Genomic DNA, 144,179 nt, shown 5'->3' on the forward strand with positions numbered 1-144,179 from the left:
AAAAAAATGCTGTTCCTGTTCAGTTCACATTTTTGTTTTAGATTATAGTGATACTCATACTCATACACATATACACATAGTCTACATTTTATTTTGAATGCTGAATCATATAGTCATCATGTAAGCATGCTAACTGGAGGAGCCTCATTAAAAATACAGAGAATGGTTACAATGCTTTTACAAATTTTACAAATTCTTGGTAAAATTTAAGTGTTGTGTTTGAAAGAATCATGTTGCAATTTTTGTTCTTTTCAAACACATTTTTATTTATTTTTACCAGCTGTCCCTTGTAGTGGACATCAGGTCTTGCTTGATACATAATGTAGTCTAAGCGGGACCAAGCAGTGACGGCCACCTGATCTCTCCCACTCACAGTGAACACGCTCTTCGCTTGGGGGTTCGACTCAGGGCCACGCCCTCACAGTCCTGCAGCCTGTGCTCTCCGCATCTCAAAATAAAGCACTAGAAAATGAATTAATGTTCATTTTTAACTTTTTAAAACTTTTGCAACGTTTGTGAAAGGCTATTGACAAAACTTTATGTCTTTGGACCTTTATAAATTCTTCAAATGAAACAGTCTGAGAAAGAAAAATCTCTTTCTTTTTATGGTTCACAAATCATGTCCACACTAAGACCATAATATGAGACCCAGGGTTGCAAGGTAATTTGTTTTAAGGGGAAACATGGAAAAAAAAAGTGCTCTAACTGCTGCTGACATGTAATGTGTATTCTGTGAGCTGATTAGGGAATGGGAAACAGGTGAGGTGGGTTTAGGAGTCAGCACTGGGTGATTAGAGAATGAGAGACAGGTGAGCAGGTGTGTGTGGGGAGTCAGAATGGCAAACACACACAGCTCTGAGTCAGGAATCCTGACAAGTTACCATGGTCACCATCTTGGTGTGTTAGAGTGCTACTATTTGCGAATTAATACAAAATACAGCTGAGGATGATGGGAAATACAGCTACAGGTCTTTTGTTCATAAACCAAATAACAAGACGAAGTAAAGTTTGTTTGTTTGGACTGACCCACCAAGTCCAAGAGTCACAAGACAGAAAAAACTACCACAGTAGTTCTTTTACTTAATGACATCTCTATGAAAACAAAGAAAAACACTATCATTTGCCAGAGCACCTGAAAAAAAAAAAAAAACACATAAAAGCAAATGTGCAATGTCAAATGGAGCCTATAAGCTTTCAAGCTGCCAAGGCCATATAGATCTTGGCCAACTGACAAATAAACTGCTCCGTATTCATTGTGCCTTAAAATCTTTCATAATCATACATCACACTGTAGGAAGTGAAATATTAGAACAGCATGAATGGAATACAGGTTCCCTTCAGATGGAAGGCAGAGCATTACAGAATAAATCAACTCTGGACCTTTGAATATGCAGCCATTAAGACATTAAGACACATGTGCAGTGAACGGGAACAGAGGTTTTTTACCAGCAAACACAGGTGTGTGGAGCACCAAAATGCTACAGTGCATGTGGACACAAGCAGAAAATCTGCAGGTGCCAATCATCCTTCATGCTCTGAAAATCAAACCGAGGACAGATGGGAAAAGCTTTTACCTGAATTTCACACAAGCTGATATGTCTGCTTCTATCAGGCGGATGAGAGAGGAAAAAAACTGACAAACACACACCCATGCAGGCATACGCACACACACACACACACACACACACACACACATCTCTGTGAGAAAGTTCTGGTCACTTCCATACTGAAAGAGAAATATGTTGGGCAGCTGTCTGACTGGAGCAACACTTGACTGACTGTTCTTATGAAAACCTTGTGAGTTGTTCACACGTGGAGTTAAATGTTACACTTGCTCCTCAAAGGAAACAAATGTTATCTTCATGTATAAATGAGGGTCTGCAGCTAATATCAGAAAACAGTGAAGCGAGATATTTTTTCTTTTTCTTGCCACTGTCGCCTTAAATGCTTGCTCTGCCTCCCTCTGTCAGGGTTTCATCTCCCAGCATGCACTGCAAGCATGCATGTATAAGAGTGACATCCTCGATGTCTGTGCTTCAGCAGTGGCTACGCTGTGTGGCTCAACTGGAACTCTGTAAACAAGAAATAAATTAGCCTTAAAAACACCCCCTGCTTTCACTTCAGTGGTTTTATTTATATGATGTTCGCAAAAATTATACCGTCATTTACATACAGTACATTGATAAGTGAAAGTGAAAGTCCAGGAAAAATACAGCAATAAAGACAGCAGACTGGAGAAAAGAGTATGTTTCTGTGCTGATCTGATTATGCTTATGGTGGACAGTGGCACGTCGGCTGGGATAGCTGCATATTGTTTCCAGCAGCTAAAAACATAATTCAGGAACTAAAAAATAATGCAATATAACTACTAGCAAAAAATAACTACTGGTCATACTTAGGTCTGTAGCAAGGACTAACTGCTGATTTAACTATTCAATCATATTTTATGTAAATTTTATTATGCATTATGGTCTAAATGGTTCAAAGACTTCTCTACACTGTCCAGCAGGTAGTTCTTGTGGAGAATGAATTACGTTTATGGCCTACAAATTGAAAGATTTGAAGAAATTTACTGTAAAATAAAAATAAAAATCAACCTTAAATCCTGACAAACCTTAAAACAACACTTGTAATTCACCTGTATACCTGCTCATTCATGCAATTATCTAATCAGCCAATCGTGTGGCAGCACTGGGAGGCATACAATCCTGCAGATACGTGTCAGGACCACCAGTTCCAGTTCACATCAAACATCAGAATGGGGCAAAAATGTGATCTCAGTGACTATGACTGGGACATGTTTGTTGGTGCCAGACAAGCTGGTTCGAGTGTTTCTGAAGCTGCTGATCTCCTGATATGTGCCAGTCTCTGGAGTTTAACTCAGAATGGTGCCAAAAACAACCAACACATCCACTGAGGTATGTCTTAGGTCAGTGTTTTATGCCGGTAGAAATAGTGGCTTGTAGACAGAAAAAAAGCTCAGACACGAAAGAACGAAAGTGCTCGAGTGAAACCTGAGAAGGAAGAAAGGTGCACTGTTGGATGACTGAACAATATCCTTTGCTCATTTTGCCTGCGGGCAGGAGGACCTGGCGTACGATTACCACTCCTAAAAAAACACAAAGCAGATGCAGAGATAGGGGTGTATTTTCTGTCTTCCTCACCTCCAGGTGTTACCTGCACTGTAGCGAGCAGCTGAACGTCTGATTCAGCCGTCACATTGCAGCACCAGCCACCGTTAGACGCTCTCTGCTCTGGGTCTCTGGGACCACACGGGCTTGTTTACCACATTCCTCTGGCAGCCAGGTCAGGTTTGATTGACACCTGTGGTCAGTGAGTCACAGGTACAGGCCCAGTCTAAACCCCCAAACCCCCTACCAGCAACCAGTCACCCTCACAAAGGCAGCCTCTGAGGGTGGTAAGCTAATCCGACAGCTAACTGTCTGACAGCCTTTGGGCCTCACACTCCCCCTCACTCCCTTCTATCCTCCTCTCACCTCTTGCTTTTTTCTCCTATCCTCTGCTTCTTTACTCTGTTCTCCCACCACCTCTTCTTTCCTCTCCTCTCCTCGTTTCTCCTTCCAACTTTTCTCTCTCATCCTTTTTTTTGCTTTCCTTTCTCCTCTCCTGACCTTACTCTCCTCACCTGTCATTCATCCTCTCATCTCTTCTTTTACCCTCCTTCCTTTGCTTCTCTTCTCTCTCCCCCTCCTTTCCTCCCATCCTCTCATTTTCGCAAGGACATTTAGTTGTTCTCAATCACAAAGTCAGCAGGAACTGTCAAAAAGTCAGCCAGAGAGTCATTGTTCTTAGTTCTAAAGTATTCAGATTGTAAAAAAGAAAGCAAGAAAGAAAAAAGAAAGAAACTCCATTATGAGTTAAATGTTGTGGTGCACAACAGCACAAACATGCAGGATTTTTAGTCACACACATACTGTACAAACAGAGGTAGGCGAGGAATGGCGAGTCAGCACCACTTAGTCAACACTCATCTGTCCACCACCCTCTTCATCCTGAGGGAAGGTGAAGGTGGAGAGTGTGTGTGTGTGGGGGGGTGCGGTTGGTTGGTCGATGCAGGTGACCTGTCTTCCCACACAGGCCATCACATACATCTAACACACTGTGAAGCCTCAGGGGGATCAAACACAAAGCTCCCGCTCATCAAGAAGGCCACTGTTCCCAAGAATCCAATCATGTTTTTGTGTAAACACCCTGAAAGCCTCTCCTTTAATTATATATATATATATATATATATATATATATATATATATATATATAAAAAGCCAGAGATTAGTGTGTTGACAGTTACCTCAATGGAGCTAATTGTGAGTCATTTCATAGAGCAGCAGAGTTGAAAATGACTGTGTTGGCTTGTGGCCCAAATGTGTCCATTAAAGACAGCTCTGAACTGGTCTCAGTAATGGAGGAATGACCTGGCACTGATGTTAGGAAACAAACTGGTCTCAAACAATGATCCACATTCAGTTACATTATGGCCAAGAAAAGCAAAACCACACCTTTGGGTGATTTAAACACCAACCCAGGATATTATTTTATCAATGAAACTGTAAAATTGTTTGTCCAGGTGGGAACAGTACGGCTTGATTAGATTAGAAATGTGTTAATCATTATGTTGTTTTTAAAAATGCTTGTGAATTTGAGCTACTGTACAAGCTGGGAGTAAGTAGTCATAATTACAGTAGTTTCGAGTGATAGAGTAAAAGAACAAACTTACTTTCAGTTAATGTTCGTGTCAATTTTCTCTCCACCACCACCCTCAGTTCCTTTGAATTACAGTGGCCTCTAGCTCACACACACACACACACACACACACACACACACACACACACACACACACACACACACACACACACACACACACACACACACACACACACACGAAATGAAGCACTTTTTTTTCACACAAGTAAAGTCCTCTAACAGAGCAGTGATAACATCAATACAAGAATAGAAAAATATTTGTTTGTGTTTTTGGCTTGATAACAAAACCTTTCTGACTGCTGATCTGTTCTGACCTTCCATTATTCAGTGATTGAGAAGAAGCAGAGATCATCACTCACCAACCAAGATGGCAAAGAGACAGAAATTGAGTTTTGTAAGCCTCAAATCTTCAGCTGGATTGTCATTTAGTTGCACTTCATTATTCTGCTTCACATTTAGTGCATGTTATTGATTATTTTGATGCTAAATTGCCTAACCACTCAGTAGCGAGTAACATATTCACCCTGCCACTGTCATTTTCAGTTCACACTGCACATTATATTTCTTGCCATTTGTGCATCCCATCATTTTCTGTCACGATATGTGATGGATCAAGCTATTTGTCTGGCTCTTGCACAGGAAGATGGTTTCTCCATTAATTATACCTTTAAAACTGTGATTGTTCAGTTAGGTTTCCCACCAATAAAATCTCCATCTGGGTGTGAGTTATTATGTTGATTTATATATATATATATGTGTGTGTGTGTGTGTGTGTGTGTGTGTGTGTGTGTGTGTGTCTGTGTATAGGCCCTCCTGGACCTCCATGGACTCTGCACCACCAGGGCCAGCCAGTCTGATCCAGGAGGCATGAATTCGACCAGAGTTTCAAACTAGTAAGGCTCCGGGCCTCCGGGATCTTTCAGCTCATTATTGTTGGTGGAGGAGAGGACTCTGGTGGACATAGGTCTTTGACCTCATATAATTGTCCTGTCTATTCATGCTAACTAGAAGCTAGCATCCACACAGCTGCCCCATCTACCTTAGCACTGAGCAAAACAGTATAAAGATATCCAGATCTGAAAAAGGATTCTTGGACAGGGAAAAAGAATGCTATGTTTCTCTTTTTACTACATATTTCTGAAAAATGAATAAATTGTCAACATACAAATTCATAAAAGTTTATAAAAACTCTCACTTCAATAGAATAAAAAGACAAAACAGAAGTCATAAATGTGCTTTTACTGAAGTAAGTACATGTTCAGGGCTCTGAGATGGACTCAGTCACACATCATTTGCTGGGCTGACAACACAAACCCAAGTCCATCATAACAAGTTTGATAAACGGCCTAAGTTTGTGTACAGAGAAACACAGGATCCACGTTCTGACACAGAACGCATCAGGGCAGACAGGATAAACACTGCATTTCCCTGTTTTTTTTCTGCAATCTCAGTAGCATCAGAGTGGAACCACGGTGCATTATCCAGTCTGATGAAAGTTGAGATATTATATGAGCGTGGGCAGTTTGTGACGGAATGTATTCCACTTCCTTGCACATACTGTATAGTCATTTATGCTGAAGGGAAGCATGTAAGACCTGAAATATGATCTTGGAAAAGCTGTCGAAATGGCAATATCAGAGCCAGTAATCACTTTCCACTCTGATGAACATGAAGATACAATTCTCAAAGCGCACTAAAAGCACTACACACACTAAAGGAAATCTAATTATAACACTATTGCACTAAGAATAGCAACAAGTCTTGTTAAGAGTTAAACAAGACACTGACTGTCGATGAGAAAATCTTCTCAAAAGAATGAGCTCGGGCTTATTGATGACCTGTTCAGTCAAACATAGGGGACAGCCACCACCCTGAGTCAGGGTACCGTCTATGCATGCATAATGCTGCTGAGGCATGCTGGGAGATGGGGACGGCTCCCACACTCTAAGCAACGACAGCCACCAGCCTGAGTCAGGGTGCCATCTATACATGCATAATGCTGCTGAGGCATGCTGGGAGATTTGAAGGGCACCCACACTCTCAATAAAGCCAGCCACCAGCCTGAGTCAGGGTGCCGTCTATACATGCATAATGCTGCTGGGGCATGCTGGGGCATGCTGGGAGATGGGGATGGCAATGAGGTGAAATGATAAACCTGCTTCACTGACTTGAGAGGACAAATCAGAAACCAGCTGCTTTTTGTGTTGTTAGAAAAGACAGATGAAATATGAGATAAAAGCTCAGTGCTAAACGACCCCTCAACCCTGATCACAGAGATACTGTTTGAGCAACGCATGTGATGGAGGAGATATCATCAGTTTTGTGTTTGCACAGTGATACCTAATACTGCTTTGGAGAGACATTTATCCTCAGGAATGCGGGAGCGATAAAACTGGATTTATGGCCAGTTAATGTCTGCTGGGGGCACTGTAAGGCACACATTGTCGGAACTTAATTTACCTCCATTGTTAAAACATGTAACACAAGTACGGTATTTCATGTATTGTTCCCCATTTGCACTCAAGTGAATTTAACATTTCAGCCATAATATCAAGTAACTTAAAGGGAGCAGTATAGAAAGTGATACCTCTTCCCCTATTCTGGACAATGCTGTTACAGTATGAAACTTCTTAGTGTGATGAAATAGCACCATTCAAACAAGCCGCTCTGAACTGCCCCTTGATTTCATCTCACAAATGGAAAAACAGATATCAAGCAGAGACATAGACCTGAAACTTGGGACTTGAGAGTTGGACAGTCACAGAAATCAAGACTTTTAACTGGTCTGTCATGAGATCATTACTCTGCCAGACTGGACCACCTGAAAACTCGACTTGACTTGAGTCCTGACGGGCAAATGATGAGAAGAGGGGCAAAAAAATTGCTTTTCATGACAAACTCAACCGAGAAGTTGGCATTATAGTAGGTAGTGCACATGCCTGCAGTCGAGTAAGGATAACATTTGCGTGATTTTGACCATTGTGTTATTTTAATGTTAACTTTTTATATAGGCCTACTTCAACAATTTGTTTGTTTTGTTTGATTTGAACCTAAAGAGTGAAAACCATCTCTGATGTTCATTATCGCTCGGTTCACAGACTGACTCAGGTTCCTATACTGTTTGAAGCAGTACTCTAGTTTTACTGTGAAATTAATGAAGCAGAAATCTGCTATCTTGTCACCAACCAACCATTCATTTCTCACCTTGACACACAAACTAGCACCTGGTACCAAGAGAATGAAACCTGGACTCACACAACCAGCTTTAGTTTCACTAAACTTACTAACTGTTCGATAAACACTCGAGACACCTGGTTCCTCAAACAAATTACTGTAAGACAAATTTTAAGCTAACAAGCTAATAAGCTAATGAGGAAACAAGCTAACCTACTTCTGGGACAGGATACAGTTTTTGAGCACACAAAGTCTAAAAACCAATCCCAGACTGAAACTACATTACAAAAAGGACTAAAATAAATGTATATACAAATAAATGATGTTTATAAATAGAAGTAAATAATGTAACATCAAATACAGCACAGACTATTAACTAAGATCAGATGGAGTCCTTTGCTCAATGAAGCAGTCACAGGAGCCGCTGTTATGTTAACAAACCCCAAACAACTTGTGTCAGTCAAGGTTTTCTGGAGCTTAAAACCAAATTTTCAGCTAAACCAAACAATCTTTGGAGGAAAAAAAAAATGTCATAAAAATAGAAAATACTCCTCTTTAATATTTCCACATGTTCCTCTGACTTGTATGAAAGGAGACGTCTGTTAGAGTCATTTTGTTAAGATTGGACAAGATTGTTCAGCTGCGCAAAAACTCAAGTGGACTGGTTTGAGCAGATATAATACTTGGCAGATATAGAGATGAATTCAGCGAGCATTAAAATTCCATGTAAAGCGTGTCTGGGGGTTTGTCACTATGCCGACAAACACAAACTAAAACAGCAGAAGAGAAAGAGATGGGAAGCTCACAAAGCAGGCTTTTTATTACCCAGAACCCCACTGTCTCCCAGGGAGTACATATTTAATTACAGACGTGACAAGGAAGACATGAGGGAGTTCAAATGCAACGAATCCGTCATCCCCCCGCCCCGAGTGGAAATTGCATTCTCACCACACAGCATGCTGTACAGATTAGCTCGGGGTCGGAAATTACAGAACATCTCCCAACCTCAGTGGAACTCTGTGTAGGAGCCTGCCAACTTTGAGGACCAGCTTCCTGCAGTCTAATGAAGCTCCCATTTCCCGTTTAAGCTCGCTAAACAGACGTCTCTGTCCGAAGGTTGTTTCTAGCTTATTGTGCAGGAGATTGATGTTTATTTTGCTTCGTACTGAGTGTGGTACAAGTGACGCTATAAATAGATTTTATCCTTATTCAACATTTTTTCTAATTTTTTCTAAATAGCTCAAGGCTTGAGTCTGAATGTACCTTTTTATTCATATTTGAAAAGTGTTTCCCAAATCAACTTATAGGCAGCAGTGCATTTGATAATGGTGTAACTCAAGATGTGTCCAATGTTAAACTTTGTTTAATGGGGTCCCTCAGGGATCCATCTGCACACCCCCCTCCACCACCACCACCACAACACCATTTATGATATGTGATCACTTAATCGAGGGACACAAATCAAGGAATCCCCTCTCCCTTGTGGGAGGTAGAGCACGCAGTCGCCCACATTCAGCACATTTTAAGAGCTTTTCTTTTTCACATTTTTCATGGATGAACGTAACACTTTCAAAGCTATTATTTTCTGCCTTGGCAAACATGAAATCTATCCCCTGGTAATAATAGAACTGCGGGAGGCATTTTAAAGAGGTGGCTCAATGTACAGTAAAGATTTACACACTTCTCACCAGACAGCTCCAGGCTTTTATCTGTGTGTGATACACAGCTCTCACATGTCCACAGAGGATAGCATACTTGACTCTACAGAGCTGCATGCTTCACATCTGAGTAAACAGATAAACACTGTACAATCTCTGCTGCATGATGTATCTGTACCATACACAGCAGCCGTGGTGCACAGATTCCTCATTGAACACTGCACTAATCAATAGTTTTACCTTATCAATGGATCAAATAACCATGTGTAATGTGAAAGGGGTCACTCGACACACCCACAGAGAATTTTCTCCTGGTTTTCTCACGGCTCTGCAGGTTCCTGTCAGGTATATGCAGAGGGTTTTTCAGCTCATTGTTTTGATTTTACAGCCCACCCCCACTTTACTTGTTTGGTTCATTGTCACCACTCTTATTAACTGTGATAAATTCCCAGCCCAAACAACTGACACACAAACCTGTCAACTAGATCAACAAACCTGTTAACTAGATATCTGTCTGTCTGTCTGTCTGTCTGTCTCTGTCTGTCTGTCTGTCTGTCTGCTCTGTCTGACCGACAGCATGTACAGCATCTGTGTTAACACAATGATTCTATAGTCATCAAGTCCAGTGTTAAAATCTAATTACAGAAATTGCTTTTGTGCCTTTTAGTGAAGATTATTTCATCAGTAAAACATTTTTAACCAAGCCAAGTCCTGGAGGAAACACTGCATTATCTGAAGTCAGGATGACGTGTATTGATCCTTCACTCCACGCAAAGCAGTGCAGTAGTCCTGAGGATAATTCAAATGTGAACTCATCTGGAAGGGCAATCAGGCCAGGCTCAAGTGAATTACTTATGCATCTTAAAGGATTCCAACTACTTAACCTGAGATTCCATCAGTCTGACAACAAACCCGCGGTGGCGTTCAGATCTCCTATTAGCCTGTATCATTAAACCAAAATCATAAACCCTCCTAAGCACAGTTTCCTGCAAATGGAATATTTTGATGGCTTTAGAAAGTGGTGCACCTGCTGATGAGGTACATAATACCTTCATTTCAGTTTTTGCCAAGTCATTACCTTTATTTGTGACAAGGGATCTAGTTTATGATTTGTGGTACATTCTTAACACCTCGGATAAAGTGTAGAGGGATCTCACAACTATAAAAGGAGAAACTTTAACGTTTTACAAAGTTTTACCTGTTAATAAATTTATGAATGCCTTTCCTAATTCAGACAAAATGATTAAGTAAGTAAACACCACAAGGTGTTGTGATGTACAAAAACAATGGACAGGGGGGTGTTTTGATCAAAGCTGGGAGGTGAGATTTGGGGCTAAGACACATCTGTGTACCTTTAATGTCTTTAGTTAAACTAAAAATTCTAAAAAGGCTATAACATGAAAGACAGGAACTCACGATGGAGGACAAACACATGGCAGTAGTATGATAGCTATATCAGTAGCTATTACAAGACTCTGTGTCTTTAATGTATAGAGATCATGCTACAAAACAGAAGGTCTAGAGTAAAACTTCAAAAGTTCCATGTAAGATCTAGAAAAATCTACAGATCAGTGGTGGTAAAGCTGGATTTGTGGTTAATACCATAGATTACTGGGAGTCCGGACATAAATACAGCACAGGTTTTGATTTATAATTCAATGTCAGATTTCCCCCAGTCATCATATTTAGCATGAGGTTAGCAATGGAGATGTCTTTGCTAGATGTGTCTCACATAAAAGGAGCCTTTTTTCGACTCGCTTCATTTCTCCTTCACCCTTTACAATCTCCACCAGTTTGAGGGACATGTTGGAGAAAACAAAAGAAGCATATGCTGACCAAGAACACATCTTGTGGTCCCAACATGGCACCTCTGAAGCCACTGCACTATATTTTCTCCTTAGCCACACAATAAAACCATAACATACAAGAGGCGACTTTCTAAAGTGCTGCAAAATTCATGTCAGAAATAGTGTAGCCTACATGCCACTGTCAAACTCTAATGCTGTGAGACAAGGAAATTTCCACCCAAAACTGCTACAGACTTAACAATTGCTAAATTTGTCTTCTCCACCTCAGGGTGTTTGAAGAAACTCCGCCAAACTCTCAAACCTCAGGACTGTGCTTTGAAAGGGCATCCAAAAAACCGGGTCCAGTGTGAGTGTGAAATGGGATAAGGGCTCTAATGAACAATACCACACTCCACTCGCTGCAATTTGTCACTGTCCTCCTCACTCCTGTGCAGCCTCAGTGTAGAGTTTCATATTAGTTTCAAAGGAATCAAAGAACACACTCTTTATTTGTGTTATCTTGAATCAGGATCAGCTGCATAGGCAAAGCAATTTGTGGTGTGTATACGGACACTGCTCTGCTGTATGATCCCCATCTGTATCTATCAAAGGTCATATTGTTATTGAAATTACTTCAATTACTTTAGATTGTTTGCTTTGTGTGACCTGCATCAGAGAATGTGGGAAACATTTCCTAAAAATTGCACATTTTCATGTAAGTATTGGTGTGTGGCTGCATGCTGCTCTCCAAGTTAAACCCAGCTGGTCAAAGCAGCAGTGATGATGTGAAAATAAACAAAACACATAACTTGCAAATGAACAAGGCTAATTATTCACATGACACATGCCATTTCATTGCTGACTCACTAATTAACAACAAAATGAGTGAATTAACTAAGAGTTATAGCCTCTGCATGTGCTTGTGGTGAAACATTTTGGCATCATTTTCGGGGCTGTGAGATGCAAAGGCAGAACTGGCCATTCCCCTCTGGACTCTCACAAAAATATTTAGATTTTTCCTGATTTTAATCAGCATGATTCTGCTATAAACAGGCCTGTGTCCTGAGGAATAAACAGCTTTGGGGAGGGGGTGCATTAAAAAAAGTGCTCGTCAGAGATGAGTTTGTTTTAATGATATCACAGTGACACCTGTGGGTGAGCTACAGTATTGTATGTAGAGTGGCAGACGTTTACTCCAATGTGTATCACAGCTTCTGACATCTATCATTATTATTTTCCTCATGTTTCCCCTCAAACCTCTAATCTTCATTCATTCAGTTTTTAATGATGATCATATAGGTATCAATTGCGTTGATTTGTGGTAATATGATGTCTCTCTATCTCGTCACCTGGTCTTTGCTGTATTTATTGCACAGTACGTCAAGACCATGGCACTGAACTGTCAGTGTGAAGCCACAGCAGAAACAACTTGTGTATAGCTTCAGTCACAACATAAGGAGGTACTGGCCTGGTTATGTTGTTGTATTCCCAACTAGTAGTTCTTGACTTTTTTGGCCACTTGGGGGCAGTGGAAACAAGCTGTGAATACAACATTCTCATAGCATAGGGATTCTTCACATAAGAGAGTTATAACAAGTAAAAGTGGTTACATTAGTGAGCTGAGAGAGAGAGAGAGAGAGAGAGAGAGAGAGAGAAGGAGCGGTGGCAGGTGTCGGATGGGATTGAAGTCAGAGCTTCTTCCACTAAAAACTGGGAAAGAAGCACAAATTCAATAGTCGAGGATGTCTGCATACTTCTGGCCACATAGAGTATTTATCTGCCCCAACTGTCAGCAAGTGTGAAGTGATTGAACTTAATGTTATCAAAGTAGACATTAATTCATACAGTACTGGCAGCTTTATTAGTGAGTTACCTGTGGTTTTTAAGTGTCAGGATGGGTAAACCGCTCCATCACGCCATCATCATCCCGCCCTTTTCCCGCTTCTGACTCGGTCCAGAGTGAAAATACTGAAATACCACTTGTATATTTCATCCCAAAGATTTACATACTATAATTCTACATTTCAACATGACTGCAATATTCAGTCCTCCACCCCAAAATGAGTGACTGTTTGGTTTGTTTGGCACATGCTGGTGCACACGATATCTCATACAACGCCCATCTAATGTACCCAACAGTGGAGTTTACTGATTGATATTTATTTCCTTGTGCTGAGATTTCCTCAGCGTGAGCGGACGAGGGAGATGGAAACTGGGAGAAGGCAAGCACGCTAGGAAACAGCAGGGCCTCACATTCGGCTCAGCATCAAGGGGTCGCTGGGAAAACTGCTGCAGAAAACCAGCACTACAATTTAAAACCCTGAAGCATGTTAAACAAATACAGACATGCAATAGATCCACTGTCAGCATTAATGCTTGGCCGTTCACACACTCGTTATTAGAAAAGAGGGCAGCGTTGTTTTGCTGGCTCTCACTTCCCCGAGGCATACAATAACCTTTTTGTAGCTCACTTTTTAAAAGCCTATTCAACTCAACTCCTGTTGCCTGAGACTGAAACCAACGATTTGCTTGTAAAAAAAAAAAAAAATTAAAAAAAATAAACCAATTTACCTTCCTCTTCAACATTGTTTCTGCACGACCCTCGAAGGATGAGAACTATGGCACTGGAAACTGTGCTTAAGTGCCACTGAATGAAAAGACGATGATTAGCATGTATTATCTGTCCTCATATTTAATTTAACTCAAGTTCAAGTTCAAACTTGATTGTCCTTTTTTTGCGTCAGTTCACTCGGGTCAGATCCCATTTCCGTGCACTTCACAGGAGACAGAACATAGTGCATGAATAGCTGCTTTGGATTACTGCAGCCCTTCATCTTCTCATTGACTCCTGCATTTGATCTTTATGACCGAGCTTTGACTTTACAATATGTTGATAGATTTTATGAGAGTGGGCACTGTACTCGCTCTGAGCTTTTTTAGAGTGGAGGAAACAGCCTTTGATGGTCTGAAGTAATCTTATTGAGAGGATTTCACTTTTCTATCTGACATCTGTCTGCCTGCTCTACACGTTTGGTAATCAACAGAGCCAAAGATAATCTCATTTTACTTATTTTATCATCCTCATAAACTTGTTTTGCATGCAAATTTCTACATGGCCTCAGGGAAATTATGCAGAGGCCTAAACAAAAAACGAAAATACTCAGCTGGTGCATGTTTGATCTACAAGACAGTGTCAGTGACCACTATTTTTAAATCCAACTATTTGATCAGCCTCAGTCGTAAGGTGAGTTTCAGCAAAGAAAGTTGCCTGAACCAAATTTCTGTGGAAGTGACATGACCAAAATTTATAAGCTGGGGGCTGTATTCAGCTGGTAGAGAAACAAAGAGAACCATTCATTGTAGAATTGACAGTTTTATCTCTTGCTTGTCCTGTACATATGTTGAAATATCTTTGAGTAAGACAAACTTGCTCCTTATGTGTATAATGTAGTAAAGTTGCTTTGGAATAAAGCGTCTGTCAAACTGTGTCTTAAAGTGCAGTTAGAAGAATCTTCGCTCATGAATCTCAGCTCTGTTCTCTCTCTTGCTTTCCTTTCATTTCGCTATTTAAGGTTATAATAAACATGAGTGAGCTGTTTTCGGTTAACAAGTTGACAAGCTTACCTTCTGCACTTAAGATTATTAGAAACTTTATTAGAACACTTTTGTTTCTGAGGAGGTCAAAGTTTGGTCATCTACAGATTTTAAGGCGGGTCAGGATGCTCAAAGAAAGGATGCTTGGTAAAAAAATAAATAAATAAATAAATAAATGGACTGCATTAGTCACCCATTTACACACTGATGGCAGCAGCTAAGTCTCCATTCCAGGTTTGTCCACCAGGGGCAGTTGGGGTTCAATTCCTTTCTCAAATACACTTCAACAGTGTTTCTCAGTTGTAGGTCATGCACAGTCTTCGGTCATCTATGTCATATCCTCCTGAGACCCAGAGGAAGAAACAATTTTGCCTTTGTGATTTTTTTATGATAATTTAAGCATTGTGGTTAAAAGAAATCATGCTGCAATTCTTTTTTTGCAAACATTATTTTCTTTTTTTCAATTGTCCCTTGTAGTGGACATCGGGTCTTGCTTGATATATAATGTAATGATGTAATGTTATGATACTGAAATCATAACTGAGGGACTAATAAAGGATTTTCTTTAAAAAAATGTGTTTTTTAGCAACAGAAACATGATATCTGCAAAAAAAATCTAGGACTTATCTCTCTTGTTGCCATAAAATGTGCAAGTTGGAATTCCAACTTGCACAGCAAATGCACTGTCTTTGAAAAGACAGTGCATTTGCTGTGTTGGCCACAACCCCACAACTGAGGCATCACAAGGACAGTATGATTGAGATAGATTCTATAAATGATATTTTGACCTAGGGGTCTCAGACTCGTGTCCCCCACAGAGGACAAAAATGAATTGCCAGGTCTCAGGAGGATATAATCTGCCCTCCAAACATAACTATGTTGGGGGTACAGGTGTGCAAAGTCCTGGGGTAATACAGAGACTAACTATTCATAACAGCCTGGTTTGTAATTAGTTTTCTACCTTTACAACATGACAGTACTCAAACTGAGACAAAAATGAAATTACTTAATAGCCAAGTATCAACGAGGTTTGCTCTAGAGGAAGGACCATTGGCTCATTCAAATCAAAAAGGCTTTATCCCCCTTTTGGCACGTGCACATAGAGTAGTACAGAGTTCCCAGAGGGGAGACAGCACCACATTTTAGGAACATGAAATTCAATTACTTTCTTTTGTGGTCAAGCGGCTTTGAACTGTAGAATATTTGTCTGCTTGTTGCAGTACAGGAAAGTTTAGGCTGCACCAAAAACACTGAGCTTTGTCTGTATGAGCCCTTGGATATTTACAGAAAATCCCAGAGTTCTCTGGTGATACTGTACCTTCTGATGGACCAAAGTGTTTGTAGCTTATAGTAGCACCAGATGAAGGGTCATGGGGAGGTCACCAAAATATTAGAAATCCTCTTCTGTGGACCATGAGTGTCATACATACAGTATCTACTTCTTTACCAAAGTGTTGGGTTGATGGAGGCACCAACAGACTTCACCATCTCTAAGTCATGAGACCAGCACAGGCAAAAATTTTATTAGGAAGGATGTAAAACAGTTCTCACAAAGAGCTGCATGAGAATGGTGACAGAGTAAAACCAGACAATGAAGACATGAATCCATCCTGACAAGTACGACACAAAAACAGGCAAAGTCCATTGTCAGCTTTAACTATCACAGCATTCCTCTTATGGTATATGATAGCGGAGCTCATACATAGACGGCTTTACAAGACTATAAACAAGTAGTTGTGTCAACTTCCATTTTGCTGCTGTATTTGCATGTATTTTCTGTGCTGGTGCATCAGCATCTCTTCCATGTCAAACTGAATGCTCGGATCAGTGACAGCACAAGAAACCATCAGTCAGCATAAAAAGGGAATTAGCTCAAACATAACAACAACTTGATATTTCGATCAAAAGCATCCTGGGAGCTTCTGGCTCAGCCGGTGTAATCAGGTTAGCTAAACGTCTCCTGTGAGGAAGTAATCTACTTTGATGCTCTGTCTGCTACCAAAACATTGAATCTGTGTCAGGCTACGCAGGCTGAGCAGCTACCACCGGTCCAGCCCACTCTGTAATTCAATTACATTAGTTGACTCATGTCCTACTTAACATCCAGGCAGCCAACAGACTGATTACGGAAGCCACAAATTGTCAAATAGCAAACCTGAATAAACATTTATGTCTCTCAGAAGCAGGAGAGTTGCAATTATCCTCTGTAATGTTATTTCACAGGACAGATGAAGCTGAGTGCAGGAGTTCAGCAGCAGGCTTTTACACATCATCTACACAGAAATTCAAACAGTTCTTCCCTCAGCAATTAGACTTTTAAGTGAACTTGTCTGACCTGAGCCCAGTCTTCTCAGAACCTATAGAGTTATTAAGTTGGAAATGATCAGTCCCTTCTGCTCGATGTGATCATGTATTTTCCCTGCTGTGCTCAAAGAACATTCCTATATCAATAGACTAGGTTAAGTAAGATTAGCACAATTATAGAAAAAAAGTATTTAGTTAATGTTGGAATGGCAACAAGTTTGAGTTTCTGAGTGACCAAATTTCCAGCTACATATTTGCCAGTAATTGCAAAATAGGTAATAAAATGATATTTTGTAAATATGAAAAAATGCTGCAGTCCAGATTGTCTATAATTTGTTTAATTGTAATCCTTAACTTGTCCAAATACTGTTTTGACCAACATATAATTTTGTACTTATGTCGTCCCAGCTCTAAATACCTTATGTGTTCAAATTTCACTGAACATGGAGCCAATGAAGTTGGAAAAATTAGCTTTCATACTCTTGGGTTTTTAGAACATTTAATGACTGGTTTTCACAGAGAGTACATCTGGGAAATGTCTCAGAGGACACTGAGATCTCTGCTTTACTTCTAGAATCAGAAACAGCTGCCATTACATGTTAACCTGCAAAGCTTAATAAGCTGAAGATGTGATGCTGTGTTGTTCATACAAGTCGGGGTCAAAGAAACGTCTTTCCTGTGCTGATGCTTCTGTTGCAAAATTATGGTCAGACACACTGATCCCATCTGTCATCACATGGCCATGATTATTAGAGATTAACTAATTATTTTACATAAGTAGAATTTTAAATATTTAACTTTTACCAGATACATGTTTCTCTAATTCTGGTACGTTATGATTTTTTTTTTTTCAACAGCTGTGTGCTTACATCCTTCTACATGTGTGTAGTATTAAAAAAAAAAAAAAAAAAAAAAGTAGCTCAAAGTCTTAAAAAGCCTAATGCAAACAAGTTTTTTTTATTTATTTGGTTTTTTTTTTTTTTTGGTCACATATCTCCCAAGTTACAGTTTGTGTGTCCAAACATTTTCTCTCCTGTTCTTCACAGAGGTTTAGTGAAATGTGGCACAGCCATGATTTGGCCACTAGATGGAGCTACTTACTCACGGTTATGAATTTGATGGGACGACTTCTGGGGGGAAAAAAACACACCAACATGAGACTTTATTAGCCACCTAATTATCATTGAAATATATGTATATATATCAACAGCACTTAGCTCCAAAACAACTGAATAAAAAAAATCTATATATATATAGAGAGAGAGAGTTTATATAGAGTAGCTTAGAAAGAGGAAAATAGGCCCAAATTATATTTTTGGGGGAAATGACAGGTTGAACTGCTGTCCCTGATCTGTTTTGGGGAGATTGTTGATTTTTAACTTTATAATATTTAAGTATTTTTTCTAATGTGGCACTAACATCATTATGTTGATCCCTACATATTTGTTCTGATACTTTGTCATGATATTTCAAATATTTTATGGTGTTACTGTGATACTCTAAAGTGTTTAAAACAGGAGTTTGGAGTAACCTTTTTATGCTTTTAGTTTTACCGCCTTTGACCAGTGTTTGTAACATTACTTTATTGTGGGCAGGCTTAGATATGTTGTAAAGTGCGTCAATCATATGATGACATTACTGTTTTTCTTTTTTCTGCAGGAACTCTGTGGGGTTGCTTTCATCTCCTGAGCTCTTGAAGACAATTTAACACATAATCTGTTATTGAGGTAATAAAGAGCGCTCAGGGCATCGTTGCCTGTCTTATTTGATTGACATCCTCTTCGACAAACAGGGACAAGGGGCTGCGCTGCACAATGGAGGGGCGAAAGGCGGTGGGAGGGCGGGCAGGAGCACCGCTATCCAATGGGATCGGTGATGGGAGGGAGTTTGCCGAACTCCAGCTTTGTCCTAACTTACTGGGACTCCTAAGCGCAATATGACTGAAGCGTCTGCATCGTTATTCCACGGGACGGTGCGTAGGCTCAGCCGCCTGCACACACTTAACACCGCTGACTTAACTTAGGATAAACTTTTTTTTCGCGCATCTCCAAGGAGCGAGGAACTTTTTTTTTTGTTTTCTTCCTTCTAAGGGATTTTCAGTTTCCGTCCTGAAAATGCTGTTTGAGGAGTTGAAATGAAACTTCCCTGATCTGCAGGAGTCATTCTCCTCATTCAGATGACATTGTTGTATTGCAACAGTGCGCTGCGCAGGATAAAATAACCCTTCTGGAGTAGCCTACTTTGGGACACTGAAGAAGTGTGGAAAGAACTGTTGCTGCGTTTCCCATTGAGTTTTCTCTGCACTTTTGTTGGAATACAATGCTTTAGTGTCTCGTCCAACCTCAGTAAAGTTGATGCATCATAGGCATGGACTCTGTCTGAGAAAGGTGGACTGGCTAACTGACCATGGCGCTCACAGGTAGGGGTTTAGGCCGGTTTCATTTGATTTTATTGATGTTATGGACTCTGTCGCAGTACTCAGCATCCAGCCAAGTCCGTCAAGAGTTCCAGGTCCTGGAGGAGCAGCCCATCGGCACCTACGTGGGCACGATAGAGACCAAGCCCAGCTTCACGTACCGCTTCAGCGAGAACCACAAACTTTTTGCAATTAACGGCAGCACGGGCGTCATTTACACCTCCTCGGTGATTGACAGGGAGGTTTTGCAAAGTGATGTCATCAACGTCGTGGTGCTGTCCAGCCAGCCCACCTACCCCACGGAGGTCAGGATAGTAGTTTTGGATATTAATGATAACTCCCCGGTGTTTCCAGACGCGTCGATTGTCGTGTCTTTCAAGGAGGACGCCAGCAGCGGCAGGCAAGTGATCCTGGACACTGCCACAGATTCAGACATTGGAAGTAACGGAGTTGATCACACCACGTACAGAATTGTGAAAGGCAACGAGCAGAGGAAATTCCGTTTGGATATTACAGTCAATCCTAGTGGAGAGGGGGCATTCTTGCACCTTGTTTCTACTGGAGGCTTGGACAGGGAAGTTACTCCCTTCTACCAGCTCCTGATTGAAGTGGAGGACAAAGGAGACCCGAAAAAGTTTGGCTACTTGCAAGTAAACGTCACTATTCAAGACATAAATGACAACCCCCCTGTGTTTGAGCAAGAGCAATATCAAACCAGTGTGTTTGAGGATGCAGCAGTAGGCTCTAGTATTCTGCAGATTACAGCATCAGATCAGGATGAGGGAGCCAATGCTGAAATCAGGTACTTTTTAGATGAGGGGACACCTTTTCAAATTGACCCCAAAGCAGGTACTATTATTATAAAAGAGGGTTTAGATTATGAAAGTAAGAAAGAGTATTCTCTGACTATTCATGCAGTGGATAATGGGGTGCCCTCTCTGTCCGGCAGAACAGAAGCCACAATTAAACTTTTAGATGTGAATGACAATGATCCAGTTGTGAAGTTTAGGTATTTTCCCACGACTTCTAAATTTGCATCTGTTGATGAAAATGCACAGATTGGCACAGTTGTGGCTTTACTCACTGTTTCAGATGCAGACTCCCCCACAGCTAATGGTAACATATCTGTTTCAATCTTAGGAGGCAACGAGCAGAGACACTTTGAAGTGCACACGTCTCCTGTGCCCAATTTAAGTCTGATCAAAGTCGCCAGCGTGTTAGACAGAGAGAGAATTTCCTCATACAACCTGACTGTGTCTGTGTCAGACAATGGCAAGCCTATGGCCCGGTCTTCTTTTGCCAGTCTGGTTATTTTTGTGAATGATATAAATGATCACCCACCCATATTTCAGGAAACACTGTACAGAGTAGATATCAGTGAAGACATACCAAAAGGCAGCTACATTAAAGGGGTTTCTGCAACAGATGGTGACTCTGGGCAGAATGCCAACCTGCGCTACTCCCTGGTGTCTGGAAACGCTTTGGGCTGGTTCTCCATCAGTGAAAACAGTGGTCTGGTTACCAGCGCCGCTTTGCTGGATAGGGAAATAGCATCTGAAATTGTGCTCAACATTAGTGCCAAAGACCAGGGGCTTCAGCCCAAGATTTCTTACACTAAACTGATAGTCAACATCACTGATGTGAATGACCAAGTGCCCACATTTACACAGAGTACATATCATGTTTCTCTGGTGGAGCACTCTCCTGCCGGCACTGAGCTGGTGGTGCTGTCTGCCTCAGATGACGACCTCGGGGCCAATGGAACTATCCGGTTCTCATTTGATGCAGAGACTCCAGCCGGTGTCCAGGAGCTGTTTCGCCTGGATGCCGTGTCAGGGCGATTAAGCACAGCCGTGGAGCTAGACAGGGAGGATCAGGCCTCCTACTTACTCCACATCCAGGCAGCAGACGCAGGCAGCCCCCCTTTGCACTCTGTAGGAAAAGTCAACATAACCCTAAAGGATATCAATGACAATAGGCCGGTTTTCTACCCTGTGCAGTATTTTGCCAATGTGAAAGAGAACGAGCCCTCTGGTTCTTATGTAACCACTGTTTCAGCCACAGATCCCGATTTAGGTCGAAATGGCACAGTCAAATATATAATTACAGCTGGAGATGTTTCTAAATTCCGCATTAATAGCAACACAGGCAAAATTACCACGCTTGTGCCCCTGGATAGGGAGGAGAAAACTGCTTACCAGCTGCAGGTGACAGCAGTAGATGGTGGAACCCTGCGCTCACACACCCAGGCCATTGTGACTGTAACTGTCATAGACACACAGGATAACCCACCAGTCTTCAGCCAGAAAGTCTACAGCTTTGTCATGTTTGAAAATGTTGACATTGGGACAATTATAGGGACAGTGTCAGCCACCACTGTAGATCTGAACACAAATATTTCATACCTAATCACCTCAGGGGACCAGAGGGGTCTTTTTGCTGTAAACAGCGCAGGTCAGATCACAGCATCGAGTCAGATAGACAGAGAGGAGCAGGGGTTTTATCAGCTGAAAGTTGTAGCCAGGGCTGGGGAGATCACAGGAGAGGCCTTTGTTAACATAACTGTGAAGGACTTAAATGATAATGCTCCTCATTTTATTCACGCTGTGGAGCATGTGAGTGCAGTGGAAAACTGGAGCACAGGTCACGTCATATTCCAGGCCAGAGCTTCAGATCCTGACGAAGGCACAAATGGCATGGTGGTCTACAGCCTCAAACAAAACCCCAAAGGCCTGTTTCATATTCATGAGAAGCACGGCCTCATCACACTGACTGGGCCGCTGGAGGTCACCACAAGCTCTTATGAGGTCGAGGTCACGGCATCAGACATGGGGGTCCCCCAGCACACCTCCAGCCTCATCCTCATCATCAGTGTTTATGATGTGAATGACAACTCACCAGTGTTTGACCAGCTTTCGTATGAGGTCATCATCCTGGAGTCCGAGCCTGTCAACAGCCGCTTTTTCAAAGTGGAGGCCACCGACAAAGACTCTGGACTTAATGGGGAGATTATGTACAACATTGTTGGTGGCAACACAGGTGATGTGTTTGGCATTTTTCCAGACGGGCAGTTGTACATAAAAATGGAGCTGGACAGAGAGATACAGGACAGATACAACTTGGTGGTTGTGGCTAGAGACAGAGCTGTGGAACCGCTAAGTGCCACTGTCAATGTCAGTGTAATTCTGGATGATGTAAACGATAACCGTCCTCTTTTTAACAGCACCAATTATGTGTTTCATTTTGAGGAAGAGCAGGCGAGGGGCTCGCTGGTTGGGCGGGTTTTTGCTGAGGATAAGGACTTTGGCCCAAACAGTGAGGTCAGATATACATTTGAGACTCCGCAGCCCAACTTTGAGCTGAACGCCATCACAGGGGAGTTGACCAGCACGCTGCAGTTGGACCGTGAGCTGCTCATGAGACAAAGAGGCGCCGCCGTGTTCAGCTTTGTGGTCGTCTCATCAGACCAGGGTCTCCCCAAGCCCCTCAGAGACCAGGCCAAAGTGCAAGTTTACATTCAAGACATCAACGACAACCCGCCTAAATTCACCAAAGACATTTACCAGGCCTCCATCTCAGAGTCAGCTCAAAACATGACACAGTTGCTGAGAGTCTCTGCCTCCGATGTGGATGAGAATAAGAATGGACTGGTGCATTATCACATCGCTGAGGGCAACGAGGAGGGACAGTTCACTATTGATAGCAGCTCTGGACAGGTTACATTAGTTGGGAAACTGGACTATGAATCAACATCCTCCTATTCTTTGAAAATCATAGCTGTTGATGCTGGAGCTGTGGCCTTGTCTTCCTCTTGCATGCTCAGTATTAGCATCCTGGATGAGAATGACAACTCCCCCTCCTTCCCTAAATCCTCACTGTCTGTGGACGTCTTGGAGAACATGAGGATAGGAGAGTTGGTGGCCTCTGTGACTGCCACTGACGCAGATTCAGGTCAAAACGCAGATATAACATACAGCATCACAGCCACAAACAACCACGGCACTTTCAGCATCAGCCCCAACACTGGCAGCATTTTTCTGGTTAAAAGGCTGGACTTTGAAACTCAGTCATTTTACAGACTCAACATCACTGCTAAGGACAATGGCAGACCACCCCGCTCTTCATCCATTCCTGTGGTTATTCATGTCAGAGATTTTAACGATAATCCTCCCATATTTACTCCTGGTGACATTTTCAAATCCATCCCTGAAAATCTTCCCCTCTCAGCCTCTGTCATGACTATTACAGCTCATGACACAGACGCAGACATCAATGGGCAGCTGGAGTACTCCATTGTTCAGCAGATTCCTCGGGGAAACCACTTCAGCATTGACCCGAACACTGGGCTCATATATACCAACAAGGAAATCGACAGGGAATTCTCTAATTTGTTTGAGCTGACAGTCAAAGCCACAGACCAGGCAGTTCCAGCCGAATTTCGCCGCTTTGCCCTGAAAAATGTCACAATTTGGGTCACAGACCAGAATGATAATGTTCCCACTTTTGTATCGCAGAATGCCCTTGTGGCTGAGCCTAACATAGTCATCGGCTCCATCCTAACAACAGTAGTGGCTTTTGACCCTGATGAGGGGGCAAACGGGGAAGTGGAGTATGAGCTTGTGGAAGGGGACTCAGACACTTTCATCATGGACAGGTACAGTGGGGATATCCGCCTGGCCTCCCAGCTGGTACCATCGCGACTCATGTACACCCTCACAGTATCTGCCACTGACCACGGCACCGACCGCAAGACCTCCAGGACTGAGCTGACCATCATCCTCCAAGGGCTGGATGGGCCTGTTTTCTCACAGCCTAAATACATCACCATCCTCAAAGAAGGCCAGCCACCAGGCACTAATGTCATCTCCCTGGATGCCTCAAGCCCACGGGGCTCTGCGACCAAAGTGGAGTATTTCATCGTGGCAGTGCGCAGTGGTGGAAAAGCCGTGGGGCGCCTTTTCACCATTGGCCGCAACACTGGAGTGATACAGACGGCTGCAGAGTTGGACCGAGAACAAGGCTCTGACCTCTACCTGGTGGATGTGTACGCCATTGAGACAGACGCCAGCCAGCCCCGAACACAGCGTGCTGAGGTTAGTGTATTGCTGACTTTTCTACTCTCTACAGGTACTGGAAAGCCACCTTATATTTTGCACTATTGGTCTATTTGATCTGTTTGGCAAGGAGAGTGCATGAACTCACCCACTGGCATTTGCTAGAGACATTTGGATGGAATAAATGTAATGAGATCAAGGTTTGAACTGGAAAAAACGTGGAGTGAGACTGTCCAAGTCACACAAAAAACAGAGCCACCTATTGCATTTGTCTGCTCATTAATTAAATTCCTTTTTTTACGCATGGCTCTGCATAATATTAAATCATAATTTTCTTGGACATGAGTAAGAAGGCCTTGTTCTTTGGCTTGATAACTTTATTGTTCCCATTTCCAAAAACATACTAGCCATAACAATTCATCATGAATGTGCCTCCTCTAATATCTGATCAGTCTTGGAAAGGGAAATAAGTGCTGCATGTCTTCTGAACAAGCTCCTCTTGTGCTCTCATGAACAGAAATATTCTTATCAGCGGATATGAAGTGCACAAATCAAAAAAAGACCACTTTTTAATTTCCCCACTGTAGACATAAATCATTCATGGCTGCTGTTTTCGGTTCAGAGCCCATGATGGTTTCCTCAGTGTCTCATGTAGAAAAAAAAAAAAGAGAGAGTAATTCATATGGTTCTCCAGTGCAGGTATGCATCATCAGTGCCAGTATCGCTTTGAGCCTTTGGGCCTGAGGCTGTTTTGGCACTGGGGTGGTCTTGAGGTACCTTTATACCACCGGGAACTGCTCCACAGGCAATAAGTGACCATTAAAATTGGGTGACCTCTTAAGACTCTGTGAAAAGACACTAAGGGCACAGAGAGTGAAACTTAAGCTGTCCACTGAGTTTGCATTATGCGATGCACCTTTTTTAGGCTTTTCCTTAAAAAAAAAAAAAAAAAAAAAAAAAAAAAAAAGACAGACTTAAATTCTCTGAAGTGTTGTGTGGGAACCCTAAACTGCCTAGCCACCAGTCAAATGAAAAACAAATGTGATTCCATATATGTTTTGGAAATTTTAACCAGGACTTAAAATGCCATGTTATTACAGGCTTGATGACACACATACGTTTTACTATACATTGGAGTTTTTAGAGGAAAAACAAAAAGGTGTGACCTTCTTCTTCCCCTCAGAAGAAGAGTGTTTTGTGTTACTGCATTTCAAAAATGCCTGATGTGGAATGATTTAAGAGTTTAGGATTAGAGGGAAGCCTTTGACAGCTGTTATTGATGCCTTTTCAACCACTGCAGATATTGAAGATGAAATCCAACACAGCAATCAGTTATTTGGAGACAAACTCACATATTATTGAAATCAAGGATTACTTGGCAAAATCGTGTTAGCTAAGTTAACTTAAAGGTTTGCTCGGGCCAAATGGGAATATCAAATGTTCTTTCACTTTGCCTGCAGCGAAGATGGCAATCTGCTTTCCTGCAGACTCTACTGTTGGGCTAATGAGAGAATATAGTGCTTCGGTGCTCCATTCCCAAACTTTAAACTCTAGATTGGTTTCATGCTTAGCTTGAACTTTCTCACCCCTTGAAGAGATGGCTTTACCATACCACCTGGCTGAGTAGTCAATCTCTCCACTTTGAGAAGCGTGAGATCTAATAACTTGGAGGAATTCAAATGACCTTCTACATTTGGAAATATGGCCTGGCTTTTTGATGAAATACAGTGGGCAGTCGTTTATAGCTATATTTTTAACAGCACAAATGAGCAGGTTATATTCGTTCTATTTGTATCGCCTCTGTCAGAGGAACCTCAAAGCACTCTGTGGTACAATAGTGTAAACCTTCAGACTTAGACTAATGTTTTTCCAGTGCAGTGTTTATACACCATATACCCGGTAGCAACTGGGGGATTATTTTCATCCCCGGGGTTGTGACCCTTTCACATTCTCCATTTCCCATTCTCCCCATTGATTGGATGCATGAGGGAAAGCTGACATTTTTTCCCCCTGCTATGCACCATGTTTGATGCTTTGGAAACACTCAAACAAAGAGAATTTGGCTGGACATGCTTTATCAATGATTGTGATCTTAAACAACTCAGGACCTTGCTGGGCCTGTTATGGAAAGAGCGGATTCTGGGTTATTTCCTGAAGTTTTGGCATCTTAGATTGTTTGATTGTCACGGATTGTTGATCAGATCTATCATTGCAGGACTGTATGCTCCTTTTGTCTCACATCTGGGTCATGAATGATGTGTGATGGGCATTTCTTTAAGCCTACAAGTGGCTGTGCAATAACTCACAGAAAGTTAAATGATCATATGTGTCTGTTCTACTGAAGTAGCTTCTAAGTGGCGGTTTGGAATGTTGTTGTAATGACTTCATTACCCAGAAATCTTTGTGTTCCTTCCTCATAGTAACTAGTTGGGAGAAAGATGCTGAAAAAAAAATCTGTTGGCAGCAGGTTCATCCATTGTTGGTCGATCCAGATTCCATTCATAGTTTTAAGGAGGATGTTTTTTATTTCCCTCAAAGTTTTGATTCATCACATCCTGTGATGTCCTCGTTTAGAAGTGGAGGGAAGCCCTTCCCCCCATAACTCATACCGAGTGAAGTCACACTGAATCACCTAAGGCAGACTTCTCTTCTGAAACTTTCAAGTGGTGCTTCCACGTTTGGCCACAACCCTAATCAGTGATGTCACAGCAGGTGTTTCCTATCAGCTGGTGAAGACAAAACACCTGCACATCACTGACTGAGGAAGTGCATCATACTTGAAGGTTTCCAGTATTAGAGAGAAGTGAGGAAGAGAGTTTCTGCTCTGTGTGATTAAGCATGGATTTACCCTTGAAATTATTTTTTCCCCCAGTGTTAAAGGAAGCCTCTGCAAGTGTTGCCATATGTTTTGTTTTGACAGTTTTGGGTTCAGTTGTTAATTTCCAACACGTACAGAGAACTTTAGTTGGCAATGTCAGCAGATAAATAAGAGAACAAGTGCAAAGGTCATTCTCAGGAGCAGGCTGCAGCTAAGGACTATTTTCCCTTATCAATTACTCTGTGATTTAACTTTTGATTAACTGATAAGTTGTGTTTATGTTTGTTGCTCGCGTTGTCACTGTATACTTTTGTCATTCACAACCAACACAAGTCAGTGCCGTAAAACCTATTTCCATACATAAGGTTTTTAATGGAGTATTCCTCTAAGAAAAAAGGTGCTATCTCTGAGTTATTAAGACATCAGAGATCTCTCTGTCACCTCAACTGTCTGTTTCTGGTCTGCTGTGCTCTCTCCCTTCATCAGACACAGTCCTCCTCATATTCAAACCTTGAAGCCCCTATAGATTGAACTGCTACAACTGTTTTCTTAAGCTTATGGTGAATGAAGTGCTTTTTTTTCCAGAGAGGCCCTCCAGTGCCACATCAGTCCTTGCTCCTTCCTCCTAAAGGCATTGTTCCCCCTTGAAAGTAAACACAGTCAAAGTGTTCAACAGGCCTTCCTTTGTTTTGCCTTTGCAGATAAAGTGTTGCACAGCCCCAGCCGCGATTTGGGAGACTTTTATTATTTTTTTGTCTGTGCCAGCGTCTCGGCTTGGCAGATTTAGGAGTGTGTATGGATGTCCCTGTCAGCCAGCTTTCCTCCCCTCTCCTCACCAGTAAGGATGTACGGTAGAGCTGTGTGGACTCATGAGATTGAAGAAAGAAAAGAGTGTTTTTGGGAGGGTTCTGGACATGTCAGACTGTGTTATTGGGAGTTGTGGGAATGAAGGAAGAGGAGTGGTGGGGGGAAGCATTTTAGGAGGGTTCTCGAAGTGCCAGACACAGGCACAGTAGCAAGGAAGAGGCAAGGGCAAGGCTCCGGATCATGTCCTAAGAAGGTGGGGGCAAGAGGGCTCAATCTGCCTGCCCAGAGCTTTTGTACATCACAGCCGGGGAATGCAGATGGCTGAGTCAGATATAGAAATTAGTGTTGATCTTTGTTGCTATGGATAGTTTGATCTCTGTTGTATTCATCCTCCTCTTTGTTAGGCTGTATATATCTCTGTGTCTTTGCATCTCCTTTGTGTCTGCCTGCCTGTTTTGTGTCTCTGAGAAGCTGTTTGTGTCTCTCTCTGTGTTGTGGATCAGTCTTATTCATAAATCTTGTCGGCAACGAACTTCAAAGTCTCTTTGCTTTCTACGTGTTTTAGTGATGCTGAACATCCTTCAACATGAACTGGGAGAGACATGTGATTAGGGCATCAGAGGTGATGCTGAGGTTGTAGAGGAGGTAAAGGGCAAAAAAAAAACACCCTGAAATATAAAACCTGTGAAGGCAGCCAGGTCACCCGGGCAGGGAAGAGAAGGTCATGTATGGCTGGACAATACGATACGGATGCTGGTTTTTGCTTGTGTATTTGTGTCTGTGTGGGAGAGTATTAATAAAAACTGAAATATTGATGAGCACAGTTTCCAGAGAAAGGTCGAACAGTGTTACAGATAGGCCCCTGAGCGCTGCTTTTAAAGTTCTTTGTCAAATCAAATTGAATTAAAAAAAGGCTTTGATTACATTTGAATTATACACAAGCTTAGTATTGAATTTCATGTTCCTCAGAAGGCCCATTTTACAAGAACTGGATGAGGAATGATGCAGAACAAACTGCATCCTTGTGTATTGTAATTCATGGTCTAATTGCGATATTTTGACTGTGTCTTTTCTGGTGCACATGTGCTTGAGAAAGGGTGGTATTGCTGTAGTCCTGGCCATAACCAAAGTTGTAATTCATGCAGTAATCTGGCTGGACATGCTTTTTTGAAATGGTCATCAAGGAAGTGACTCATCTGCCAGGCCCTCCTGGTAGGTGGTCGCTCCGGGTGAACCTGTGTGTGAACCGGTGCTGCAGAGTGCCTGTTGTCTCAGAGCGTCTGTCCGTTTTACGAGACAGTCGCCATAAAAGTTGGATAAACATTCGCTCATGCATAGATGCATGCAAGCAAATGCTGCCAGAAACGCACACACACGCTGACCACAAGTTCAAGCTCCTTCTTAAGTGCAGCAAAACTTTAAATTGTAGCCTCAGTCAAAATAATTCAGTTCAATTTTGATTATTATGATTATGTTACTGTCAAATAAGATCATTGGGACACTGTGATTTCTGTTCTGCAGATTCAAACTTAATGAAGTTAGTGGTTTATGTCCTTTTATGACATGAGACTGTTTGTTATTGTTTGTCTTGTTCCATTTATTTTGTGGCACAGTGTAAATTTGTTTGGAAAAATGTTACGCAGTGAAGGCGTCTCTCCAGCTCGTTTGACCACGTTAGATGAATATTAAAGTAATGGTGCTTTGTGTATTTCTGTGGAGCTGTGACAGCTTGAAGTCTCAAAGTTTTAACTGCGTGTACAACGAGCTGCCTCACATTTCACCGTGTTTGACTTTTTTCTCATCAGAAAGCAGCGACTGGCACAGCCCATAGTACATGTTTGTCAAACCTGTGGCTGAAAGGTCAGAGGCGGGATCATATTGTTCTGCTGTGCCATTTTCTATAAAGTTAAGCCAGCCGTCAGGTCATTAATGAAAGAGCAAAACTAACTTTTTTTTGGCCATGAGCCACAAAGGCTGTTAATTCCCACAATTCACCAGTCACTTTCAGTATTTTACCAACCGGACAGATTATTTTTGGAGAGACTGAGATCTTTATACATGACTGAGTCAGATTCATTATCCATGACATAATTTTCCAGGAATACAAAGTTACATTGTGGTTCTGCTTGTTTGTGTATCATGTTTGGTATTTGTTTTAACCTGCTTACAACCCAAAACCTTCAAGTTAAAGACTTTATTGTGAGTAATTGGAAAAATCGCTTTTAAAACCTTGTGCAGCGCAGACAAAAACACAGAATAAATGAAGTGATGATATCCAGAAACACACACAATTTGTCAGTACATTGTTAACGCAATACTTCCAATACCAGAGTTTTGGTATCACTGTTAAAATGATGGTGGACAGTGGATCCCAACATTTTTGTCTTGAAAGTGAAGTGAAGAAATGTCTGTTTTGAAGAGAGGCCCGAGTTCTCTGATGTTAAATATTGCCTATAAACAAGAAGTCAAAAGGATTTTGGGTTAGAGATCAAAAGAGTAAGTTGACAAGGTTATGAATCTAAAGTCCCAGTTTTTGGTACTGTTTGATGCTGCTGTGGTCACAGTTCAGTCCATACCAAAGAATTATTGAGGCTCAATCCCCAACCCTAGATCTGGTTAAGTTTTACTGCAACCGTAACACTGGTTTTGTTCGATTTAGTAAAAATAAAGTAAAAGTACAGTAAATTACCTTGAGATTTCAGTGGTATTGTTTTAACTTTGTAGCACTCATGGTATTGTCTTTTGTGGCGAACTGAATTGTCCTGGTGTGGTAACCCCACCCTGCAGCTACTCTAAACAGGTTAAAACAAAAATTATTTACACAGTCTATTTTTAAACTCGGTTTGCCGCTAAATTATGTTTATAAAGGGAATGTACATGAGCATTAAAAGAAAACTCTTTCAGCTCTGCGGTTGACTGTCCGCAGGCCTTTTTTTTTTTTTTTTTTGCCCCGTTTCTGCCTCATGCAAAGTCAATGTAGGCCCTTGGGTTAGAATAATAAATGAATGTTGCCATAGCTGTGCATGCTCCGCAGAGTTTTGCATCATCGGGTTTATTTTCACATCAGAGATACATTTCTCTTGTTCTGTGACTTTGATTGTCATGCCTCATTTGGGAGGGGTCATTCCTCTGTCTTAAGCACACATGTTCGAACCAAATGTGCGACTGAAATAGTATTAATCTCGGCTGAGAATGCCTTTCTCCTTTGGTCTGCAGATTCAGGCGTGATCAAAAGGGAGCCGTTTACCGTTTTGTACTGAGAGGGAGGGATTTCTTCAAGTGCAATCAGAAAGGTCCATCAGAAGCTGTGATCTAAAGTTTCCAAGCTTTATAGTCACTCAACCACAGCAAGGTTGATTGGAAGTAGTTTAAGTGGGAATGATCAGGTATAGCTATGACTGTACATTTTCCCCGACCAAGTGCTACAGAGGGATCTTGGCCTGAGATTGACTACATTTCAGAGATTTCTTCATCACTTTTCTCTGCTGTGCTCTCACTGTGAAGGGACCATAAAATATGACCAAGTCTGTCCAGCTCAGAAAAAAAATTATGTTCCACTACTTTCACTTGTAAAATGCAGGGAGTTAGAGAGAAAGAGGGAGAGTGGAGGGTTGATTTTGGCACATATTCTCTGCGGTAATAATGGATCCCAGCTACAGAATGATTTGTTCTTACACGTGACTTACTGAGCTCTCTAGCATCAACAAACACTCGAACACATCCACATGCAGAAATACACACTGCAAATTTCCATTGTTTTCAGAGCTCAGACTTCACTGTGGTGCCTTGTTGACCTGTCTCTCTGCTTTTTGTCTCAAAAAAAAAAGAGAAAAAGAAAAAAAGTGCTCACTCCTGCTCTTTTGCACATCTCACTTCCCGCTGGCCGTCCATCAACAGCACCTCCAAAGTGACATTTAGTGCGGTCGCCTCCTTCACAGATCCTCCCACCTCCAGGGACATCAAACGAGAAGGAGAGAGGGGATGTGTGTTTGTGCTTCATTTGCAACGTTCTCACGTGTACACGCACACTGAAACGCGCACACACCTCATCTCCCCAGCTTTGTGGTAAGACAAGCGACCCCGGGCAGGAAGGGGTATCTCCCACAGCTCGGACAGATAATTTAGGAGCTAGATGGGAGATGGAGGGAGGAAAAAGAGGGAGGAAAGGAGGGGGGGCAGTGAGGTTTGAGCTGGGAGAAAGGGAGGGAGAGCTGGAGTAGGGCTTTAGTGTCAGAGACAAGAGACAAGCAAAGATAGACTGGCACCAGAGAGCGAGAGCCTGTGTTATTGTTATCTCCCCTCTTATTTTATGAGTTTTCCATCAGGAGATCCGCTGTAGCTCCTGCTCTGTGTGCAGCACACACTCCAACTTTATTAAGAGGTTAACCATATTGTGATTTAGCATTTGTACAGAACTTATTTTTTATGTTTTCGAGTTGTGTTGTTGCGATTATTACTTTTCAATCTTGGAAAATTGTGTGTCTTTCCTTGCTTTCTCTGCAGAGCAGATCTTAAGTCAAAAAAAAAAAAAAGCCACAGTCGATTAGCAGCTGTTTTCAGTTTTGGAATTGAAATATTTCAGCTCTCAAAATGTCCCTGCATGACTTTTCCGGCACTGGATTTCTGTGCAAGTTGTTAAGTTTTTAAAATCATGCGAGAGAGTGTTAGTCGTATTTCTGGTCATGCTCTTCATTTGACAGCTTGTTGGCCTTGTCTCGGACCTTGAAAATCCTCTGACCTATCTCGTGTGATTTAATGGGTTTTTCCCCTTATTATAGCTGTTTTTAATGTTTGTGCCTTTTGTTTTCCAGTCATTCATACCCCTTCTCTTTTAAAGAGGTCTGTACAGTAATTGCGGACCATTATTTACCTCTAAAACCCCACTGACCCAGCGAAGGGCGAGTCATTTCAAAGTCAGGCTCCATAGTCAAACATTGTTCAAACCCACAGAACTTTATGTTAAATTCTAGCGGAAATCTCAAGATTTCCAAAAATATCAGATGTTTCAGGCTGGATTTTGGGGAAAAGTATATAAAATGATGCACTAAGCTGTAGAAAACATGGAGTCTTGGATTTTGATATTTTACTCAGTGTAGACATATAACTTCAGAAAGTGCTGGAACAAGTTGAAACAGAATATAAATATGATACTGTCATTATTTTTACTACTTAAATGCTGCTTTTTATTTTGGGAAATAAAAAGGAAAACCTGAGGTTGAATTGTTATAGGATCAGTTCACCAAAATTGCAAAAACATATTTTCTCACTTACCTCTGGAGGTTTCTGTTTGTGCAGACTGATTTTGGCTTATCTGTCTGCATTTTTGAGACCAGTCCCGTTACAGTGGAGGCCCATATCTCAAAAACATCATCAACTGCAGGTAAGTGAGAAAAAAAAACATTTTTTGGAGATTTAGGTGAACTGACCCTTTAAGCTCTTACTGAACTGACAGGTGCTTCTTATCAGGTGTTTCTGGGCAGCATTGTTGACTCTGAAGCACCTTGCAAACCTCCAGAACACGCGAGCTTCCTCCTTCGTTAAATTGCCCGTACACATCATCCTCCCATGGGTCGTTTTACAGAAAGGCTGTGGTTGTTTGAGCACGTAGCCGAGTGGAACGTCTCGGGAAAATAGCTTGTGGTCACCGAGACAATAACTGCAGAGCATGAGCCTCACTTTGGAGGATTATTATCTCATTCAGGGAGATTCTTGGATCAGAGTCGGCTCTGTGTTGGCGCTGCTACTTTCTATTTCCAAGGCACTAATCCTAAAGCATATTTTTCAGTGAAATATCATAAAGCACATTTTTTCCGTCTTGCACGGTATACTGTGTGGCTCTGCATGACAGCGAGCAAAGGCTCGCCCTCGATAGCAAACAAAACACTGTGTTTACACAAATTTCGAACAACCGATCTGCTGTCTGAAACAGAGAGCAGAAAGAACTCCTGGCTTGAAATAGCTAACCATTTTGGTGAATGCGGCCTTCCTCTCCCCTCTCCAGTTGGGCCTGTTTAATTGAAACCAGCTGGTGAGGGTTCTGGGCAGCACAGTACGGGCCTAGTCAACGTGACTGAGGCTCTTGCTCACAATCGGGGTACCTGAGCTGCCCTCCTTGGCTCTGTTGTCAGACACAAGTTATGTTTTTATTAAAGTTGGTGATATCTCAAGCTGCAAATGAAAGGAAAGTCTGACTGTTTGAGCTCTGAAGGGGCAGAAGAGAAAGCTGTGGCTCTGGTTTCGATTACATTCGTTGACAATGTGCTATTTTTACTCTTTTTTTATTTCTTCTCTTTTTTTGCCCACTCTGTGATTTTCCTATGCAAATGGATGGAGTGGTCTAATTTCACCAGACTCTATTGTGCGGGGATGTCGAGGTGTAATTTAACAGAGTGCTGTCCACAAAGTTGACTTTATGGTCTTTCCTTTCAAACACCGGGCTATTTTGACTTTGTATGCATTGTTTGTGAAGGCTTGTGCAAGTACATGTGTGTCTGCCTGCTCACATGCATACCTCCTTTATAACAGCACATGCCTTCAGCCTTAAACAACACTGTTCTTGCATACTTTTTGCACAATCTACCAAATCTTGGCGCCCTCTCCTCATTTTTCTGCAGTTATCCCGCTTGGCGTCTCTGGCACTGACACGTAGCTCACCAAGATGAGGAAAAAAAAAAACAGCTCACTGAAAAATGAATCATCCAAAACTTTGTCTAAACTTGGCTGGCCTGCTGTTGACAGACAGATCGTAATGAAGTCTCTCTCCCAGGACATTGTGTTCTTATGGTATTACATGGAGGGTGATCAGATATTACATTATGTCTCTATCTGCTCCAGGGGGCTGCTGCTATTGGGGCTTCACTTACACTGAGGTCTGCAGAGTGAGTGCAGAAGACTGTGGGCATATGAGAGAGAGAGAGAGAGAGAGAGAGAGAGAGAGGGGTATACACCAACAATGCAACACATGAAACTTTTACTTAGCTCCTCAAAATCTGCCTCAAATGCTGTTCACACTGCAAAAAATCTATAAATTATAAAGTCAGTATCCATGAATTGGTAGATTTTTTTTCACTAGTGTTAAGCAGCTAAGATTTTAAAGGGAAATTCCACCCACGGTAAAGTATCAGGAATAGTGATACTGTTACGGTGCTTCATGGGAAATGTAGGAACTAGTGTTTTTGGAGAATGACACTTACTGTGGACTCAGGATTTCTCAGCATCTCTTTTTCAAAACGCATTTCTTTAAAAAAAATCCCACAAACTGCACTAAACTATTTGCAGCACACAGTTACATTCAGTTCTCCTGTCGTGTCAGATCGTATCATATATAGTATTTTTTAATGTTTTTTAATGTGAATTGCTTTACTTGCATTGCAGACCTTGCACAGAGTACAGTATAAACTGAATTTAGATTCAATTTAGAGAGGAAGAAAGAAGAGAGCCCTTATGTGTGTGAGGGAGAAAGTAGACATATGTCTGTGCATAGTGTGTGTGTATACGTTTGCATTAAAATCGCTGCTGTCTTCAGTCATGACAGCTGCCTCGGTGCTAATCCCTCCACTTGAAGATTTACACATGACCCTGCAGAGGCTTCATGCCATTTGATGCAGCTATTTGATAATGAGTGAGTGATCCAGTGGAAAGCAACACTCTCAGGACTCTTCCCAGTGAATCGTGTGACCTTTGACCTAACTTGGAGAGCTCGAGCGGAAGCACTGCCTCTTGTCTTGGCAGCTAAACAACCAGCTATGTGTGTCAGTAAGTATGTGTGTGGACATTAGAAACTGTGATTGTGTTTCATCAGGCCGATAAATGTTTGTGTATATGTGTGTGAGCATGTTCACATGTGTGACAGAGTCCTACAGCGCGGTAGACTGGCAGCCTGAGCGTGAACTCTGCATGCTTCCTTTATTCCTCTGACGTCTGACAAGGCTGAGGCGCTGTTGGTAATGATGTGGTTATTACTTCCCATCATGCTTCGCTGCAGGCCGGGCAGTAAAACAGTGCGGAATATTCTCTCTGTCCCTCATCGGCTGACTTTGGATTCCTGCACTTTGCTGCTCTTTTATGAAGCGTTTTCTCTCCGTTGAGACACTTACTGACGCACTCATGGGACGTCATTGACAAAACTGTGCTCTAGTTAGAAGTGAGATTGGAATATAACCTTCTGTACTTCTGTCATGTCTCATGGGACTGTGATATTGTTTTTTAGTATTTGACATATCTTGCATTGTATTTCCAGTTATGTTATTTTTTTTCCCCACCAGCGAAACAAGGAAAGTTATAGTATTAAAAAGGTATTTTATTGATGATCTATGATTTAAGGCTAAACCTGCACACGATTTCTTTATACAAACAAATAATTATGCCATCAGTACATTCGCAAGACGTTATAATCACATAAAAATTCTACACATAGTAGCTTTGATTGTCAGAGATCAAGCCTTGTTTTACTGTAAGACTTTTTTCATTTTGAATTCTGGGTATCCTCTGCAGGGCTGAAACTCTCCACATGAAAATCAATCGTAACAGGGCACTGGCATCAGATTTCAAATCGCCTTTGAAATTCAAGATTTATTTGCAGGCTTTATTCACGACACCCGCTGTTGAGTTTGCACGAGCCCTTTACTCGGACTGTGAGGAAGCCGTAGTTGCCCCAGGCCTTGAGTAATGCCAGCTGTGGTCATATGGAACCAGTTTGATCCCCTGACTGTCAAAGTGCCCCGTCTGCCCCCAGCATATGACTCCATATGTAGGCAGTGTGGACATGGTGCTGTTTGGTATTAACACAACAACGACTCTAGTCTCTCACAAGGGTTGGGACTGTATAAATACCCCCTCTTCCCCCACACGGGGCTTAGATGACAAAGAGGGTAAATGTTTAAATATGAAGTGCATTTGTCATTAATGCTTCGTTTTCTTGAATTTACTGTAGTCACGGTCATATCGAATTATAAATGTTGCAGTTTTTCTGATTTGAGCAAATAAATTTTTAACTTTACTAAAAATGTCGCAGTTCATAGTAGCGAAACCCATCAGATTCTGCACCTCTTGCAGCGGATCACGATCCTGAGTGCATTATTCCTGATTTATGCTAAGAAGTCGAAATGAGCACCAACATGCCTTCCTCATCATTTGGAAACCTCTCATCTTCAAAAAAGCGTTTTTGTTTCCCTCATTAATCTTTTTCTTCTCACAAAATCAAATTCATATCATTATGACACAAATTAGCCCCCCTGCAATCATTACCCCATTGTTGGTGTTGTTTACATTGTTGTTTTTCTGCTGCTCTGCATACATCAATTCACTCTCGCTTTAATTAATTCTTGCACTGAAATTAACTCGGGAGAAGTCCCGGGATGATTCATTTAGTGTGTGTATGATTAGGACCAGCCGGGAAGATCAGAGGCTCTTTTTATTCTGTAGCACCAATGCTAATTCATCTACCCCCCAATTCACAACCTCCGCACCCCCGAACCCCTCCTGCCTCGGTTTTTTTCTTTCCAGTCATAAGACCCCCAACCTCCTCACGCAGTTTCTGTCGAATGAAAATGAGGTCTATCATTTCTTTAGGGGTGGGATGGATGGATCAATGGGTGGATGGATAGAGACCCCAGTGTGGAGGCTCTCTCTCCAGGTCTCCATTGAGCAGAGATTACATCGCCGGTTGGTGGCTGTAAAATGCAGTGCTCCACTGGCAGACACCAAGCAGGACTCACAGGAGTCTTTTCAAACCTCACCATTGTTAGCAAGGGATTATTCTTTGGGTTGTTATCCCATTACGCTGTAATGGTAGCAATTTTCTGCTTAGGAATTTGGCTTTTTCTTGGGGGGAAATAGATGCCAGAATGTTTTTGAATCAAGCATTTTTCATCGGTAATTTGTAAAAATTGTTAGATTTCATTTCCACGGCATGTGACTTTTTCGATGACTCCCTTGTTTGTCTTCTGGATCCGAAATGAAAAATATTAGTTTTCATATCCTGTGTTTAAATGTAAAAGCATATCTTGCTCTTATTTGGGCAAAAACGCCACACTGCACTTCAGTTATTACAAAAATGGTTGAAAATGATGCAGGAGGCAGGTATTAAAGGATTGTTTTCGTAACACTGCCGGCCTGATATCAGAATTCCTCCACACAATGCTTAAGTCAAATTCTTAGAATATTTTAGGTATTAATTTTTTCCTGACGTGAGCAATGGTCCTTTCTTTATTATGAAACAGGACATCAACAAGGCTTTTCAAAGTAATGCTCTTAACAGGTCATTAAGCTTTTTTTTTTTTTATAGTTTTTCTGTAAGTTTGCCCAAACACTAAAACCTTGTGTCTTTCACGTCTGATTAGTGACACTTTAATAAAGTCGTTTAAAGTTCAGCGGACTGAATTTTCCACCTTTTCTCGTGTTTCTATGGTCACGGGGAAACGACCCGCATTCAGGCCTGTACGCAATCTTTTAAATGCAAATCCTTTAAAAGTAACTGTGTAATTCTGTCTATGGGGACTCTCCCGACTTGGCTGCTAGAGAAAGTGTTTTTTTATATAAGGCAACCACGGCTGTTTTTCTTTCTGTCTTCTTGATCTGACAGCAATTGACTAAGCCAGTCCTTAAAGCGTGACAAAAGCTTGGCAAAATCTTTACATTTCTTTTCCTCCTCTCTCCCCCCTCCCTTCTCTTAACTTTTCTTGGATGGGCCAAGGTGGACAAAGCCTGTCTTCTCTTCCACTTGATTGGGTCAGAAGGCTGAAGTTAAATGTTTGGTTCAAAATTGTCTTAGCATTCCCGGCATCATGTTTTTTCTTTCTTCTTTTTTTATGGCGCTCAGGGAAGCTCGGAAAACTATGTCGAATCGGCCACAATCAAATCATTTACGGTGAGCTCACAGCGAAGGAATTAATGCATTTTATATGAGGATGCCGAGTCTGAGGCAAAGTCCCCTCAGCAACATGTGAGAAAACTCCCTCTCTCTCTCTCTCTCTCTCCATTACTCTCTCCTTGCTCGCTCGCTCTCTTTCTCCCTCTGTTTTACTTATTGAAATTATAGCTGTCACCCACTTCACAAGGAGGAGAGCCAGGGGAAGCAGGTCATTGACTTGATTTTCATGGGAAGGCTGATTTGGCCATTCAGGGTCTGATAGGTCCAGTATTGACAGCCCTTTGCACGAGGGGAGGGGAGCATGCCGCCTTCATTGTACCCACGGTTTGCTGAGGAAAAACAAGAGATCGCTTGGGAGACAAAGACCTCAATGGGAACAGTAGCCCCTGTGTCCCCTTGCCTCTGACTGCTGCTGCTGGGAGGCTTGTGTCTTCCATTCTGGCCTCAAGTGCTACTCCCACCCTCTCTCAAACACCCCGCCACCCCTGTCTCCCGCTCTTTTTTCATCCTGTCAAGTGGCTGCAGAGGTGTTGCCGTTTCATTCTCTGACCCCTGACACTCTCCCTCTGAGTCCCAACGCCTCTGAGTGCAGAGGTTGTTTGTCATCTTCATTTGCAGGAGAGTGCTCTTCACTTGTATTTGCTGTGGACGATACATGGAGCATCACTGGTGACTGATTCTTGGGTCAGATATCGGCCTTTAACTGTAACACAGAATACATCAGAAAGGGCCTTTTGCTTCTGGGCTACACATTTCCCATGGACATTCTGTGATATAAACTGAAGTGTAGAGTTGAAGGACTTGGGCATTTGGGCAAGCCTGATTCATTGAATAAGTTCAATATTGCTGCTGATCCTGTTCCAATGTATCTCATTTTTGCATCACTACTTACCACTTAAAATGAAGACTGTATTATTTCCCCCAACACTTTCATTAAAGTCTCTTCTTTAGCCTGGCAATTTATGAGTTTAAGCATCTCATGATGATCTAAATGCTGTTTGACAGGCTCCACTCCACTGGGTGAACAAACTATTGCCAATAGTAAAAAAAAAATCTTACATTGGTATCTGTTGTCTTAAAAAACATTTGTATAAAACACCAGTTAAATACTGGTCAAGTACTGCTCTGAAATACTTGCTCTTGTTTTTACAAGTTCGTGTCAACCCAAGAGCTCTGGCCACTCATCAGAGTGTGTAGTACACTGGTCCAGGTTTAAGGTTATCAGGCCAGTCTTATCGAAGCCTCTCTTTGAAGTAAGCCCTGGCTCTGTTTCCCTCCTGATAAATACTGTATGTGGGCTTAGTCTGGGCAGACATCCAGGTTGTGTGAGGGATGGAATAATTTCTGGTTGTGCGTGTTTTAGTGTGTTCCAAAACACTAACTAATATATTGCCAAAGCTTGCCAAAAATAATTTTGAACATGATTTGATGCTGAAGAATGAATTTTTGGGTGCAAACTCAGAGCAGTTTTTGACCTCAGAGCGTCATCGTTTTGCCCTGTTTCTGCATACCTAAAGACACAGTACCCAAGGTGAAAATGACCTGGACTGACAGTTGTCATTACCGTGACCTGATCCCAGGGTTTGTCATTGCAAGTTAGACTTATTTATCTTGTGCCCATTCACAGCTAAATTTGTAATCGTGCATACAGATTAAGAGGGCATCCTAAATTGAAGGAATTATATGATTAGAGATAATGCTGGACCTAAGGCGATCCCACTAGTTTGGCTGCTAGTTAACTTTAACTTAGATGGGGGGGTTGACTCTGTGGGTTTTATGAGCAGGAAAAAGAAATACAACTGCAAAGGCTGAACTCTAACCCCTCCTGACTTGGCTTCCAACCTTTTAGAGCGCTGTTTGACCTCTAACCTTTGAGCTCTTTGGCTAACCCAGGAAATTGCCGTGGCCCCCTTTGACAGCGAGTCAGCTCTGCCTTGAGTACCATCTTTCCGACATTTGGTGAAAGAGCCGTAATGAGATCACAATGGAGAGTCTAACACTCAGAAATCATGCAGTGTTGACAGTGGGAGATCACAGCCCATGAATTTTAGTTTTAAGACATCAAAATGATGATAAGCCAACTGGTAACCATTAGGCTATTTGAAACTCTGCCCTGTATCCTTCAAAGAATCAACATCTCCGTTCCCTTTTTTTCCCCTTTCTTTTTTTTTTTCTCTCGGTGACCACAGTGGATTGGCATGGCAGACTTTGTAGAGGGACTCTATCCTCCTCACACACCCACCCCCCTCAATCTAATACTGGCTTCTTTTGAAGTGTGGATTTTCTGGAGAAGTGCTTCGCAGCCCTTCCCCACCGCCCCACACCCAAATCTGTCTATTGATGTATCAGGGCCCTGGCTTTCATATGGGGATATGGTCCCTCGATTTTGGGTCCTGAGCTCTTTATTGTAATATACTGTATCAGGGAGTACTTCTCTCCTGGTATGTGGGGATTGAAAGGAATGGTCATGTGCTGAACTGATTAAGAAGTCGTGGTGACCCGAGGTTAAACCCTTGAAGAGTAGGGGGGTGGGGGTAAAAATACAAAAGCAGTCGGAGTGAACGTGGTGGATGGATAGAGGTGGTAAAATAGGTCACACGAAAGGGGCAAAAAATATCTTGTCCCACTTGAGAAGAAGTGAAACTTTGCAGAAACTGAGGTCAAGCATTCATCTCAGCCACTAATGCCAAGGCCTCCACCCTAACAGAAGTTGAGATAACCCCATTAAAACTAACCTTTCAGTTACCACCCTGACTTGTTTTGGTAAAGAGACTTTTTCCTTATCATATTCCATTAACTTGAGATTACCTCACTCCTGTCTCTGCTCTCTGTGAACCCTCTCTCCTTCTCATGATTCAAGGCACCACCAGACTGTTTTTGTAGCTGGCTTGTCTCTTTGGAGGACTGGAGTAAACTGAATGGTGACAGCTTTGCCTGCCAGGCGAGTTGTGTGGTGCAGTGTCTGTACTGAGTCTAGGCTCGAGTTTTTTTCCCCCTCGGTCTCTCCCCCTCGGTGTTTGATGAGAATCAGACAGATTTAGCCGAGGTTTGAGCAAGCACAGAGGTCGGCCGGCTCTCCGCGCACCGCTGCTGCCATGCTAATCGTGGCACAGCCTGGGACCGCTGAGATTACGTGTTACCAGGCCGAGATGTCACAAGCCCAGGGGGCTTTTGTTGCCTTCAAAGCGACGCCTGGTCAGTCTTTTCCACCATTAGTTATCAAAATGACTCAGAAGAAACAATGAATGAATAAAGGGCAGAAAAAGGGGGAAAGAGTCATGAACTGTGACACATCTGCTCAGCCAAATTTTTCCTTTTTTCTTTTTCCATCCCATTTTACAGACTATTGACAGGACTGTCCTAGAAACTCTTATTGCAGGATTTCCGCTTTTCCCTTTGACAATTAATTGCCGGCTGCTGTCCTCCCTGGCAATGAAGTTACATTAAAAAGCACTGACCCGTTTTGATGGTTAACTTAACCCAGCTGAGCAAAGCTTTCTCCAGCAATCAGATGTAACGGCATATTGCGTTTAATTTGGAAAAAGTGTGTTAAGGACTCTTTTCTTTGAGCCTAAGTTGTCGTATGGGGAGGCAGATCGGAAACTTTCTCCCTGCCAAATTGGTGCTCAAAGTCACAGTTTCTCTGCTCCAGCAGCGTGACAGTAGCCTTATCTAACTTTAACGATTTTTGCCACAGAAGTGAAGATGTCTCAATGCTGTCTTTGTAGGAAACTCTGTCACTCAGTGCTCAGTGAAAACCGTGCAAAATCGAGCTAAGTGGAATTAATGAGCGAATATTGCCCTCGAGACCTGAACTGCCTCTGTCTTTGTTTGTTAAAGTGAGTGTTTTCACTGCAGCCCTTTTGCCCTGGCATGGGGCTTGCAAAGATCTCTTGGGTCCAACAGGTAATTCCCAGGCATTTCCCCTTGTTTGGCTAAGGGAAAAAAGCAACGTCTACCCACTCTGCCCATCCGTGTATGTTAAAGTCATCAGCCAGTTGGAAAAAAAAAAGAAAAAACAAAAATTGAGGTTGCTGAGAGCAATGGCGTCCTTAATTCTCATTACTTCATTCAGAAATGATGTGCCGCGTCCTGGGAAATGTTTTAAAACTGAGACGTGAAGAAAAAGGAACAGAAGAGACTGTCATCTAAATGGTACATTCTTTTTTACATCTGTCACGATACAATGGGAATAAAGTTTACTGAAGCAGGAGACGTGTATACATTAATTGCCAGCATTTCCATTTGGCTTTGTGTACATCTAAAGAATAAACAGCTCTTTTGATTCTGCTCAGATCCATTTCAGCTAAAAGATGACCTCTCTTAAAGTGAAACTGAGTAATTAATTTTAGCTGTCTTCTCCAGAGACGTATCAGACTTTTGTTTGTACGAGGCTTTGATGGTTTGGCCTGTTGGAAAGTTCTGTCTGTGGCAATTATGCTCATAACTAAACATCCCTGTCTCACTGCAGAGTCCTTCACTTTCAGAGGGAGAAATGACTCTACCTTGATTCTACTCCATGTACTGATAGTTTATATTATTTCTACGAGTTTTAACTAAGTTTTTGAAAAATGCTGGTTTTGAAGTTAGCACACAAGAAATTAATGTACTTTTCTGTTCTTTTTTTTTTCTTATAAACAGTAAGTGATACAAGACAAACATCAGTCAAACCATGACTTTGGAAAACAATAGACAATTAAATTTTGCAAAGAGAAACGGTTTTCTTAAATGCTCTCGGAGCTATTTTAACTTTTTTTTTCTGAAGTAATTACAATCAAAAATAAAGCAGGGTTAGTTTGCACACTGGCCTCTTTGAGTGTACATCAGTCTTTTTTTTTTAATTTGTTATTTTCATCTTAAAGTAATTTCCTGATTATTTTCTCTATTAGTTAATTAATTATTTGGTTTGTTAAATGTAATAAAATACTAAAAAGTTCCAATCACAAGTTCACAAAGCCCAATGTTTTCACCATCATCAAAGACATTCAATTTTCTGTCATAAAAAAGACAGAAAAGCAACAATTTTTTTGTTTGAAAATTACTCTAAAGAAGAGAACTAGAGCGAACAATACTTTTATGACCCTTGATCACTAGTATTGATTTGTACTGATTCTGATACAAATGTTTTAAGTGTATGTGTGAATACTCATGGCTGGTGTGCTGCTTTGTAGGTCTTAGTGGGGATCCTCCTGGGCCCCAGTGGGACGATGATAAAAGCCTTGTGTGACGCTGAATCACTGGCCTTTAGAGGATTTCCACGGTCCTGAAAGGCAACTGTGATAATTCAGGGACGATCCTACTCTGGTGGTCTCCCCATTGGCATCCCGTAATAACTATATTAGCAATTAAGAGAGAAGGCCGAGCCACAATCGGATCCTAAAGCTAATTGTCCCTTCTTCCCTCATCTCGGCCGACTGCGGCTGGGCTTAATGGGCTATGAGAACACATCGTCCATGTACTCTTTAACCCTCATTCATTATGGTCTCACCATAATAGATAACAGACTTAAGATAATGTCACTTGACTATATAACACTATGCGCAGTGTTTATTTTCAGTCGCCGTCCCTTGACGGTTGCGCAAGATAATAAATGAGCAAATCGCAGAACAGCTGAGGGTGACTGAAATTCAGAGGTTGAGGTTACAGATATGGGAATTTCACCCCCGATTTCAACACCTTCAGGCACGACGAGTGATGTGGGGCCCAGGCAGGATCTCCTGAGGAATTCTGTTTAACGTACTCTCAGACAGGCACTAATGCAATTTAATTTTGACAAATTCACCAAGAGGATAAGCTAGCTTCAAATTTATGCATTTGGACGAAGGATATGGTATGAAGGATTGTTGAATTGCATTGTATTCCAAGACTACAAACATTTACAGTTAGACATAAATTGAGAAAAGGTTATCCAGTATTTCACAAGTTATAACCGTTAGAGAAAATTCACAAAAAATGTATATTTTATTTTCTACTCGGTTAATCATTTTGTGACCCCTCAGACATAGTTTTTGAGCCCTTAGAAGGATCCTGGCCTCCAAGCTGGGAAACAATGCGTTAAGTATGGCATTTTATAATGTTTTGTTTCCTAGCTATAAAAATATGATTATTTTATAGTTTGGCTTTTAAGGCTCAGAGGGTCAAGAGACCATCTTGCGATGGGTTGAACCAAATCTATCTTCTTTACACACCTGTAAAGTTTCTTGACTGCATTGTGCAGTTATGACGCTGACATTGTGACAAAATCTGTCGTATAAACACCTGCCGAAATATTCAAATCTACGTCTGTGGTAGTTCCCACTACAGTAGGTGTTTCCAGGACATTTTGCCTTGATGACCAAGACACATAAACTCACAAGGCGAAAACAATACCAGCCATGTTGCCGTGGCTGGGAAAAAAAGTTTGTTTTTCTGTTTTTCTAACCAGATGAAAGCATGTGGGAAATAATCAGCTCTATCTGTGAGGAACTGTCTAAATGAGCCTGTGCTGTTGTATTTTTCACAGACTGTAAATTTTGCTTGGACCAAACTCTGGTTGTTTCATTGCTCCTGGAAGAGAAAACACCCCGTGAATCATTTACCCACAAAAACATAGCAAAATCTGCCACAAAAGTTTGGATGATTTGGTCTGTAAGCACGTCACTATTTTTTGTTTCTTTTTCTTTCTTTTCCTGGCACTTGCCACCTCGACTCTCCTCCTCCTCCTCCTCTCCCAGCATCTCACAAACCCTGTGGTCAGCGAACGTTAAGAAGTTATGGATGAGCATACTGATTCCTCTGATGAGCAAGCCCCCCCCTTATTCTATTCTGTTCTAATAGGAAACAGGAGAGATTCATCCTCCAATCCGCCGTCCACCCCCGGAGGCCCATGATTGGGGATGTGTATGGTGGGGAGAAACCAGGGATGACAAATAAAGGCTGAACTCTTGAATGGCAAGGTTCTGCTTCCCGTGGCTCTGTTTGCAGCGTGGACCCCGGAGGCCATAGCCCCTCTGCCCGGGGGGTTGTCAGTTACTGATGGCACTGTTGTTGGTTCCAGTGTGAAGGGGGCCGAAGAAGCCCCACCACAATCCCGCTTGTTAAATAGCATGAATTAATGAAGTGGCGGAGCTGGGAACTTCCTACCCCTGAGCAACTTGGGGGAAAAAAAAAGAGGGCCACTTCCTTAGCATTTCTATGGGCCCCCAACTTCTTTTCATCCTGTCGGCCCCCGCTCCCCCAAAACCCCCACTTTTTTTCCCCCACCCTCCTACAAACTCAAAAACGTCTTTTTTTTTTGAAGTCCTTTAATCCTCAGGATTTATGCCGGGTCGGGAACAGCAACTGATAAGTGGCCTCAATAAGCAAAAAATAAGATGGCTTTTGCAGAGTTGTATATGTAAATGCAAATGTGAACAGTGGTCATGGCTAACGGCGCAGAAAGTTGAGATGAAAGAAAGTTGCAGATGTTAATGTTTGTGTTTCTTCTTCTTTTTTGCTCCCTCACTGAAACACATCCTGCAAACTAATTTTTTCTGGAAGCTCATTTTACTGCTCACATTCCAACTCTCTCTGTCTCTTCTCAAATCAACTCTGCCACTGAATATAGCTGAAATCTTAAATATCCTTTCATAAGACCATGAGGGAAAACAAAAAAAACAAAAAAACAAAACTGCCTCAGCAGCAGGACTGCATTCCCATGGTGCACCAGTCTCCATTTTTATTGCCACCCTACCTTCTTAATACACATTATTTATGAAACTCCCTCAGATTTAGTTGCTGGTTTATTAGTCTTATGTTACTTATGATGTCAGTCTTCCACACACCTGATTTACAGATAGGCAAAGACACAGTAACACTTTTATAGAACTGTAAACTGCTGTGGTGATGCTGATGGATGGCAGCAGCCGTACAGTACCTCTAGTGTTGCACATCACCACACAGGGGGTCGATTTAAAATCCTCTTCAGTACCAAACCCGGGACAGTATTTATAAACCTTAAGTGAAACAGCCCCGCAGACGAATGCCACCTGAGGGAAATTCATTCCTTATAGGTATGTATCTTGCTGTTTCATGAGAATGCTGCACTCTTAATGGACCATGAGGCTCATACTTGTTGATTTAATGCATTCTTAAAACGCAAAGTTCACACATAGCAAAGTGCACGATTGCTTTGAGAGACGATGCACATGGATCCAAACATGCTGACACCCTTTGTTCTTTCATTTGAGGCGAACAAGTCAATTTTATAGAGACAGATTGGCCTTTAGGCCGCGGGTGCACCTAGACCTGGCTCATCTCAAAGGCCTCTGTAGCAGTCCCTGCAGTGAATCACCCGGACTCAGGCCTAGGCAGCTTTACAGATAACGCAGATCCCTTTGAGGTAAAGGCTGGTTGGCCGCCAGTTCCCTAATGGGAGCTTGTTTATACTTTGAGTTTTTATCTGTTGTGAAGGGCCCTCCACCGTACAAAGGCTGGAATTCCTCTCGTAAAAGCTCAATACTGTGGTGCAAAAATCACATAAATAAATAAATGAAAGGAATAATCGGTCAAGGTGGGTGGAAAAGTAGCAGTGCGCCCGTTGCATGCAACAAAAGGGGGCTTCGATGGTATCTCCTGCCCCTGGACCAGACATACATGCAGGGTCCACTTTGCTGTGAAGGGGGAGTGTAAACATGGCCTCAGAGCCTCGGCTCACTTGCTCATTTTAGGGGCAAAAAACTTTAAAGACTCTGATCCCGAGCTTTGATAGGGAGGTTTCCATAATGCCTTTCTTCCAAGAGAGCGGCATTTGCGTGGCGACTCCTGCGGGCAAAGTAACTGATGTAGACGTTTCAATGTCTGGCCACACCAATTTTGAAGGCGGCCATTTAATGCAGTTATTATTGGGTGATTATCGTTGGCTGTTTTGGTAATGCACAATTATGGTTCATTCATTGAATGTTATTTCAAGCATATCAAATTTATTTTCAGCCTCATATAGAAGAAACAACTTCCCTGGTCAGTTGGCAAACAAACATTTAACACTTTTGTGCATGAAGCCAAATGACTCCCTTGCATGAAAATAATGGAGCTGGACTAAAATTAGAATTTGAGTCATTCCAGTTACCAAGTGAAATGGGCAGAATAGAAATTTGTAGTTGTGACAGTGGTGCAGGAGCACTGTCACATAAGAAGGACACACAATATCCTGGATTAGGTTCCACAAACTCAAGTCTAAAATCTAAAAACTTCATACAGATTTATCAAGCTAACACATCTCTGTTTTCTGTTTTAATTTAGTGATTTTTAAATCTCCACTTAGTAAGAATTTGTGTTATAACTAGACGTTAGTTTGAACTCATGAAGTGCTAATGCCACCAGTCAACAGGCAGCGTGTTGCTCAAAATCACCTTGCACTGCAACTGATTTACTCAGTTTTCTGACCAGCTTGTTAGCTATGATATCATGGCAGCACCCCAGAATGAAATAATGAGCAGGTCATCGAGTCTTCACATGGACAAAACACTGGGAAGTGACCAGCTTCAAGCCGGGTGCTGCACTCGCTCGTTGTCTGGCTCGAGTGACGTGCCCATTATCTCCCTGCTGTATTTCCCTGTGAAGGAACCCCCGTGGCCACCGTCTGACTCTCATCCCCCTCTGCAACAAAGACGAGAGGAGCTGCAGGTAGCGATGCTTAACTGGCTCCTGTTTTTTCAATAAAAGGGAGAGAGGGCCTCAGCGAGCACCCCTTTGAGAAGTTTATGAAATTAACCAATTAGGACCTGCAGGGTAGTGAGATAGAGACAAGAAAGGAAAAGAAAGAGCCTTCTCTCTCTCTCTCTTGCTCTTTCACACACTCAAACACACACACACATCTTGCCCACTCTCCCAGAGCCCAGCATGGATTAATCACTCTGTCTGGGCGAATGAATGGTCGCTCACATTGCCGAGGCCTGTTATTTACAATTAAATAGTTAGACAATAAAACTCACGCCGTGGAGTCTGCTCAGTCCTTCACAGCCGGCTCTCACTGCACCACTTTGTCCTCGTTTCGGTTTTCCTCGTTTTTCATGTGTTTTCTCATTTTTCATTTGTCGCTTTTCTTAATTCTTTTCCTCTTTATGTTATTTCTTTCTGTTCTGTTTTCTTTCTTTCCTTTGCATTGTCTGCTCCATCCAGTTTTCTTTCTCTTCCATTTACATAGTTTTCCCATTTTTTGTTGTTCTTAGTTTGTTTGTGACTTTCTTTTTCTTAAATTTTTTTCCTTTAACTTTATCTTGTACTATAGTTCACAGCATCCCTCCACACCTCTTTTTTCCACACAACTTTTCCTTTTTTCCCTTCCAGTCTCTCTTCTCTTTTTTACTGTCTGTCTCTCTTACTCCCCCTTTCTCTTTCTCTATTTTTGATTCTTTTTCCTGTTTCTCTCTTATTTTTCTAAGAAGGAGCAGAACCAGATAATGAGGCGAGGAAAGGTCCCGGACCATTGGCTTTCAATGGAGGATCGCAGATTTGTATGACTTTATGGTGACGAGTCAGTTGAGTCAAATCACTCACTGGTAAACATATTGATATGCTGACTCACACAGCCACATGCACACAAGGAGCCGCTCTGCACCACAGATACACAACAATGTTTAATTCAATATCTGCATAGCCCATCAGCTATCCAGAAAAACACAATTTTTATTGCAGTTGTTCCCAAGGTTGGCACATCTGTCTGTATTCATATGTATTTCATATGCATCATTTGCGGCAGTGTCATTCATTAACCTCGTCAGTCTGGAGGTGAGGTTGTGGTAAAATTTCTAAAACAAGTTACATTTCAACAATAAACTCAGTCTTTGTTAGCTGTATCCAAGTTCACCTTAACTGTGAACAACAACACAAACAAGCACAAGGAACAAACACAATGCTTTCACACACACACACACACACTCACAGACACACCAAGTCTTGCAGACAACAGAAGTGGTCAGAGGACAGACGGCGACTTGTGTCCGGCAGTACGGTCAGTCATATCCCCCTGAGAGTCAGCATTTACTACAAAACAAATAACAGGAAGCTGTGCTGGCTGCGCTGTGAGAATTCCAACAATCCCCACCCTTGTGTTTCGTTCCTTCCCTTCTTCTGCTGACTTAACTTTACGACCTCCTTCAGCCTCGTGTCGCCTCGGTCAGATCTGGCCCAGAGTGGTTTGACACCAAGCAATGGCACTGGGTATTGTTTCAATCACATTGTGACTCAGTGATTGTTTGTTTGTCCAGTTTTTGCCTGATTTAGAAGCAAAGACCGAAGAAGGAAAAGTATTGGAGGGAGTCGGTTTACGTATATCCACTAGCTCTTGACACAAAAGACCATAAAATGAAGAAAAGAAAACATATCTGTAGCCTGGATTGTTGCAGGGTAACTGGTTTATTGAGCTGTGTTTCTGTCTCAGCTGCTCTTTGTCCTTTTTTCTGTGCTATGTGTTACTTGACGTGGAGTTTGCCTTGGTGCCATCTCAGATCTTCCTCAGCTGAGTCAGAAGTAGATTCTTTTCCACGCAGAGTTCTGTGTGAAAGTGGTCTGCTAAAAGCTTTTCTTCCTTTGAATCTTCTTGTTCTGAAATGGAGAAGGTTACTTGAAAACTTTTGTCACATTTCCTGTGACTAATTTACTCTTGACATCCCAGTAAACGGATGAGTTAGCCGGTTATTTTGTCCATTATAAACAGTCTTGTGATGGATAATTGAGCCAGCTGTTGTCTCCAAACTCGCTGTGGATTTCAAATAATATTTTCTTTAAAAATCAAGTGTGGCACTGCAGCATTAAAACTTTTATTCCCTGCTGTTAATCTCCACACATATAGCATAGCAGTCTTATATGAGCATATAGCCTCCAGTGGTGAGTAACATTGGTTAGGCTGTAAATCCCACATACTGGTTGTAAAGCTGATTTACAGCCATGATGGCCACAGTCAGTTACAGTTTGAACTAAATCGGGCTGAGCTCTGTTTATCTTCTAAATCTGGATGCTAGAGAACGTTTAATTAGTGTCAATAGTGGTTTAATTATCCCATTCGTTTTCATGTCATAGATTATGGGCAGCATGCTGCACTGCATAAATACACTTGTGTTATACTTGTGGAATGCATGGAAAACAACCAAGATGTAGTGCCCTAAAATTTGACATCCCCATACTCAGCAGATAGAACTTGTTCATGCTGGGAGAGAAGTTTAATCTTTATACTCTGTATTTATGCTGCTGTTAATCATCACAAGAAACTGGCCCATTCTGACTTAGATTTTACTCATAATACAGCAGCATGGATTTTGAAGTCCTCATGTTTCATACTTAAACATGAACCAACTTTGGACAATGTCATCAAGATAGAAATAAACAGCCCAGCCATGCGAAGGCGGAGAGGTTTGGAAAACTGATTACAGGCCTTCGATTTCTAGCCCACACTTGACCAAAGAATCAACATATTTACTGTATAACATTTCAGGAATAGATGAGAAGAGAGACCAAACAAAAAAAAGAAAAAAGAGAGCGTTTAACAGAAAATAGCATCACTCTTTTCAATTGCCAGCTCCAAGGTATTTGCCAGAAACAACATCGAGGGGAGCCTCTTGCAAAGAGGAGTTCACTCCTTTTCGGATGGATCAGATTTACAACCTTTACTAAACTCTGCCCAAAAAAAAAAAAAAAAAAAAAAAAGATGAAAGTGATCACTGTCACTCTTTTGGAGGCCACGGCAGCACAGTGCAAACTCTCTGCCTTTATCTCATCTCTTTCAGTGTCTCCTAAACACAGACTCAACCACATTTAGGGTATTTGGGGTAAAAGTTTTCTCATCTGTGCATACACTGTACCCTGCCCTCGGTTTGACTTATAGTGGACAAATGGCATCTGTAATCTCTGTTTGTTTTTATACGTGTGTGTGAGTGTGTGTGCATGGCGGCGTGTGAGTGTAGGTGAGATAACGCAGAATACGTCAGCCAGAGCTTAGATTAGGTTTAGACCATGTTGAGTGATTCACTTCTGGGTTATCTTAATTCTTTAAGATAAGGTGGACAGTTCTCAGACTCCCACACTCTCACTATTTCACCATGTTCCCTGCCTCGGGTCCTACCTGTAGTCTGCATGCATGTAAATGAATGTCAGCAATGGGAATTTTGTATTGATGCAGATAATTGGGCTCTGCAAGTGTTGTACGTGGCCACACACGCAGTAATGTGACCCATTCAGTCACTGAAACTCTCCAAAGTAAGCCTTAATAGACACAGAGTCTAAAGTGTTCATCACGCCAGCATTACGCTCACATTTGGGTTTAATTGCCTTGCATGCACTGCAGTACTATGGCCTCAAATGGCTCATAATCAAGGCTTCAGCCAATGATCTATTCTCCAAAGACAAATGGCAGGACTGTAATACCACTTATTTTCTTAACCCTGGCCAAAGTATAATGAACATCTGCAAAAATTACACATCTTAATAACATTTTCCAAACTGCTCTCCATAGTTTTGTTTGACGTCACTTCAGCCCCCTTTCCCCTTTTCATTGTTGCCCCAAAATTCACATTGTGCCCTTAAAAGCTTTCCCGACTCCCACCCAGGCGTTCCTACTCGCAGTGACAGACACCATTCATTAGTGTCCCCGTATTTGTCCATGCTGTTCCGTCTTTTCTAAACAAAGGAGATGAAGCAAACACCCAGGAGTGTCTAATGGTCTCCCCAGCTGTTGATGCACTAATTGCAGCGGCCTCAGAGCGCTGCGTATCTATCTTTGAGACCGTGATGGATCTCTGAGAACAGTTGCAGATGAGACCGGCCGCAGATGAGACAGCGCACCCAGAGTTCGGGTTAGCACAGAGAGGACAGCATATATCACTCCCTGTTTTTGATAAATAGTTTCCTTTCCCAAACACAGCTGCCTCGTCAAATTTGGGTCCTTTTCTCCCACCGTCTTCCCCACTGCTCAGAGAAGAAAACGACAACATTGTGGACAAATGTTAGTGTCCAGTCCCACCTGAAATCACTCAGTGGTGTGTGGGGAAGTGCTGCATGGGATACAGTGTGGGATGCATTATCCATGTCTGCCTCTGGAACACCGCTTGACCATCCTCAACTGTAAATTATCAAGCAGCTGTCCCATCTGTTTACATACGTTAAAGCTTTAAAACCATTTTCTGAGAGAGATGTGAAAACTTGTTGAGATGTGTCAGCTAAATAAATAATTTTGCAAATGGCTGTAGCCTGTTTTCAGGTTTTAATGCTTAAATTTATACTTGTAATGTACCATTACAGTACATAAAATAAACCATTGTTGACCATGTTAAGTGCTTTGAAAGAACTATAAATTTAAATATAAAGGCTTACATTTGGTTTCTATATTACATTAATGTGGGCTTGCCTCCACGTACATGAATTCTTTTACTGCTTAGTCCCCTCTGGTATGCATTAATAGCCACAGAATGTAAAGTATAGTTCTTGATGCCATTTGTTTGAGAGATTAATCCAAAGCACCGCACAGGGCCACAAGACCTTTACAAACCAGTCAGTGTGCATGATATACTCTAATCACAGAACTACAGTGGTCCACAGTTATTCAGAGTGACACAAGAGGACAATAAACCAGGTTTATTCAATAATAACATGAACTATAACTAATCATTGGTGTTTATCAGGCATTAGTAGGAAATACAACATGACAGATAGAACTACGTAGTTAAAGAATGCAGTTGTAAAGCAGATAAAAATGTTTATCCATGCATTTGTCAACAGCTATAACTCGTGTGGGCATCCATGACTTGATGCTGGTGTATAAACAGTTAATTAATGAAAACATAGTTAAAACATAGTTGTAATAATATAAAAATGTCTTTACAGGAGAAATTATATTGTTGACAAAAACTGTACATGAATAAATTTATTTAAATGCATTTATTAAACGTTTGCACATTTTTATTATGAATGGACTCAGCCAAAGTGTTAGAATTTTTTTTTGTTCCCCTTAAAGTGTACAAGAATGGTCCAGCTGTATTAATGCTTTTTTTGTGCTTTTTTATGCTTTCACACACACACTGCAGTGTCCTGCTGTTGCATTGCCCTGATGAACAGAATTGACATAATCTTGCTATTTTCTCTGAGAATGGGATTGTCACCAGAGCAACGGAGAGCTATTTTCAAATTTTGCCTGTCAACGCTGCGTTCATAAAGATAACATGTTGGTCTGCTCATTTCTTTTTGTGAGAGAAGATAATAGGGACGGTGAAAGAGCGATGAAGATAAAATTTAGATGTGTGTTTGTTGGCGAGTGAGAAACTGTTTGCTTATATGGAACATAAGGAGGGAGTGAATTAGGCTAAATGAAGTTTTATATAGTTGCCAACTTTTGAGTTCACCTTGTAGTTAGATTTGCTTTGGGGCGGCAGATCCTGACAAATTTAATAAATGTTTTTGTTCCTCAAATTTTGTTCTTCTTTAGGTTTCGTGGCAGATAAGGCACCATTTGGCTCATTACTGCCACCTATATTATACAGTCATTCGATGTAATGGGTCTAGCTCTTTTCAGACTTACTCCACTCTTGTTCAACAGGTTAGCTCCTCCACGGCAAAATCATTGTGATTGGCTGCTCCACTGGAAACACACATCGCAGTTATTTGTTGTTGCACACACTGCTGTTCCTTAAATTTTACATCACGGGAAGCCAAGACGAAAAGTTTGCGTGAGAAAAGGCATGTGTGGCGTGAGATCCATATCAATTGCATGAGAGTCTGCTAACGCTATCATATAACCCTCGATCTCTCGTACCTAACAACTCTCTCTTGTTAAAATTCCATCCATGGATCAGACCAGTCACACATTTCTCAGACTGGTCTTTTCCTGATTTGGATCCTTAGTTCAGTAGAAAACAAACAAACAAGCAGTCAATGGTGTGAGATTATGTCAAAATCTTCTCACGGCGCGACAAAAACCCTCCAGTCCGTTTGGTGTTTGTTTCACGTGAGCATGTTTGGCTTTCAAGTAATGAGCCTGATCTTTAAAGGTACCCAGCAGGCCAGGGAGTGCTTTTGACAATTCCATTCCCCGTCTGGCTGACCTTAATCTGGATTAGTTGATTTTCTTTCCTTGGATTAACAGCTTGTGGTTCAATTAAACATCATGCAGCCCAATGAGTTTGAATCATGGTATTACAGAGTGCTGCAGGGAGCTCAAAGCGTAACTGAAAAAGCTCCAAGTTCAGTGTTTCCTCCGTGGGAACCCAGGCCTCTGCTGTCCGGCCAAACCATCTGGCCCGGAGAGATTTTTTTGGCCTACCAATTCTTAAGGCTACCGTGCTATGCAAAGGCATTCCTAGACAATGTGGAGACATACAGAGAGGCGGTAGCTAAGAGTTAGAAAGACTCTCTCTGAAAGGCAGTGCGGAGTCTTAAGTATGAAAATATTCCTTAGAAGTAACTCAAGTTGTGCTTGAGTTAGAGCTTTATCCAAAGAGACAAGGAACCATATTAAAGACCTACAGGAAAAGTAAGGTTACACTAAAACCCTTTAAAAAGCAAAGTGGATAGAGCAGAGTTAGCACTCCTTCTAGCTTGTTTTTATCTTGTTTACCTAGCTCGCTAACCTCAAATAAGCCATTTTAGGCCACAGCTGTCAGGGGAAGGTTGGTAGTTATCTTGTTTTAGCATCATCAATTTCTGGTTATAAACCACACAGCATTTCTCAATATGTTTAATTTTAGCAATTCCAATAACATTATTGCTCTGAATTAAAAAAAAAAATGCTTAGAAAAATTACACCGTGAGCAAAATTTGAACCTGTTCACCAACTGGGAAAACATGGAGAGAAGAACTTGAGTGAGAAACACCTTCTCAATAAATAACATTTAGGTGCCCTTGAGAGAGGCACTTAAACTCTCATTCAAGCCACAACAGCTTGAATAAAGCTCCTTAGTTGCCAACAGTAGATGGCTGTGCTTGCACTGAGCAGCTCCCAGGTGTGAATGTGTGTAACTGCATGAATGTGAGACAGACGACTTGACTGTGTGCTCAGCAAAACTCTTCTCTGGGTGGAAAGATGAGAATTCAATGGTCCACTGACGAACCGAGCCTCGTGTCAGATGGAAATTATATCACTGTAATGGAAAATAAACCCCTCGCTGTGTGACAGTCTGGTGTCCTAAATTACATAGAGGAGCAGGAGATGCACACCTAGCATTTATTTTGTTAGAATTTTTTTTTAATTATTTTTCTTAACTCTCAGGCTATTGTTTAAACAGGTAGGTATAAACAGTGGTGGCCCAGAGCTGGATTTACTTGAAACCTGAACTACATGTCAGAGGAATCTCAAATGAAAGAGGAGCTCTCACATGCAGTGGAAAAATAGAAACAGGAATTAAGACCCAGAGAGGGAGAGACTAGAGGGCTGTGCATGTGAGGGTAGTGAGTGGATTGCACAAAGTAAAACTACAGAGATAAGACATTACTTAGACTGACAGTGGATTATTATAACACAACTCAGCATCCAACACTAGGCCCTCCTTGCCTGTTAAACGCCCTCATCTTTCAAGCTCCATACTCTCAGTTACAGGTTTTCCATCAAATACCTGAAGGCTCAAGGCTAACTAAAGATAACTGTGAAATCATCAGGGAAATTCCCCCAGAGGCCTCACATGTTGAACTCTCTGGTTATCATGAAGATGGCCAGAGTAGTAAAACAGTAAATCGGCCCTGTGTAAAGTTGGATGGTTTGACGGAGAAATACGTATTACTTCCTTAATGTGATTTATTTCCTGTAGAAACAGGATGTTTTGGCAGGATGTGACACAATGAGGAATCAATCTAAAATATGAACCGGTCGGTTTGACTGAAGGCAGGAGGCTGGGATTGTTCAAAAAGAGGTGATGAGTTTCATCGGTTTGATTTTTTTAATTACACCTGCTAGTGTGGTATTAGATTTAATGTTTTTCATGGTGTTACTGTTCTCCAGAAAGGTCATGGGGTCTTTAAACATTAACTGTAGTGGCAAAGACATTTTTAAAGAGTAGAATTAATTCTACACAAACGTACTGAATAATTTTTTGCAGCTGTGGCCGAGAACAAACATCCAGAATATCAGCATTTGACCACTGAAATATAGATGTATATATTTTTGAAAAGGCCAGTATAAGCACATAATATATAGCACAAAATATTGGTCTAACACTTCAGGACACTGTAGAACAAATCCAAGCTGTACAGCTGAGAGAGGGACTCTGTGGAGGGGGGTTTAGGAGAAAAGAAGGGGAGGTTAAGAGGAGGGGTGAATAAAAAGAGAAAAGGAGCAGAAAGGAGGGACAAGAGGCCCGATTGACTTTAGGGCCTCACTTGTCTTTTTCTGTTCTTTCAATTGCTGCCCTCATTCCCCTTTTCCACTCTTGCACCCCCCCCCCCCCCCCCCCCCCCTTCTCTCTGTGTCCTGTCTTGCCAAGTGGTTGGTTTCGTCCATGCATGCCGGGTTGCGGTGGTGGTGAGGGGGTGGACCGTTGGAGGTGAAGGTGGTGACTGCTCCTGTCGGTGACTAGATCATATGTGACACTGTAAGCCCTTTTACCCTAGCGCAGCCCTTCTTAAATCCTCCCCTCTGCACTGACTGACACCGACCAGACGTCCAGAGGCTTAGACATTAGTCCCTCTTTTTTTTTTTTTTTCCCCTGCTGCCCTGGATGACGTGTAACCGTCAAACCAGTGTTTGGATTTTTTTGTTGTAGCATCCAGAACCAATTGTAGTGATACTGACACAGTTTGTGGTCATACGGATGTTTTTCCTGAGTCCACTAAAAGTCATGAAAGTGGTACTGACAGTTTGTGGGTAAATATTGTTTTCATTATGAGGATTCAACTCTGATATCCTGTTAAAAGTGTCCTGAACACTAACATGGAAAATAAAAGTGGATCTTATTTTGTAACATTGTATATGTCTTAGGATAAGATAACTAGTTAACCCTGTTTGCATTTTTCCCAACACAAAATGTGTGTATTTGTGTTATCCGAAGCGGTTCAGTATGAACAAACCTCATAAAGACTTTGGTTCTGAACACGATCCGCCTTTTTGTGGACGCATTGTTTAAAATGTTGTGTAAATGTTGAATTAATATGTCACTTGTCAGGGCTCTGTTTGTGTGTTTGCCTGGGTGTGGAGTGAGTGTGCGATGCACTGTATATCTTGTGTTTCATCCCCACATTGTTTGCCACATATATTGATAATGACTTTTGATTTTTTGTTGTTGCTGTTCCTGCAAGACTAAACAATTTCCTCACTAGTAAACACCAACTTTGACGGACTTTGGTGTTCACTGTTTTAAGAAGTCCTTTGTTTGAATGATTGCTGGTTTCACTTCCCAACTCAGAGGAGGAGAAGGACAGCGTTGCTCTTTTGTTGTCTGAGTATTTCTTTCTGTCAGATTCCCAAATACCCACAAGTCTTGTTGTCTGGGCGGTCTGTCTCTTTTTTGGGGTAAAAGTCTGGAGAATTTATTTAAAGAAAGAAGTGACAGAAATGAAGAACAGAAGTCTTCTGCTTTCCCCTCGTTTCTTTTGCCGGTCCACAAAATACATGTCAAAGCTGTAGGAAAGGTCAACTAACAAATGATACCCTTGTGCTAAAACAGGGTTTTGACCCCAGAGTTACCAAGGGCTCCCACATTGCAACTGCTCCAAGGAATTAATCATCACCTTCTGACCTCGCGCGCTGACCCTCTAAACCCTGGAGAAAACCTAAAGGTGTTATGGATGATAGTAGAGACAGAGAGAAAGGAAGAGGGGAGTGAGAAAGAAAAGTCTAAGAGTATGAGCTGCTTCCTCTCTCATGGGGCGCCTATGGGCCCTTTATGAGTTGACAATTAATAGTCTCTGTAGGTTTCCTGAATGGGGAATTGAGACGAATTGTCTCTTGGCTATTCAGCTGCGTTCAAGCGTGCCGCCAGACAAAAAAAAAAATGAAAAGAAAAGAAAAAAGCAATGGCTGTGAGGGCGAATTACCCATAGGGCTGTTTTTGCGGACATAGGCCCTATGGGAAGACCCCCATGCTCTTGTGTGCACTCACATACACTTACACTCTACCCAGTGAAGTGACCATTTTGAAAAGTCAGACATCTGTCAAACCCCCCTATAAAATAGTGATCTTTCAACAACTCTTCTTATTGAGAACCGTTTAGCCACAGGACTGGTGAGAGAAAACAGATCACATTGAGGCTGACATTTGTTTGTTCATGCTTGACGTCTAAAGGCAGAAATTATATTCGCTCATTTCAGTAGCCGCAGAGAGACATACTATACGTCAGTCGTTTTTGCTTTACAGACAGTGAGGCATTGATGTTAGGCCATGCCTCAGATCATGAAGAAGGTGCCTCAAATTATGTGGTACTCTAAAGGAATGACAAGCAAGGCTCTCGCTCCGTGGAGACTGTTTTGGATCGCATTCATAGAACGCAAAGGATGAGGCTCGGAATTGCCATGAACAGTGGGAGATAATGAAATGTGCAGACAACACGGGAAGGCTATTGAAGTTTTTTTTGTTTTTTTTTTTAATCCGCTAATGATGTCTTAGAGCCCTAGAATTCGTCTTTGGCCACAGGATTTCTTCCCATGCTATTTTGTCTTGGGGGCTGAAGTGCATACAAATGGCTTGTTAATTAAGATGGATGGTACTTCTAAAAGGCCTATCTTCATGATAATAAGAGAGAGTTAAACATGAAGCCTTGTAAGACCTCCTTGTTGCATGGAAGTGCATGTGGAGGTATGTGTGCGGTGTGAATGGGGAGGGGCGCCTTTACCATCACACATGTATGAATGAGAATGTCATAGTCTACCGTGTGATTGGTGCACAGTTTGCATTTTCAACCATTTGTATCTGTGTGTGTGAGAAAGAGAAAAGGGAAGCTGAGCCATCTCGAGGCCCTCCAGTCTGTTTCCATGAATGGCCACAGCAGGGGGAAACTGTCCCTCATTGTCAAGTTATTTGGCAGAAGTCTTTTTTACGCCACCTCATGTTAAATTCATCAACATTTCTCCGTCATTTTTTTTTCTTTTGCCCCTCAGAATGTCTTCAGATCAGGTTTTCTTGCCAAGCTGTTTCCTGCTGAGGCCTAAATGACCACGGCAGATGTATGGTGTACCAAAAAGAGCAACGGCTTTCGTGAAGATGAAGCAAAAAAAAGAGAAGGTTATTTTTTGAATGAGGAATAACCAAGTTCAGATATGTGGTGTGAAACAGTATTTTGAAGAGGCTGGTTTGGGTAGCCATTGGAAGTGCAGTTCTGAAATCTAAACTTAAGTCCATTGTTCCAAGTTATCACTTATTATCACGACTGTTGTTTTTAGTTTGGTCAGCAGAAGCTGTGGATGGCTGTCAGGTTTCCTCCAGGAGCATAGGTCAGCCTCAACTTCGACTACCGTCTCTCCCCCCTGTTCACACACTCTCTCACACACATACTCACACACACACATACTCACACACACACTACACTCCCCTACTCTGTTGCTCCTCCCAATGTTAATGTTTTCAGGGATTTTTCACATAAACAGCTGCTGCAGGGGGTGCCTGGAGCTTTTCACACAACAATCCGAGTCCTGTTTTGGATTAAAGTTGGTTTCTACATCAACCCTCGTATACACACAAACACGCACATGGGCACACACAGACGCACACATTCCTGAGTCGCTATCCTTCACTCACGCTTGTTTAAATTAAGTATAAAGCGGTTAAGTATCATCTTTTTTCGATTCTCACCCTCACCTCAGCCTTTTTTTTTTTTTCACTGGCTTTCAGTGATGTGTTCAGTTCACATTTGGTTCAAGACTGAATGTAAACCTGACTTTATGATGAATAGAAACTGGCTTTTTCTTTTGTGCCTTGCAGAGCAGTCTTATTAATGTACTAATAGACAGTAGAAACTCTCAAAAGACAGTGGAAACCCCTTATCGCTTTCTTGACCCCAAAACTGAAAGGGGGCAGATTTCAAAACTATAACGCCACCACCAGCAAACAAGCAGATGGGGCAACATATCTTTGATGCACTCTGAATTCCGAACCATGATGGTAAACATCATGGAAATCAGATCTAATGAACTGATAATCAAATCAGTCCCAAACATCATTACAGTAGGCTAATTGTTTAGCCTAGATCTCTAGGTTACAGAATTAGCTTACTGCATGGGGGAGATGTCATCACAGATGTGACTTGTTAATAATTAGGTCAAATCCAGACAAAGATCTTTCGCTAATGCATTTTTCTGTCCCCACAGCTCCTGTAAATCTCATGCATTCATCACTGGTTGACAGCAACTGTGAAATGGATGCCATAATAGTTTTTAAAGCCTCTAGCAGACCTTCCAGGAGTCTTGGAAACCGACACTGGCTTTAGAAAAACATGCCTGATATCTACTGTATATCACTTAGATTTAGCATTTATCTGTTAAAATCCCACTGATGTGAAACCTGACATCACAAACTGGGCCATGTGGAACAATCTTCCCCATCTTATACATATTTATAATGGCTCCAGACAAATCAAATGAAATTTCCCTCAAAATAAGAGTAATATAAGTTTTCTGGATATCACCATCGGTTGAAGAAGTACTCAGATCTCTTATAAATAAGAGATCCATCTTCTAACCTCTTGCATTGGAAAAATACTCCATTACAAGTAAGACCTTGCAGTGAGATACACTCATAAATCAAAAGTACAAGTACTTATGATGAGGAATGGTCACCCTTCAGAGTGATAAGTTATTGCATTAACTTGTAAGCTGTATTTTTAATGTTGTAAATGATCCAGGTGCCGATGACTCTGACTACTTTGTTTAAACTCTAGCAGCGTGTTATATTGCAGCTGTTGTATGGAAGCTGAAGCTTGTATCTCCAATTTTGGGGATTTTCCTTTCTCTCATATCAGTTGAACGATTACACTCTCATCTACAGTCTGGAAAACATTCTCTAACCTCTTATCCTGTGTAAAACTCTGTCGAAAGCACATTTCCATCAATATGCCCTGAAAAGTTGACATTGTTATCTGAAAATGAGCTTAGCTTATGCTGAATGTAAAATCTTTCTTTTTTTTCTATCAAAGTAAGAGGTAAATACAGCCATCAGAGGTTATTCTGTTCTGAAATGTGGTGTAGAAACAGTGTAAAGTTTAAAAAATGTCTAACACCCATGTGAAATATTTAGTTTAAACTACTTAAATAATTGCTCTTATTTACCTTCTGTGTAGGATGTTGAATGAATATGGAGGTTTTCAGTCTCAGAAATGGTTAAAAAATCTGAAAATCTAATACTTTTTGATCTATTTTGAGAGTTTTTATGAGCAATTACAAAGTGCTGTGTTTCTCAGTTTCTCTCCTTTCCATGGTCTGCGTGGTTTGAATGCCGTAATTGGAGGTAATTGTGGGGAGAGCGCAGTGATAAGGCCGTACACTCACGCAGAGTCAGTGGCACCAACATGGAGACCGATAGACGGCTGACTCCAGTTCTGGTCTCCTTCCATTTTTTAAAAAGTCTTTAAAAAAGACAGACAACTGATAAAAAGAAAATAAATTTCTTTCCTCACATCTTCAAAGCATACTTTTCACAAATAGGCTAATTATTTTGTTTTTTACCTTTCATCTCACAAGAAGGAGAAAATGCTTGTTTTGATGTTCTTCTAACCTTTTAATCCAGGGATACAGAATGTGCTGCATTTAATAGGCTATGGTAATTTTCGATGATGGCTTTGAATTGTGCTCCAGCTTCAAGGAGAGCTAAATCTTGTCTCACCTCCATTAGCTCTACTCTGATCTTGCACAAGGTCTAATTAAACTTTCCATCTAACTCTCCCAGGTAGGAATAATAAGGAAAGAGTTATGGCTGTTTATAGTGAAGAAGAACCCGAGTTTGCACCGCTCATGGCCGGATATGGGACCATTAAAAATGGCAATCCATCACAGTCTCTTTCCACTCTCCTGTGTGCAGAGATGTCTACAAGCCCAGTGCCTCTGTGAAACAATACACTGGTCCAGATGACCCGGTGGGTTATTCGTTCTGTTGGGTTATATATCCCAGCAGAAATGCTCAGAGGGAGCCTCGCTTGGCAAGGATTTGCAGGGGGCTTGAAGGGGCCTGCTGTAGACAAACAATCTTTTAACAGTTGGTGAAGTGGTCCACTGAGAGGACAGTGATCCCCTTTATGAAAACCACTTGTCCGACATTGTCTCTCCTCTCTCTCCCCTTGTTGGTTACATAAGGCCAAGGTGCTTTGTGATCATTTGCAGGCTCTCCTGTTTTGTTTTGTCTGTCTCTTTCTCTTACTCACTCTTGCCATTTTTTTTTCTTTCCATGGGACTGCAGAAGATTTCGGGGGGACTTGAGGGGGATATGATCGTATCCTGACTTCTCTCTCGCACAGTGCGTTGAGGTTTGGCTGACGTCCAGCTTTGTCTGCTTTTTCCCGAGCACATTCCCATCTCCGGCATGCTCAAATTCCTGTCTCCAGAGTGCGCGTGCATTTTGCAGAGTCTGATGACTGCGGTTGGAAGATGAATTACTCTGCAGGCATTTGTTTGACAGATCAAGCCAGTTGCGATTGTACACGTGTTAAAGAAGCCGTACGGAAGAGATCAGTTTGACCTTGTCTTAATTATTCAGTTGTGTTTCCTTTTGTTGTTATAAGACAGAGCCAAGGTGGCATTTTACCAGTGTTCTTGACCCACAGAACCCATGAGTTCTTAAGCTCCATAAATCTGGAGCCAAGAGTCAATGGCGTTCTATGTAAACAGTTGAAACAACCACTAGGAGAGGTAGAGAGGGAAGTGAAGATAAAGTGAAATAACGATGGTCTTTGTCTGGGTGTCTCCACAGTTGCAGGAAATGAATTATGTTGAAAGTGGCATTCTATCACCCCAGTCCCACTTTACAATTTCTCTTACATAGCAGGGCATTCATCAGATGTGTGCAGATCATGCCATACGGTTTTCAGATCAAGCAAGGCAAACACAGACACGGGTCTGGGCTTTTTCTAGACGGTCAGTAATCCATTTCCAAAGTTGAGAGGATGACAGTTTCCTTCATACAATTCAGTGGCTTCTAAGTAGTGCAGGAACGTGGGATAAAGAATGGTTTTCCAGCATTCAGGGAGTTCATTAGAAACCCCTGGAAGTTTGATCCTTTGTTGAGGCAGTTGTGGGAATTTGTTAGGATGTCCTTACTGACCTGCACGGGTGTGGTTCTTCGAAGGTTTCACAGTCAGCGGTTGGATGGGATGTAACCTCTCTGTCTGAATATGAGAAGGCTCAGTGATGACTCTCCTGCTCCTTTTGGGAAATGCAGCAATTGGATCCTTCGTATTTTCCTGCCTCTGCTGGAATACTCTGTTAACCAGCCCAAGCTGTACCAGCCTTCGACTCTCCTCAGTCTCAAAGCACTGTCCTCACATTACACAAGACCTGGCTGAGGCATTAGACCAATGTAACCTTAGATAACCATCATGTCATTGTAAACAAACAGTGCATTATACCTCAGATTAGATTTTGGGTTTGGTTATTTATTTATTGTACATCAGTGGAATCAGCATGTTTCAAAGGTTTTTGGTGCTTATTCTGTTTTATGGCATTGCAAAAATTCCTTTGTGCCATTTAACTGTTTATATTGTGCCAAAAGCCTGAGTAATTTCTTTTAACAGCATATGATTCTGGCTCTGATTCCATGATGAAGTGTTATATTTGGAATTGATTTGTAATCCCAGTTTTTTTGACACATTAGGTCCAGCCCGACCTCATGTGCACATCAGTGAAAATGGATGATGCAAAGTGGAATCATTCAATCTCAGAGGCCAAGTCTAACGAGAGCTGGAAGTGTGCTCTTCCCCCAACCCTTGACCCCGACTCGTCAACAGCATCTAATGAGACATTTAATCATTTTGAAATGATTGTTTCCTGCAGGAGGCGCACCCTGCTCCACTTTTTACGATCGGATGAGCTCAGCGTTTACAGGCCAACTGTTGCATCAGTTGCACTCGGAGATCACATTTTTTTCAGCTTTGGAAGAAATGTTTGTGCTAATGATGTGAATTTTACCCTTTTCACTCAGAAGTTCATGGTGTTCAATGGAGCAGGCATGCACTGTATTACTCATCTGTAATGCAAACCATCGCTCACTTAATTAATCAGACCCTCTACCGGTTATTAAAAACAACTGAGTCGGTAACTGACAAAATATGTGCACAGCCTACATGGGATTGTGCTCAAATAATACATCTCTTGCTCCTGCAGTGACTTTCCCCTGTGTCTGTCTGTCTGCAGAGGATTTGGCAGGACTACAAGTATGAGACACTTTAAGTGGGAAACATATGAAAACCGGTGATACTTCTACTTTTTAGATGTGGGGAGGACAGCAAAGGTTGTTCGCTCTCTGTGACACTCTGGTTTCTCCTCACTTTGGATATTACAGAGTGGTGGGGTGGAAGACTTATTTCAGTATATTCTGTTACTCTTGAAGTGAAAGTCTGTGCTTTGATGTCTGTAGTCTGCTTTTACTTCTACTAGCAAGTCTTTTTAAAGATGGTTAAATGTGGAGTGTCAGAATCACAAAATGAGAATGAAAGAAGCAGCAACGCTTTGATGATTTTTAAAGGTAATTTCCCCCAAATTACAAAATGACACACAGTATTGTCTCAACTAGCCTCGCTTGCAGATAGTTTTGGTATTGTTTTCCAAGGCCTTTGAAACTTCTGCCTCCACTCCAGCAAATAGAGGTTTATGGAATTTCATCCCTGGTGCTACTATCCACAAGACTCTCTATCAGCAGATTTCACAGGGACTATATCTTTGGAGAAAAGTAGTTCCAAATGAGGTCTGTAAAGTATCCAAAATAACTGGGGCATTATTCCTGGAAGACAAGTTGTTTTTGAATTTTTCAAATATAGTTTCCCATGCTTTTAGCTACACAAATAAAATTCCATTCACCACCATTATATTGGGGTCACTGCAGATATCTCGTGGACATGGATATCTTGAAACTTCAGCACATTAAAAGAAAACTATCTGCAGGGCAGGATACTATGAGAGGTTAGTGGAGAAATATGTCTTTCTGTAATATGGGTGAACTAACCCTTTAAATTTAAAGTTTATGAGCCACAAAGGAGAGTAGATTACATAACATGAACTCAGACATCTAAATGATCCCACCTGTCAGTCCTTCTTATATCATACAAGCTTTGGGAATTTTGCAACAAGATTAATTTATCACTGCTGAGTACAAGCTCCAGTCTCAACCTCTTGGACAAATACCTTCCATCACTTAAGGTCTCATAATCGACAGTGCTCAGGAACCGCTTGACGCGTGAATCATTCATACCTCTCCATAAATAATAAAACCCTGGCAGCCAGTTAGCAGCACCTGCAACTTGAAACAGTAGTTCGTGAAACACAATCTTTTACCTTGTAAACTAATGTGTTTCACCTGCCTCTGCCGGGGCGTCTGGGTCCACCGCAGACAGGTAGAGGGAACAAAACCTCTCTTCCTGCTTCTCTCAGCCTCCCCCCTCCTGACCTTGCTTCCTCTTCCTCCAATGAATTTTTCACCAAAGCTCTTTGATATATTCTTGTCCCATGGGAGCCTTGGTAATGCAAACTGGAAGCGTGAGGCGTAATTATTTCTCAAAACTGCACTTCTACCCTAATTAGTTCACTCCTCAGAAGTGGGCCTTGCATTATTTACACATCAAGGGGACACACAGGGCGGGAGATAAATATTCATTGTTTGTTGACTTTGCCCCAGTCCCTCAGCTCAGGCGCAAGTTGAGTCGAGAGCCGCTGTCATTGTGGCTTGTTTATACGACTTCTGCATCGCTGGTGCCCAGGACATAATCTGTCTTGTTCTTCTGTAATTATCTCCACTCATGCAGACGTACAGACACCAACTCAGAGTCGGTTTAATAAGTGGACAACATCCTCATCCGGGCACAAGCAGATCAGATGAATAAGCGCTCACTGATGAGGTTTGTTGTAATTGTGACCGTACCAGACTTGCCCTTGCTGCAGTGGTGGTGTCGTAGCAGCGAACAGTAAGAAGCTTATTTTATTCGGTTTGACTCTGACACCATTTCATGGGCATCTCCCACAAGCTTTTTGTTCTGGGTCATCTTTAATGAACTAAACTTTTTATAAAAAGGAGTCGCTGGCAGCTGTTATGAAGAGCTTCCTGCTTCTGTTGGTTGCAAAGCAGATCTGTGGGACATGCGAAGTCTCCTTTTCCTGTCAGTAGCTGCGTATGAATAGTCCGCTGCATCTGACCCCCCCACCATGGTGGTCGTACGGCCTTGAGACCCATTGTCTGCTTCGTGGATGCCTGCTGGGAAACTCTTGTTGTCTCAAAAAACTGTACCCATTGTAGACTTCTGACAACTGTTCTTTTCCCATTTCATTTTTCATCTCACTAATGCATAGTTTCATCTGTGTGTGTTTCAAAGGGTAGAGAAAGAGAGGTGGGGGCATCTTGTGATGCCTGGCACAAAAATTACCATAATCACTGTCAACATTAATGGAGATCCTATCACTGGAGAATTTAAACACGGCTTTTCCATATTTATAGAAGCAATAAACAGAAAATGCGTAGCAAAATGTCTGTTATGATTCAAAAGTGAGCCGTGTTTACTGGCTTTGAAATGCATATTTGGGTTAGTGGATGAGGTGGAGGGGATCGCAGTTTAAGTTGTGGGATATGAGTGGAAATGTAATATCACCACACCAGACGGAGAACATCTGAGACCATAAATGTCTCACTCTCACTGTCTCCAGGGTTTCCACTTTCCCTCGGACATTTGCATAGCTGAGGTTGTGAAACTTCTTATTGTGTTGCTATAGGTGGTTTCTTTGATCCCCTTTGAAACTGTCGCAGAGAACTCAATCATATGTACATATCTATTGCCCTAATATTTATTATATATATTTTTTAATTGAAGTTCTCTTGTAGTCTTTTTTTGTGTGCCATGACAAATATTTGTGAGGTTGGCCACTGATGTTGGGTGATGAGGCCTTGTTCATACTCAGTGCTGCTCTTTATCCCGAAGGTGCTGGATGAGGTTGACATCAGGGCATTGTCCAAACCAAGTTCTGAAAACAGTTTCTTTATGGACATGGCTCTGGACATGGCAGCATTGTCAGAAAGTTGGAAGCACACCATTGTCTAAAATATTGTATGCTGTAGTATTAAAATTTCCCTTAATTCAAACTGAGTGACCTCGTCAAAACCATGAAAACCAAAAACACGAAAAGCTTGTGGAATGGAGTGTCCACATGTTTTTGCCATAAGTGAGGTTGGTGACAGAGGGTTCCCTAAGTGTGGTCAGAGAATCATTGGGGATCCTGAAGTGGGTAGCATGTAGTTTTGTGAAATGAGGAAAATGTCACTTTGATTTACTTGAAATCACATAATTTATACGAACCCTTGATATACTCGCAGTTTTAACTCTTACTACTGCTGCGTCTGTATAAAATGTAACTTATCAGGGTGCTATATGGGACAAAGTTTATCCACATGGGGGGTCCGTGGTCTACAATAATGTGTGTTTATTCTGGCTTCTAAGACATGAAAGTGAAATTCCCTGAGCTGCAGTTAGTTTGCTCTACTGTTACACTCACTGTAGGTCTCTATGGAAAAGAGCCTTAAGTCAATTTGTAAGTGGTACAGTTTCCATAAGCTCCTGTGACAGTGGGGTATATGAGGTCTACCATAGACCCACAGTGCAGTTCTCCAGATATGTTAGTTAGTATGGAGTGCTACTAACACTGCCTCTATTGTTGCAACCACTACTAAAGTACAACTACTAACATCACAACAAACAAATGCTCTTGTTTTTTCTCTCTTCTTTAGTATTTGAATTAATGAGCTTGTTTAGGAGATCAGTCTTTATTTAAATTAGTTTAAAAGTAGCTTAACCACATTAAATTGCATGAATTTCATTAGTCAGTTACCATTATTGTAACTTGGTTCAGCTTCCTTTGGTTTCTCTAGTATGATGATATTCAGTTACTGCTTTATATGTTTAGCGAGCCTAAACAGTAATGTGTTGGAGCATCAATTTTTCATTTACAGGAAACGGGAAATTGTGGCTAAATTAGCCAGTCCCTCTAACTAGCTGGTTGTATCTATGCCATATTGCAATCAGTTTGTATTTTCTTACTTCTGTTATGTGCTGTTTTTCTCAAAACCTGCACATTTCAGTCACATGAGACTTTTTATGCAGTGAAACAGATTCTGGTCTAAAGTCAGTTTTGACCAAAACATGCAGTTGCTGTGTTAGGGCAGACTTGTTGACTTGGTAGACTTATTCTACTATTAGATCTAAATAAATGACCTTTGGATGAAACGATAATTCGGTCTCTTCTGTCTTTTGACCTGAGTCTTTCAACTCAATATACTACACTTCATCATCTCACAGTTTTTCCTCTCAAGCCTCTCTGGAGTCAGAGAATGATAACTTTCCACTTATTGTGCAGCTTCTCCATCTTCTGAAATTCAAGAGGATGGACACTTTTTTTTTTCTTTGCAGCGATCAAGAAACGGCTATAGCAGGCTGAGTTTGGCAGAGCTTTAACGGAAACTGTGGTGTTTATTCTTCCTCTGCAGGTGGAGATCACACTGCAGGATGTCAACGACAACCCGCCTGTTTTCCCTAATGATATTCTCGATGTGACCATTGAGGAGAACGTTGGAGATGGCTTCAAGATAATGCAGCTAACAGCCACGGATGCAGACGAGGTAATAGCTCCCCAAGTTTCTATCCTGTCTGACAAGTGTTTTTGTACTTTTCTGTGCCCGTTTTCCACTCCACTGCTTTCAGAATAGATATCCTGGGAGTGATTTGAATTAAAAATATGCTCTAAATTTTTGTTTCTACACTGTGGAAACCACTAAAGATTCAAAAGGGTTTTTGAGGCTAATGCAGCTGTCAGTATTGAAATGGAGCTAAGTCGACATTTAGTGTCTTTTTGTTGGACCATTTTCATGCCAAAAAATTGCAGATGTTCAGGGCAGAAGAACCATGGTAGGAAACTTTGCCTGTCCCTGTAGTATTTATTATGAAGCGGAGGGTGGTCCCACTTACGTTATGACTTTGAGAAACTAAATAAATATATGTTTTTACAACACTTAACCTAATTAAATCTGTCAGGCGCTGTAACTGTAATTGTAACAGGCACTAGAACAACAAAACGTAATAAAGTCAGAAATAACAAAACAAAAGAGTAAAAACATCAGTTAAGGAAAATGAGGGATTACAGTTGTCTTGATTTTATTTTATTTTTAAGTTTCTTGCTGGGAGCAGGTGGTGGTGGTGGCACTCGTGGTAATGGTTGCTTACCAAGAGTACATTTTACTCTGGTAGGCACACACACACAGACACACACATACACAGAATGAATTTCCCTTTTCTGTCTCGTGTGTTGACGTTATCTGAGACGCAGTGAGGCCACTGGTGTCAAAGAGCCTGAAGGAGAGTGGCCAGCAATTGATTTTTCGGCCTGCCGCTCTGATAGTCCCTGCACGGTTCCCATAGTTCACATTACATCACCAGCATCACTCTCAATTAGTTAAAAGCTTCATCTTCAGCTGCTTTAGGCAGGATATGGACATTAAATCCTGCAGTGAGCAAAACGCAGACCCTGCCGGCATCTCCGGCAGGTCTGCGGTCCCTCACCCATGCCAAAGGACACAGTTGAAATGAATGGAAAAAGTCAGGCCATGGAGGGGAGAGAGATTAGAAAGAAGGAATATGGTCTCAAATTTAATGTTAACTTATGAGGCCACACGTTTTTTATTGCACAGCTGTTGCCTAACCACCTTCTCTTTGCTCCGAATGTGAGAAAAGTCGTACAAAGACACACTTCTGGTCATTTTTCTTTTATCGAAATAGTATATTGACTGTAAATCTCTGACCTGGAAACAGGTCAGTCTTTTCAGTCAGGGGATTTTAAGAACACTACTTGATTATTTTCTTTTTTTAGCACCATAATATTCACAGCTTTGATCTTGAAAGGTTTAGCATATGGTATCGAAATCAAACTGTGCAGTTGTTCACTTTTTCCTCACATCTGAAGTTAGGAGTTGTGTCAGCCTGAGCTGTGGCCGAGAAGATAAAAAATCTGACTTTTAGTCATGTGTAGAAAATGAAGCTTCATTTTTGCTCGCACATATTTGCACGTATACGTTTTGGAAAACTATAGAACTATCTTGCAAAGGAAGCCACATTCTGCTTTCAGTCAGGGAATCAAAAGAAAAAGAAAACATAGGGACACTTAAAGAGAATGTGGAGGAGTCTTTTTAGGAATTGCAGATTCTAGAGATGTTTACTCCAAACTTCAGCGCTGCCATGAATAGGTCGCTAAATAGAAGCCTGTACTTCATTCCAGCTCTTACTCGGAGCCAGATATGGGTCCAGCCAAGCCTTTGCCCACATCCTTGCGCAGGAAACTTAACTTGCGCTGACACTAAGCGTACGGAACGCATTGGAGCTCTTGTTGAGAAAGCCACATGTGTGAGCCAGTGCAGAGTAGCCAAGAGTGCAAGCTGTTGGCCAGCTGACGGGCTGAATTCAGACATCATAATGATCCTATCCAATTTAACAGTGCTACATGTGGGATTCATGTGTGAGGGTATTAAAATGCTGTTTCTACGCATCCGTTTTTTGCTACGCCCATTTCCACCCCAAAAAGAAGGAAAGGTTTGCTTGAAGGTTGAAAGAAAATCAATATAAAACTTTGGTCTTTCGTTTAATGTAGGCTAGGCCTCTCTGAAAATGTTTCTCACCTCATTTGAAAGAAATATGCTGCCTTTTGTGCTTTTGGAAAGACTGAACGTTTTATTAGGATTCTGACCTCATGTGGAAAATATGTCACAGGTAAAAACCTTTTTTAATGAAGAAATGTGCAACAATGGGTGTTTTAGGAGAGGTCTTTGAAAGGAAGCGTAGCCTCAAAATGAATGGTAATGTTTTCCAGAGGCCTACAAACCCACTGCAGGTATATTTCTAACCACTTTTTGCATTTGTGAAACAGATTTACACACCAGCAGTGCAGCCGGTTGGCCCATCTCTCACTTTCTAAGTCTTTATCTTAAAGCTCTCGGTGACAACACATTTCTCGTGTTTCAGGAGTCTGTGTTATGATTGGCTTGCTTGCTCTGTGCTGTTGCATACAGGAAGCTTACTATCCCCGCCGGCGCTGTCTGCTTCACACCTCTTACTTCTCATAGGAACTGCGTGCTCCCAAAAACCACTCATCTGCTAAATGAGTTTCCTTCTGCTTCAGTCGGGTACACTTTGCTCCCTGGAAGGCTGCTGTTTAATTGGTCAGCCCTGTTCTTTTTCTTCCCCAACAACCCACCGTGTCTTTTGAGAGCTGTAAAATTGTCAAACTCTTGAGTGAAGGTCAAGAGGGTGACTGGTGTTGGTGTGTGTGTTGTTGGGTGTGTAAGATCTTAATTACTTATGTTAGTTCAGTAAAGAGAGAGAGAGAGACGGGACCGGTCAGAGAAATTAGTACATTAAAATGTAGTAGTAAAATGGAGTGTAGGTATTCTTATTTGAGTAAATCCTTAGCCGTTTTCATATGTGTGTTGGACTGTGAACCCCCTGCTCGGCCTCTCCCACCTTCATTGCTCTGCCTTTGAACCCTATCAGAAAATTAATTGGCAAACCGCGGGTGTTGGGTTCCGGACTGCAGCCCAGGTGGCTGATGGGATTGCCAGATCTGGAGCCTCTGATTGATGACAGCAGGGTCCTTAGATGAGCAGAGCCTCACTCCGTCCTCCTCGTCTCCATTTTTTTTTTTTAATGGGCCTGGATCTCATGTCGGGTCTCTGGTAATGCAATGAGAGTCAAGGTCAAGAAGACAGGTTTTATCCCTCGTAAAAACAGGCCACGGGAAAGAGATAGGAGCAAGTCATGAACTTGGCCTTACAATATTGACTCCATCTAAAGTGTTGGGCAATGGCTGCCATGTTCAGGTACCTGGTAGGGGCATTAGCACTTCTGCGCAAAGTTTAGCTTTATGCTAATGTGATAAAAAAAAAAAGCTCTTATTTTGCCACAGTAAAAAAAATGCAGCAGAGAACTGCCAAATTGTCTAGGAGAGGTTGAAACATATGACACATGTGCTGAGCAAACCTGACAGCTACAGATTAAGCTAATATTACCCTTCAGCGTTCCTGCATGCATTCAGTTTATTTAAGATACGGATCGTCATGTGAGCATCATTGTCCACTGTGGCAGTAAATGTGTCGATATGCAGATACAGCAGCAGCTTAATGCGACTCCCCTCTCTGTATAAGCCTTTCCATTGTCCAGGCAGGATCAAAAAGCATCACACAAACATCAGGCATAGCTGAAAGAGTCTCTTTTAGCTTAGCTCTTAACCAGCTGTAACCAGAGCTCTCTCTTCATCTCAGTGAATAGCAGTAGCTTTTTGATGTTGCTTTTTCTTTTTGGCAGAAGACACAAAGTGAGACAGTTGTCTGATCGCTTATTGTCCCCAGCACAAATATAAATGTCAAGCTCTGTCGTCGGACTCATTCAGTTGTCTTATCACATTGAGTCCCCCTCTCCTATTCCAAAGCCTCATGCTATAGCTATCACATGCGTCATGGCGCTTGTACGTGTCCAAGGTAACTGGGGATCTATTAGGTGCATTTATAGAGGAACACAATAGCCCCCAAAAGTTCAAAGACGAAAAGTGGGTCTCACTAGAACATCACCATTCACCTTCTGTTTGTCTTTGTCTTTTTCTCTCTCTAGTGTGATCAGTTTTTTTGTGAGGCTTTTAAATAAGCCTCACAAATTACACATCACATATGTAATATGTGATTTAAGCTGTGTAGAAGATGTTACTCTCCTTTGCACCAAGTGAGTTTTGTCTCCTTGAGTCCTAAAAGTCATAATTTTCTCAAATCAAGCAAAGCAATCTACCAATTTAGTGACATAAACTTAACCTCTTTCCAATGTAAATCAAATTTTTTTCAAGGATCTTGTAGAATGATGCACCATTTTTTGTCAGTTGTGAAATTTGCCTGATCCTGTCCTCATTCAAGATACTGACACATTTCTTTCAGTTTGGAACTTAATTAACAACTTGATTTTTATTTGTACTGACAGATTTTACCACTTCTTTCAAGATTTGCTTAATAATGGATATAAATAACTTGACTGAAGTTTCCAGCAGTGTCTTGTTTGCATGTTTGTGCAGGATGTAAAGTTTGTATTTTCTATTCAAAGAAATTCATAAAGTTGTGAGTTTGTCTCATGTTATGATCCCTTTACATCCACTTTCCCCTTCTTCTTCTCCTGTTGGTATCTCCATCTTGATTTGTAATCTATTGCGTGGTCTTTTTGAAACCACAAGCCCTTCGTTTGTGGAGCGCCTCTGTGAAGAAGTCACAGTGAAGCGTTTCATTCATGCTAGACCAGTAGGTAGTTTGATCTGGAGACATGGCACGCCAACGTGTGGTAAACAATCTGATTTCCTGCCAGATAGAGCTGCTTTGATGCTTGTAATCATGATGCTTTTCCTCTCTGTGGCCTGAGAACATACATTTGAACCAAAGTTCAGCAAGACACAGCAAACCTACTTCTCCCTTTTTTAGCTGAGAATCTGAGTTGGAAAAATGTTCTAGAAAACAAGCTAGAAAATTATGAGCTCAGCCAGTTTGAAAAAATTTACTTGTTCAAGTACACAACATATTTGCAAAGTCAAGCAAAAAAAAAAAACCAACAAAAACTTTCATATCATCAACCATAACTTATGATAGCCTATTTAATTTTCTGTCTTCACCTCAGGGTCCAAATGCTCTGGTGACGTACACCATCATCAGTGGGGCAGACGACAGTTTCCGGATTGACCCGGAATCTGGTGATCTGATTGCCACCAAGAAACTGGATCGGGAGCGCCGTTCAAAATATTCCCTTCTGGTGCGTGCGGATGATGGAAAACAGTCATCTGACATGAGGCTGAACATCACCGTCAAGGACGTCAACGACCACACACCCAAGTTCTCCCGTTCAACGTACTCGTTTGATATCCCTGAAGACATGGCGCCAGGTAAGGTCTCAGCGTCTCTCAATGAAGCCTTCAATTGCAATTGTGGAACACTAAAATGCACAGATTGTAGATGTGCAGTAAAAGATTGTAGACTCAGACAGGCAATGTTTTGTCTTCTGCAAAAGCCCTTAGACCACACATCTCTGTTAAGGTCATCAAGAGCCTCAAATTATTAGGAGAAGTTTCTTTGTAGTAGTTCATATGAATATACTTTTTCTTTTTGCATTAAAAGAAATTTATGTGACAGTTGTAGCTTTTCCAAAACCTCTGTATCTTCCTTAAGGGGGAAATTAATAGTTTAATAGGTCAAAGGGACAGTAACTGATATTTGATTTATATGGAAATCTATCAGCAGCCAGCAGGATTTACAACAATACTGACAGCCGTCTGGCCCTTCTCCTTCATCCCTCTCACTGCTTCAATTACAAGAAAGAGACAAATATGAGACAAAACGTTTGATGATCATAAAATAAATTGAAGAATTTCCAGTGAAGATGTCATTGAAATATGATCATGCATAAAAGCACTTTATCATTAGCTGTTTATTCTGTAATAGCAATGTCTTCATCCCTAAAACACCTTTGGTTCCAAAACAGCACAGGCTAAGTAAGATTTAACAAAATAAAAATGTTATTTCAGCAATTGGCAGAGTGATCACTGAGTCAGTGGTATTAATAAAGAACCCTAATAACCCCCTGCAGATATTTTAAAGTCGTTTTGTTCTATAGGGTAGTAAAATCTAACTTCTCGCCTCTGTGTTACAACTTGTCTGACTCTCGCAGGCTCCATCGTGGCGGCAATCCTGGCCAGCGACTCTGACTCAGGAGTGAACGGAGAGGTCACCTACTCGCTGGAGGAAGACGACGAAGACGAGACGTTCCTGCTGAACCCTGTGACGGGGGTTTTCAATGTGACGCGTCCTCTGGACTATGAGACTCAGCAGTACTATATTCTGACAGCGAAGGCCCAGGATGGCGGGGGGCAGGCCAGCACAGTGAGAGTGTATTTCAACGTGCTTGATGTGAATGACAACCCGCCCATCTTTAACACCACCGTGTATAGCACGTCTGTCTCTGAAAGTCTACCACCAGGATCCAGTATTATCACTGTCGGTGCCAGTGATGCCGATGATGGTACGTGCTTATGGGAAATTATATGGAGAACTCGACTTCTTTTTCTTCTTTTATTTAAATCGTTTATTATTACTATCATATATATTTTAAATTGTGAGGTTTGTTGACGCTTTAACAATCATTAAATATGTATTATTATGTTATTCATCAGACAAAATCAGAAACAAAACCACGCAATGCTGGCACTGATTTGACTATATTTAAGGCAACGCTCTCTGGACATATTTTTAAATGTAAACTATATTTAGCAGCATTTTGCAGAGCTGCCAAATCAAGATAAGTTGCATTAGGGCAAGAAAAATACGTCATGTTTTAAATTGTAGTTAAATTCCAGTTAAATCCTCCCAGAGATGTAATATATATATATAGAAAGCGTTTCTTTGAGAATGTTTTAAGCACTAATGTACTTTCAAAGTATATAAATCAAGCGTGAGTTAGCCTTAGCAGATTAATTTAATGTAGGCCTGTCATTTTGTTATGACAGTCGGTTACACAGCAGTTCTCAAACCTACATTTTATTTTTCATTTTTATTTTGTGTCACGCATGAATGATTTGATGAAATACAGCATCTTCAGTGTATGATTAAGTGGCTTGAGTTATTCCTGCGTTTCAGGTGGTGGGTTTCGTGTTTGTGAAGTGCCGTGTGGTATTTGAACAGTCACCGCTACTCTCCTCTGCTGTAATTACCGCTTCACCCAGGCCTAATGTGGTTATAGTGACCTACATTCCTGGGAAATATGCTGCTTAGTTCTCAACCAGAGTCTGGCTTCTTCCTCCACTGTCCACATAATCTGACCGCGTCATCCTCTCATATATGGCTGCCGCTTTCCACTGTCAAAATAAAACACTGCCATTGTTAGCACTTCCTAAGCCCTGACCCTCAACCTCCAGACTTTGTCTCTAGACTGCGTAGCCTAAACTCGGGTGGAAGTAGCACTCAAGCTTTTGATAAGGGATTACTTGTGTACTGTAAATACACGCCGGAGTGTGGGAAGGTGCCGGCGTTTTCCACATGAATACCCCGTTGAGTTGAATTACAGACGCTCAATTTAAGCTCATTTTAACCCCCAGTTCCAGTTGAGTGCTGTGGATTAGGCCAGATTTCAAGGTTAGATATTTTACTGCATCCATCCACTCGTTCACACTGTAGTTATGTCATTTAAATAAATGTTTTCAATTGTGAGGGATTTTCCAAAGCGGCGCAACGGCACTATCAGTTTAGGAAGTGGTTTGCAGTGGTGTTTCTGTGTTGATAGTAATCTGTCATGCTACATGAATGGATCATCCACTCGGTGGACAAGAGACGCAGCCAGAGCTCCAGCTGTTGAACACGCACAATTTGTGGAAATGGATGTTGATAACGCATAGAGGTTCCTAATTCAGACACATACCACAAATTTAACAATCACAACTAGAACAATGGATTCGAGTCAAGACTATCAACGTTCGACCTCCATTATACTGTAAAACCCCAGATAAACTACGGATATCTGTTTGGGTTTTTTTTAAATGCAAGGTCATACTAAATAGTTCCTTGCACATTAATTTCTTTTTGGCACTTGTGGAGTTATCCAATAAAAGGTCACCATAATTTAAATATAACTTAAGATTGTACAGTTATCATTATTATTGTCTTCTGATTCCCTCTTTGCATGTTTTCCAGGCCCAAATGCCCAGCTCCTCTACAAAATTGCTTCTGGCGATCCCCAGAGTCACTTTGTCATCACCAAGGAAGGAGTCCTCCAAAGCAAGAAGGCCTTGGATAGAGAAACACAATCGTTCTACAACCTGGTGATCACAGTCAACGACCTGGCTCCACCTCCCATGACCCGCTTCACCAGCACCGCTCAGGTGTCGATAATTCTTCTGGACGTCAACGACTGCCCGCCAACCTTCACCTCCCAGAAGATGACCTACATCCAGGAGAACACTCCTGTGGACACGGTGGTATTTACTGCCCAGGCCACCGATGCTGACAGTGGCCCCAACAGCTATGTTGAGTACTCTCTCAGAGGACCTTATGGTAACAAGTTCAGTATCGGCACAGTTGATGGAGACGTCAGGTTGGTTGGGGAACTCGACCGGGAAGAACATTCCAACTACACCCTCACAGTTGTGGCAACAGATAAAGGGGAGCCCCCTCTATCTTCAACCATGGATGTGACCATGATGGTTCTGGACGTTAACGACAATACGCCAAGTTTCTCACAAAATATCTATGACATTGAGATTGAGGAGAACACCTTGACTGGGACTGATGTTATCCAGGTGTTCGCCAGCGATGCAGATGAGGGTACCAACGGCCAGATCCGATTTTCAATCTCAGGAGGCAACACAAACTCAGATTTCAGGATAGATTCAGTCACTGGGGTGATTTCAGTGGCCAAGCAGCTGGACCGTGAAGCACGTTCTTCCTATTCACTAGTGGTCCAAGCTGCAGACCGCGGCAGCAGCCCCAGGGTGGACCGTGCCACAGTCAACATCGTGTTGCTGGACGTCAATGACTGCTCACCTGTGTTTGAGCTCTCTCCTTACACTGTCAATGTTCAAGAGAACCTGGAGAGCCTTCCAAAGAACATTCTGCAGGTCAGTATATTTGTTTTTTCTTTTGTGAAAACATTCATTGAAATTTAAGCCGTTAGGATGTCGTTAACATTCACAGACAGGACCTCCTGAGTGAAGAGAAGGCAGTGTTTTGAATGACAGTCCTAAGACCATAAACAGGTTAATGCCTTAACCAAATTTGTTGTACTACTAACTTAATAAGTGCAGGTATGTGAGCGGTATCAGCCCACTGCACCACTTAGCACGGTGGTCTTATTTTGCTAAATGTCATGACAAATACCTGACTGAAATGATAAAGAAATGATATATGACTGTAATTTGCTCTGCACAATTAGGGCTTTATAGGATTTCACCGAAATATGAAACTCGACTAAATTGCATGACGAGGCAATTAACATTCTAACCACTCTGATGACTAAATGAGCCATATACAGTTTAAAAAATGGAAGGGAAAGACTGATTTCCAGTGACGGACCAACCCCATTTTCTTTTGCCTGTGCACCTTTGGAGGAAATGAGGGCACAGTTATGTGGTGGGAAACGGTCCAGATGTGGTGGGTTTTGCCACACAAGATCTCACATCTGTACACTAACCTGGCTATGCCTGTCTGCGGCATGCAGAGCAGGAAGGGCTGGGGAACCCGAAATGTATTTGGGCACAAATGTGGGTGGTTTAGTAGTTGTGTTTGTGCTGCTGCTTAGTAGTAATAGTTAAAGTGCAGCAGTATGAGGGGAAAAAGAGTCAGACTGGCCAATAGATTCACACTCTGAATACTGAATGAATGTCTTTCCTTAACCTCCAGAGCAGCCTAAAGGGTAGAAGATGCATTTGTGACTTTCTGGTTTTCTTTCTTGTGGCTTCCCTGGGAAAGTCTGATTAGACAAAGTGAATAAGTAATGATCTTCCTTCCCTCAACAATTACCTTCATGGTGCCGCTGAGCACCGTGATGGTAATTAACCCTCAGCTGCTCCAGTGGAAAGACTAAGTGAAGGTGGTGGTTACACTGGTTTTCTCCCAGCCAGGTTTAAGTTTGTGTGGAGCTGTGAACTTGAGCAATATATTCTTTGCAAGAATTCTCAACCAAAAAAAAAACATCCTGACATTAAATAAAAACAGTAATCCAGCTATTGTCAGCTAATCCATTTGGTCAGTACACTGAAATGTCAAGTAAAGTTTATTGATGAAGCCCAAAAACACAGGTTTGTCTCTAGTGATGAAAAGTAACTTTAGACATTGATCCAAGATCTGTGCTCAAACACAGATTCAAAATACTTTACTGAAAGTAAGAACATTAAAGTGGCCATTCTGTATTAGCATATATCATTAAAGATTTGTTAACAAATAAAGCATTTAAGTACTGTCAGTAAAATGGACTTGTAAGTAGTCACTTAAAGTTCTCACTAGGGAAAATGGATTCTGTCAGTGTCACATTACTATTTATTATACTACAGAATTATAATGACTGATTTAAGGATGTATTTGGCTTTTTACTTGGTTTAATTTACTGTTTAGCAATGCATTGCATTTTATATGGTCCTTTTAGGTTTTTTGAAATCTTTTAAAATCTAAATATTTAAAATAAATTTAGTCGAGTAAAAAGTACATTTGCCTCCTTGTTGTAATTGAGTAGATGTAAAAACTCTGTTCTTCTGTTTATTTGAAACAAATGTTTGATTCTCAAAATCTCCATAAAGGCTCATTTCTGTTGTTTCTTTTCAGGTTGTTGCCAGAGATGATGACCAAGGTGCCAACAGTCAGCTAAGCTACATGCTAAGTGGCGGAAATGATGAGGGTGCATTCAGCCTGTCGTCCAACGGTCAGCTGAGCCTGACCCAGACTCTGGACCGCGAGGCTCAGGGGAAATACATCCTGCTGATCACAGCCACCGACTCAGGTACGACCACAGTGGAAGTTTGGAGCTGTAAGGGCAGGTGGTAACATCTTGAAATGTTTGACGGTTTTTAAGTTAAAGATGATTTTATGTGAGCTTTGCAGTTTTATGTTTCAGTTTACAGTTTTCCAAAATCACTTGTTTATGTCTGAACTCATAACACATTCAACTTGTTCAACTTATCATCCATGATCTGGTGTATCTGATGAGGACTCAGCACTATGTCATGTGTCCTTACACGGCCATTGTTGAATTTTAACAAAGCTAGAGAAATATTTTGTAATCATCATGCAAAACCAAGCTGAAAAAGAATATTTTTCTAAACTTACTGCAATGTCAACAAACAGCATTTTGATTTCATAGTGTGCCCAGTGCTCTTTTTGTGTGGCACAATAACCTAAACATTCAGGAGTTTTTAGCTTGCAAAATAGTGGGTGTTTTTTGACCTATTCCCCAGAAGTCCTTTCAGCGGGTTCGATTGAATAGCATCCTCTGTTTATTTGGATACAGCGGTAGAGCTTGTTATAGCCAGATAAAAGGTTAACTTGTTATTGCATAGAGGCCAGTTAATGTGCAGTTAAAGGAGTACATGCGTATCCCCGTTGCAGCCAAATCACATGGTATCCCAGTTAAGTATATGTTTCCCCGAGCTGCTCTGGCACAGCCGTCATGGTCTGAGGGTGGTTCTGTTTCATTCCTGGACTGACCATGTGACCGTTCATAACGCTGTGTATTTTTGACTCTGCACAAGCTTTGGTGAGAATTGGGACAATGTTGCATGGAGTATCTTGTTTTTTGAAAAATGCTAGATACTTCTACATAAACAGAAGAGTTTTTTGCATGTTACATTCTTTTCCTAGTGTCTGAGTAGTTTTCATTTTTGTGGGAGATATGGTTTCGTTTTGAGAAGCATTTCCATAAGAGTGTATGAAGCAAAAACTGTGCAACAGCATCAAATTTTCAGATGAGTCACAAAAATGTGTGTGTTAAGGTTTCCTTGTTTCACATACTGTTTAGAGGTCTGTGCCACATGGACAAAGTTGCCCAACAAGCGAACATACTAATTACGATTCGATCCCTTTTTCTACGCTTCACAAGGAGTCCATATTTAGAGCCCTGACAACAATTCCAAAATATTTTGACAGGACATTTCAGTACAATGTTGGTGAGAGGCAGAAAGAGGGATTTGGGGTAGAATATCAAAATATAAAAAACCCCATAATCATAGTACAGGCCAAATTACCCAGCAGCATTTTCTCACATTTTTGAGGCCTCGGCTGAGACAGTGGGGGGAAATGGTTCTCCCAGGCGCTATCTGGCAGGAAATGTTGAAGGTGGATGGTGCAGACATGTCTCCAAGTCTGCTGTCTACCATGACCCATTTTCAACCGCAGACATTCATCTTAACATGTTAAACTCTGCCTTTATCTTCCCATACTGCTGTATTTGACTAGTTCTATTCCAAAACACCATGTAACAGAGAGGGAAAAAAAGGCTCAAGAGGATTTATCATCCAGAGTCTTTAGTCTGTAACAGTATTATTCTTCCAGCCAAGGACTTAAGCTATCAAAAAATATGTTGTGTTGTATTGTTTTGTTTGGTGTTTATGTAAAAGCCGAGGCGGAGTTAAGGAGCAGGCGCTGTGCTACAAACACTTCATCATGACCGCTTAGATAAATTTGTGCTTTAACACAAGTGCTACAATACTTTTGATCAGACAGATGTTGAACAGTTTTTAACCTATTTCATAAATGAATAATAGACTGACTTCCACATTTTGGGACAAGGTGGTGTGACTGTGTATTGTGCTTTAGTGGGACATTCTCAGTATTTTCAGTGAAGGTAAACTTTATTAATTGTGGCCTGAGCAGAGCTTCAGGACCCACTCTGTGGTGCTGACTGAAATCTGCCATGAAATGGATGGAAACAAAGGAGCTCACGAGGTGCTGGTTCTCATAATGGGTTCTGGCTTGGGTGAACGACAGAATTTGGCAAACTTCTTCCATTATTTGAAAATCTCAGCACGGCCCCCACCCCACCCCCCAACAAAATGGGGCATCCATACAAGTTGCATAAAGGTGTTTTACAAGGCGTCTTGTGGAGAAGAAACATGAAGATCAGACCTTGAATATTTCTGTTTTTTTCTCTTTCTCTTCTTTGTTTATGGAAAGTTGTTTGCAGTCTTTCTGAGTTAACTAGTTGTGCAGATAGAGGAAGATATCTGGGGTCTGTATGGTCCCTGGCGGATCTTACTTTTCAGCCAACATCTGGATCAGCTGCAGGCAAATCAGATTTTTAAGCCACTGCTTAGCAACATACAAGTTATGCCTGCTTGGAAGAATGTAAAACAAAGAGATCTCCAACAGAGTCACACAGTAAAATTCTTTTGCCAAGCAGTGTTGCTGGAATGGCTTCTGTGTTTGTAGGAAACATAGTTTTATACAGATTGCAGCTGGTCAGTTGTGTGTTCTTGCAGCTGACTAGTCTTTTAAAAAAAATGTTAGCATTCTTTATGTTTTCTAAACAAGTCTCCTCTCTTCAGTCAACTTTACATTATATGAAGACACTGGGTCAACCTTTTTCTGTTTCAACTTTATTCTGAAGGAGTAAATAATGGAGCCCTTTTTTATACTGGTGTCTTCATGAGGTCCATCTGTCAAAAAACAAAGGATTTTTAGATGTAAGGTCAAAACTTATGTGCAAAAAGAAAGAAAGATTCTTCAGGTCAACAAGTAGATCAGTTAGATCAGTTAAAATTGTTAAATTTTATCATTTTGATATGGATATTAATCCAATTATCTGATGTAATTTGGATTTTAAGGATTCTTATTCCTTTATTTTTTGTTTCAAGTTGTGGATAATAGTAAAGGCTCTCACTCTAACTTCCCTCAGCGCACAATATTTTTTGTGTGTGTCTTTACACGTTTCTTTTTGTGTATGTTTGAAGTTTTGTTTGTGTATTGTGTGCATGCCTCCGAGTTTGTGCAAGTCTGCGTGTGGTGGTGAGAGCGTCCTCGGGCGCATTGACATGCACCGCTTTTGGTCACATTTATTAAAGAGAAGGCACAGTAAATCCCATGGCCCATGTCTATTATAGCGGATGCGGTCGCATAGAAATCCCATGTCTTTCACATCCCTCCAGCACATCACTCTATAGTTCCACACTGTTTGTATATGGTCTGTTGGCTGGTGGATAAGGGGAAGTATTGGAGGGGGGGCTAAACGACCGCTTAGCAGATAAAGAATTTTAATGACCATCCCTATTTAAAAGCAGGATCTTTTATTCTCTTTAATGGCTCCCATGAATCTGGTGTGCAAACCCTCCAGTCTTGTTGAGTTTTAGTTTTAGTTGAATAATGACCTGCCAATCTCCAGTCTGTCATCTGGTTTTGAACAAGCACAACAAGAAAAATTTAACCTGAACATAGTTCATATCTATCCATCTGTGTCATATTAACCAAATAGAAATGTAGACCAAATGAAGCCCTGTATGAACACTGATAACACGGTGTTACGATATGGCCGTGCATTGCTAGATCACTGTCCAATGCTTGCCACAATAAATCTTTTAATGGGGTCCATTTCAGAAGGTTTCAGCCAGTCTGCAGTCTAGTGGCAACACAAGACTTAGCCAAATAAAATATCAGGTTCCTCAAATGAACTTTAACAGAGCAGTAACATTCTGGATCAGCTCTTAAAAAACTTTGCAGTAACAATGTGGTCTTGCAGAGTTTTTTCCTATCGCCTGTTTTCTCTTTTCCACTCCCTGGTACACCCTTTAACAATTGCTGGATCTGAATGTTTGTGTAAATAGCTTTGGTAAGTAATGGGGGGTTTTAAAAAGGTGGTGTGGGTTGGATGATTAGTGCTTCAGCCTGGCAAGATCCATGTTTTAATGATGTTTATTCACTCTGTTTCTCTTAGGACCCTGGTTAGCACATCATGTTCTCACAAAGCTAATTTTATCATAACTAGTTGTAGCTGTTCCTAACTTTCTATGCATCATGTAATGTGTGTGAGTAAGAATGCGTGCCTCTTAAACACTTTTCCAAAGTCATATTTCAGATTTATATGACCCATGTATGAACATTATAGAGTTGTATTATGAGCAAGTTATACAGCCAGTGTATGTTTTCCACCTCTCACACTGGTTTTGATCTGTTGGTGTTGCTCTGTAACCATGAAATAGAAAACAGTCAGTGAACGGTCAACAGATGCATTGCTAAATAGGGATTTCCAAATATTCAACAATACAGCAAATAAAAACACTGTTGTAATAAAAACACAAAAGGCAGCTCACTTCATTAAATTTCACCACAGGCTCTAAACTATGAGAAAAAAAAAGCAGCACTTTTTGTCTGTTGATATGCTTTCCCTGCCTGCCTGCAAACCGCCAAGCCCTGTCCGTAACATATGGGGAAAAAATTATGCAAAAGCATTCAGATGTAGCACTCCATAAATAACTCGCAAGCTGTATAACATTTTAGGTTTAATTTGACGAATGCCTTTGAGATTGCTGTATTATTAGAAATATTCTTCCCCCCTTACACCGGGTACCAGCTTTGTGTGTTCTACTGAGATATCCCTTTCACTCTGTTGCTTGTTAACTGTGAGAAAACCTCTGTTTACTCTGTTATGTTTGGCAAACTGTGCAGTGGGACAGCTTGCACCCTCCACTCATCTCCGCCGAGGCCATTCACGGGTTCTGGACAGGGTCGCATTAAAAGAAGCTTTGTCGCAAAGCAACAGGTTCTCAGAGGCAGAAAAATGTCAATTTTGTCTCGATGGCGGCCAATTCCCCCCCCACCCCCCGAGTAATGATGTTTTATTTACGCCGTCCCTTAAGAGCTCAATCTAGCTGCAGTCCATAAACCGTAATTAACCGTTTAGCCTTAAGCCTCAGGCTACAGATGGGCTGTCTCATAAATTTACACATTCATCCGTCTTCCCTAAGTCAACCTGTCCTGGACTTCCTGGTTTAATAAACCCAGTTGTTTGGACATCCCAGCTTTATCCTTCCTGTGTGCAGCTCAACTCAATTCTGTTTTTGATAAAACATCAGTCAATCATATATTGAAGGAAGAGATTATCTCTTGTGCCAGCGGAGACACTCAAACCTGCTTCTTAGCGCAGCTTAGACTGAGCAACTCAGGGCAACTCACAGCCTTTCCCAGGAGGTGGGTGCTGCTGTTTCCCTCAAATCAGCCCCCCGCGAGGCTCTCACAGCAGTGTGTGCCCTCATAGCAGCTGCAGCGGTCAGAAAACAGATAGCTTAATCGTCATTAACACATGTATTTGTACCCCCTCCGGTTCAGAAAGTATGGCCACAGCACCTTCTTGGAGGTTAATGTGATTTGTCCAGTGGTAATGTACACTAATAAGGTGCTTAGACCCTGCCATATGTTTATGCTAGACAATGCTTTCTGGGTTGAGAGGCTTACTGAGAAAACTGTCTGTGGATCTTTGGGATGGAAGAGGAGGCAGCAGATGGTCAGCTGGTCTAGTTTAGTCCCAGGGTCCTGAAAGCTTGTTATTTTGGAGGCAGATTCTTTGGGGTTATTCCAGGTTCTCCCGTTTTCTCCAAACGTGATCCACAGCGAAACAAACTGCTCAGATCTGAGCCCAGATGCAGCAGTGAAATATTAGCAGACAGAATTGAATGTCATTCCCTCCACCCGTTTAACAGCCACTTTAAGTTCTTTGGGATTATTGTGAAATATCAAACACAGGACTCTGTTTTGGTTGTCTCTGTCCCAACTGTGTCATTCCCAGATCTGAAGGGAATGTGCTGTGTTTAATTAAATGGTAATGGTGTTTCTAGATTCAATTAAAGCAGGGAGGAATCCTCATGTGGCTCAAGTGCTTTGGGCTCCTGACGCTTTGAGTTGCTTTGTGTGAAACGAGCTGCACTGACGCCAGCGTCTCTCTACTTTATCCCACAGTGTAGTGGCTGCTCACAGGATAAAAGCAGTTATCTGAATACCATCAGTCTGATGTCTTCCCATGGAGAAAAACATCAGTCTTGGAGACTGGGTTATCACCGGGACTTAGCTTGGACTTATATCTTTATGGTATCCATACCACTTCAGAGCTCAGTGACTCCGGCACAGCTCTCTGGGGTAAAACCACCTCATGGAAACATGGTACCACAAGGTCCAATATTTTCTTTACTGATTGAGGGAGCAGGCTTCTCTGGACCCAAACCCCATTTCCTTGAGTGCAATAATAACCAAGATGAATTTGGATCAAATATACACACACACACACACACACTGGCCTGGACTGTAAGTGATGAGTGGCATTTTCTTCCAAAGGAGGTTTTTTTAGCCACAGTAGAATTGCTGTTGTAAGAAAACACAGTTTAACTTGAGATTTGATCGATGATGTTGATAACTTCTCGGCGTGAGGTAAATACCGATGACGTGAGGCCGTAATCACCAAGAGAGTAGTGTCAGGTCGTGGTGGTTTGCTTTCCTAAGTGACCTGAGATTAACCCCTGAAATAAGCTTATGTTCATGGTGCAAACTTCAGACAGAGGTGAGGTAGTGCCTTGATTGTCTTATCTGTTTTGGCCAACAAGTCATCTACAAATCACAGGTCTTTAGGCAGAATGGTCATAAGAAAGCAGACATTTTAGTTTCTCAGTTCTTTTCTGAGGAACATGCATTAGCAGTGAAAAGGAGCGGTTAGATTGGTACACTGCTTTACATTAGCAGTGATATGAATATGTTTTGGGATCTAATTCAGTGATACCTTCATTCAATTGTACTGAACATTTACTTGCACGACTGTGCTTCATTGAGATGACTGACATTAGGGCAGTGCCATCAAGTGTCACTGGATACAAGATGAAAACAGGAACTAAAAACAAGCTGCGGTTATATGCAGCCGTATAAAAAGTGTAAAATTTACAGGACTACTGCAGAAAAGAAAAAAAGAATAAATGGTCTGAGGACAGGATTTGCCAATGGAAAAATTTCTAACCACAGTGCATAGCAGCCACCGGTAGGCAGCTGATTTCCTGCTGCAAATTTCCACCAGCTCTCTTTCCGTGGCAAAATGATGTCATTTGTCATATAGTGGTGTGCCAGATTGTGCACTGCCAGATTAAGGCATATCCCCCCCCCCCCCCCCCCCCCCCTCCCTCAGCTTGAGCCACAGCGCACGAGGTGACACCCGCCTCGGCTGTAGTCGTCTAAATCATTGACCCTGACACTCTTCCCTTGGCTTTGCCAGATTCCAGCAAAGACTGTTTGGAGGAGATGCTGGCATTTCTCAGCACTCTTGGAGAGCATTCCTCTCCTGTTGAGTCATTCCCTCCTAAAAAACACTGAAGGAGATGGAGGTTATTTTGTACATAAAAATGTGCTCTGAGATTGTTTTTCTTACTATTACAGGTATGGCATTCAGGAGAAATTTAAGAATCGGAAACAGACGACATACTCGGCTGGAGTGTTGACCCCGTTATTTAGCAGCCGCCATTGAATAATCTTAAGAATGTCTCACCCCAACCAAAGCTATTTGAAACAACTGTCATTTACATACATTTGCATACCTGCCAAGATATAGTGTTCCTTGATGACTAAATCTGTCAGCCCACGCGATGTAACAAGATAGATCTGAACTATTTACACACTGGACAGCAGGTTTTTGGGGGGAAACAGCTGCCAGGGGTTATGTGATATCAGTGAGCCCCAGGAGGCTAAGAAGGCACGTCCTGAGGCTGCACAGAGGCGCATGATGCTGTGAGAAGTGATACACCAAAAAAGATGTGAAAAATGCTTCGATTGAACACGCGGCTGTCGACAGCGGCGGGGTCAGCACAGGTTCAGAGCTGCACAGAGGAGCATCAGGGGGCTTTGGAGTATTTGAGCACAGTTTAGGTCTTCGCCGACGGGAGGGGTGGGGTGGGGTGTCTTGGCTCTTGTGCTTACTAAGGATTAGCTGTTGTAATAGTGTTCTGTGCCTCAGAGTCTGTGATGCGTTTGGTGACAGAGGTATAGCAGGTCAAAGGTCTCACAAAGGGTGGCGGAGGAGGCTGTTCGTTCTCCCAGGGCAGTAAACAGGTTGTGACATCACATCCTGTCCAAAAGTGAAATGCCTGGAAGGAGGGCAGTGTGCTCCGCACACACACACACACACACTGGGCTAGCCTTGTAGCTTTGCCTGCTTCCGCTCTTAGTGGGGAAACAATGCTATTGAAATGCATCGGCCGTGCCCACCGTGTAACAGAAGGCACTTTGAGTTCAGAAAAATATAACAGCTGGCTTGATATTCAAAAACAAATATTTTCTTCATTCACTCCGTCTCTTGGTTGGAGCTAATGGCTTTTGGAGACAAAGCCACTTAGCTCTCAGAGCCACTTATCAGCCCAGCAGCTCCAGCCTGCGCAGAACATCTTTGATCAACAACAGTCTTAGTGAGTTGTTGACTGTCAAACACACTTTGCCTGGCAGCAGCGGCTCCACACCCGTTAATTTAAAGTGATACAGACACCTTGCTGACTTGGATCGCTCCTCAATTAAGAGGATCAGGACCTGCCCTAATCTGTTGCCATGACAACCCCCTGAATGATGACTCATGTCAATTCAATCACGTTGCGCACTTGAACGTGTGACACCACCGGCTGGAGTGTAGGCGGATTAGAAAGCCGCAAAGAAGTATGATGTTGATTAAGTAATCCTGCTAACTACATTTGTTTGGGATCTCAGCCACATGTTGTGGTCCTTTGATTACATAATGGCCCTGTGATGACACAGTGTAGGCTGGATGCTACCTAAATTGCACACCACAATTTACATTTTCTGCTTGGATTGTGTTTCTGCTGTTAATTCTTTGCATTTGACACCAAACCTGGAGCTGGACTTTCCTGCATAAAGTGATTTTGGAGTATTTTGTTTATAAGCAGTATTTTTTGTTCTTTTTTTTTTAATCACAAATATTTATAAAGGTGGAAATACATAATCACTTCAAAATGCAACACTGCCTATATTTGGTTATAAACACAGGATTCTTAAAAAGTCAGCAAAGTCTTAGCTAGAACTGCAGAGGACATGACTCATTTTGGTAATGAGTCACTAAAGATTAGTGTTGTATGGTTTCTGGATCTCTTTTGGGATGAAAATTGTTTACTGTTACCTCTGTTTGTATCATTTATTTTGCTTCTGGAATTCAGCTGTGTTTATCCTGAACGCGCATGTTAGCCACTTCTGTTCTGACCAGAAAACCTGGATACATGACAAGCTTAAGGTTGAATGTCTGTTTATTATCATAAAGCCAGGCGGTGAAGTGATGTTACAGTAAACTATCTCAAATCTCATTTTGTGAGGAATCCCCTGCCCTCCTGAAAGAAGCTGCGGTGGTCTCCAAACCCCACAATAATGCTCAAATTTGTTGATCTTTGTAAGAAAATTCTCTTTCTCCTCTCTGCCCACAGGGAGGTCACAGTTTAGTGTCAGCAATTTAACAGCAGCTGCAGAGCTCATAGGGGATTTCATTTCTTGCTCAGGGACACTTCAGTAGATGGGACGCTGTTTGGGGGAGGTTAAGTCCTGTTTCTTACCTTTCTGACACACACTGTATGTGAAGTATGATTCTCTATACCTATATACCACAGTATGCTTTTAGTATTAACCAAAGGGTATCCATGGGACCAAGTTCTGAAAACCTTCCAGTATCAAATTTCACATAAAATGCCTGGTCAAACTCCTAATAAAATCCTAATTCTGTACATTTTAAAAGCTTGCTTCTTTTATTAAATGAAAAAAAAAGGATCCTCAAAACAAAGTAGTTGTGGTATCAGCACAGTACCTGTACAGTGAGTCTTTATGTGTTAAAAGTTGCAAATGTTTTCTGAGTGATGGTCATGATTTCCCCGTTATCGTTCTTAGTGAGAGGGATCGTTTTATCAGCGCCACCCATGTATCGTGTCAGAAGACTGCTGAGGCAAAGAGAATTCATCTGACTTTCACTGAGAGTAATTGGCACAAAATTTAATGAGCATATTGTTCTGATTTTCTCATATTTATAAAATAATCCTTGCTGGCTGAGCAACAGAGCCACAGTGTCCCTGAAGCTTTCTTTTCTGACCTGCCACCCCTCAACACCCTCTTTTCTCAGATTTTTTATGTTTTGATTTTGCACAGCTCCGCATTAAGAGAGAATTTTGGTGGCCACCGTCCAAATGCTTTTTATTATGTTTTATTAATCCAGGCCCCCATGGTACGCAAGTTCAAGCATCCAATGTTTTCAACAGCTGAGTACACAGGCAAAGGAGACACAAGCTCAGGATTGTGTATGTTTTTATTTTGGTGTATTCTAGCTGACATATTCACATTGATTCCTGAAGAGAGCTGCAGGAGGGAACAACTGCATGTTAGAGGTAGGAAAAAGTCCTTTCAGACAGCTTTCAGATCTCAGCTCTTCTTACTATAAATAATATAAACAAATGCAAATCATTTAAAGCTCAAAATACCTCCAGGTCTTTAAAGATGTCCCCCAAATGCCCATATTGTGACTTTCAGTAATGAGGCTGAACTTGTGTTTATGTTTGGAAAATAGATCAGGCAGTTCAGTGTGCCATTTAAGGAAGGATTATAAAGGGCAGCTTAAGCAAGGCAGATGTCTGAATCTCTTTTTTCTCTTCAGGTTTTTCTGCATTGCGGCATGTTTTCATCTGCTATTGATTTAAATCCATACCCCGGGGCCCAGCGAGCCCCGTTTCGTCACCCGCTCTGGGAGAAAAACGGTTAGATTTTTGCTGAAAATAGAACTTCTCCTCGCTCAGATTCCACAGACTCGCTCACTCAGTACCATGCACCTTAAAATAGATACCTCTCTGTGGAGATTAAATCTATGTGTGTCCAGGACCCCAGGAAGGACGCCTGAAAGATTTGGTTTCAGAGACACTGAGCCCTTTTGATGTGTTCTGCGCTGATGTGTGTTGATGTGGCAGTACAGCCGATGGAAACCCAAACCGGTGGCCAGAGACATTTGCTTGAATTAAATGCAGCAGGAATACTGTGACTGGACCTTCACAGGAGAATGAATTGGTTCAGTGTGGATCTCGCTGCAAATGACAGCTCACATGTACAGTAGTCACCATGTGTCTGAACTCAAAATGGGAGTCTTAATGGTGCTCATATGTTACTGGGTCCCCTTTACCAGCTTGCTGTGGCACAAAAAGGAGCTTCTAATCCTGTCAGTTAGAAAGTTGTTCATGTTCAGGTCTGTCATGCGAATGGAAAGTGTAATGAGCTGCTTCTGTCCTGGCGGCTGAGGCAATTTCTCCTTCACTTCTTTTTAGCGTCCTCGCTAAAGGAAAAAGTAAACTGCCACTGTCACTCGTGGTTATTTTTTCCTTTCCTTTCCTCTCTCCGTCTCCAGGTTCTCCCTCTCTCAGCGGAACGGGGACGGTGACGGTTCTGGTGGACGATGTGAACGATAATGTCCCTGTTTTCACCTCCTCCACCTTCCACACCACCATCATGGAGGACGCCCCGACAGGCACAGATGTGCTGCTGGTCAACAGCTCTGATGCAGATGTGGGCGTCAATGGTGTCATAAGGTACAGATGAAGAGGCCTTTGCACTTCTGTGGTTCACTTTCACTTGTTTTCTAATCATCTGTTTTATTTTCAGGAAACGTCGTTTTGTGTTCTACTTGTAAGAGTTAATGTTCTCACTGCGGAGGAATTTCTTTTGAAAATGTTTCATCCTCATTTCTTAAAATTTCTGTTTATTGTATCTTTCTTTTCTTTCTTTTGACCTTGTTATGTGGGTTTTTTTTCTTTTTATATACATATATTTTCTTGTGGAGGGGCCTTTTTTCATGCTTTAATTAGAGAGTTGAGAGAGTGATGTGGCGACACACAACAAATGTTCCTGTTTACATGTTTTTAGTGCTTCTGCTGCTTTGTAAAGCACTTTTAACCCAACTTATAGATCAACTATCAAACATAGGTTTTACTTTGATCTCGATATTCAGACAATTCAAGTTGGGAAAGAGGGAGGGAAATGACAATGTCCCCATATCACAATAAGTACAATTTTAAAATAGTCAGAATTCAAGCATTTAAATCTCCTCTTTGGAGTTTATTATTGCTTCCACTTTAAATGAGAGCAGTTACAAAAAATAAGTCATAGACCAATAAAAAATTACAGAAACTAGCTCATAGTTTGATTCATTTTTTCCAGGGATCTCAGTAGAGAAGAAACGATAATTTGCACTAAAATCTTATTTCAGATTTTACTTTATAGCAGATAGGTTGATGTAGGAATAAACTTTTTTGTGTGCATAAGACTAATTAAGCCATTTTTTTACAATCCAGCAGAGACCTGTGTCGTTTTGTACAGGTCCAGTTACCACTGTGAGTAATCAGGTCACTTTTGGTTTGCTTTGATTCCCTGGTGTGAAAATACCCTTTCAGGACTATACAGGACCAGGTTTTGGCTTGCTTTGCGGCTTCAGCGAAACGTTTTACCTCATCACCAGCTCTGTGAAATTCCAGGCCAATGTTGCAATTGATGACAGGAGTTTAGGCGGAGAGCGTAGAGTTGTAGTCAACACCCGAAGTCCTTGTTTGGGCTGCTATTCTCAAGCTGGATGACAGCTTTTTCACACTCAGCCGCCTCCATGGGGGAGCTTGTAAGGCTTCTGGCCTGTATCTCTCAAGCCGGACGCTGACTCAAGTCCGACCCCTCCTCTCTCCTCAGTAACCCCACTGGGGAGACATTGGGGGGTACCGCAGTGTGCTCCATTTTCCCAAAACACAGTAATGAGGATGTTAATTGTCTATGACAGTACGAGTTGTGCCCATCAGGGGTTCCAGGGGGTTCGAGGTCCTTAATGGAGACCAGAACCGGTTACCTTCAGTTATTAGTTTTGATTCTCACAGCCCATTAAATGTAAGTCCCAATCCTGGACTTGTCTCTGGACTGTGTTCATACCACAAGCAACTGTGGACAGTTTATGTTGTTGATGATGTCCAAACGCTTTGTCCAAAAGCTTTGCATCCACTCTGCGTTCACACATTGTTCTGTAATTTGTCCTCCCTTCTCTGGAGGGGGATGCTTTTTCAAGAAGCCTTTTCAAAATATGCACTGGTGTGTACATGTGTGTGTCAGTTTACATTTATGTCTGGGTCCTGCGGGAAACTTATGAGATACAGGGTGAAACATGATATTTGTTTGAAAGCCAGAGAGTGCGGCTCCTCAGTCCTGATGTGCGGCCCCTCGGTCCTAATGGATTTTATGTTATGTGATGTTATGTATGTCTGTACTTTATGTTTTGTTTATTTGTATTGTATGTGATATGTATATTTTATAGCTATTGAATTTTTCTTGCTTTTATAAGCAGTACATTTCACAATAATGTAAACTGAATTAAATAAGAAAAATCAAATAAGAGATTCTGGAGTTCTCCAGCTTCAACGGAGAAGGCAGTCTGAACCGCAGGGGCTCTCTGTGTGAAGTGAAGCAGAGAACAGTGGCTGCATTTGATAGAATACGAAGCTTGATTCCTTAATCGGTTAACTCATTGATTTAATGTCATGCCAGTACAATATGGTGACCATTACTGAGCACATTTCTGCATATTTTTCCTGTGAAATCTGTTTCTGTGAAGCTTGAAATAGTGCCCTCTATAGACCACATGGTGACAGTACTGAATGAGACCCCTCAGTCAGTGTCAGAGCAGCAAACAATGTGGAGAAAGTGTTGCTGGGGAATGACTCATGTATCACCTGACAGCCAGTATTTGCATTAGAAACAGCTATAATAAGACAATCACCTCATTGTAATATAAGATTTGCTCATGATTTCAGGAAATTTCAGTAGATCCACCCCAGTATATGCAGATGGTGTAAAATCTATTTAAAATCCCTACTACTCATCTTTTCTGGATTTTCTTTTTCTAAAGCACTTCTCATGCGCTTCTGGTTAGAGCTGATTACAGAGGATTTTCATTAATATAAACTGAAATTTCCATTGGCAGAAACAGAGAAGAAAATATTGATTTGCAGTAGACCTAAGTATTGGAAAGTCATCTGAGTGAATTCAGTCCCTTCTTCATCAAACTTCCCACAGCTTAAACTGAACCTTTTTTTATCTTTCCCACAGCTACAGCCTGACTGGAGGACACGGCCAGTTCTCTATCAACCCTGCTACAGGACAGATTATTACCAGCTCCCTGCTGGACCGAGAAGACAGGGCTAATTACCAGCTGCTGGTTGTGGCAACTGATGGAGGGCAGCCCAAGGGCTTGTCCAGCTCCGCCACCGTGTCCGTGACAGTGGCAGACATCAACGATAACCCTCCACGGTTCCACCATCATCCCTACGTCACCCACATTCCCGCCTCTACAGCAGCAGGTTAGTACATGCCTTAAAAGGTACGGAAAAATGCCATGGTTTGCACCTGTTCTCTCTGTTACTGCACTGTGCTCTTATGCAGGGTTTAATTAAAATGTCAGTGTTGGGCCAAAGTTTTGCTTGTTTTGACCATGTGAGTGTCCTGGTTTGGTTAAGTAGGACACCTACAGTTTTTTTAAAGTTTCCTTTTTTCTTTCCTTGTAAAATAAAGTATGGCCACATAAATTTTAATTTGTATTCAGGGCTTTGCACTTGCCTGCTTTTATTAAATGTAGTAAAACTAATTTATTCTCATTTTATTCTCATTGTCCTCAGGGTCCTTGGTCTTTGCTGTTACTGTGACTGATGAGGACTCAGGTTCCAATGCCCAGCTGCACTACTCCCTGATGGGGCGCAACTCCGAGAAATTCAAGATCGACCCCGTCAGAGGCGCCATCACTGCCAATGAGAAGCTGACGGGAAACTCAGAAGTTACCCTCACAGTTCGAGTAAAAGACAGTGGAGCTAATCCAAAAACGGATACGACCACTGTAACTGTCCGCTTTGTTACTGGAGGAAGCTTCCCTGTCATCAAGGTGAAGGAGCATGCATTCACGTTCCCTGAGAGCCAGCCCACAAACCACATCGTTACAACCGTGACTGGGTCTTCTATGAGAGGTGGACCACTGTCATATTACATCGCCAGTGGAAACCTGGATAATGCTTTTCATATTGACCAGCTATCAGGCGAACTGTTGATTAGACACTCACTGGATTATGAACACATTCAGAAGTATGTTCTCTGGATTGAGGCCAGAGATCAGGGCTTCCCGCCTTATTCCTCTTATGAAAAAGTGGAAATAACTGTGCTTGATGTAAATGATAATCACCCGGTGTTCGATAGGGATCCCTTCCACGCTGAAATACTGGAGAACCTTTCACCTCAGCGTGTGCTGATGGTCTCTGCTGTTGATCTGGACAGTGGGCCTAATGGACAGCTGGAATACGCCATCATTGATGGCAACAAGGAGAACAGTTTCAACATTAATCGAGCAACTGGTGAAATACGCACCACCAGGCCACTGGACCGGGAGAAGGTGGCTCAGTACACTTTGAAAGTCAGAGCCACTGACCGTGGGTTGCCACCCAAAAACACAGCAGTCAAAGTGGTAATCAGTGTACTGGATGTGAATGACAACGCCCCCAGGTTTTCCAAAATCTTCAGTGCCACAGTGGCTGAAAATGCTCCAGTGGGTTACACCGTCACCAGGGTCACCACCACAGATGAGGATGCTGGTTCAAATGCCATTAGCCGATATTCAATTACAGATACAAGCCTCCCATTCAACATTAATCCAAACACAGGAGACATAACAATAAGTAGGCCACTCAATAGAGAAGACACTGATCATTACATAGTCAAAGTGTCTGCCCATGACTCTGGTTGGACAGTAAGCACAGATGTCACCATATTCATAACGGATATTAACGATAATGCCCCCAGATTTAGTCGTCCTTCTTACTATCTGGACTACCCTGAGCTCACAGAGGTGGGCTCCCTGGTTACACAGGTGTCTGCCACAGATCCTGATGAGGGTTTCAATGGCAAAATTTTCTACTTCATTCGGTCCCAGTCAGAGTACTTCAGAATCAATGCCAGTTCTGGAGAGATATTTGTGAAGCAGCAGTTAAAATATCAGAACTCGACAGGTGCTAGTAGTATAAATATAAATCGCCACAGCTTCATTGTCACAGCCTCAGACCGGGCAGTCAAGCCTTTGATGAGTGAGACAACAGTAATCGTAAACATTGTAGATAGTAATGATAATCCTCCTGAGTTTGATTTGCCTGAATACTTTACTCCTGTCACCAAAAGTGTCAAGGTTGGCACTAGACTCATCAGGGTTGTAGCTCAAGACAAAAAAGACTTTGGCCTTAATTCTGAGGTGGAATATATGATATCGGGTGGAAATAGCTCTAGTAAATTCAAACTTGATAAAACAAGTGGATGGATTACTGTTGCATCCTCTCTTACATCTGATGTGAAAAAATTCTTCCTCATTGAGATCACAGCAAGTGACAGAGGAAACCCCCCTTTGTCAGTGCGAGCATCAGTTCGAATTGCAGTCACAGAGGAAAACCACCACACACCTGAGTTCTCACAAAGCCAAATCTCAGCTACTGTACCTGAAAGCCTTGCTGTGGGAACAGCAATAAGGACCCTGTCTGCCAGAGACAAAGATAAAGAGATGAATGGCCTTATCACTTATAATATTACTTCAGGCAACGACAAGGGTCTGTTTTCACTTAATAGTAAAACTGGAGTGTTATCCCTAGCTCACCCTCTGGACTTTGAAGAGAAGCAACAACATGATCTTAGAGTTTCAGCCACTGATGGTGGCTGGATTGCAAAAACAAGTTATGTCTCAGTCACAGTACATGTAACTGATGTGAATGACAACCCACCTGTTTTTGATCCTGACGAGTACTTCCCCATTGTGCAGGAGAACGTTCCCAGTGGCACCACTGTGGTCAAAATGAACGCCATAGACCGCGATTCAGGAGCTAACGCAGTCATGGCTTACGTGATACAGTCATCAGACAGTGACCTCTTTGTTATTGACCCAAACACGGGCACCATCACCACCCAGGGCTTCTTGGATTATGAGGCTAAGCAGGTCTACCATTTAACAGTAAAGGCCTTCAATGTCCCAGACGAGGAGCGCTGCAGCTTCGCCAATGTCAACATTCAGCTAAAGGGAGCCAATGAATACGTACCCCGCTTTGTCTCCAAACAGTACTACTTTGAAATCTCTGAAGCTGCTCCAAAAGGCACAGTGGTCGGGGAAGTGTTCGCCAGTGATCGAGACCAAGGAGATGATGGAGTGGTTTACTACCTCATTTTCGGGAAGAGCAGAAAGAAAGGTTTTGGCATCAACAAAAGAACGGGCCAGATTTATGTCACAGGTACTCTAGACCGTGAGAAAGAGGAAAAGATTTCACTGAAGGTGTTGGCCAAGAATGCAGGAAGCATCCGTGGGGCAGATATCGACGAAGTGTTTGTGAATATCACAATTCTTGATGCCAACGACCCACCTGTTTTTACCCAAGAACTGTATGATGTGCAGGTTAGCGAAGGTCTCTCACCAGGTGGTCTGGTTACCTTTGTGAGTGCTGAGGATTCAGACTCTGTCCCAAGCTGGAGCAGATTTTCTTACTCCATTGCTCCTGAGTTTGATAAAAATGTTTTTACTATCAACCCGAAAACTGGCCAAGTGTCTGTGGCTGCAGAGCTGGACAGAGAAACAACTCCTGTGTATAATCTAACTGTTCTAGCTGTGGATACTGGCACACCTCCTGCAACCGGAAGCACCACAGTGATTGTGAATCTGGAAGATATCAATGATAACGGTCCGACTTTGACAACTGCTTATGCTGAAGTATTGGAGAACCAGAGAGCTGGCACTGCAGTTACAACACTAACAGCCTCTGACCCAGATCTACCACCCAACCAAGGCCCTTTCTTATACAGCCTCCTCAGTTCTGGCTCTGCCAACAGCTACTTCAGCCTTAGTTCAACTGGAGTGTTAACTACCAGCCGGGAGATTGACAGAGAACAGATTAGTGACTTCTACCTCTCTGTTGTCATCAAGGACTCGGGTGTGCCTCAAATGTCCTCCACAGGAACAATTCATATCAAAATTAATGATCAGAATGACAACCCTTCAGAGCCGAGGTCCATGGAAATCTTTGTCCACTACTTTGGGAATATGTTTCCTGGAGGTTCTTTGGGAGATGTCAAACCCCAAGATCCTGACATTCAGGACAGGTTCCACTGCTCCCTTATTCCTCCATCCTCCGGTCTGTTTAGTATCCCAACTGGAACATGCAACCTCAACTCTAAAGCCCGCTCAACAGATGGAACTTTTGACCTAACCATTCGTAGCAGTGATGGCGTCCATGGTTCAGTCAGCAATACAGCCAGAATCCTCTTCATGGGCTTCACCAATGCCACAGTGGACAACAGCATACTCATCCGACTCAACTCTCAAGGAGTCAGAAACTTCCTCACGAACCACTACCTCAGCTTCTTGCGCATTGCCAACTCTCAGCTAGCAGGACTAGGCACAGGGGTGCTGCTTTATGGAGCGTTTGAACTCAACAATCAGACTTTCCTTATGGCAGCTGTGAAACGGGGCCATGGACAATATGTGAACCCCAGCGGCGTGGCCACATTCTTCCAGAGTATCAAAGACATTTTATATAGACAGAGCGGGGTGCAAATAGATGCGGTGGACCATGATCCTTGCACTCATAACCCGTGCCAGAATGGAGGCAGCTGCAAGAGGCGTCTCAGTGTCGGGCCTGATATGAAGACAGAAGAAAGTGTCCCAGTGATCCTTGTTTCCAACCACCCCCTGCAGCCCTATGCCTGCAGCTGCAGGCCAGGATACTCGGGAGCTCTGTGTGAGACAGACATCGACGAGTGCCAGCCGTCACCCTGCCACAATGGTGGCACCTGCCACAATTTGGTGGGAGGTTTCTCCTGCACCTGTCCTGAGGGTTTCACTGGGATGGCCTGTGAGAGAGATGTCAACGAATGCCTTTCCAATCCCTGCAAGAACGGGGCGCTGTGCCAGAACTTCCCTGGCGGCTTCAACTGCCTCTGCAAATCCGGATTTGCAGGTACTACACATGCAGGAGTCACATTTTATGTCTGACCACACAGTCACTCATGTTAGGCTTAGAAAAAAACATGGGGACACACATATACGCATTCTGACACTCACATAACAATGTACTCACAGACACAGCTTTAGGTCCAAGGAAAATATTTGCTTCTGAATGTTTCCAGGAGGTGTTGTAGCCATAGCATACAAGCATGGATGCCAGGAACAGTTTGGTTTTCGGATTACTAGTTGGGGGGTATCTGCTGTGATCCATATCAGACTGCCATGTTTGCTTTAATAAAAAGGATGATGCGAGGCTGACCCCAGTCAGGACTTGAGTGTAGACGCCACACACAGTTCACCAGTATCGCATTTCTTTGTGTGCCTTCATGTGCATGCAGCTATGACCACACACAGACACATTTCTAATCCAACTGTATACAGAAGGATTTCTTAATCAAAGATTTCTCATTTGGCTCTGTTTTGGGCTGTATGACAAATGAGCAGCTTTATAAAAGATCCAATCAGGCCTTTTAGTTTGGAAAGGTAATGAATACACTGCGTTATTACCCTTGATAAAAGGGGAGTGGATTTTAAGTGGAATTACTGAGAACAGTCATTTAAATCCTGTATGCTGTCCAGCTGCTGACTGCAGCATCTGAAAGACATTTTCAAAGCAGGCCGTAGCAGGCGATTTGCCTCAAGTCAAGTCATTACTGTCCCTTTTTATTATGATGATAAAAAATGACCACAAATCTTTAGGTTTCATGAAGATAAATGACCCTTCTGAAGAAATGCACCTATTGACTTACAGTAGTTTGCATGCCCTCACAGTGAACTCTCAACTTCCTGTTTTCCCCACCCGGATTTTGGCAGTGGAATCTATCTCCATTAAGCAACTTGTCTCAGATTTTACAGCCTGAATGTATTTGTTCATTGTCAGTCTTTTTGCATTGTACCATGCTGAAAACATTTATTGTCTTGTCCCTGTTACTTTTATTCCAAGTTTCACATTATCATGATGTTAAACCATTCAACTCATTTAGATATTCGCCTGTATATGTGACGATTCATGTACATTGCAACTTTTTGTCTTTCTGCACTGCAAAAAAAAGAAGAAAAAACAGCCTCATCCAAACATAATTTGATTTTGAAATGAGTTTAAAAATCTAATTGTTCTTAGAGGGAAGAATCTGCCAATTGAGTGAGATCATTTCATTTTTCCTATGAAAGTTTCAAGATGTTGCTTTGGATCAAATGATATCATCTTTTGACAGTAAGTGACGTTATTCCAAAGTAGCGTCGCTTATTTCAAGAATATGTAAAACAGCACTAAAACAGGTGAAATTACGCCTTGAAACTATAGAATTTATGGTTGTTTGAGCAAAAATAAGACTTGAAGTCTCACTACAAGGTTAAATGAATTGTTTGAGCCCAGAGGTTTTTGCAGTGCATTTCTCAGCTGTGAGGTGATGAAAGGCCTGCATGACTTGGCCTGTGGGGAAAGTGAACTGTGTTCCCCTCTGGGTTTTCCTGTGTTGTCTGCCACCCCATCCATTTTAATTTGTGTTGTTCTGTGAACCCAGGCAAAACGTGTGATTCCATCATCAATCACTGTGAGTGTAACCCATGTTTTAATGGCGGGTCCTGTCAGAATCGGGTGGATGGATATTACTGTCATTGTCCATTTGGTAAGTAATAGTAGGAAACTTTTTCAGGGTATTATTGAGCTCTGGTAAATTGAAAAGCAGGATGGACAATTTCAGATGTGAAAACTCCCTAAAGAAAAGAAAGTTATTCCATGATTTCTTAAACAAATGTCGACACTGTCATTTCATTTTCTGTCTCCATTTTTCATTCTTTGTATTGATGCTGTCTTTAATGATCTCCAATTTGGGAGAATGGAACAAGTTTTAAACTTTTTTAAAGATGCAAGATCATGATCTGACATCAGTAACAAAGCAGCAGATATCTGCTTTGTTTTTGCTAAATACAGAACTTATGATACTGCTCAGCAAAGATTCCATTTTATCTGCAGATATTTTTATCGCAGCAGCAACGTGAATCATTCATTGGCTTCCTCTCTGATTCTTCTCTTGGTCTGTTTTTGTCCTTAGGGGTTTTTGGCAAACACTGTGAACTGAACAGCTATGGCTTTGAGGAGCTCTCCTACATGGAGTTTCCGTCTCTGGATCCCAACAATAACTACATATATATTAAGTTTGCTACCCTGAAGAGCAATGCTCTGCTTATGTACAACCACGATAACCAGACCGGAGACAAGGCGGAGTTCCTGGCTCTGGAGATCTTCGAGGGACGGATGCGCTTCTCCTTCAACCTGGGAAGTGGAACTTATAAATTGATGACCATGATAAAAGTTGCAGATGGGCAGTTCCACACAGTCATTGCCAGGAGAGCTGGGGTGGTAAGGATGTCTATTTTTATGTTAGAGATTAGTTCACATGTCCGGTGTTTTTCATGCATTCTTGAAAAACATTTCGTTGAGTAGCTGAGTAATTCTTATTGGCCTAGTGGCAAAGACGTTGAAGAAATCCTGAGAAATGACACATGGTAAGGGCTTAGGTGGTGTACTACGCATTCAATAGCACTTATGTCCTGGGCTTTTATACCAGAAAGCTGCATCCAAATTTGACCTTATATTCTTTTTTGCACCATCAGATGATAATTAAACTCCCCCAAACTACGGGTAGCTCAGCTTATGGTTTTCATGGTTTGTAATTATATTTTATTGCCCGTTGTGATTTACAATACGTGGATCCAAAATGGCCCTGAAGGTTGAAATTCTGTCTCCTATGCTCTGAATGAGAGGCTTCTCCCTGCCAGCAATGCAGTGGCAAGGAAAGAGGGAAAAAACCCAAACAGGCCCTGTCAAACCTTCTATAATGTAGCTCTCCTGCTGGACTTCAAATCTGTCATTTCTCACCGTGCACTGGGAGTTTCATAGGAAGCTGGTAAAATCATTAAATTGTCAGTTTTGAGATGGTGCAGAGTGATGGGATGGAAAGGAATACAGCACACGTTGAAAACTGTGATTCTGTCTGCATATAGTGCCCTGTGAAAATTATGTGGAGGTGGTCATGTTAGGGTTCTTGAAGAATGAGAGAAAAAAGTGTGTGTGTCATGCCTGAAGTGCCAACTCCCTCAGGCGGTGTAAAGTGAACCTGATCACTATGTTTGTGAAAGGTGCTGTGGGTCATTTCGGTGGTCAGAGTTGAGATCTGTTCTCAGTTCCTGCGCCTGAACTCTGAGCCAATGTCACAAAAGCAGACTGAAACCACGGAGATCCAAGTTATCAAAGGGAGCAGAAAGTGCACAGATACAAGGACCTCGTGTTTGGGTCCCACCAATGCTTCTGTTTGCTAATATATAGCAAGTAAGAATGGACCACTTTCAGGCAAAGTGGTCCATGGCTGAAACTGGAGATGATGAAGAGAACAAGACAGCTGCAGAGACATAAGACATAGAACATTGAAAATTCAAGAAAAACAGAGAATATAATGCATCATCTAACATTACTTGTATGTGCTATTAAAGAACAAATCTGTTCTAATGAGTGTTTTTTTTCCTGATGAGTTTTTCAAATGTAACTTTTCAACGCTTCAAATACAACAAACTTAAATTCCATTTACCTCCACTGTATTTGGGTGGAGGCAGAAGTCTTGCCCTGGACAAATAAAAGCAAAACTATCTGCCTGGCCTGATAACTATATGGATGAAAATGAGAATAATAAATGTAATTTAGGTGAAGTGACACATTCATAAAAAATTAATGTGACCATGTGACAGTTAGATTGTTTTAAATCAGACATGAGTCAGAACAAACAACAACAAACTCCTCTGTGAGTGAGGTTTGCATGTAGTTTGACAGTTTTGGATTTGCTGTATCTGATTAGCCCCACAGCTAATCATCAAGCTTTTCATTAGCTGTATTATTTGTCTTAGAAACCAGCACAAAATAAATGTGTAACAGCAGTTACTCAGTGCCTGCACCACAACAGAGAGCAATGCTATGGTCCCTCCATTATATTAGTCATGGGTAAAGCAATGATCTCCAGTGGCAATTTCTTCACATTTCCTTCAGTGTTAGCCAAACACAGAAACACTCCTCGTTGTTTCGTGTTACATTCGGTATTAATTTCCGAGGGGGGTTTCTTTAGAGGAATATTTCCTCCGCCACAGCATAAGACACTTGACGTTGAGTGTAGTGTATGTAAGGCAAGGCTGTGCTGCCTTTGATCACAGCAAAAGACATTAATGAAATGTTCATGTGTTTCTGACTTTCTTTATGGTGCTTCAGAGGGAGTCACGAATGTGTTTGAGACGAATGGGTGCTGTTGTTCCATGCCTTGCTGTCATCACTGTGTTTGTATGCGCATGTTTTACTCTGATTTTGTTCTGCGTACGTGTCCATGTGTCTGACTCAAGTGTGACTCAAGTGTACTAAAGAGAAAGAGAGTGTTTGTGTGTGTCTTGTCTTGGTGAGGTCGTGCTCTCCAGGATGATTTGTGTCAGAGATCCGGGGCCGGTGTGGTCCGTGTTTACTTAAGATCCAGGAGAGGTGGAGCGTGATTGCCCCGGTTTTTCAACACTTTCACACACTTTTCCGGACAGTTTCCTCACCAGCCCATTTCTTTTCTTCCTCATAAGGTCGTTCCCTCTACGGGCACAGAGAGAAGAGAATAAGCCACATCTGGGCAAAAGATTTAGTGCCATTAACGGGAAATAGGAAATGTTTTGCTGTAATGTATGGCATTTTTATGTCAGTCTCCCATCAACCACTGTAATGGAATGATGAAAAATAATTGGCCTACATGCCTTGTGGTGGACAAAGCTCACACTAACATTGAACATGACTTAGTTACACAAATACTCAGTGAGAAATGAATGAGTGGAACACGAACCTTGGAGTGAAAGCTACCCAAAGTCCATGAGAAGATTTTTAGTCTGACACAGACCTAAATATATTCACACAATAAAGTTTTATTTTAGCAGGGAATCATGTTGCAAACAAGAGGCTTTTGAGGATTTTTAAATCTAGCCCTCCTTTGCCTGATGCAGCCTACACTGGCCAGCTTTTTCACTGTTATTCCAGAATGGGGTTAAACCCAGACGTTATCATCTTTATTAGATCTTTAACAAGCTTTAAATGAGTAGTCAAACATTTTGCCAGCACATAACCCTGTAAAATGCCAATTTATTGTTTTACACTTTGGGTTTTGTTTGTATTAAGCAAACGAGATATAACTCATTAGATAGTGAGCTTTAGGAGGTGCTGGTAGATGAATAGACCCAGGCTGGCTGTTTACCCCTTTATGCTAAACCAAGCTGACTGGGTGCTGACTGTAGCTTCGCATTTACTGTACCAAGATTTGAGGGACAAAATAATCTAATTAGTTCCGATTAGATGAAACTGTAAATGTAAATTGTGTCTTTTCCCAAAACAATAATGTGTGAGGCATCGCGACTTTACAGCTGTTAATCTTAAAGAAAATCACACGTGACATGCATGTGTGTGTGTGTGTTTCTGTCATCATGTAGGCTGCATCCCTGACCGTGGACCTGTGTGGTGATGACCAGGAACCAGGCTACTGTGCTGTGAGCAACGTGGCAGTACACACTGACTCGTAAGAAAATCACACACACCGTTCTGTCTCAATGATCCCACTGTACACTTTCAAATATTGTTGACAGTTTCTGTTCCAAGGTCTGGAAAACTAAATGAATAACGAAATTTTCCATGTCTTGCAAAATAATGGAAAATAATACAGGTCCGGGTTTTTATGTACCTGGTATGAACATATTTGCCTAATTTTTTACAGCTGTTTCACTGTACTCTGAACTGACAACAAACCCTTTTCTGCAATGAATCAATGCGATGCAATCAGCAGTTTGGAGGTTTAATTTAACACAGAATATGGTATTTCTCATTAGTGGCTGTAGACCAGAGACTTTAAACCCTTTTGGCTTGTGATCACTTGAAGCAAAACAGCATCTACTTTTGACCTGTCATCACATGCAACATGTCTGCTAGGTTTGACAGCTTAAACCAAAGTGTTTTCAAGGTGTTAACAGGTAAAGGAAGTCTATTAAGAGTTTTCTCCTTTCCTGACCTATTAATCATCTGGCAACCCCTCAGATTCATCTTATGATCCATTGTGGAGTTCCCTGGTTGGGAACCAGTTTGTGACGGCTCCTCCAACTGAGTTTGGCTCATCCAGTGGAAATTTGCTCTGACCCCAAGAAATGTTTTGAAAAACCAAAACTCTTTAAAAACTTTACCCTCTGTTTCTAGAAATGTGTAGTGATGAATTTGAGATTTTTCACTACAGTATTCTTGAAAAATGAGATTATGTATAGAATGGTTGAAAGACATAATCTGATGCACATTTATGGAAAATCTAATCTTCTAGTCTTATTTTCTTGCTCTTTTTTTATTTTTGCTTTATTATCAAAGTATCTGGATAAAGCAATGAGTGTGCGTGTGTATATATAAATGCAATTCTCATAAATATTTTTACAATGATATTACAAACTTGACTCAAACTCAAAATGAAGTCATCTGTTGTAAATATACTATAAAAGATGTAAACCTTCATTAAATTACCGGATGATCACAGCCACAGACAGCTCTGAGCCAGGCCTTGTGGGGTGAAAACTTGAGACTGTGCATGTGTTTTTGTGTGTGTGTTGACCATGTGTGTGTTAGTGTGTGTGTGTGAGGGAGAGTGAAAGAGAGAGATCGATTTGGCAGATGAGGAAGGGCCAGAAAGGTCTGCAGAAGGTTTATTTAGTAAGGGTCTCCGGACCGTGTTGTTGTGAAACTCACTGACCCACAGTGTCTTTCTGTTGTATGTGTGAGTGTGAGTGTGCGTGCGTGCTTCTCTGAATACTTGAATGGTGAGATTTCTGTGCATATGTACTTTTGTCTCCATGCATTTAAGTCTTTGTGTGCTTCTGTTCATCTGTCTATACATGCGTGTTCGTGTGTGCGTGCAGGATCCTGGACGTGCAGCCCAACAGGCTCTCGGTGGGAGGCGTCAGGTCAATAGAACCCGTCCTTCATCGGCGCGGTCAGGTCGCCACCCACGACTTTGTCGGCTGCATCATGGAGTTTGCCGTCAACGGCCGTCCACTGGAGCCCAGTCAGGCGCTGGCATCGCATGGCATCCTTGACAGGTCCGCACCCCCAACCCCACCCCTTCTACTCCGGCTTTCACCCACTGTCCATCTTCCCCCTCTTCTTCCCATCTGTCCATCTTTTCTAACCTCCTCGACTCTCACTGTGGGACATCTGTTCACACTGTCAAACCCTCTCGAGAGTTTTTAAAAAGATGTTTTTTTAATACAAATGGCAGATTTTTTGACAGAGGAAACCAATTGCAGAATTCCAGAGAATTTTTTTTTTTTTTAGTTTTCTGTCTTGCAAGTGAATAGTGAGGCGAGGACAGATCTTTTAATATGCTAATTCTCTGGGGTTCTTTATGGGTTTTTTTGTATTGCTGCACAGGGAGCGAAATCACAGCTCATCTGCCCCTCTTTTTGGAGTTTTTTTTGTGTGTTTTTTTTTTTCCAGCAGACCCCCCGACTGCCGACTGTGCAGCTGACTTGTCAACCTGACTGTCTGATTGTCAGTTTATGTGTCATTGTGTCTCTAGATGTCCGAGACTGGAAGGAGCCTGCACCGCCAACCCCTGTAGACACGGGGGCACCTGTTTGGACCACTGGTCTTGGCAGCAGTGCCAGTGCGTGGATGGCTTCACTGGCAAATTCTGTGAGAAATGTAAGTATATGCCTTTGAAGTGTCTTTTTGTTGCTGAGGTTGCACTTACTAAGGAATATTCTATCATGATTATTTATGATCCTTCCCTCATGAGTCAAACTGCACCATGTAGCTTAATATAGGCCACATCGCTGCATTCTGAGCTTTATTTCAAAGCATTTGTGTATTTAAATATAGAAATACTGAGACTCCACATCGGAGAACTAAAACAGACTGAAGGAACCTTTGAGGCTCACAAAACTGCCAGAAACTTGTAGCTACCATCTAAGGTGCAAGAGTAGCTATGTTTAGCAATGTTAGCAATAATCATTACCACATTTATTTTGAGTCTCTCATATTATTACTGGAAATAAACAAGTTCATTACTAAGAAAACTGGGAGCTTTCACAACAATGGATTTTTCTCTGTTTGCCATCAGGTTTGATTTTGTGGGGGATTTGCTGGTTTGCTTTGTGGCACGAAACAGGATCAGAACACTGTGTTCTTCTGATGCAAATGGAGCGTACTCTGTCAATGTCATGTGCATCATGTTCAGGAAAGAAACAGAAGAAAAGAAAGAAAATAGAAAGAAATAAATGTCATCCAAGAAGCCCAGGACCAAAAAGTCTGTGTTATTATTACTGCAACACTAATAATAACACATAACTGGCTTTGAGTCATCTTGACTATGGTTTTTGGTTATTTGGTATTTGGTTATTTGGTAATTTTAGCGAAGCATCACGATCATTTGTTAGTGATGCTTGAATATTGTAAAGCCCTGGTCACATTAGAAAGTGGCACAGTAATGTCCTCACAAAATAGGTGGTGCTAGGAGCTTGGTGACTTTTTGTGGGGTCATCAGTTTATCAACAAACAGTTGATATATTGAAATCATTGACAGCTGTATGTTAGCGAGAGGGGCCATTTTGCTAAGACTAAGGTTTACACAGCTATTAAACACAAAAACCTCGCTATATGTATTGCATTAAGATATTACCTGAAATCTTTACATTTACATTTCAGGCATTTAAGTAAAGATATTAAAGTTCCTATTTCATCTTCTATATGACAGTAAGTAAGCATTCAGTGTCTTGCTCAAGGGCTCACAGGCTGACCCATCTTGCAGTTATAGGATGATATTTGTAAACACTAGTGAGAATGTAAGGACCGATTTGTGGTTCTGGCAGCCGGATTAGGAAAATCGTTTGGACCTGTCTGTCCACCAGCAGCAGAATGGAAATATTTTATATTTTAATATTTCAAATTTGTCTGTGAAACCTGTGTAAAGTCTCTCTGTCGTTCTCCCACAGACATGACAGCAGACACGGCGCTGTCACTGGATGGTACCGGCCGTCTGGATTACTCCCTGAAGCCAGGACCTAAACGTGACGTCCTGCTTAGACAGGCACTGCAGGGAGTGTCCTCTGACCCCGCCAGTCCCAGCAGCCTGGAGGTCAAGTTCAGGACGCGGAGCAAGAGCGGCACCCTGCTGCATGTGCAGGAGAGCAGCAACTACACTACTGTGAAGGTGAGAAAGAGGAAGTGAAGATCATGTGTAAACATACCATGAATTTTAGAATATTGTTACATCTAAATTCAATATTTAATATTGGTGTCTGTGTGTACAATGTACAGACTGTGCTGTAGATTCATTATATTGGTTAATTTTTAACCAACATATTGGTTTAATGCACTTTGTACATTCAGTTCAGACAGCTTCTGTACAATAAAAGCCTTGGCTTAATGCTCCTGTACTGTTACAGGTGTTGATGGGAGGAAGTGTGGTGTTATCTGCAAGCATCATATTAATATGGCCAACAGGAGCAGATCAAAGAACAGGAAGGCTTCCTGCTAAAATATAGATCAAATTATAAATAGAAGCTTATAATTAGTTAATAAAAGTCCTGCCACCTATTTGAGAAAGTATGTTATTGAACTAACATGCACACTGACTCATATGTGGGTTTTGCATTTGCATTAAAAATCTCCTTTAACTCCTTTAATACATGATTGAAGTTTGGTGAAGAATTGGCTCTATGCAAATAAAGTTTGATGATTTGTGTGTTAAAGTAGCAGTAGTGCGTCCACATATAGGAAATGATCACGCAGAAAACGGTGCCATGTTGACATAGAGTTTCTATCCTAAATCACCAGTAAAATTATTTTGAGCAGCACAGATTCATTGTTATCAGCATTGTTATGTAGCCAACTAAAGAAAAACCTCTGAAAAACGCCTGCACACTGACTCCAAGCCGTCGATCCTGATTAGATCTTCGTCAGGATCAGCATTTTGACCTGATGAAGATCCAACTTGGATCAAAACGTCTTTTTGAATAAACGTTGTGGCTTGGATTCAGTTCACAGGCATCACTTTTTCACTGATGCTGCCTTTTAAGTAACCTTGCACGTACGTGATGTGCTTAATATTACTTAGCCAACAAGCCAGCTAAATTGCAAAGCAGTCAGTGTCAGTGTTAATATCAGGTAATAGTCATGGTGTGGACTTTCAGGACTTGTTATCTGATGAAAAAAAATCTAAATTAGTTTAAGATCGTGATCGTTTCTCAGTAGGTGCCAGAGCACAAATCGGCTTTGGCTCATCCATTCATTTGAGATGATGGAGCTCAAGTCCTACAATGTGGCTGCCAGATGATTCGTTGCATCTCCCATAGCATCTGCAGTCACGAGCATGTGCTGGTTTGTTACTGGTCCCCTGAATATGTGAACCTCGGGATCCCAGCATTAGTTTAATATAGTACTTATAGTGTTGAAGATGTAATGAATGGAGTACAAACATGTCTACGTATCTGTACACTGTCTCCTTACTTTGTCTCACCCCTTACTCCACAAATCATCACCCCACACACTCTCCCTCTGTGTAGACTATAAGCAAACTACATGGGTCTTTCTCAGCCACCTCCCTTTAGTCCCATTCCTCTTTCTTCTCCTCTCATCCTGTTCAGCACCCCCTCCCTCTGACTGATCCTGGGCAGCTGCCCAAAGAGGCCTGAGGGCTCATTCATCCTCTTCAATTTTCCTTTTAGACCCTTCCCCCCACCCTCACCACCATCAACCCCTTCCCACTTTTTTTTTTTTTTTTTTTCAGTATCAGACTTTCTCTCTTATGATTTCGTTTTTCATCTCTGAGCAGCTTCTGGTGCTCGTCGAATCACCATCTCACACAGTCAAGAAAAGTATTATAAGTACTAAAAAAAAAGTTGAGCGGCAGGGGAATACATACTATATATGTACATATGTTGAGAGGTAGAACTATATATACTGAAATATAAAAAAAAAAACAAGATGTTTAATAGATAAAATTCATGATTGGTTTTCCAGGTTTTGAGCACTCAGTATTCTTTGGCTTTGGGGACTTTCTGCTTTTCCCATTTTAAATCAATTCTTCCGGAAGCTACTTATCATTGCTGATTTTTGGGGACTTTGAAAAGGGAGGAGAACGCGATTACTTTTCCATCGAAGTGGGGAGTACACATATGAGATTACCATACGCACTGTAAGCCGCAAATTTGTTGTCCATGCCAAAGTGAGTTTGATTAATTTCTTCCAAAGACACATTCTGTCCTTTCTTTTCTGGAAAGGGTCTCCTCCTGTGGGCGCTTGAATGAGCATGTTTTCTCTGAATTTGTTGTTAGCAAGCTTCTGATCATCATCTGGCTGAATAACATTAGCTACACACACAAGTCGTGAGAACATGATTAACTGCGATGTGTCCCACTGGGGAAAAGATTTATGAGCGTCAAGCTGCATTTTTGTTTTCAATCTCTGACCTCAACAGCAGATTCGGAAAGCCATGCGGTGGTATTTTTGTGGAGACTGAGAGAAGACTTCCTCTCATTGCTCGTGATTGATGCTGACATGATAAGTCATTGCATTAATCAGAAAAACTGCATTTTTAACCCTAGTTTATGTAGACTCTGCCCAGACATTATTCATCATTTGCTTGAAATTGGGAATTATATACAGATTTAGAGAGTGAGCGATTTATCAAGTATCTTATCCAGTCTGATCATTTCTCATCCATAATATTCTGTTTAATGTCCATACTAACATAGACTAAATATATACTATATACTATCTAGCCAATGGATGGATCACCTTGAAAGTTTGTACAAACATTCATGGTTCCCACAGGATGAATTCTTTGCCTCCATGACCACGAGGTTCATATTTGTGCTTTTGAGTTAAATACCTCAAAAAGAAAAGCATTGCAATAGTTATATTTTCATAGCGCCATCATCAGGTTACAGTTTTAATTAGTTCAATACTTTGGTTTATGTCCAAATACCTGCAATAAACTAATGGCATGCCCATTACCGTTAGCTGTACTTTGTCTTTGGTGCTAATTAGCACATTTTGGCATGCTAGTTGTGATAATTACATATTGTCATTTATGGTCTGCCCATATAAATCCCACCATGTGCTGAAATATTACCAAAAGCTGTCACAGCGTGTATTTTTTTTAAGGCCTTGGAAACAAATTAGATGTTGTAAAACAACATTAGTTTAACTTTTTTTCCATGTGATTTTTAATTTCTTTGGCAATGCAATATCAAAATAAGGCCACCCATAAGTGGGATCAAACCATTTTTCATGCATTTCAACACTGATTCAAAGCTGCTTATGTTTGTCTCACCCAGTAAAATATGCTTTTACAGTTGCCAACAAAATCAAAGTAACTAAAGCTGAGTGGTCTGCTGTGATTTTTTTTTTTTCTGTGACCATTTACCCATGAACCCATCTTCAACTGCCCCTGAGTTGCACTCAATCTCCATCTCTGTTCCTTCTCTCAGCTGAGGAACGGCAACATCCACTACATCTCAGATGCAGGCGTCGGGGGAAAGGTGGAGCGGACCGTGGGGGAAGCGGTGTTGTCAGATGGTCAGTGGCACACGCTCCAGCTGGTCAAGAACGGCTCAGCCACTGTGCTCCAGGTGGACAGCAGCCACCCCAGGATCATCCAGCATGCCACACAGGACTTTGGGGGTCTCAGCGTTTTAAAATTTTCCCTCGGAGGGATCCCGCCTGGACCTGCTCAGCAGAAAACTGCAGCAGGTGAGATTGCAAAGGTGTTTCACTCTATAACTGAGTGCTAAAATCCTTATTTTCTGGCACAGGACTGGAAGATCGCCAGTTTGATCAGGGATCTAACCAAAGAATATCAAAGGATAAATCTGGGCAGGGAAGGATACAGTCTTCCACTCCCTCATTACCTCAACTGAGTTGCCTTTGAGCAAGCCCATTAACCCTCAACTGCTCCAAACACAAAGCTTTGATAAAAGGGATTCTTGCACTGTCCAGAGAAGTTATATACTTTGTTCACATTACACACATTATGTCACGACAGTTTTAAATTCTGTTTCAGGCTTTTTTTACACTTTCAAGAAAATCTTTCATAGGAAAACAATGGTGATGTTTTGACAAGGAATTTTTCATATTTAAGGCTAAAAATCTTAGTTTAGATATTGTTCTTGCCAAAATTATGACGTGTGTGTGTGTGTGTGTGTGTGTGTTACGTGCTGTGTTAAACACATGCTGAAGCTCTCAAAAACTGGCATTTGACCAAGAAACTCACCCACTGTCTACCCACTGTAAATTACTGACACAGCAGTGTTTTCACACAGTGTTATGGAAATATCCTCTACGTACTCTAAGTATGTGCACAGGCACATACAGCACATGTGTGTGACATTGCACTCATGAGCTCCTGAGCCATTATAAATCCAGTACAAACTTTTTTTCCCCCCAAATGAATTAATAGTCTGCTGCTCGAACTGCTGACCATATTTGGTGGCCGTCCAACGACTCCATGAAATTGGCCTGAAGTCTATTTCTATTTGACATTGTAGAGATTTACCTTCTATGAATTTACAGTAGTTGAATAAACGTTTCTTCATCAGAGTATCATTTATGGACAAAATTACTAATATTCATTTAATTTGACTTTGTCTTGGCTTTGAGGACTTTCGGTGTTTTCGTCTTATTTCCATGGACTCTCGTCATCGTTTAGCCTTAAATCACAGAAGAGATGTCCTGAAACGTGAGTTGAGAACAGTTTGGAAAAGGTGAAGGAGAGGCTTTCCACAGGGAGGTAATACAACACAGTAAATTTTAGAATTTCAGGGGAGGGAAAAACTAACCTAATACTATGGACTAATATGGTAAAAATTAGCAATTTGAATGATTTGTTGACCTCTTTTACACAAGGACTGGGGCATATTTCAAAACAAACATATTCTGAGCACGCAGATCTGTGGCAGACTGCCCGTTAACCAACCCTTACCTCAGTGTGTGTCTGAACAGTTGTGTTCTCTTGTGTACTCACTTTTCAAGAGCTAATGAAAAGACACAAATGGATTTAATCTGGACTGGGATAAATTCAATAAAAATCTATTTACATCGGTGAGGCAGTGCTGTTAGGCAATACACAAAGCAAAAGATTGAATTAGACACAGAGACATTCATCCAACCCAGATGTATGTCTTGAAGCTATAATGGCTCTGACGATGGATTCTCTGTTTAAAACTAAAAAAAAAAAATCATATTTCTGCTCTCAAATTGGCCAGTGATTGATTCAGACCATTTTTAAAATATTTTTTTTTTTGAGGAGGTGCTTTCCACAAGGAAATTTCTCTTGTTTTTTTGTCCTAAGCTTGAACCAATTACCCATCTAAACAAAATTCCTTCAGCTCTGATTATAGCTCCCAGTTCCTGCTATTTAGAAGGAAGCGACCCGGCGTCGGCAGACATTTTGAGAACTCATCAGTCTGGTGGCAATTGGAAATGATCCCCCTCGAGGCCACTGTGGTGTCCTGGTTAACTGCTCTTGGCTGTTTCTCGTTTATTTGATCCAGTTTTCGCTCTTTTTCATTTGCAGGTTTCGATGGCTGCTTGGCGTATGTGAAGTACAATGGGCAGAACCTGCCATTTACTGGAGAGCACAGCCTTGTCACCTTAACTAAGACCAGCTCATCTGTAAAGATCGGCTGCAGAGGTCCCAACCTTTGTGAGAGCAGTCCATGCTGGGACGGCCTGATGTGTGTCAACCAGTGGTACACGTACCAGTGTGTCCCACCTGGCGACTGTGCTTCTAATCCCTGCCAGAACCATGGTAGCTGTGTTCCGGACCCCCACTCCGGTTTCACCTGTGTCTGCTCTGAGTTCTACACAGGAAAGACTTGTGAGACCTTGGTGGCCTGTCTGGGTGTCCAGTGTCCTCAGGGTACTGTCTGCAAAACAGCCAACAATGGTGGGTTTGTCTGCAGCCCCAGCCCTACTGCAGAGACAATGGTCCTCCCCATCTGGGCAGTACCCGCTATTGTCGGCAGCTGTGCCACTGTCCTTGCCTTGGTGGTCCTCAGCCTGATCCTGTGCAACCATTGCAAGGACCGCAACAAGACCAAAGTGCCAAAGGAACCCAAGGAAAAGAAACCCAAGGAGAAGAAGAAGAAGAAAAAGAAGAAGGGTAGCGAGAATGTAGCATTTGATGACCCAGATAACATCCCACCATATGGAGATGACATGACAGTACGGAAACAACCAGAAGGGAACCCCAAACCGGACATCATTGAGAGGGAGAACCCTTATCTGATCTATGATGAAACAGACATTCCCCACAACAATGAGACTGTCCCCAGTGCTCCCTGCGCCCCCTGCAATGGCCAAGAGGCAGATATTGAACACTATGACATAGACAATGCCAGCAGTATCGCTCCTTCAGATGCAGACATCATCCAGCACTACAAACAGTTCCGTAGCCACACGCCCAAGTTCTCCATCCAGAGACACAGCCCACTGGGCTTCGCCAGACAGTCCCCCTTACCCCTTGGAGCAACAAGCTACACCTACCAGCCTCAGTACACCCAAGCACTAAGGTCCACCCCACTCAGCCACTCCCACTCAGCCTGCCCCACCCCAAACCCTCTATCCAGACACTCCCCAGCCCCATTCACCAAGCCCTCCTCCTTTTACCGAAACACTCCGACTAGAGAACTCAACCTGGCTCGCCGTGAGGGCAGCCCGCTGGACCTGCACAATGACATGTGCCAGCCACCACCTATGTTCAACTATGCCACCCGGCTGGGGAGGCGCAGCAAGAGTCCGCAGACCATGGCCGGCCATGGCCACACCTCCAGGCCTGGCAGTCGGCTGAAGCAGCCGATCGAACAGATCCCCTTGGAGACGGGGCCTCCTGTGGGGCTATCCATCGAGGAAGTGGAGCGGCTGAACACTCCACGGCCGCGCAATCCCAGCATCTGCAGTGCTGACCACGGGCGCTCCAGCTCAGAGGAGGACTGCCGCAGACCGCTGTCAAGGGTCCGCAACCCTGCCGATGGCATCCCGGCCCCGGAGTCCTCTTCAGAAAGTGACTCACATGATTCCTTCACCTGCTCGGAGATGGAATATGACCGGGACAAACCAGTTTCTTACAGCTCCCGGGTTCCCAAGCTCTCACAAGTCAATGAGTCAGATGCTGATGATGAGGACTACAGTGGGAGGCTCAAGCAGAGGCGTTACTCAAGTCGGAGGGCAGAAGGAGGGCCTGGTGTTCCCCAGATGCCCCCTAGTGACCAGCACTACACTCTGCCCCATAAACTGGGACAGCAAGCCGGGGGCTTCAATTGGGACAACCTCTTGAACTGGGGCCCCGGCTTTGGACATTATGTAGATGTGTTCAAGGACTTAGCCTTGCTTCCTGAGAATGCAGCGGCAAAAGACATTGAAATGAACAGTGGGGATGGTTCAGTAACCATTCTAAACGAAGGAGAAGCTGAGCAATATGTATGAGACTATTTATTATGATGTTGTAGAATATGGTGATGTTCTCCATTTAAAAAAAAAAAAAAGGAAGACTGTATATTTCGAGAGAGCATTGGACTTCATGTTTTTTACATTACTCAAAATAAGAAGACGACTTTCAATGCAGTAAGGCAGAAAAATGGCACTTGTAACGTGACAGATTTTGTCATTAGCCATCTTGGAATATTTTACCAGTCATTTCCAGGTCCAAACTCAACTATACAACTGTGCATTCATCTCCCTGAGGCCTCATTGCGACGTATCCATTGACACTGAATGGCTCAAAAAAAAGAAAAAAAAGAAATCCATGTCTGAATTCAATTTAGGGACCGCAAAGCTCCATTCACATTATCTTGATCAAACATTTCTGTTCTGTATTACCAATACTGCCTCTCCTTTACAAAAACTTCTGTCACATTCACAGCTGAGAGATAAGAGGGTAGATAATATTAACACTCACAGGAAGAGAATTCCAATGGGCTGTAAAGCAAAAGAAAACTCCCGGTCTCTGTCTTTTTAGGGGTCAGTTTTTAATTTGCTTGAAAGGAAGCATGTGTGTTTGATCTGACTGCACCTGTAGCTGACAGGACACACCCCTCAGTGTGAAAGTAAGTACACCGTTTTGCTCGCACGGTATTGCAGACCCCGCCAATGTTATGATCCCTTTTCACTCTGTCTCTGCCCTGGTGTGTTTTCTCACAGAAGACTGGCTAAATGCTCCAAGAGTGAGGATGAATCGAGTCCTTAATCGAGTCTCCTGCCTTACAGACATTTGAGGATTTCAGTATGGGGGAGGACTTTTCCTCTTCTGTTTTTCTGGCCTAGGTTCAGTAGGAGAGGATGTTTGGGGGGTGGGAGGGTGGGGTAGTGTTGTCTGTTGCAAATTTACATTTTCTGACCAGCCAAGTGTTTTTAAGGCAATGATGATGATAATGATGTTGATGATGATGATGATGATGTATGATGATGATCCTATAAACATGACCCCAACTAAAACACTATGAACTTGTGTAAATTTTTTTAATTAATGAGAAATCATGGAGTCATCTGTCATTGGTGTCCTTGTCCTTTATTTTGACATGTATGGTTTCTACATTTTTGTACTGTTTATTAACTTAAATTACTTAAGCTGTGTTTTTATGGATATTTTCATATGCTGAAATGTATGTTCTTACTTTCGGGGAAAGTAAGATTGAAGACTTATTTTTTACATTTGTTACATATGTAACATCAGTATTTTCCACTTTTGATAAAACTATAACATGCTGTATGCTTTGTACCTGTAAAAAGCCAATAACAGAATAAAAAAAGTATTTATTTAAAAGCTGCTTTAGAAACTTTTTCTTTCCTGCAGGGGCTAGCGACTCATTTAGATGCATGTAAACATTGGCAATTTTTAAAACTAGTCACCTTCAAGCTCAGATTACGTCCTTTTCCCAAATCATTTGGGTGGTAAGGCATTCTATATTCAGGGCTGACTCAGTGCAGTCTTTAAATAATACAGAGTCTCAACAAAACATTTAAAAAGGCATTTCGGGACCCAGATGAAACTGAGCCACCTCGCTCAAAGCCAAGCAAAACATCAAGCGGAGTCCGCGATGCAGGGCCCTATATTGCTTTCAGCAATTATTTACATCTGGCTTATTGAGCAGAACCTCTTTTTTGTCATAGCTCAGTGATTCGGTATGCAACATGCTTATCTTCTCTGTCATCGAGGGGCGAGAGGCCACGAGAGAAAACGCAGGGAGCCGTGAACCCGGCGAAGAGTGACAGCCCAAATCTGGGTAAATTACTATGAGCTTGCGGAGGGGCTCGGGCCTGCAGAGAGTTCTGTTGACCGAAGCCTCTTTGGGAAGACCGTTCCACGCTGATGCTGAGATAATAATAACACTCACAATGATAATGAGAGCGTGGGTGGGTGGCGGGCTGAGTAAATAGGAGATGAATTTAAATAAACCTCACAGCATCTTCTCTGGTGTGACATGGCAGGGTCTGAAAGATATCAGGCAGAGGCAACTTCAGGAGCAAACCCCCCACCTTCTCCCTATAGGTGAGCAGGACAAGCTTGTGTACACAAAGGGCACATTGTTCTACAGTATGGTGGGATGTAAAACACTCATGAGGACTGACATGAATCTGTCTTCCTGATTTTCTTGGGGGCGGGGTGGTGGTGCGGGGGTTTGTGTTCCCTTTTTTTTCCACTAGTGCTGTTTTTGGATGTTGTCCAGATGGCTGCTGGACTTTACCGAATGGCAGAGGAGCTTATGATGTGTTTAAGGATTAATTGCAGTATATATCCTAAGTGCGAACATTGCATGTTATGTTATAGGACATGGCCCCTCACAAAAATATAACATAATGTTCCTGTGGACTCAGACGGTTGTTATATCAGTGAGCAGTAAGTTATTTGTTTTACTAATGACACAATAATACAACAAGGAACAAGCTATCATCATTATGGTTCTCATTTTGGAGAGCCAAACAGCAAAGTAATCATGTGTGCACCTCATAAAATCCTGAAGATGCAAAGTTCAGACTGGAACAAAGTGATTTCCCAGATTGTCATGCCAACAAGTCAGCTATAATGTGTTTTGCAGATCTGCACACTAAACTTATTTATCTTGAATGAAGGTGCGAAAGAGGCGCCATTCGATTTCCCATGGAGCTCTCACAGACTCATGCCTTTTTTTTTTCTCTCTCTCTCTCTCTCCTCTGAATCCGCAAATGTCATCAAAACACAGTTGCCATTAAGATGATTTCCATGTTGACTTAAGAGTTTCCCCAGTATTTAGGAAAGGATGCAGCACTGAGCTGCGACTGACTTCCTCGAAACAGAGAGTTCCTCCCCAAAAGTCCTCCCGAAAGCTTGTTTATAAAGATTGATTATTCTGAGCCTCAGTGTAATGATGCAGCTACAGCGCCTCTCTGAGTTTCACATAAATGAGTCATAATTAAAAGCACATTCATTGCTGGAACAAAAAATACATTTCACTCTTACTCTCATTGGTTGGTACTAATGGATATTTGAATGTACATGTGTATTTTTCTTTTATTCTTTTTTTTTGATGATTTCAATTATTTGTAAATCTATAATATTTGAAAGATCATTTCTTCTTCTTCTAAAAATCTTTTCTTCAAACTACATTCTGTCTGAATGACAGTACAAAAACCAGTGTTCTCAATTTTAAATGACATAAAATGGATAAAAGGAGAAAATCTCCATATGACAGAAGCGAGAGCTAATAAATGTTTGCTGAATGAATGACTCAGATTATTTATTAACTGAGCTTGATGGTTCTTTTTTTATCTTTGGAAACAGCAACTAATGAAACAATTTTAACTTTATGTCCACTTACTCCCTTGTTCTGGAGCTTTTGACTGTATTACATGGTCTTTATCAGCAGATTGCGTTTGCTCAATTGTCACAGTAGACTTCAAACTTTCCATGACTCTGAGCACATCTGGCACTTCTCACCCATTTCGACTCAAGATTTATAAACATTATACGTAGGCTGATATGATCAAAACTTCAGAACTTCAGCTCAGATAGTTTAGAGTAAAATTAGTGATGTACCTCTTTCATTTAGCTTCCAAAGTTTACTTACACTGCCAACTTGGACCTTAATCAAGGTAACAGTCAATACCCCTACATGCAGATGCTTCTCAGTACTTCGCCAAGAATAAAAACATACGCATAAACCCTTCATTAAAAGACAGATGTAACCACCAAATAGCACTTTGACAGATGTCAGGGTTATGCTATTCACACCTCCTGTCCCTGTACAGTACATATACCCACATCATCAGCTCCCACTGGACCACTCCGTATGTCTTCCCTCATTAGCAGAGTCCTCATATGTCTCTGCAGCTTGATGGACAAATCACCAGTTCATCCTCTGAAGGCTTACATGTGAAACAACATTAACGCTCCACAAATTATCGCCCGATCTTAGGGGCACTCTCCGTTTCACATCTGCATCAAAGCTGCAAAGCTCGTCTTCGATAAGTGTTCTTTAATGCCGTGTGTACTGCAGCCAGCCGGTGCCTTTCAACACACATGAAAGCCTCAACGAGGAGTGAGAGCTGTTTGGAAATGAAGGGGAAAGCTGTGTGTGTGTCTGCGTGTGTGTTTGAGGAAGACGCTGACTGTCCCATCTTTGGAAAAGCGCCTTTCTTCCTCTGTGACTGTAAAACTGTGTGGTTTCACTCCAGCATTGAGGGGCTTGGATTAACTGAGGCTCTGGTTGCCACCAGCTTGAGAACATTTATAGAAGTGTATGATGGATGCTAAACAGACATCATCGTCATCATGAGAGCCCTGGCTCGAGTGTCACTGTGCTGTCAGGCTCCACAGAGGCAACACATCTGTTTCTGATCCCCCGTGTGACATTCTGCTGCTTCAGCGATTTCTCACTTTTGTTTTGTTTTCTAATTCGGGGAGATGCTGCTGACTTAAGAGCTGGTTAACTCACTGTGTGTTTGGCAACAGGCAGAGCTGTCACTCCTCTGGGAAAGAGTGGGTTCTCCCAGCTGGTCCCACCAGTTTCTTTACCAAAAGAAGTTTCTTGTTCTTTCTGGTAGTTTCTTGTCTAACACAAATGGGATTACATTTATATCTCAACCAGCTAATATGAATTGATCACTGTTGGAAAAATCTACCTTGTCATTATGTCCTCAATGTTCCCACCCACCCCAGCTAGTCCTCACCTGGCCACCAGTTGTCCTCATGGTTTTTCTATCCCCAACACATCACCAAGCCACCTGTCCACACACCTGCTTCCCGTTAGCCATCAGCCCTTGTATATATACTCCCCGGCCACCTTTCAGTCCTTTGCCTGGTTGTCTGTGTTGCTTTTTCCTCTGGATGCCTTCCTGCAGGTATGACCAAGTAGACTGTTTTTGTCCCACAGCTACTGCCTCATGAGTCTGTGTTTGAGTCTTCACCCATGTGCCAGTTTTCTGCACTTCACGCTCAGTCCTGTGTGACCACCTGTGGAAGTGCCCTCAAAAAAAGACACATCTTCATATCCTCACAATGGGCACATGAGCTTTGAGGACACTGATTGTGGAGTCTGTGGCAAACCTCACCAGACCAGTTGAAGTTACCAGACTTATTTTTTACTATTCCATCAATTCAGAAAAATAGTCTAAGATGCATTGCAGGATCAAGATTTTACCTTATGTCTAACTGTCCCAGTCCTTTCTGTTAGTCAGTCATTTTAGCATGTGGTTTTTGTTTCTTCCCCTGAAAAGCACTGTGCATTTTCTTTTTCTTTTTTTAATAAAGATCATTATTATTATTATTATTATTATTATGTCCTTGGACACGACTGAGCTCTTATGTCCTGTATGATTCTTTTTTTTCCTCTTGCAGCCCTACACCCTTGCAAACTTGACATAGCAGTCTGACACGTCAGATTACATACTGTATGGCCTGGTCCATGAGGCTGGACATTTTGATTCAGCCTTCATCAAGGTTTTAAATTGTGTGGTTGCAGCTCTTTAATCACGCTCGAGTTCATGTGGACCACAACCTCAGCTAACAATTGATGTGAGGGGTCTGCTACGAATCACTCATGATCTGTGGCTTACAGATAAAAACAGCGCATAAATGATGGTCAGCAAGCAAATCACACAGGCAGGGCCCAAACCTCAAGACCAGAATGTAACACACACACACACACACAAAGAAGTCTCCATGTGGACAAATATGTGGGTGGACTGGCTATCTAAATGTTTACTGTTTCTCCAGCTACTGCTTCATCCTAGCACCCACTTTGAAGGCCTCAGCTGCAGTTTAATGGCGAGCATAAAAGGGTGAAATTTTTTTTTTTGTTTTTTTAACAATGTATAAGACTCAGTTTGAAAACTATGAGGACAGCAGATGCATGATTGTGGCCTAAAATCCTGATTACAGTGCAAGATATCTTAATTATGATTAGTTAGATTGGTCTTTGATTGAGGAAGTGGATTATTTAATTCCACTTCTGCAACTTGAATCAACATCTTGATTGTTTTCAACAGGAAATGAAAATGAATGCTTCAGTACCACAGTTCTCCAACCTGTATCGACACCAAATGACATTAGTGCCACTCTGTACTTAACTGTACAATACTTCTCTACCTGAAAGGTAAGTCGTGTGTTCTCCCGTGCATTTGACACATTTCCTGTGGAGTTTTGAGGCTTACTGTGCAGTTGTTTGCGTTCCACGGGTTTGGTCAGGACAGTAGCGTTTCTTTTTATTGTGCTGAGTTAGGGAGAAGATTACTGAGAACTGAAAACAATGCTGGTTCTGCTGCCAAGATCTTACTTCAGCAAAACAAACATCCATGATGAACTGCGGGAGGGTTGTTGTTGCTCCGTCCAAACCACAATCAAACCACCATCAGCAGAAGGTGGGAGGGGGTTGGAGGTTTATTTTTTGTGCAGCAGTGTAGCACCGGGATACCTCACCTCAAATTTAGATAATATCCAAACAGTTCAGCTGCCATGTCACTACCACTGTAAACAGGAATTTGTAGTCCTCTTGCACATAAGCAACACCAAGGTTTCAATCATCTTACTGTGTTTCCTGCATCAGACAAGTTTCACTTTGTCAGGAATTCTTTCATTTCCATTTCTACTTCCACTAATTTGTTTATTATAAAGTATTCACAAGGACAGTGTTAATTGTTTTTATTGTAATGCTGCTTTGTGGATGATGAACACACAAATTTATGGCTCTTGAAGTATTGCGTTACAGCTTGTGTTTTCGTGTTATATGCTTTTATGCATCTGGCTACAAGGAGAATTTCCCCGCAGGGATGATAAAGATGAGCTGAAACTGAGAGGATCAGAGCTCAGAAACAATTATGCTGCAGCGAGCAGGGATTCAGCTGTTTGTTAAACTTACCCAGTGGAGTTTTCATTGTAAACAAACAACTTTGCCACACTGCAAACCACACTGTGCGCATCCTTCAGGTTTAGTAAACATGTTAAATTCATTTCATATCTGATGAAACATTTGCAGAGATTTTTCTAATGATTTTTAACCTTCATTGTTTATGTTGGTATTTTGCAACAGTGGACAATGAAGGTACTGCAACAGAAAAATTCTACATTGACCGACATGGTTAAAGACAAATTTGAATAACAGTTGACAAGAAACTTAGAACAGAAAAAACTATTAATTATTCCTCAGTTTTATGCGTTTTAGCCACGCTAGCAGTGTGGCTCTGCTTGCAGTGCGGCTCCAGGGACGTCAGAGTCAGTCAGAGCAGAGTTAAATTGATTTTATACAAATAAAGTTCACATTTAAATAATACAGGGGCACAGTCAACAGAGTCTGGTGGTCAGAAGTTCCACAAAGTGCTGGCAAGGTGAACATACGAATTTAGGAAGTGACTTTAAAACAGAATTCCATGACACAAAATTGTGCTTACAGAGCTACACATTTACTCGTCGCTGCGCACACTTGTCTTTTTCGAGTTATTTTACAGATTGGGCACATCAGCCCACACTAACGTGACGGTGCTGTCTTCTCTCAGCGACAGCAGAAGCACAGAAACAGCTGCTCTACACTACATGTAATTACCACATATTTCTCTGCAGCCTGCTATTGTGATGTTTATGAAACCCGAGTGCGTGCTGCGACGAGAGTGTGAATGTGTGTGAGGCACGAATATAAACTCTCACACTCACAGGTGTATGCATGTACAGTACAGTAAACAGCTCACGTATTGTGCACAAAAACAGCTGCAACTGCCCCTTTTGACCTTCCTATTGCTTCTCATGCTCCGGTTTCCAGGCTGTAATCCTGGACGGTTATTAGTTTTGATGCATGTAGGAAATGGCAAAGGCTAAATGTCGCAATCCACAACACGAGCGTGGATAATCTGTTTCCTAAATTTAAAATTGGCTGTGCTGGGTGACTCTGGACTTGGCAGTGGTTTGATGGAGCTGTGCCCATTATTATGCCACAGAACTATACAGATTGAATTTATCTGCCCCACCAAACTGGAATTCCAGAAAGTAAATGCAGCAACATGTGAAAGGACGGCTCATTAAAACCATTAACACACGATGGGCTTCTCATTGACACATGACAGCCATTTATCCAATAACAGATTCCCAGTTTTGCTAACACCTGGTGGAATTTCTTAGCTGAATAGTTTGCAATAGCCTCCACTTCACTGTCTTTCACCCTCCTGACAGCCTCGCACGTATATGCAGTGGGAAACAAAAGTCACGTACAAGCAAATGGCACTTTTTAGGTATGGAGGAATGCGCACACACACTTGGCAGTTGATAGGAGCACATTAATTTTCACAAAAAAAAGAGAAAAAACTTTCATTGCCTCATTGTCCCTCCTTTGCTCATTGGCTACTTCAGTCGTCCGGTTCCCTTTGGATTTTCCCATGCCCTGCTATCTTTTCTCAAGTCTTAATCTTTTCATTCTGTCAGGCCTGCTCTCGGCAGCCTCCACACTATTTCCAAAGGTCTGGGCTTCATGCTAATTGTCTCTCAATGGCACGGTTACCTCCCACCTACATAATGCACCTTGTTTCCTCCACTCAGTCTGGGCTGCACCATTTTGGCTCATTCAAATTCAGGAGGGAGAAGGACTGTAAAAGCAATGCCTCAGGGTAGAGCAATGCAAAGTAAAGCTACTATCGAAAAGAAAAAAGAAAAAAAAAATTATTTGCTTCCTTTTGGAGGAAAATTTCTGTGGGTGGGCTGACCAGAGGGACGTTTTGAAGGATGAGTTGCGTGTGATTGCTGTTGTGTTAGACAAAACTTCATTTCTCAACCCCAAGTCCTCCATGCCAACATTTATCACGCAGTTCATCATGTCACGCAGCAGCGCTACCGAATCATACACGTTATTTTAGAATTAGCTTCACTTTCAATTCGAGTGCTTGTGCAGGACCTGCCAGCAGTTTGATCTATAGTTCTCAGATGTAGTGAAAAGGCAAAAGGAGGTAAAGGTTATGAAAATCATAGTTATGACATGAATGCTGAGCCCCTCTCGTGGGTTAAACGGAAGTGCTGTCGTGAAAGGAACACATAAATTGTGCTAATTGTGTCCACGTAGACCCCAAATTGGCTGTTTTTCTTTCACTGGAGAGATCTCAACCACTCAGGACTAAGACGACAGCCATGCGCCATTAACATCTATTCAAGTGCATGTGCTTTGATCTTCTCTGAGAGAGAGAGCACTGAGGGAGCGCAGGGAGAAAAATAAGGAGAAAAAGAATCATCAACAATTCAAATGCACCCAATTACTGGACCATAAATAAAAGTCTAATTAGCATAAATTGCTTCCACATTGTTGCTATTTTTACATCATTTCTGTTGAGGGTTTTTTGGTGCATTGTGTGTTCAGGCTTCTGCATAAGAGCTTGAGTTATGATGGAGATGCTTAATTTCATTGTGAAATTGCTTTGCTAATTAAAACTGGTGCATAAATATTTGCTTTTTACACAGGATCCACATGTATTTGTATTTGGACACACACACACACACACACACACACACACAGATTTTATGTTATCTCAGAAACGAGCTGTTCCTGATTACATCACAGCATCATTTTGATCCATATCACAAAACTGTCAATGCAGCGTCTGTGACATTTCAAACTAATGACTCTAGTTCACCTCTGATGTCACGACCATCAGCATCAGCAGTTATTTAGCCACGAAAACGTTTCTTTTGACTTGTAGCTGCCAGTTAAATTAAAGCTGGACTGATTTTGCTTTTCCTAAATTTGGGAACAGAGGGAGGGAAAGTACTGCAGCACTGTGGCCAGAATTAGTTTCACACGTCGGCCTTAGAGGTTTTGTTTTCCAGTGGTCCTGCGTGATGGTGCTCATAAAGGGCAGACTGTCTGCTCTGTCTGGTTTGGGTTATGAAGTCACTTTTGAATACAGAAACAAGAAGGCGAGGATCAGGTTGGATCACCGTTCTTTCCCAGCGTCTTCTGAAACATTGTTTTTGATCAGACAAACCGGGATCTCCAGAAATGGAAACAATATCTCTCCCCTCCTTTCCCCCATTAACCCTTAATTGACACTTAGACTGCTTCTGTCTGTTTGTCTAAGAATTCACTTTATTGCCCGCAGGAAAAAAAAAAAAAAACCTGCACCAGTTGGTTACAGTTCCGTGTCGCTGACCAGTAGACCATGGCTATAATGAGGTTTAAAGATGGCATTCCCACGCAACTAGCTTTCCTTCTTTGCCGCCTCAGGGTTAAAAACCTCAACACCCAGTGATACTCCACTGTCTTTTCCCACACGCTTTCTACACGTCGGGCCAGAGGTTCGGCCTGCCATTTGACTTTGAGACATCTTTTGTTCTCTTGTGGTTTTTAGTTTAGTTTTTATTACATGCTCCGATTCATCTAATTCCAATTTATAATTGCCAGTCTCAGGCGTAGAAGGTTACAATAATAAGCCATAACTTCTCCCCAGTCTGAATGTTTTCCTTGGTCACTGTTGATGTCATTCGGCCATTAAAATGCCAAAAAAATGACTGAATTGTAATTTCCATCCAAGTTGCGGAGGGAAAGCACACTGATTTCCAATAAGTGTCCCTGTAGATTAGTGCAGGGGGTTGTTTTGGGCGGTGCAGGTTGTGTAGTTACGAAAGAGTAAAGGTTCTTTTTGTAAATGGGTTTAGTTTTTGTGTAGCACTGATGTCTGAAGGATCTTTTCTGGAATAATTGGACAAGAAAAAAAACTTGATGAAAAAAAAATAATCTAAAACCAGTTTGACTATTTACTATATAAACTTTAATACGTTTGGTATTGTTGGTTCTATGAAGTAAACTGAAGACTCAGTTTCTCAGGCTTCTGTTTTTCGGTTAAAATACAATCCAAAAATGCAAATGGAAGACAGGTGTGAAAGTTTTATTCTTTGATTTAAGGTATTACTTTCAAGAAAATTGAAAATTACAACATTCCCCTGGGTTTTAACTGTTGCTCATTTTTTTCACACTTAAGAGAAAGTGTGAATTTTAAAGCTGCACTAATCAATATTTTTCCCTTAACAATATTTAAAATGACTAAATAAAATGTGAAGCAGACAACTGCAGCTCCCTTCAGCTCCACTTCAAGCTCACTGTTTGGATTTTATTGCCCAAGATTTGACTGTTTTTGTTTACTCACACCGCTCTCATCAGCATCATTTACAGACAAAGGTTCCAATAAACAAATTTAGCTGCAAATCAGTACATCTGAGAACATTATTACTGTAAGCATAGAAGAAACATCAACCAGAAAAGATTTTAAAGAGATAAAAAAATCCACTTAATGCTTTGAATCTTTCATCGGACGTGTTTTAGCAGTGATTAAAAGCAAAAGCTCATCACATCATTAGAGCACCCTTTTGGGAACCCTTCTTCTTCACGGTGTGTGATGGAAAAAGATGGCAGAAAGTTGTCTTTGTCTGCCTCCCGAGGCTGAAGTCAGTGCAACTGGGAGTTTGTATGGAGGTCAATCGTGTCTTCATCTGGGACTCTGAATCCAGACCACCTCTCCATGTTGATCAATCAAAGAAAACCAAACATTGCTCTCCCGTCTCATCAGCCACCATGAAATCATGCATAAAGGGGAAAAAGATTCTCCGATCTCTGCAGATGCTGACGTTCAGCCTGCATTTCAAAAGCTCCTATCATGGCTGACCCTCCACTGAACCTCTTCGCTCTGTCTCGTAGTCACTGCCAATGTAAGCAGATGCCTCTTCAGGGTTCGTTTTTAGTCTCTTATTTATGCATGGGATGATAATGCTATCCTGCATGTGATACTTCAAGAGAGGGAAGAGTCAATAACTAATGGAATTCATGCTAAACAAGCACTCCTCTTCCCCCTTAGTGTACCACCCAGGTTTTGTGCTGATACACTCACCTCTGCTGAGCATCGACTTGGAGCCCACACAGTTTGCCACAACAGATTTAGCTCAATTACTGCACGTCCTGCTGGATTGAGCCCTTTATGTCTACAGCTGGGAAAGCTCACTCCTCTAAACTCCAAGAGCGGAGAAGCTTTTGGAAAGATCTATAAAATGACATCCAGAATAAAAACCTCCCTCCTTGACTCTCCCTTTCTCCCTCCATGGGTCCACAATGCAGGATTTTACTTTTCGTACGCTGAAGTTCGGCAAACCATAAATCAAACGTTGTACCTCGGAGTAATATAAGGATACGTCCACAGTCTGCGAATCATCACAGTCATTAAGATGAAGAATAAACAAAATCAGGATGTGTGAGACAGTGCAGGAAGAGTGAATCAGAGTTTAACACATGAGATATTTAATGAGCTCTGAGACTTTATGTTTTTGAAAACCTGCTCTGCAGCATCTCATGTTTGGTTCACTTAGCAGGTGAGAAAGAAACAGGTACACAAGCTGGTAATTAGAACACATTATCCAATTTCATCATCAGTGAAATGTACTTGTACATGTACATATGTGGGTCCCCTCTGCTTAGATCTTTGCTTTTTGTTTAACAGGATTACCATAACTTTTACTGTTTTCATTTTGCCCTTCAGTTTTGCTTTGTTAAAGTTTTATTGTTTTCTTTTATCTACTGTACAATCCCTGCCCATACAGCCCCTCCTCCTGTCCACATGTCAAAGGTCCCTTACACTGGACTTTCAGTGAACGAAGCAACAATCATCAGACCTGGAGGTGGCCAATGAGGTTTCGGGGCCAGCTGTGACCCTCCCTCATTGGCTCCTCTATTTGGCAGATGTGTGTCAGTGTTTTATTTCCATTGGACTGAATAAAATAGTCTTTTATTAGTCTGTTTAATGATTTGTTTAATCCAGTTTATTCGTTTTTATGATTTTTTGATTTTTAGTCTATTTATTGAGGAGTTTTGTTCTTTTTAATGTTACATTGACCATTGTTATAAATTTTGCATGATTTTTCTAATCACATCTGTTCCATTTATTCTTGAAATTTTTGTAGTTATTATTAATAATTTTCTTAATATAAATAGTTTTCTTTATTACAAAATCACATTTAGCATTTAATGCAATTCCAAACATGAAATGACTGTAAAGTGGGTCCAGCTTAATGCAGTTTGTGTTACTTAAACAGCACAATGACAATAAATACACGAGACTGGATTTTATCTCATAAAACATGGATGATTTATCTTGTTTTTCTGCAGAATATATCCAGATTCTCCTGTGGGGTCACCACAATGTCACGATGACAACACTGAGAGCGACGTTGCTCCCATGTTGCTTGTAATTTCCCTGGCAGCATAAATATTTGACAGTTGCTTACTTTTGTTAGTGGAACTTTGGCTTCTTTACTGGCAAGTAGCACCGAAGAAAAGCTTTTCCAAATAGTAGCAAGCTAGCTCGACCTGAGAGCCATTCAAAAACTTCCAAAACTCTAATATTTGGAAAAAAGTTATGTTAGCTCACCGGTCTGACTTCTGACAATCCCAGCAGGGGCAGGTGTGCTGCAATAACAGTAATAAATCAAAACATTGGGAATTTTGGAAACAGTAAAATCTGAAAATTGCATCCTGGCCTATTGGCCTGAATACTGCAAATACACTGTGCATGTGTGCATAGCTAAAGGCAATTTTCAGCTCCTGATAGTCAGTTATTAACATCTAAAAACATGACACAGATCATTGTTTCTTCTACAGCAGCTGAACATATGTGTTCTGTGATGGATTTCAAATTATGTGCACAAGTATGCAGCCGTAGTAATGGTATCATTATATCCTACTGTACAAAATGTATGTCAAATTGACTCATAAGTGCTCTGAGAATAGAGCGTAAGAGGCAGCATCTGAAAGTTCAGCAGGTCAGCTAAGAAGGCTTTGCCTGAATATTTCCAGGCAATTAAATTCAGTGGTGAGAGTCCTGTGAAGAACCTCCAAGCTCCGCACCTGGTTCATATTCTATCCTCACAATCTGCTTTCCTTGGACGTTGCATCTTCCTATTTGATTTCAGCTCTTTGAGATATAAAATACATGCAGATACTTAAAAAAAACTGACTTTGGGGATGGCGAGGTGAGGTGGAGAGACAGTCCTTCTGAGCCATTTGGAAAAAAGATTTATTGAGATTTGGCAGCAGGGTGTGGACTGTCAAAAGAGTTCTGAATGAGACACAAAGCCATGCAGTCTATATAGCAACAATTATAGGATCTATTAATGCTTTTTTTGTACCCACCACTTGAACAAGTCAATCTTGGATTCTGTTCAGGTATTTTTATGAGATGGTTCAAAGGACCTAAGGCACCAAATTTTCTTCACATGGTTCCTGTCTTTGCTGAACAATGTCAGCAAACACATCATCTGACCGGATGGAGGCCTTATAGATGCAGAAACCCACACAGGCCTGAATTTTCATCTGTGCAAAAGTCAGGATGGTCTACATTTAGGTTTTTACTACTTAGCAAATGGAGGTGGCTCTGAGGTTAACAGATAGCAGTAAATTCCTGTGCTTCATGCCATTATCTTGAGTAAGGGCACATATAATGGATTGTGATAGGTTTACAGGTCCTCCAAAGTCCTGTCTGGCTATAAGTATGGAAAGCTACTTTTGCTGGCAAAAACAAAATAATTCATCAGAGACATGAAGATATTCAAGTAATCAAAGTTGGAGACAGTGGATGCTGGTGTCAGCATTACTGCTTCAAGTTTTGCAGAACCAAAAAGCTGAATGAACTGTTTTTTAGCCATCATCTTTACTGATCCAAAAAAGGTTTTGCTCAACGTGCATGACCTTTATTAACCAAGAAGTCTGACTTCGTCCAATTCCAGTTTCCATCAAACCAACCTTGGTAAACTTTACTGTCTTCACAAGGCAGGAAAAAAAAGAGGATAAGAAATAACTTTACTGGAAAATCAAGGAAGAAAGTCAGGAAAAGTCACAAAGCCGTTAAACCAGGGAACAGTCAATAAAGGTCTGCTCAGATCAGTTCATTGTTGATTGACATTTTATCAGCTGTAGCTTTCCAAACATGAGGCCTCCATTCAACTAGGCGTCAACAATAAATCAGACTCCACTCGGAGAATTACAGCATGTCTGAATGACTGCTGATATCATTCAGTGCTGTCACTCATCTGCTCTGCACAGTGATCCTGATGCAGCAGAACGGACAGTGGACACAAATCTCTATGGCCTACTAAAGTGACAGTGAAGAAGGATACATAAATAAATTATTTATTTGTTCTTGCCTCTATTTTTTTTATGTTTCTGTTTCTTGGTTTATTTCCTGTGCAAGTCATTGCATCTGTCGGTTAATTTGAAAAACAGACCGATAAAAATTACAACACTTAAGCTGCATTTGCTCTTTTCCTTAGAAGCAGTGGATTCAAGCAGCTAGGCTGCTCCACCCGCCTACACCTGACATACTCTTCTACCTGCAACTTAAATCCAGCGCACCCTTGGAGTGAGGTGGCCTGTTTAAATTCTCAGTGCCTTGGCTGACTGCTCATGTGCTGCTAATGTTAGCTACCACTGCTTTGTAGCATTTCACAAACAAACAAACAAACAAACAAAAGTCATGTTGCTTCAGGATGGTTCTATGGAGGAATAAACAGTTTTGGTCTCACCTGTGCACCTCAAACACACCTGTCACCCCAGGAGACAGACTCTCCACTGGAATTGTTGGCAAGTTTGGACCTTCTTTGTCTTCCTAAAGGATTTACTCTTTGCTTAGATGCTAATGCTTCACTTCATCCAGGTAAGACAGCTTATATTAACACACGTGTTGTTGATTTGGTTTAAGTGTTGCTCTGCTGGCTGCTGATTTCTGATCCTAGGCTCCGGCCCATGTGCAGTACTCGCACTGATTTTGTTTGTTTTGTTTTGTTTTGCCTTGTGTTGATGTGCTTGAGTTAAATTTCTCTTGCTTCAGAGTTGGTACCTGCATTGTGATTCTTTTATTTGATTCTGATTTTGTGATGGTGAATTGTGAAAGGTCACGTTTGAGTGTTTTGGTCGTGCAGCATATTTCCATCCAGGTTGTTGCTCTGGTTATTTTGGTGGCAGTCCTGGGAGCTGACTGCAAAGCAGGTTTCTAATGGAGGTTAACTGGTGTAGTGGCTTGAGGGATGTTGACATTACTCTTTCATACAGACCACTGGATTTTCTGGAAAACTCAACACGGCTTTTAACACATCAGCTAATTATTTTTTCCAGTTCATTCTCGGTGTTGCTCAATGTTTAAACTGAAAAGCTGTGTGTTTTTTTCGTGTCACTTCGTGTTACTGTTCACGTCGTAATTACATCTAAACTTCTGTTGTATGTTTTATCCTGCTGCTACTGTATTGTACTCATTGCCACCCTTGAGCTTACTGTATATCAGTGTGCTAATGGTTTTCTGCTACTTATCAGTTCAAAACACCACTGATGATTTTTGTCAGTCTAATGTTCTCAGCGTTCATAATTACACCCTGTTATGTCTTGCAGTTGTTGGGGAATGGCCTCATGGTGGCTTGACTCTCACATGGGAGGTGTTTACATTATAATACTGTATATTCACATTGTGGTCTGGGATGTCTACCAGGAGAATGGCCATTTTGTGGTTGGTGCTGCTGGCCAATACATACAGATGGGTGACAAATGAATGGAAAAGCCAACCAGCCAAAAACATTCTCTTCTGTATACTCGGTGGGATGTAACATTACCTGTTTAAAACGGTGGAAAAGGTTTGTTTTGTTCCCCGTCCTCGTCGGCACAGGTCGCCTGCTTGTCTTGCAGCAGATATCACTCTGCTCCTCATCCAGCTTTCGAAATCTGAACCATTTCCATTGTGTGACCTCTCTTCACTGCAATTTCCTTGTTTTGTGAGGATCTCTTACTCTTCATGGTCGCTCATTTTTATGAATCCAACAGCGTGTTTTTTTTTCTTTTTTTATCCCTTATTTCTGTCTTACACAGATGAACTACATAAACCTATTGCTGTAGCGTCACAGAATGACTGTGCAGATGAGGCTTTGTCCAAATGAAGAACATTTATCATAAAGTACTGATCAGTTTATCAGCATTACTGTGGGATTTTTTCCTTTTGTGATAATTATCAGTATCATTTTATCGCTCAGCTTTACTCGAGAGGCAGTTAATCTGTGACTTGTGTGTAGTTTTCTTTAACAATCCATTTTGAACATGCATATACTGACTGAAATTAGACATCTACACCTTCATATACTGATTTGAAAGTTTATCTGTGACTGTGAGCCGTATCTGGGTGCTTTTTGTTTTTCGAAACTTGTTGTGGCAATGTTTAGCAACTGTGCACTGATGCTGATAAGGTAGGAGCAACTCCACACTGACCCAGCAAGAGTCCAAATCAGTTAAAAGAAAAAGAGTTAAAAGTTCAAAATGACTGGAGTTGGAGCTAATTTATCAAATAGTATGTTAGCAGACAGTGACATTTTGATTTTTTCAAGGAAAAAACCTTCCACTGGTTCCAGCTTCTCAAACATTTACTGATTTTCTTTGTTATATAAGACACTAAATGAATATGTTTAGGTTTTCAAATGATTATCTGACAGAACAAGCTGAATGAATTTGTCTTTGGCTCTGGGAAACTACAAGACATTATATAACAGGCATATTTCTGCTTTCTAACATTTTATAGAGAAAATGATTCATTGGTTCATCAAGACTAAAGGCTGAATGCCAGATGAATGGATAATGAAAATAATTGTAGTTCTAATTGGAGTTATGTTTAGGTGCCTTGCTGCTGGTGTTGGATGTGTTGGGCGACTTTTATTCTATTTATTACAATCTACTGTCCATATAGAAATTTGCACAGGCATCATTAGGCGTCTGTTTCACTAGAGTTGCAAGTGATTTTTTTTATTTTTATCAATGAATCTGATAACTATTTTCTCATGTAATTGATTAATAGTTTGGTCAACAACCTGTTAGAAAATAGTGAAAAATCTGTCACAATTTCCTAACGCTGAAAGTGACATCTTCAGAGGTCTTGTTTTTTGCTCGGAACCCAAAAATTTGTATTTCACTATCACATAAGAAAAGAGGAAGTAACAAATTCTCACAACTGAAAACCTTGATCAAGACAAGGATTGAGATTTTTTTTCTTAAAAAATTACTACTATTATCAGAATAGTAGCTGGTCAATCAACTGATCAATCAACTGATCAATCAGAATCAATCAGTCAGAATTTCAGCTGTAATTTCATCACCTTTTTATATTGCCAGTTAATTGTAAAGCAGCACAACCAAAGACACTCTCCATGCACGGTCATTTCAGCCGCTGCACCTCATCACTCTGCAGTCAGTATCAACTGTCTGAGAAAGTAATTAGATCATCTCCAAAAACACATTTTCAAGCTGAGAGGCCCAGCCGTCCTCTCAAAGACGAGAGAGATGTTAAAAGACATGTACAGTTAGAGGTCGACCACAACTGTGATCCACAGAGATGTGGTCCAGTAATTGAGGATACTTTGGCTGACACTCAGCCCCCAGGATGATTTACAGTGTCCTGATGGTTTTCCCTACTCCAGGACCTTGGCGTCAGAGACAAAAGGAGCCTGTGCTGCCACTTGCTCAGAAGGATGAGACAAGAACAAAGCTGAAAAGGAGTGAAGCCTGGAGTCTAAATCTGTAATCCGCACCCTGTGCAGCTCATAGATGAGGTGCAATGAAATGCTTCCTCTATAGTGCGTCTGACAGCGCTGTCTGTTTGTGATATCCAGAGCTGGGAGTTTTCCCAATAGAAAAACTTTCCAATCCCAATTATAGTCTCAAGTGACTTTGGGGATCCAGAACCTTTCCTGGTCGAGGACCTTTGGCCACTGGTTTGATTTTGAGTAGTTCAACATCAGTTTTTATGGACTTGAGAAAGCACTTTGTTAGCTGTGTCCAAGCAAGAGCCCTCTTCACAGATCTGGTTAGTGGTAAGAGGCACTCCACCAAGAGAGCTCAGTGTGTGAGTGTGTGATTTTTCTACGTTTGTGTGGAGTTTCAGGCTGGATAAGAGAGGCAGGACATTAGAGAGCAGCCAAGAGGGCCTGGGTTTTCCTGGCACACAATGGCAGGAAGTGCTGCCACACTATAAATGGAAGTTGAAATAGTGGCAAAACACAGTCAGCAAGGCCTTTCTGCCACCAGCCAATAGGATTTATGTGCTTCTCTATTCTTTTTCCAACTTCCAAACTGTGATAATGGAACTAAGTAGAAAAGAGCACTAGGAAAGTTGTACATTCAGCCCAGGCTCAGTAATTATTCAACCAATAGCTTTTGAAAGTTGATATCGAAAGGGATAGTTTAAGACTGAAGCTGCCAAAAGTTGATAATTGGTGCCAAAATTCTGTATAATTCTGACCACTTTCTGCCATAAACTTTCCAAAAAGTTCTGGGGATTCATTGTCTTCACCAGAATTTTATTCTTTGGAGGGTGGAAAAGTTATTAAAACCAAACTAATGATTTTTTTGGTGAGTTAACAGCTGCTAAAGGCGGGGCTTCACTGTTGGCTTTACAAACTGGAATCAACATAAAATCCCATAAAGTGAAATCTCATCTGTGCCTCCATCATGTTGGTGGTTTTATTTGCTGATATCTGCTTTTGTCAGGCCAGCGCGAGTCTAATCCTGCGTAATTTGTCACAAACCACCAAAGTTTATGTAAAACATAACATTTGCTCCTGTGTTCTTGTTACATTAGTGCCCAGTTCACTCAGTCAGCCCAGAACAAAGCGCAAAGGAGGGGAATTCCAATTTATTGCCTATTGGAAACCGTTAAATAGCCCTCGTCTTACATTTTGAGAATGGAAAATGGCCAAAGTGGTGGAAACCTGTAAGCTATACACTCAGATGGCACTTTATTTGGTGCAACTAGCTAAAACTGATGCAGTGCAATACAACAGTCCTGCAATAAATCCTCCCTTGATGACAGTTAAAATGTTCAGCTTTTACTGAAGCTGTTTTGACGTGCTGATTCAATTGTGTGATCGTTTTGGTGGATGTAGCTCGTGGTGCTGTTGAATTGTGTTGCATTAAATGGACAGGTGTTTTTTATTATTTTGTCCACCCCATTTATATCAGTGAGAATAGGCTAAAGAAACAGAAATGGTTCTCTGTGTAATGCAATACCATTTAACAGCACCACAAGCTACTTCCTCTGAAATTGTACGGTTGAATCAACACCTCTCAACAACACTGCAGGAGTGATGCACTACACTGCACTGCTTTTAGCAATGTTCTGATAAACAAGTGACTGAATGGATGTTGCTGTGAAGAACTGGCTTTTTGAATGGCAGCTCTCATCAGCAGCAAATGAAACAAACTGAGCCTTTTCAGGTTTAGTCATGAACTTTCTCTTGATTGACAATAACAGCCCAAATCCTTCTCTAAAAATATATTACACTTTATATTCAATGCACTCTTTTGATCTTGGCGGTGTCCTTAATCTGTCACTACTCTCCTCTTTCTGCTTCTCGCGATAGAGGCTGCCACTCAGCTGAAAGCTCTGCTGTCACTCGCTGTCACTCACTGCCACCACTGCTCATGTTCATATAGTATTTCAAAAGTCCCACCTCAGCCCCAGCTTCCACCTTTACCCTTGGCGTTCCCCTGAGGTTATAGTCATCACTCCCAACTCTCTCTGTGCTTGGTGAATGATCCCTGAGGGACTGGGTCAATGCAGCAGTAAATGTATAATGAATAAGCAAACCTCAAATACAACACTGTAAATATCAAATACAATTCGGATTTAATGCCCTGATGCTGCGAAAACAAGAGACAACAAAGGTAATGTATTTACCTCGCTGTAGCTCCTTCTTATGCATGTCAGTATCTCTGCTTTAGAGTTTAAGGTTCATCACTTCTGGAAAACACATTACGTCCCTCACCTTGGAGAAGCCCTCCCTGTCCAGCACTGTGTGACTCTTTCCCAGGAGTCCATGAAAAACTTCACAACCTCCTCCAAATGTCAAGGTTAGCCTTAGTGAGAAGAGCAGGCTGGAGGCAGGAGGACATGGAGAGAGGGAACGCAGCAAAACTTCTTTCCCCTAAGATCTCTGCAAAAATGTTTAGTCATCAGGTTGAGAAACAAGTAGAAGTATCCATCCTTAAATTTGTGGCACCAATGTGGTTTGAGATCCAGATAATTCTACTTGGTTTAAACGTAAAATGAAAAGCTCATATTGGAGCGTGTCGTACATCTTTGCACAATACATTTAATATTTATTTTTAGCTGTGGAGTTTCTGGGAGGCTCCAAGCATGTGGGCAGAGATACCTGGAGATAAAAAGCAAACCAGTTTAAGAGTCTAATGTTTTGACAGCAATCTTCAAAACTCCATCATGTGGATTAACCTCCTGCCCTCCGTGAACCACACAGCAGAGATAATAGACATTTACAGCACAATCTCTGGCTTCAGCTTGGACACGTTTTTGACGCTGAACTCTGTATTTGTTTCACATTCCTCTGTGATGGCTCTGCCTCAGGCTTTATGTCACAATAAATCATTCTTACTTCCTAAATTTCACGCATTTTTATAATTCACTTCTCTCCCCTGTGAAGTTAAATAGCATGTTTGTGATACCAGATTATTGTAGCTTGCCAAAAGACTTTCACAATATAGTTGTGAAAGTGCTGCTTTTTGCATTCCTCTGCAGCAGAAGCACATTTTGTCAAATTGCTGTATGACAACCGAGTAATTGTGCATGAGATCTAAATCCTTAAGTCAGTTTTTCTCACTTGAGATGAAAAAGTGATACTGGATTAGATCTACAGGGAAGCTGTGCAGTATCACGCGGTGAAAACAGTTACTGCAGCTGTGCAGAAGTGAATTAAGATGTTGGTATGACAGATAAGGTCGAAAGTAAATACTTATGCAAGCATTCCTCCACTGCCAGCATCCTTTACATCCAGATGGATATTCAAGCATCCATACATTATGTTGGGAATGTGCTTTCCCAGAAACACTGACTGAAGTTTTTGTGGTTTTCTTCTCTGAATTAATTTTTTTCCTCTTCGAATATGAAGAGACCCTGGGGCATTCGAGTCCATGAATCAAGCCCATAAATGTGAACATGAATGATTAAAAAAATAAAATACAAAAACTTTTTCTCATGCTTATCTTTTGGCTGTAACTCAGAGGCTGACCAAAGATATGTGACCTCTGCCTCAAACTGAAAGCTGTGGCCACTTTCTGGCTGTTGTAAATCTCACCAGTAGCTGAGAGTCGAGCCAAGGGCGGGTCTGGGTTAGTGGGTCAGCCTGGCAAGCGGCAGCTCAGCTGGCAGGTCAGCCTGCTCTGAGATAATGTCCACACGTGAGAATGCTAATGGTAACTAAGGAGCTAACAAAGAACAGGAAATGTGATAGTATTACTCAAGTGACAGCTCCTTTTATAAAAAAACAATAATAATATATTGTAATGTCTGTGCTGTAGCATAAAGTCATCAATCATCATACACACATTGGTGGAGCAGGAAAGAGTGAATAGACCCATCAGAATTTATTTCCTCTCATATCTGAAGGTCTGGGCTCTTCTCTGTTAAGAGGCCTGATTGTACTGATCAGGTTTTGAGAGATCTAAAAAAATAAAGCTTTCCTAACAACTTACGGATCCACATCAATCCATGTACCATTTTGAATATTGATGTATTGAAGTATTGGAAGTTATGATCTAAAGCTTGGTCACACGCTCTTTTACAACCAGTAACAGAGTATAGGAGATAATGATGTTGTTGTTGTTGTTGTGGTAATGTTACTGGCATTTGTATTTCGAACAAGCAAATAGTGTTCTTTTATCCATGATTATTCCATTTCCAGCTCACTAGTTTCTTCTGTTTTGTGTCATCAAAGAGTTTGAAGTTGTTATTTGGTAAAAGGGCAACAGGGCCTGTGTGGGTCAGAGTGTGTTTGCATTTTATAAATGGTGCAGCCTCATGTGTTTTATGCACCATGATTCTTTAATTTGTACAGATCATTACAGATGGAATATTTTCATTTTAATACTTTTATCTTATGTTGACTGAGGAATCTGATGCAGCATTTTCCTCTAAAAACTGACATGTGGAGATATAGAAATAAAACCTTCCAATTCTCTGTAGTGCAAAGAAATGACATACGGGTAGTGAAGCATGACAGGATGAGTTTGTTTTATATAAACAAACCAGGTTCTGTTGCAAATACTTGTTGTTTAATTTAATGAACAACCACCTGTTTTTGATTATGAAACAAATTTTGACCCAGATTTCCAAAGCCACAAAGATCAGAAATGAATTGATCAAATTACTCAAAAAAACAAAAGAAATGGTCATTAATTTTTACAGTGAGAGGAAGGAATGAAACTGAAAATGAGGTAAAAATGTTAAAGTTCAGATCTCAGTGCACTTTAAACACAGGGCCCCTCGCCCTCTCTTCCCCTTTGAGCATCTGGGATCAACACATCTTGATACTATTCAAACGAGCTGATTGGATATCAACACAAAGCATGACACTATGATTGGTAATGTTGCTAATACAGTACGAGGAATCTTGGACAGGGTGTGGAATGATAATCATTATGCCTGCTGTGACTCACTCAGAGTAAACATTAGCTTAGCCGGTGGATATTTCTGGCCGTGTGCACCTGTTTGCATGTCACAGGCTAATTCATAACTCTTTGAGCGCTGCGCTATGTAAGGAACACATCTCAGCCTTAAACGGCTCCATATGGACAAATAAACTCGTTGAGAAGATTTTGGTCGACTTCTTACTTGCTATGCTAAATTAGGTCCATACCGCTCAGGCTGTAATAAGCTGTGGATCTAATTTGAGCCATAAATTTGCCTCGCAACAGCTTGTACAGAGGATGGACATTCAGCTAAGGACTTAATAACTTAATTACCACAACACCACATGCTGCTCGGTTTGTGGAGAGACATCTCCAGTGTTTCGCAGGCCTTGTAAACCTTGTGTTTAATCAGATTGTAAGATGCTCAGGACATCAAAAACTACCACAGCTACTCCACGTGGGAGCACTCTCGTCTGATTTTGATGCATTGCACATTACCTAACCTGGACCTGTGCTTGTATAAAAGTTGATTGGGCCCACAGCGCTTCCTTAGGCCCAAGTTCATTATGTCATTTCTTTGTTTCATTTGGTGCCAAACATTTCTACCATAAAACTGAAATGAGAAAACATCATGCTTCTCTATACTTAAAGTCCAAGTCTGTTCTGAATTCTCACTACTTTCTAAAGAGCTCAAATTAAACGAATGGAAAGAGTTTGACACAGCTACACACAAAGGCGTTAATCTGAATATCCTGTCGTGCAATGTCCAATAAGATGGCACATTAACACCTTAAATCAGCAGCTGTTAAGCTCACCCACATCTCCATTGCTATAGAAAGACCAAAAATTCAAATCCGGCAAATCAATTAAGCATGTAGCAGAGCAAAAACTCCAAAACGTTCCCAGTTTGCAGCCTCTCCAAAGTGCAGATTTGCTGCTTTTCTCTGTTTTAAATGATTGTTAACTTAACGTCCAGGTTTCGGTCTGTTGGGCAGACAAAACAAAACATGTGAAGGCGTCACCTTGGACTTTTAACAGTTTATCCATTAATGATAAACAATTTTCAGCAGGCTAATTGGTAATTCAAATAATTGTTAGTTGTATTCCTGCTGAAGAGCCAAAAATATATATATTTCTCGACATTTAAAAAAAAATGTTGAAAAATGATAAAAAGGAAGAAAATCAGACCTTCAGTCCACTATCATAATATGTTAATTATAGTGAAAATTCAGTAGCACTTATTTTCACACATGACTGAGCTCGTCATGGTGATGCTTTTCACTCCTTTCAGTCTCTTCAGTGCGATGAAAGGGAACACAAAGCGCCGTCTTCTCTCAATAACTTTGAACTTGCCTCAAAACAAGTCTGAAGCGCTGGTTCTCACACACGACAGCCCCAGAGGTGAAATTTGTGAATTGAGCTATAGATTGAGAACTGGATCCTCCCCCCACCCCGGAAGAAAGCGCTAATTAGCTCAGATGTCCGGGCAAATACACACCCCGATGCACCCCGGGAGACAGGGAAATAACATGTTGTTGTTCTTGTAGATCTGAGAGAAAAGGCGTTAAGTCTCACATCCAATTTAGTGCAAGAACAAGCTTACCTCAGATAATTAATTTACCTAAATCTGGCCATTAAAAAATATATTACCTCATACACGTGAAACAACAGCCGAACAGTTTACAATTATGAGCTCATAACACATTTTGTGGCAAATCAGAGAATCCCTTCGCCTCCACAGCGGAGATGAAGCCATGCGGAAGCTTCTGTTCCTCGACTGGATCCAACACAGCGGGGACCACTCCAAAGTTGATTTTGATTGCACTGATCAAAAGAAGCACAGTGTCTCGATATTTCACCAGAGGCAGAGAACAGTGGACTTCAAAGACCACCATACTAATCCCATTTGGATTATTTAATTAAGGACTCAGGAATATTAGAGACAAAACAAGACCTGGGTTGTCACATCGCTGAGTGACCTGTGGAGAGGGATACAGTGCGTTCATCTCAGGAAATCACCAGCGCATCATATCAGGCTGCACCATGCAAGATGAAACACTCTTATTATGATGTGAGATGAAAACATTTTTTACTGTGCATAAACTGTTGGTGCACAGTTATAGATTTTGGCAACGGCTTGCTCTTCCCATTTGTTTTGGTTCATTGCACAGGTTGGTCTTTGTTCGTTTAATTGTCATTCCGGGGAACATTCCCCAGCTTGGTTTAGATTGGTTCATGATGGCAAAAAATAGTGGAAAAACAGGGAAGATATGATCGTAACCGGGCCTCAGCCCCATTTTATGTTAGATGTGGAAGTGATCTCAAGCTGGGTTATTATTAGGTCTGGCCCTGGAGAAACTGCTCCTTAGTTTAGGGGTGACGTTTTGACCCAAACGTGGTATCACTTGGCAGGTTTGGAGGGGAAGAGGGATGTACAGCCAGTGTGTGTTTGTGTGTGTGTAGGAAATGAGTACAGTGAGGTCGTTTGTTTATTGACGATGATGATGACATAGATGACGTCAACCCATAAACTCAACCACATAAATTAGGTTTGTGAGGAAAAAAACAGTGTTTTATTGTTATGAATTTGATCTTTTCATTTCCTTTCATGGTGCTTAAATGGTTCTTTTCAGTAAACACATGCTCCTCTCTCATAGAAGCTCACGTACAGTGCTGTGCATTTGTCTGGGTTATTTTATATCATCTGCGTTATTGTGTGAACAGGAAATATCATCTTAGGTTTCGAAACATTCCTTTTGAAAGTAGTAGTGAAATATTTTAGTTCATGCCAGCAGGAGGTCAAAGTTCATGATGACCTACCCAGTATGGTTCTAGACCTAGGTACTGATTTTCCCAAATAGAAAACATGAAACGTGAACCTAATGCTGGACTGAATGAGTGAAACAAATGGCAGTTCACTCTGATTATCAGGCTTCTGCTTGTAGCCTCTAAGGAGTGGGATGTATTTATCTGAGAGGCTAAAATAAATTGTTCACCCTCTAATTGGATTTTATTTAATTACCCTCGTAGCCACGGAAACATGAAGTTCATTCAGATGGACCCCAAAATATGCTGCAACCTGAACCAAACCTTTACAAAAAAAACAGGTGGCTCATACTGTCATGGATCAAGCACATGAACAATCATACGGTGTTTCCAAGAACTCTATAATTACCTTGGACTAAAAGTGGTCTAAAACTGATCACAGAGTTATTTCATTAAAAAGAAAACATAAAGATGCTCATCTAGCATTAGAGAGGTTATTGTGTGAGTTTTAAGTGCTCCCAACCACAAGTATCTGAGTTCTCGTGAACACACTGAACTTTCTGTTTGCTCTACCCAGAGCAATGCGAGATGGTGCAGTAAATCTCGGCCGTTTGGACTCAAAGTGAAATCGCTTGGATTCAGCAAACTTGGACTGTCGTGCAGTTGTTGTTAAAAGAAATTTGATGGTTATTTTATGCTCTTTTTGGAGCTATACACATTCAGATCTCAATCACTTTAATGTCTGAGAGAAGACTTGGCTGAAAAAATGGTGTCTAAATTGCTGTGGGCTTGGTGGCTGTTCAGACTTACCACAGACAGGGGCGATGAGATAAATACAGATACTGCAACGACTGCATTTTCCTTGTGAGGTGAACTGTTCCTTTAAGTCTAGTGCTCAAGAACCCTTACATCGTTCATTGCTCTTAATGAACGAGGGTTCAGATGCATCTGATACTGTTTTATTGCCCAGATGCTCTGAGAAGTCAAACCACTGACCTCTCAGGCAACAGTCTCGCTCTCTGACCTTTAGGCAGCCATCAAGCCCCTCGTTGTGAATGTCAGGTTTATCAGACAGAGACCTTTGTTTGACTCTTTATTTTGGATTAAAAACACATTCCAGTGTGAATGCAGATGCTTGTGGGCACCATGTGGATACAAGAGAAACACTTAATGTAGTCTGTTGTTACTTATCATGGGTTTGGGAAAAAACCAACCGTCTGTGTAAGAGACTAAACAAACGGAGGGGTCCAAAAGTTCAGGAGGTTTGCAGTGACTCTGTCGGTGAACACCGGGCTCTGGTCAGCCATAACGATCAAACTGTGGGGTTCAAGATTGTCAGGAAAGGCAAAATAATGCTCCTTCAAATAAGATAACACTTTATTGATCCAACAGCGAGGAAATTTACTTAGATAATCAGCTAATACAATAATGAAAAAAAAAGCCTGCAGGTAATAGCAGCTTGTCTC

The 144,179-nt window shown here is 41.6% G+C and overlaps 1 protein-coding gene across 1 annotated transcript; it reads left to right on the top strand.

Moving 5' to 3' along the window:
• Positions 1-19,467: 19,467 nt before the first annotated feature.
• Positions 19,468-116,531, top strand: LOC121188259 (protocadherin Fat 4). The gene is made up of 17 exons (XM_041047909.1): positions 19,468-24,748; positions 69,792-69,923; positions 74,992-75,253; positions 76,036-76,386; positions 78,051-78,973; positions 80,673-80,847; positions 92,230-92,410; positions 94,962-95,212; positions 95,528-99,877; positions 101,448-101,552; positions 101,979-102,286; positions 105,421-105,506; positions 106,879-107,058; positions 107,538-107,662; positions 108,952-109,169; positions 112,453-112,714; positions 114,537-116,531. The coding sequence occupies exons 1-17, from the start codon at positions 19,646-19,648 to the stop codon at positions 116,444-116,446; spliced, it is 14,922 nt and encodes a 4,973-aa protein (XP_040903843.1). The 5' UTR covers positions 19,468-19,645; the 3' UTR covers positions 116,447-116,531.
• Positions 116,532-144,179: the final 27,648 nt, after the last annotated feature.

The sequence above is a fragment of the Toxotes jaculatrix genome, chromosome 10, assembly GCF_017976425.1.
Source record: "Toxotes jaculatrix isolate fToxJac2 chromosome 10, fToxJac2.pri, whole genome shotgun sequence".
Lineage (NCBI taxonomy): Eukaryota > Metazoa > Chordata > Actinopteri > Toxotidae > Toxotes > Toxotes jaculatrix.

Coding starts and splice junctions, on each gene's coding strand:
- LOC121188259 (XM_041047909.1), top strand. CDS start 19,646: ATGGCGCTCACAGGTAGGGGTTTAGGCCGGTTTCATTTGATTTTATTG. Junction 99,878..101,447: donor CTGCAAATCCGGATTTGCAG/GTACTACACATG, acceptor CTGTGAACCCAG/GCAAAACGTGTGATTCCATC. Junction 101,553..101,978: donor TTACTGTCATTGTCCATTTG/GTAAGTAATAGT, acceptor TTTTGTCCTTAG/GGGTTTTTGGCAAACACTGT.